General features: G+C 39.8%; 10 protein-coding genes and 1 pseudogene across 33 annotated transcripts in view; 6 read left to right on the forward strand and 5 right to left on the reverse strand.

The window, feature by feature from the left end:
* Spri (Src homology 2 domain-containing protein sprint) overlaps positions 1 to 21,389 on the forward strand; it is a 541,914-nt gene extending 520,525 nt beyond the window's left edge. For all 14 annotated transcript variants that reach the window (XM_071776342.1, XM_071776332.1, XM_071776401.1 and 11 more), the window contains 12 exons: positions 1,089 to 1,264; positions 1,560 to 1,661; positions 1,978 to 2,558; positions 2,937 to 3,585; positions 3,982 to 4,461; positions 7,268 to 7,418; positions 7,737 to 7,972; positions 15,781 to 16,250; positions 16,390 to 16,521; positions 16,827 to 17,069; positions 17,584 to 17,776; positions 18,182 to 21,389. In XM_071776342.1, coding sequence (XP_071632443.1) covers positions 1,089 to 1,264; positions 1,560 to 1,661; positions 1,978 to 2,558; positions 2,937 to 3,585; positions 3,982 to 4,461; positions 7,268 to 7,418; positions 7,737 to 7,972; positions 15,781 to 16,250; positions 16,390 to 16,521; positions 16,827 to 17,069; positions 17,584 to 17,776; positions 18,182 to 18,285 — 3,517 coding nt within the window. In that variant the 3' untranslated portion in view covers positions 18,286 to 21,389. The remainder of the gene's footprint in view (positions 1 to 1,088; positions 1,265 to 1,559; positions 1,662 to 1,977; positions 2,559 to 2,936; positions 3,586 to 3,981; positions 4,462 to 7,267; positions 7,419 to 7,736; positions 7,973 to 15,780; positions 16,251 to 16,389; positions 16,522 to 16,826; positions 17,070 to 17,583; positions 17,777 to 18,181) is intronic.
* A 31,719-nt stretch (positions 21,390 to 53,108) lies between these two features.
* Positions 53,109 to 53,774, forward strand: LOC139810054 (uncharacterized). Its single transcript, XM_071773407.1, has one exon. It carries the CDS (start codon positions 53,109 to 53,111, stop codon positions 53,772 to 53,774), a length of 666 nt encoding a protein of 221 aa, XP_071629508.1.
* Positions 53,775 to 65,753: 11,979 nt separating this feature from the next.
* LOC139813923 (uncharacterized) lies at positions 65,754 to 67,435 on the reverse strand. Its single transcript, XM_071779800.1, has 2 exons — positions 67,096 to 67,435; positions 65,754 to 67,000 (listed from the first exon to the last, which is right to left on the reverse strand). The coding sequence occupies exons 1-2, from the start codon at positions 67,203 to 67,205 to the stop codon at positions 66,436 to 66,438; spliced, it is 675 nt and encodes a 224-aa protein (XP_071635901.1). The 5' UTR covers positions 67,206 to 67,435; the 3' UTR covers positions 65,754 to 66,435.
* Positions 67,436 to 68,350: 915 nt separating this feature from the next.
* Positions 68,351 to 69,553, reverse strand: LOC139810128 (uncharacterized). Its single transcript, XM_071773474.1, has 2 exons — positions 69,114 to 69,553; positions 68,351 to 69,011 (listed from the first exon to the last, which is right to left on the reverse strand). The coding sequence occupies exons 1-2, from the start codon at positions 69,551 to 69,553 to the stop codon at positions 68,351 to 68,353; spliced, it is 1,101 nt and encodes a 366-aa protein (XP_071629575.1).
* Positions 69,554 to 75,819: 6,266 nt separating this feature from the next.
* Positions 75,820 to 77,232, reverse strand: LOC139811535 (uncharacterized). Its single transcript, XM_071775797.1, has one exon. It carries the CDS (start codon positions 77,216 to 77,218, stop codon positions 75,827 to 75,829), a length of 1,392 nt encoding a protein of 463 aa, XP_071631898.1. The 5' UTR covers positions 77,219 to 77,232; the 3' UTR covers positions 75,820 to 75,826.
* A 6-nt stretch (positions 77,233 to 77,238) lies between these two features.
* LOC139810263 (uncharacterized) lies at positions 77,239 to 81,096 on the reverse strand (the record flags this gene model as incomplete). The annotated part of the gene is made up of 2 exons (XM_071773711.1): positions 78,484 to 81,096; positions 77,239 to 78,397 (listed from the first exon to the last, which is right to left on the reverse strand). Coding segments are annotated over exons 1-2 (2,319 nt in total), but the record flags the coding sequence as incomplete, so codon positions are not given.
* Positions 81,097 to 90,477: 9,381 nt separating this feature from the next.
* LOC139825138 (uncharacterized) lies at positions 90,478 to 91,426 on the forward strand. Its single transcript, XM_071797653.1, has one exon. The coding sequence runs from the start codon at positions 90,478 to 90,480 to the stop codon at positions 91,114 to 91,116; it is 639 nt and encodes a 212-aa protein (XP_071653754.1). The 3' UTR covers positions 91,117 to 91,426.
* A 6,604-nt stretch (positions 91,427 to 98,030) lies between these two features.
* Positions 98,031 to 100,628, forward strand: LOC139816598 (uncharacterized). Its single transcript, XM_071784206.1, has 4 exons — positions 98,031 to 98,251; positions 98,378 to 99,268; positions 99,540 to 100,125; positions 100,203 to 100,628. The coding sequence occupies exons 1-4, from the start codon at positions 98,084 to 98,086 to the stop codon at positions 100,442 to 100,444; spliced, it is 1,887 nt and encodes a 628-aa protein (XP_071640307.1). The 5' UTR covers positions 98,031 to 98,083; the 3' UTR covers positions 100,445 to 100,628.
* Positions 100,629 to 100,645: 17 nt separating this feature from the next.
* LOC139816604 (uncharacterized) lies at positions 100,646 to 102,688 on the forward strand (annotated as a pseudogene).
* Positions 102,689 to 109,465: 6,777 nt separating this feature from the next.
* LOC139811543 (uncharacterized) lies at positions 109,466 to 113,630 on the reverse strand. Of its 2 annotated transcripts, none has more exons than XR_011731663.1 (5): positions 113,472 to 113,630; positions 113,189 to 113,406; positions 112,618 to 112,764; positions 111,952 to 112,053; positions 109,466 to 111,686 (listed from the first exon to the last, which is right to left on the reverse strand). XR_011731663.1 is itself a non-coding variant. In XM_071775809.1 (5 exons), the coding sequence occupies exons 2-5, from the start codon at positions 113,306 to 113,308 to the stop codon at positions 110,123 to 110,125; spliced, it is 1,716 nt and encodes a 571-aa protein (XP_071631910.1). In that variant the 5' UTR covers positions 113,309 to 113,406; positions 113,472 to 113,626; the 3' UTR covers positions 109,466 to 110,122. The 2 variants fall into 2 exon arrangements, 1 of the variants encoding a protein (XP_071631910.1); XM_071775809.1 differs by lacking the exon at positions 111,952 to 112,053 and having other exon boundaries at positions 109,466 to 110,149; positions 110,265 to 111,686; positions 113,472 to 113,626.
* A 140-nt stretch (positions 113,631 to 113,770) lies between these two features.
* LOC139811551 (uncharacterized) lies at positions 113,771 to 120,814 on the forward strand. Of its 10 annotated transcripts, none has more exons than XM_071775867.1 (13): positions 113,771 to 113,907; positions 114,006 to 114,210; positions 117,952 to 118,070; positions 118,207 to 118,423; positions 118,513 to 118,674; positions 118,783 to 118,905; positions 119,012 to 119,107; positions 119,211 to 119,309; positions 119,414 to 119,491; positions 119,661 to 119,770; positions 119,846 to 120,059; positions 120,129 to 120,310; positions 120,421 to 120,814. In XM_071775867.1, the coding sequence occupies exons 2-12, from the start codon at positions 114,009 to 114,011 to the stop codon at positions 120,263 to 120,265; spliced, it is 1,557 nt and encodes a 518-aa protein (XP_071631968.1). In that variant the 5' UTR covers positions 113,771 to 113,907; positions 114,006 to 114,008; the 3' UTR covers positions 120,266 to 120,310; positions 120,421 to 120,814. The 10 variants fall into 10 exon arrangements, with proteins under 10 accessions (XP_071631968.1, XP_071631977.1, XP_071631918.1 ...); XM_071775817.1 differs by having other exon boundaries at positions 113,772 to 113,907; positions 118,780 to 118,905; positions 119,009 to 119,107; XM_071775835.1 differs by having other exon boundaries at positions 113,772 to 113,907; positions 118,780 to 118,905; positions 119,009 to 119,107; positions 119,417 to 119,491.
* Positions 120,815 to 122,283: the final 1,469 nt, after the last annotated feature.

Here is a 122,283-nt window from a genome sequence, read left to right on the forward strand (position 1 = left end):
CGCTTCAAAAATGTTAAAAAAAAAAGTGTGCTATATCATGTGTTCATGTCTGCCTTGGACTGATGTTTAGATTTCTTATAAAAAAGAAGAAAATCGATGAGGCAGACATCCAGGCCTCTGATATTCCAAAGGCAGACCATTTGAATATTTTTGATTTTTTTTTTGCGAAATTTATTTGCTTTTTTTACTTTTTCATTACCTGTTGGGTTAAGTTAATAAAAATTACTAAAGAAAATAATAATAGTAAAACTATTAATAATAACAATAATCAGCTGTAATACCCGCTTTCCCTTGATTCCATGCATGAATTTCAAAAAATTGTACAGCTCAAAATCAGTGAGCAAAATGTCTGCCAAATTTTTTTCGTATTCAGGGAGTCATAATGAATCGAATGGACGCAACTAGAACCATGAACAAATGACTTACAATTAGTAGAGATTTTTTTTTACATTTTTTACAACTACGTCCCGTGATAATGCAGAGCCCTGAATGTCTGCCTCATGGATTTTCTTCGTTTTCAGGATGATTTTGACCATCACCCTCAGAGGCAGACATGAACAAATGATTTAGTACCTTTTTTTTTTACAAATTTAAAGCGTTGTGACGCAAAAACGCAACGACATAGGATCTGAATTGACTGGACCAAATCGATTTGTATTGATCTGAACTTTAATCCCTATCGATATGAAACATGAACAAATCATATACCGATTTGGCACCCAGCTCCCTAACTATTACATTTGAAGGGAAAATATAATTTTATATTGTATATACACATATATAAATATGGAAATATGTGCGTGTATATTACACACACACACACACACACACACACACACGCACACGCACACGCGCACGCGCACGCGCACGCGCACGCGCACGCGCACGCGCACGCGCACACGCACACACGCACACACGCACACACGCACGCGCACGCACACGCGCACACACACACACACACACACACACACACACACAAAGTTGTTATAAATTAATTATTTAATTAATTTATCAATTATCCTAATGTTACATGTAATGCTAGTATAGAATTATTAACTCAAGCCATAATATTTTTATTTGGCAAACAGTGACGAACTGCCAGTGCAATTGATTTTACCGAAAGCAATGCGAGAAGCGAAAAATAGGCAGCAATTGTCGTCGCTGGCGTTGCTGGGCCAAGAGTTTTGGCGATATCCAATGGCGAATCCGAAGCCACCGGAAAGCAGCAGCAGCAATACCTCTAGTCTGAGCAGTTTCCATGGGGGTGAGTGTTTCTTAATATTTTCTTCGCGTAAATAATTTTAAAATAAATTATAGATATAAGTAAATAAATTTAACGAGACAAAAAAATTACAAATTAATTTAAAATTACAAATTACAAATTACAAAATAATTTTCTGATAATTATGATTTTTAAAAGGCTTATTATAAATTAAATGCTTGTTACTTTTATTTATTTATTACATTTGTGTTAGAGACTTATATTCAAGGTTTAATAACTTACATAGCTAAACAAAAATAATTAACAGATATATTTATAGAAAAATCTTTTTTTGCAGGTAACAATAACCACCACATTAACAATAATAATAACATGGATAATACGCCAATCACGGAGAGTATAGTGCTTAATCTGGCCCCAATATCATCCTACAATACACGTAAGACATTAATATTCTATTTTTTATTTTCACAACACATTTTCTTGTTCATTATGTTAGTGATTTTTACTAAAATATTTATTTTTTAATCGGAATTATATGACTCACTGTCAGTCCTTTCCTAATAGGTTTTTTATCTGAAATTTTTTTAAAGTAAATTATTACTTTTTTTTAATTCTAAATTTAGCATTGTCTCCCACTTATATTTGAAGTTATCATAGTTTCTGAAAATCAGAGTCAAGACAACATCCTTCAAAAAATAATCCCAAAATTGTCTAAAAAATAATCTATTGTTTAAATTTATATTTGTGTGCAGACACTCCCTCTCCGACAAATACCGTTAACGCGAACACCTCAACTTTTGCGTCGTCGTTGCCGCGTCAGCCACGTCCAACTCCGCCGAACACTCTCAATCTGACAACTTTCAACGAACCTCTGAATGATACCAAAAGGGACCGGATCTCGTCACCGACTGACAAACTCTCTCACAAACTGATCTCGCCGAATCTCGTGCAAAGCGTGCGATGTCCCTCGCCGGTGGTCCACAACGTGGAAAACAACGTTTTGAGTCCTGTTCAGGATATGAGAAATTTCGACGCTCTAAAGAATAGTCTGGATACGCCAAAATTAACGACGATCGAGTTTACCAAGAGCTCGGGGAAGTTCGCGTCCGTCTCGAGTTTCCATCAGAACAACCTGTCGTACACCACGTCTCCAGAATTGCCGGATAATAGGAATATCATCGCTGAAAATCAAGGAACTAGGCAAAGTGTGAAGACGCCGCCACCGCCGCCGCCAAGATGGGCCAAGCCCGGCATCAATCAGAATCAGAATAATTTTACTGTGACTACGACGGTGACGTTCAACGTGAACCAAGGCAACGTGAATACTTCACAGGTAAAATTGAAAAAAGTGTTGTTTTTCAAACTTTTATAATTACAAAAATAATTTTTAATAAATTTTAAATTTACATAATTATAATATAATATTTATAAAAATATAATAAATTTTCTTATAATACACGTAATATTTTTTATGTTTATTTATATTATTATTTTATTTTATATTTTATAATAAATTTTGAGTTTTTAATGTAATTAATTTTCTTATTATTCTAATTTTATAGACACATCTATTTTATAACGCATCATGTCTTATGTTGATTATTGTTATTGTTATGTGAAGTAATTTAATTAATAACTAAAAAATTACAAATCATTCCTCTTTGCTGCGATTGAAATAATTACAACCTCCTTTCTCTCTGTTTGCCAACAGCAAAACACACCGTCGGATCCTAGTACATCGCTGCTGAGTCCTCAATCTACTAAATCTCTCAATTCCAACTTTTCCATCAAATCGCCTCTTTCGCCCACCACTCCGATTGTATCCCCCACGTCAAAGCTGATCCCAAAGACACCCAACGTGCTCTCCCCAAATACTCCTTCTAGCACCAGTAAATCAAAAAAGCGGCGCGATCGCGAGAAAAACTCACGGAAAAACTCCCAACACTATCAGGAATCGGACATCTTGGAATCGTATTATCGCAGCTCGCCGGCCGATAAAATTTCCGATTACGAAGACATCTGGAACACGACTGACCAATCGACACAGTCGACCTGGAACGAAGGGTTGAAAGATAACAGGGTCGCCTGCACTCTGCAAGATTGCGCGAGAAATTCTAATGACCGTCTGATGAGTCCCAGAGAATCCGAAAAGAGTCTTGTCAATGAAAGATCGCCAGCGGGAGAACAGATTGCTCTGAAGAACGACAGGTTTATTCCAAAAAACGACAAAATGCGATACAAAGAAATGATGAGTCCGGAATTTAGTAGTTTTAAGCCTGTTCCGGAGATGAAGAGTCCTGACCAGAGCTCGCCGGAGGAGACTGGTATGGGGAAGAGGCCCGATCTGCTATCTAGAGTTTGTAAGGGTCTATTAGATTGTTATATAAAAAACTATTCTATAAAACAGTAACTTAATATTAAAGTTAAGAAAAAGAGCTTATAATCACACAGAAATAGAAATGTTATTAATTGGAGATTATTTTATAATTAAAGATTATTAAAACAATTAGAAATTTATTTTAATTTTTTAATTATAATATTCTTGTAACTTTATTAATAAAAAAAATAACAGATATTGTGAAAATAACGAATATTATATTGAATATAAAGTTAATGTTTCTTTTGATCATTAGTTTCTAATTTATAGTGATTTCTACTTTCTTTTTTTTATTATTAAACTTTTTAAGATTAAAATTAAAAGAGAGTCTTTAGAGATTTTTCAAAGAGATTTTGAGATTTAGAAATTTTTTTCGTAGGCAGTGCCAACTCGTTGAACAGCCCCAACACGGTGACGCCCCCGAGAAACAAATTGGGCCTTGTTTTGGCGAAGTCGGAGAGCAACAGTCCCCGGACCCCCAAATCTAAACAGAGCAGTCCCTTCTATGCAGAACCGGCCGATGCCATTGTTCAAAATGCCATTATAATCCCGAGAAGACGAGCAACCAAAAATAATCCGGCGTTGAACAAGTACCGACACAGCGAACCAGGTTGGTTACAAACTCCGACGGGGAATGCCAATCAATTGCATCCTATTGATTGCTGGGAAGAGCCCTCCGAAGAGACGGAGGAAAAAACGCCATTAATCTCGTCGTCAGTCGACAACCTAGCGAAAAGATTGGTTCAAGCTAAGGAGACGAAGAAGATTCCTCGGGCGAAGCCCGTTCAACCACCAAAGATCAAGACCAAAGTGTTTAATGACACTTCTTGGGCGGTAGATTCTAGTTGGGAGTTTATCGGTACATTCTACACATATTGTAGAAAATATAGATTACTCGAAAAATTATTTTTTAAAACATGTTATAAATTACATTAAATACCGGCGATCAAAGGAATAAAATACTATAATTAAATATTTATAAACAATTATATATTTTATTTATTCTATAAAAATAACTTTAATAGTACTTATTTTAGGAAAAATATATAAGGCATTCTTTGCCAAATCGGTCGGTCGCCGACCTTGATTTTGCTCTTAATTTTTTATTTTAATCATGTAACTGAAATAAGTATCTCTGATTTTTTCAAATTTTTATCTCAAGGCGTACTTGAGATATAGATATTCAAAGTTTTGAAATCTATCTTCTCCAGAAAATATTCAAATAGCTGTAACTTTACTTCTATTTATCGGATCGTTAAAAAATCGGTCATGAAATTAATCGGAAAAAAATGTACTTTTTGAAGAAAAATGCTTCAGAATGGTATGTTTTAGTTTTCACAGTTAATTTTACGTTCAAAAACTAAAAGTTCTGTTTTCAAAATGTATGTTATTTTTTACTTTTATACAAAAATTGTTGCGTCAGTTATCAACATTTTAAGTTTGGTTCAATGATGGGAATCTTTTTTTTCAATTTTGTTAGAATTTTGAAAAATTATAAAAATATTTTTTTCCCGACTTTAGTCTATAATATTGTATATTGCAAACTGTTTGGAAGATATCGTTATTTTGTTTTTTAAATTTATAGATTAGATAAATTAGGTTTGCTGGATGTAGTGTAACAACATAATTTACTGTAATGATAAAATAGGATTAATCAATTTTTAGATAAGTGAATAAAAACACTCGTGTAATATGGTTTTATGTGAACGCTTATCGGGATTTACGTTTCTCTTTTTAGTTAGATTTAAGACAATTATTACAAAAAATTTCAAAAATTTTTATAAATCTCTGATACTCTTTTTAGAGTTCGAAAATCGTTTTATTAGTGAAGCACTTGAGGAATAATGCAATGAATTTTTTGAATACTAGGTACACATAATTTACTTTTGCAAATTGAGTTTCAAGTTTACTTTTCACAGTCTCATATCGCTCCTTTAGAGAAAATTTTAAAAAGAAACGTAAATCCCGATAAGCGTTTACATAAAACCATTACATGAGTGTTTTTTATTTACTTATCTAAAAATTGATTAGTATTTTATCATTACAGTAATAAATAATGTTGTTGTATACTTGCCAGCAAACTTTTATTTATTTAATCTATAAATTAAAAAAACAGAATAACGATACTTTCCAAACAATTTACAGTTTATTATAGATTAAAATCGAGAAAGAAAAATTAAAAATTAAAAAAAAATTTAAAAAAAAAATATTTTTATTATCGGACCGGACTTAAGGTATTCCTTTCATGACACCAAAGTCTTAAGAATTAACTGATTTTTTGGTACGAGAAAGTTAAAATGCATATCTTTACGCCAGAAAAAAAATAAACCACATTACCGAACATATAAAGAAGAATTATGACTTTGAAAATTCGATATTTTATATGTGACGTTATCGAAAAAGTCTATTTTCCACATTTCAATGTAATAATTTGTTTATCAAATATCTTAAGATATTAAATATTAACTGCGCTACATATTCGCTAAACTCTATACTTTCGATAGTGCCGATAAAAATACAGATTCACCGAATATTTAAACAAAATATTTATGTTAAAAGTTGACTTGAAATGTGGTTTATAGATGAATATTTTTAATGGCGACTTTCAAGGAATTATTTGGCAACGCTGCAAGCTGTGCGCTCATGTCACACTTCAGTTCATCACGTACGGTTTATTATCAACTTTTATTTTCACAAATTGTCCCTTATTTTTGCCCACATTACTCCTCACTTTATGTTTCTTATCACTCATTATTATTATAAAATCTCTCTTTGATAAAAAGAAAATGTCACAATATTCTTTGATTAATGAAATTGACACTTACATTGACACTTTTATTATCAACTTCACATTTTACAATCGGCGCCCTAAAAAGCGCAGCGTTGCCATATTGTTCTGATAGTAAAATTTACCGAAAAATAAAAAATTTCTAAATACACATAATATTTTCACTTTTTTATAATTAAACATAATAATCAATTATAACTAGATTTTTTATAAGTTTAATGCAATATACAAGAGTTTGCTGAGGCCCTGCTTAAGCGCCTACAAAATACGTTTCTCCGTGAAAGGAATACCTTAAAATGTTGGTAATTGACGCAAGAATTTTTGTAAATTTTTGTATAAAAATAAAAAATAACATACCTACATTTTAAAAATCGGACTTTTAATTTTTAAATGTAAAATTAACTGTGAAAACTCAAACATAGCATTCTGAAATATTTTTCTTCAAAAAGTACATTTCTTTCCGATTAAATTCTGATTATATGACTAATAATTTTTTAACGATCCGATAAATAGAAGTCAAGTTACAGCTATTTGAACATTTTTCGGAGAAGATGGATTTTAAAACTTTAAATATCTTTATCTCAAATATGACTATTAAGATAAAAATTTGAAAAAAAATCAGGGGGACTTATTTCAGTTGATTGTAATAAAAAATTAAGAGCAAAATCGAAAGGGGTCAGAGCCGGCGATTTGGCAGAGTGCCCCATATGTATATCATATTTATATAAAGAGATCTATTTATTAATGGCTAAGCTTGGAGATTAAGAAAAATTTTTAGAACATCAAATATCTGTTAAAAATTTTATTAAAATATTATTCTTAGTATAAAAACTGAAATACTGGATACGCTATAACAATTTTTAATTATATCGGATAGGCAATGAAGCTGAAGAGCCAGATTGCGAACCGGACTATGACTGTGATGCTGATTATGATGGCGACAATGTCGCTAGAAAATTTCCCAGTGACGAGGAATGCAATAGAAACATTCGGAATACCTTGACTGTTCAAAATATCATCTTACAACGGTAAGTTTTCTAACGTGAACGAAATCGCAAATAATTTTATGACAACTTTGTATAAAGACATTAGATACATTTTTGAAAAGATTTTTTTGCATTAAAACTTTACTCTTTCCCATTATATACCCAATAACAGGTAATTTCTTGTTCAAATCTTAGAAAGCACTTATCGTGTGATTTTAACTCTTTATATCTAAATTATAATATAACGATGAAAGACAAAAATTATCCGATTAAAACTTTTCTAAATAGTTTGCTAAACTAACAAGAAATGTTCATGTGTAATCGAGAATGTTGAACTCAATGTTTCAAATCTTCTTACAGGCACCCGGAACTGCTGAAGCCGCCAGATATGTGTGAGTCGTTATACAGCGACCGGAACTCGTCGTATGACAACGTAGAAAAGCGGAATGTGGAGCGCGAGGATACCCCGGACTCGCGGAAAGATCGCACGTACGATCCTTCAGAGTGGGAAACCATGCTGGATACAGACGCGGAGAGTGATGTGGAAAGAATCAAACGAAACAAGAGTTTTAAGGAACGACTGGATCCTCTCTTGTGTAAGTTTTATCTTTTTTATTCTTAAATTGACTGGGTATAAAAATTTTAAAGAATATATTTAATGTGTGCACTCAGAGAAAAAATCATAGTGATATAGCAACTATATAAGTGACAACTATACAAGATGCATTCATAGAATTATTATTAAATGAACTATATTTTGTAGTTATTGCAATTAAATAGGTTAAAATAATTATTTATTAATTCTCTTAACCATCAATTTAGTTGTAATAACTATACAAAATATTTCATTTAAGTATGTACAATAATTCTATGAATACAACTTGTATAGTTGTCACCTATATAGTTGCCATCACTACACTGTTGGAAAATTTGTGTTAAATACAACATAAATCAGATGTCCCAAACGGTCCACTCAAATTCCTGTGTTAATTTAACATAATATGGATGTGTTAAATGGTAACACCGATACTATGTTAAAATATTTCAACAGAAAGGAAATGTAATTCTGATCGTAATTTGAGGTTAATTATGTGTACAATTAACATAACTTTTATATTGAAGTTAAGATTGTAAGATAAAATCAAACACTCTTTTTCTGTAAATTTTTATTCCTACTTCTGTTATAGAGTAAAATCAACATTCTTTTTCTGTATTAACACATTTAATAAATACGTTCAAATTGTGTTACTTTAACATATTTTTTAAATTATTTTAATAATTTTACATTTTTAATTTGTTAAGTTCAACAGGCACATGTTAAATCTACACATGTATATATGTTGATTATTTTACACAAAAATTTTAATAAGGACTTTTTTTAACAAAACTACGAAAATTTTCCAACAGTGTATGACTTTTTCTCTGAGTGTGTGTATATCCGTGCGTACGCATTAATTTATAAATTATATTTATTTGTGAATAATAGAATAACATTTGTTTACATTAAGTTTAAATGTAATAATTTATATTAAATTACTATGTTTAATAGTAATATTAGTAATTTACATTATTTAAATTATTAATATACATTAACGTAAAGTTTAATAATCTTCAAAGAAAATTTGCCCTTCTTAAGAGGTACTCTTATTCATTATTCCTCGAGACTATCTAAATTATACTCGGTATAATATTGCATCTTTGAATCGTGGAAATGCATTTAGATATAAGAATTGTTATTGTTATTCTGGTATAAAAAAGAAGGGAAAAGAGCGAAGAGATCGAAGAAAAGCGAAATGAATAGAAAACTGAAGAGACAGAAAGTATAACTTAACTATTGCGGTTATACTTAAATAACAATGAGATACCGATGAGATCTCGTTATTTACCGATTGTGGCTGATTGATTGGTTGTAAATAAAAGAAGAGCTCGGCACTTCTTGTCGCTAAAATGCAGCAGCGACACCAGCTTCTAGCGTTTCTTCCTGCTACCTTTGACAGTGACGCTCGGTCAGTCGTTAACCGGTCGACCATCTGATCGCAGTGTTTGAAGTGATGGGTATCCTTTGTAGCTGCGCTACGTCGCACTTTCCGCATTTAAAATAAGATGGATACTTAGACGTTGGAGAGAAAAAGAGGAAAGGTGATAAGTACAGCTACAAAGGACAAACTTAATGTGAAGTATATTCGTGAGTGATGATTGATTGTAAATCTATTAGTGCTTCTTTGACCTTGTTGAACTCGGAGTTGGTTTATGTTTAGCTTTTATTATACAAAGCGTAGAACATTGCAAAAAATCTGCATTGAAATATTAATACTATTGAAGTCGAGAAGGAAAAGGAAACTTTAATTAAATTTAAAGAATCTTTGGTTTAATCTTGAGCTTTTTCGCGACGTAAGAGTTCTTAAAATTCTTTGAAATATTTGAGATAATTAAATTTTAAACTCAAAATTTTTTAAAGATGGAAGAAAACACTTTATATTGATTGATTAACTCATACTTTCTTTGATAGTTTATGCCTATTTTCTATTATGTTGCTATCTTTAAAGAATCTTAATTATTTATCCAAGTTTTAGGAATGCTTGGATTTCTTTGGATTATCTGAAAAATACTTTATCTGAACCGATCAAATTCCAGTTCCAGAACCAGAAAAAACTGAAGAAATTGCAGACATTAATTTGTAAAAAAAAAGTTGATTTATGAGACAAGTTGAGAGCTTTCAACCCGCGAAAAACGATCTAATATGAATCTAACTAAAATCATATTAAATTATATTTAATTTGGGTAAAATTCAAATTAAATCCAGATTTTATATTAAAATTATATTTGTTTAAATACAGTTTTAATTTGCACTTATTAAAATCAGTTATGTAGATTAAATATGATCCACAATAAAATAGGGCTTTAATTAAAATTTAATTAGATCACTTATATGGATCATATAACACTTCGAATCAAATATGGTTTTAATTTGTATTTAATAAGATAACTTATGTGGATTATATATGATCCAGAACCATACATGATGCAGAATATTTATATATAAGACTTTAATAAAAAGTTAATGTGTTCTGTATGCGACTTTTACTCGATTCAATTGCGGCTTTAACCCAAAGGGCCTAGCGGAGTAAGCATGTGAAATCGGCCCTTGATCATACAGAGCTGACATTAATGTCACAAGTTAGTACCAATATGATAAAACTTTCCACCAAATATTATTTTAAAAAATTCATTTTTTTAGAAGTTATGCAGGGAGAAAGTAAAATAAAGAAATATATTTTTCTCGAAAACCACTTGACCGATCTTGATGAAAAAAATATATGTTATGTAGACTAATAAAACTAATTAACAAAAAAAATGTCCAAAATGTTTGCCAAAAAAAAGACCAAAAAAAAATATTTGAATTTTTAAATATTTTTTTTTAGGGTGATATTTTCGAGGTACCTTTTTGAAATTTTTACGAAAATTTCTCTTAAAGTGTCCACTATAACATATATTTTTTTCAATTTTTTTTAAATGGTGGAACATAGTTAAAAATACGAAAATCGTAAGCGTCGCGTCACTCCGGCGCACAGTGCAGTGCCATTCCGCGTTGCGGGTGTTCGATGTAACTTTACTAGCACATATGTACGTCTGCAATTAGCTTATAATATGTATACTTTTTAATTTTTATAGTTTCCAGAGTTTACCACGTGGGGGTTGCAGTACGGTTTTAAACTCCTTATTGGGGTGCTTTTTTAACGTGAATCCCCTCGCCTTTCACTACGTTTCCGTAAAATCAGGGTGCTTTTTTAACGTGAGTCCCTTCGCCTCTCACTACGTTTCCGTAAAATCGGGGTGCTTTTTTAACGTGAGTCTCCTCGCCTTTCACTACGTTTCCGTAAAATCAGGGTGCTTTTTTAACGTGAGTCCCTTTGCCTCTCACTACGTTTCCGTAAAATCGGGGTGCTTTTTGAATGTAAGATCCCTCGTCTCTCATTACAGCCTACACCTACGATTTATTTAATCTTCTTCACTATCACTGTCTATTACTGGAATGTTATTTGTTTTCTTAAACAGATCGCTAATGGGCTACGAACAATTGGATGCTGCTGTCATATTGCTGCAATTATATATTATCTATCTCATGCAAGATATTTAGCAAAAGTTTTGAAACCAGCAGAAATACTGAGCGATCTGTTTAAGAAAACAAATAACATTCCAGTAATAGACAGTGATAGTGAAAAAGATTAAATAAATCGTAGGTGTAGGGTGTAATGAGAAGCGAGGGATCTTACATTCAAAAAGCACCCTGATTTTACGGAAACGTAGTGAGAGGCGAAGGGACTCACGTTAAAAAAGCACCCCGATTTTACGGAAACGTAGTGAGAGGCAAAGGGACTCACGTTAAAAAAGCACCCTGATTTTACAGAAACGTAGTGAAAGGCGAGGGGACTCACGTTAAAAAAGCACCCCGATTTTACGGAAACGTAGTGAGAGGCAAAGGGACTCACGTTAAAAAAGCACCCTGATTTTACGGAAACGTAGTGAAAGGCGAGGGGACTCATGTTAAAAAAGCACCCCGATTTTACGGAAATATAGTGAGAGGCGAGGGGACTCACGTTAAAAAAGCACCCCAATAAGGAGTTTAAAACCGTACTGCAACCTCCACGTGGTAAACTCTGGAAACTATAAAAATTAAAAAGTATACATGTTATAGGCTAATTGCAGACGTACATATGTGCTAGTAAAGTTACATCGAACACCCGCAACGCGGAATGGCACTGCACTGTGCGCCGGAGTGACGCGACGCTTACGATTTTCGTATTTTTAACTATGTTCCACCATTTAAAAAAAATTGAAAAAAATATATGTTATAGTGGACACTTTAAGAGAAATTTTCGTAAAAATTTCAAAGGGGTACCTCAAAAATATCACCCTAAAAAAAATATTAAAAAATTCAAATATTTTTTTTTTGGTTTTTTTTTTTGGCAAACATTTTGGACATTTTTTTTGTTAATTAGTTTTATTAGTCTACATAACATATATTTTTTTCATCAAGATCGGTCAAGTGGTTTTCGAGAAAAATACATTTTTTTATTTTACTTTCTCCCTGCATAACTTCTAAAAAAGTGGATTTTTTAAAATAATATTTGGTGGAAAGTTTTATCATATTGGTACTAACTTGTGACATTAATGTCAGCTCTGTATGATCAAGGGCCGATTTCACATGCTTAGGCTCCGCTAGGCCCTTTGGTTTTAATTTGATTCTTATTAAAACGTATTTTTGTTTAAATAATGTTTAAATAATATTTGCGGTAAAATTTGTTTCTTTATTTGTCGAACTTAACATGTAAAATATTTGATTCAAATTAAAAAAAAATAATATAGTCATATAAGATTATATATGATCAGATCAGAATCAGATCAGTGTTACGCCCGCTCGCCCGTGCCGAGACGTCGTTCTCGTGGGCTGAAATTGGCTTCGCTCCGCAGAAGTTTCAAGCCGAAGCGCGTCCCTTGACAACGGGGACGCATAGAATTATTGATTTAATTACCGCCTGTCAGATTGATCTGGTGACTCGAATCGTTCGGTCCGGTTTCCCAGAACTTTCTTGTATTCCGTTCTGAGTTTAAATAAACCCGAGTTCCTTTTTGTATAACGAGAGTGGTTATTTCTGCGATCCCGGAAGTACGCGGACGCGTTTGTGAGTGCGCGCGACACGAATAACGAACGGAGCGTAACAATTGCATCTCAAAGTATCCGATAGATGGCATTCGATGTGATCTGTTTCTCGTAATTAAAATTTGACAAAGAGTGTTATAAGATAACGGTATCAAGAAGACACGACACTGTCTCGGAACGACACAATTTTTGTATCAGTTATATCGTGAAGTCCACTCTTATAATAAAGTAGCACGCTTAAAAAATAAAATTTTATATAATCTTGTTTAAATTTATAAATTGGTATAAATTTAAATTTAAAACAAAATTATATAAAATTCTAATAAGATCAAATAACATTTATATATGACAAATTTGACTTATATGACAAATTTGACTTATATGATTATATTTAACAAATTAATTTTGAATTTATTACCTTATTTAATCCACATTTGGCAAATTAAAACCATATTAACTCTGCATTTCCTTAGGTCTGTGCGGCTGATTTTGCATACTTTAACAAAGCAAGGTCCAGTTTAATCCATATATAGATTAAATAAGATGGGGTACTTTAACTTGATTTAAATATGACATATTTAAATTATAATTGATTTGCATATTCGATTCTAATAAGATTCTTAATAAATTCATATAAGCTTTTAATACGGTTTTAATACAATCGTTTTTCGCGGGAAGTGGATCATATCAGAAGGAGATAATCTCATGATGGAGAAAAACAGAGTCCAAAAATCTGTCCTATGCCACGATATTCATCTAATTCTAAGACAGTCTACGATAAAGCTCATAAAAGTGTGTCCACGCCGCGTGCTAGCAAACGCGACAACAATTGTGATATGATAATTTGTGACGTCCAAAGAAATTTAGAACATACATAACTACATTAGACAAATAACTGTAAACAACAACATTGATGGAGTAAGTTTAAAAGTAAAGCGTAAAATGAAATGGATCGGCACCTTGAAGAAATCATTCGACAAGAGCCTTCTCGCACGCTGACAACTTACATCTAAAAGGAAAGCGCGATATATATGTTCGTTCCACGCTCGCGAGTGCGATAAGAAGTCGTTAAACCCGATAACGATTATTTGTACACGTAATTGCCGTCTTAATCTTTAGCACTGCAGACATTTGTTGTCACAAAAAAGGAAAATTACTTAAATCTCGTGATAGTTGAATGTATTCAAATTATTCCTATTTAGTGTCTTTATTTAATTTATTTTTAATTTACAATTTATTTACTTCGAGTATATCTTATTCGAATTTGCTAAAATGAGATAAATAAATATCACAATACGTATAATTAATGCTGATATTGGTGAATTAAAATTGCTGGAGAAATTCCAAAGGGACTTTTCTGATTTTCGCTTTCTATAGCAAATATATTTCTTTAGTTACACAAAGTAGGAATACTTTGAAAAAGGAGAAATAGTATACTAGTTTTGTACAATATACTATTATCTGGAATATACTGACCTTTTATCTGTCATACAAATCGATAGCACAATTTTAATTGCATTTCACATGGACGAGATGGATGGAGAATGGATGATGATTAATTGTTCGCTGGAGGAGGCTAGTCGCTTGGAAATGGAAATGAAACGCGAACTGAAGTTCTCTGTTAAGAAACTCTTGCAGAGAATTATAAACTGTATCCAACGTTTTCTGAAGATGAGCGTAAACATTTTTGAATGTAATTAATAATTAGCAATAATTAATACAGTTAAATGCGGACTTTGTTGTTTTTAAATATATTTTAAATGTTTGTTTATAAATGTTAAATTTAATTTATAATTTTTGATTGGAAAATGTCTAAATTGATTTTTAGAAATATTTATAATCTTTAATTACCAATTGTTGAAAAAGTAGGTATTTCACATTTATTTGAGCGCAATAACATTCATCACGTATCTACAAAATAAAAGTTTATGCTAATCTCTTATCTCTGATAATCTTGAAAAATTATTAGATAATAAAGTTGTGAAGCACTAACTTTTTGTTGAAACTGTAAAACTGAAAGGAAAAGTATCAAAAACTCTTAATTTTGATTTGAGCAGTTAATATAATATTTTAAATAAAAATTTTATATGGAAATATTGTAAAATTTATAATTTTCTTTAAAATTTAATTAATTTTTTTATTATAATAATATTTATGTGATACCTCATTAGAGACTTCCATATCTTGACTAATATTAAACGCTTAAAGGACAATGTATCTTTTATATATGTTTAATATATCTATCGATTGCAGATATGTGTGAGATTCGAAGGGTAATAAAAATAAGAGTATTTATGAAATTATAATAAGAAGATTATTGAAGATTAATTTTCTTTGAGGCTAGTTTGAGACCACTTGTTTAAAAAATTTTTTATTAATAAGTATTGGTTTTATTAAACTATTTTTACTTGTCTAAAAATCTTTTAAAATTTAATATTTATGAAACTACGAGAAAAGTACAAAAGTTATGCAAAAGTGTTTCATATGTGAATTTAAAAAAAACATAAAATAATTACGAAAAAATGTATTACACGAAAAATATTATTACTAAAAATCATTGAAAATAAAATATTGCATAAAAAAATATTACATGTACCTATGTACATATTGTACATCAATACCATAAACTATGTTATATAAATATAGTACTATTAAGTACTGCTAAAAAGTATTATGAATATATAAAATATTATGTGACCATTTCTCCTTCCAATCTAATTTTTATAAAAAATTCTTTTACAGCTCCGCCACGAGTACAAGCGCTTTCGAAAAATCGCGACCATCAGCTGAACGGAACCGGGGCAGCTATTAGAACTTACGCTCTTCAACTTGCGGCGGACAAGACTACAACCTTCTCGCAGAATATCGACAACTTTATTCAATGTACGCGAGAGAGCAAGGAAGCGATGCCGCATGTGGTGATGCGCAACATGCGGCAATTCATGTCGGGTATGAAGAATTACTTGGTGAAGCATGGCGAGCGTGGATTCGAGAGCGAGGTGGAAAATGAGCGATCGAAATTACGGCCGAACGAGTTCCTCAATCTCGATGCCATTCTCGAGGATGTGATGATGGGCCTGGTGGTGAGGCCCCTGCGGGAACACGTATGCCGGTTGTTTATCGAACATTATTTTGCTACCGGTGCGCTACAGACCCTGGCGGAGAACATCCAGCACGCCCAGGGCAAGACCATTCACGACCTCGGTGTTCAGGTAACTAGATTTCCCTAATATTAAGAAGAAAAGAAAATTTCGGAGAGCATCGGAATATAGCTTCATGAAATTTATAAAATTTATTAATGAAAGAGATGAAATTTATCGCACCTAAATCTCGATTGTTTTGCACGTGCAGTCGAAAATCGTACCCCCTTCGGAAGAGAGTCTGGACCACATTCTCAAATACATCGAGCGATTGCAGAGAACCGATTCTCCACTCGAAAAGCTAGAACACCTATTGGCAGCCATCTCGGCCATCTTCAACTCTGTAAGTTCTATAAAACGTAATACTGTTCGTAGAAATATATAAATATATAACAATATATTTTCTATTAATATATCCTTTTAGTATTTATTATTATTACTTTTTGTCATTTTTTAATACAATATTGCTAAATATAGATTTACAGAATAAATATATTTATTAAAAATTATACACGTTTCTTTTGTTTTGATATTCTTTTAATGTTTTCATTATATTTTACAAATAAAATAATATAATAAAATTAGTAATTAATAGATAACCAATAATTTAATACGATGATATGAAATTTTTTAATTGTGATTTCGCAGGTGAAGCAAGCTAACTTGGGCAGGCATGTTACACTGGGCGCTGACGATCTTCTGCCGCTGGTGATCTGGGTTTTAGTACGCGGTAAAGTGGTGGACGCGGAGATCGAAGCCGAATACATGTGGGGCCTGCTACATACTTCCCTTTTGAGCGGCGAGGGCGGCTATTACCTGACAACGCTGTCGAGTGCGGTGCACGTTCTAAAGACCTTTAAGTCCAGTCAGAGCACCATGTCCACGTTAAACGTAAGGAATAAATATCGATGATTACATCTTGTAAGCCGGATTAAGTTGATGTAAATTACAATTAAATAATCATAAATGTCCAATCTGTCACGCAAGACCTTTTAATCTCGTGTCATTGTCTTAAAATAAAATGTTTTATTTGGTTTTGTAGATTATTAGAAATAACATGAAGTCATAATATGTAATATTCATTTATAAATCATTATTTTGGACACAATTCAATTTTTCTAACACACACACACATCCCTAGATATTATTGAAAAATTTTTGATAATTAGCCAAATAAATTCCATTTTATTGACTATCCACTATTCGAACAAAAATTAACAACTTTCTCTTCTGTGTAAATAATCAAATATAATAACATATTATTCAAATATATCTTAACACTTAAAGACTTTCTGAGTTACTATATAAATAGGTTACTATATAAATAGATTAAATTTTATCTAAGGAAAATTTGAAAATATCAAATTCAATCATTTTTTCACGCGGGAATATCATTTTTGTTTAGGGATGTGGAACACCGGACTGTTCGTCTGTGTTGCGGATCTTGGTACCGGATGAGTTGCATGGTTCTTTAAATACTAGAACACTTCCGGTGCGACCAAACATGAATACCAGAGAAATCTGCCGCATCCTTGCGCATAAGATTAGATGCACAAATCCTCAGGACTATGGGCTCTTCAAGTTGGTGCATGGGGAAGGTGAGCGCATTTAATGTAAAAATAAATATATTTGAAGTACTAGGAAATAAATTATATTCTATATTTTCTCTTTAATATAAAATATATTATAGAAAAATGTTGTGCAATAGTAGAATTTGTAAATAATTAAATAAATATTCTTATTGATTGTTTTTATTTTAACTATTATTTTATTTGTTACATCTCTATTTTTATTATGCTCGTTATTTTTATAATGTTAACATCATAAAAATAATTATTACAGTAATTTTAAATATTAATACTACTAATTATTATTTACTAATTACCACTAATAACAGTGAAATATTAATTATGTAATATTGCATATTGATTTTTTTAAATTATGATATATTCAAATTATATAATGACTATAACATTTGTATTTTTTGCCGGAAATTGTTTTAGAAACGTTGCTCGGAGATCATGAATGCCCACAGGAGCTCTCTCACTGCCTTTTCGCCTACAAACGGATCGACGCCAAGATAGCATGGCCCAAGACCAGTTCTTAAGAGAGAATAGCAAAGTATTCTATCAACTTAAAATTAACTTTTAGACACCTCTGTTGTGAGTCGATATCCCGCTTTTCAAGATATAAGTATTATATCTTGAAGATACATGGAAATTTATTGAAGAATATCATATTTTTTCTACAAAAACATCTCTTTCAAGATTTTGAATATTGAATCACTCAATATCGTCTACATATTCAAGGATTTTTGTTAAAAGTGTATCTTGATAGAAATCCTTTCGACACTGCCATTTTTATAAAGCGTTTGTCATAAAAAATTAAATGTGGATAAACTAGAATTTTTATCATTCGCGTGAGTAATGTGGGTACTTAACTGCAAAGAAAAATTAAGTAATCTGAATTACATGGTCATTGGAAAAAAAGAAAAGATATAAATGAGTTTTGTAAAATTTTTCTAATTGGGATAACGTGATTTTAAACAGTATCATGCAATGTACAATTATTGATTTTTTATATTTTAACCCTCAGCAGATAAATGGAGTTTAATTATTTGGATTCAAGAATATTAAAATTAATAGTGGAATGTTAAAGATAAATTTTGCATACAAAATAATTATAATAAGTAATATAAAGGTTTTTTATACTCTAATATTTATATATAACAAATAAATAATAACATGTTTCTTATCTTCTTCAACTCAATCTTTTAATTGTCTAATTTTCTAATATCGATAATTCTTCTTAACAAGGTCGTGTAAGAATATTAGGAAGCTAATACCAAAAACTTAATAAAATTTATATTTGTGCGGTTTTTATAATAACCTAATTTTAATATCTCTTTATTTAATGAAATTTTATACTGTTTACGATTCCTGAGGGTTAATATATTAAAATACGTACAATTAAAAATCGCGTTATGCGTGCAAAACTATTCGCGACCAAATATCTACTCACCGATTGACTCGACGGAATTGACCACTGATTAAATTGCATCGGGTGTAAAGCCAAAAGAAAAAAAACCTACAGCTGTGTACATACATGTGTGTGCAATTAACGATAATCTCGAGACGCGTATACATTTGCAATTGCACGCAGGATACACGCGCGCGCGAGTAGGATACACGCACGCGCGCGCGCGCACACACACACACACACACACACACACACACACACGCGCGCGCGCGCGCGCGCGCACACACACGCACACGATGTATCGTGAAAAGTCGTATTGTATGTATTTACTCAGTATTCAATGTCTCGTGGACGTCTGCAATAAAAAAAGGGAGGACGCTGCTATTTGGAAGCGAACCTGTCCTTGAAAGAATAAGATAGAATATTCTAAGTCCAGAGAACGTCTTAACAAAAATAGTAATAAATTAATTTTATTAGTTTATAATTTTAAAAAACTTTCTAATTTTACTAATTAGATAAAATCGTTATTATTGTTTATTTATTCATGATAATGTAAATGAAGCGATTATCATATTTATTGATTATTCAGACAAGCCTCTTCGTATGAAACTAAAAGATTATGTTTATTATAAGAAATTCATATTAATGAAAAGTTTGTTTAATTTTTTATTTAAAAAATACAATTTTTCTACTTACTTTAGCATTTTCTCAGAAATCTGATTTTAATCGATAAAGTTGCTTATTTTGTTGTTATACAATATACATATAATGGCATAAATAAGAGAAAGCTTTTTATTAATTGTTTATATTTTCCAAAAATTTTCTTACATTAATGATAATTCACTCATTTTTATATTAATATTTTATTTGAAATCTTTATTGATATACCATGTCTTAGAACTTTTTCCTAATAATTATATAGGAATAAAATCGAATATTTAAATTAAGATAACATTACTACAAAATTTTGTTTTCAAATTAATGAAAGTACTTACAATATAATAATATATTGACATAATGATCACTATAATAATACGCCGATGATCTCTGGACTTTGACCGGCTTTGCGAGTATTATATTTTATATATATATATATATATATATATATATATATATATATATATATGTGTGTGTGTGTATATATAATATTTATATGCATATATATATAAAAAGAATAATGCACAGATTTTTCCCTAATACACATATGAAGGAACGCGCAAATTGCTATACGTTTTCTATATAATATCGAGTGACAAAAATGATTCACGAGAAAACTTCTTAACTCGTGACCGCGAATTTTAGAATAGAAAACAAAGAAGATTAGCTTAGACGTTCTATTTTAAGTACTTTCTATGATACGAAAAAAAATCGCAAATTCTGGTAAGATAAGCAATCCGTAATCTTAAGCAAACGTCGTGTATTTATTACTACAAGTTGTAGACAGATTTTTATTCATATTTTGCACATGTGATGCCTCCCTTATTGCTTCTTTTTTTTCCTGCAAAAGAATTTGCTAGGCTGATTTTTTAATCTAGATGGCTGTGTATAACTCATATATGTGTCAATAAAATTACGAGATAATACATATAAAAACGATAATACATATGCAATAATGATCAGCTGTGTGAAATTAGAAAATATAAATAAATATCAATTATATTTTAAATTCACAAGAGATCGCGATGGCATCTTTTAAATTCACAAAAATAATACGGAAAATATAAATAAATATCAATTATATTTTAAATTCACAAGAGGTCGCGATGGCATCTTTTAAATTCACAAAAATAATACAAAAAATATTTTGCTAATGAGAATCGTACAAATCAGCCTCGCATTCTTTTACTGTCTTTTACAATTTATGCACTCGTTACATGTAATAATAATTAGCAGTTTATAAATGTACATTTTTCCACATAATTTATTAAACACGTTTTTTTTATTATATCTATAATGTATTCGTGATCTTTGCGTAGACGTGCTTTCGTCCTTTTTCCACGATGATTAACACGATAATTTTAATGTCGATAATATGCTTCTAATATGCTAGTCAAACCGATACGAGTCGGAAAGGTTTATTAAAAATTACACTTAAGTAAATAACTTTTTATTTGTTAAAGAAACTTGTACCATTAATTAATTACCATATTATTATACACTTGTCATCAATGATTATTATTATCATTGTAATATGTAAGTCTATGCTCAATAAACACTTTTCTATTATTCGAATGGATCCATATATCTTGGAAAACTACCAATTGTTATTTTTATTTTTAATAAATATGTGATATTTTGAAATAAGAATTCTTTTTAAGGTTCCATCTTGCCGTTATCATAATTTTGTACCGTTATTATATTAATATATAGAAAAAGAAAATACATTATAAGTATATTTATATTATATTGCAATACCAACTTTTTATAACTTTTCTATTTTATTCTATCACCATTTATTCAGTGACAGCTGAATGTATCATCAGTTCTATTTAATCTACAGTTCAACGGAATTACCATTATGTATTGTTGATATTCCATAACTGATTCACAGTTATTTATAGCTGCACTTTTAACGATGGGTAAATCTGAAGAATAGTGGCCTCCTCACCGATTTCGTTCAACTTGAGCTTAATCGACGCGTTTTTGCCGTTTTTGCACGAAACGACCGAATCTGGCAGAAAAAAGTGTCGCTCTGCCCCGCGAAGCGAGATATTAACGGTTAAAGTTGACAGGAATCAGGTTATGATTCCTGTCATACCGACGAGATGCAGCGACTACGACCATGCCCTGCGGCCACACGCGCATGCTCAGTGGTCGCACGCGCATGTAAAACTGCGCCAATTTTGAATGAATCAATCGTGCAGAATAACCAAGCATCTCGATTCAAGCAGTTAGGTCTCACGCTGGGAGTTTCATTAGTTTAATTATGCGTGGGAAGCACACACACACACACACACACATACACACGGGGGGGGGGTGCGAGGGGGGCCTTCGGCCCCCCCTTCCCCGCACCCACCCCGTCGGTAGGCAGCGTGGACCTCGCTTTACAACATAAAGTACATGCTAAGTTGTAAAGCGAAATTATAAAGTACATGCATGGAGGGGGGTGCAGGGGAGAAAAGCCTTCCTGTTCACGTGCGCTCACGCATGTAAGCCCCCTTGCACTCCTCCATGCATGTGCTTTATAATTTCGCTTTACAACTTAGCATGTACTTTATGTTGTAAAGCAAGTTCCACGCTTTCAACCACGGGGGGGTGCGAGGGAGGGGGGGCCGAAGGCCCCCCTCGCACCACCTTGTCTGTGTGTGTGTGTGCGTATCCACGCGAAACGAGGTGCCACATGGATTCATGACGCGCTTTACAACTTAGCATGTACTTTAAGTTGTAAAGCGAGGTCCACGCTGCCTACCGACGGGGTGGGTGCGGGGGAGGGGGGCCGAAGGCGGGGGGCCTCGCACCCTCCGTGTGTGTGTGTGTGTGTGTGTGTGTGTGTGTGTGTGTGTGTGTGTGTGTGTGTGTGTGTGTGTGTGTGTGTGCTTCCCACGCATAATTAAACTAATGAAACTCCCAGCGTGAGACCTAACTGCTTGAATCAAGATGCTTGGTTATTCTGCACGATTGATTCATTTAAAATTGGCGCAGTTTTACATGCGCGTGCGACCACTGAGCATGCGCATATGGCCGCAGGGCACGTTCCGTGTTGCTGCATCTCGTCGGTATGACAGGAATCATAACCTGATTCCTGTCAACTTTAACAGTTAATATTTTGCTTCGCGGGGCAGAGCGACACTTTTTTCTGCCAGATTCGGTCGTTTCGTGCAAAAACGCGTCGATTAAGGACGTTCTCCGGTGGCAGTTGTGCTCAACTCAGACGCACGGAGTAATGATATGGTTGACAACTACTTTCGTGCGCAAAAGTCTGAAACTCGTCTAGCCGCGCAGCTTTACTCGATCTGGCAAATTTTTGTTCCGTTTCCATTTCTCCAATACCAATCATAAATGAGTACGTCCTACTTGTTTATTGAGCATTCTAAAAGTAAATAATAATGAATCATAAAGAAAAAAGATTAAATAACTTGATTTAAATAACGTTGCCCATAAGATCTTGACGTTCTCTACTTAACCTATATGTCGCAGCGGTAGCAACGTTGCCAAGTCTCGCAGTGATCTCTCCCTCTCCCTGCCTCCGAGCAGACGAAAATTATGTCCGATAGTGTTCTTTAGACGACTATTTCTCAAAAATAAATACCGCTTGCTATATCGAACTTTATTGTCACACGTTACTAATAATATGAGGCATCTTATACTATTTTTTTCAAAAAAATTCTAAGAAAACTGTATTTATTATTCATTAAAATGTCCGTGTCGAGAGAGCTCAACATAGGGATCCCGTGTTAAAAATCGGAACTTTGAAGCTAAATATCTCAAATTTTGGTACCGCAAGGGGCATTGAATAAAACGCCTACGTATAAAACGCGTTTAATTAAACATATACTGAAAGTTTAAGAAAATTTCTAAGAAAACGATTTTGCCGGTGAACGTCCTTAAGCCCAAGTTGAACGAAATCGGTGAGGAGGCCACTATTCTTCAGATTTACCAAAACCTCTCCCCAACATGCAGCACGCCGGACATAGGTTACATCACATGGGAGACTCGAGGTATTACTTCACGAGGTGTAACAGTCCTCACGCAGAGGCGACAGTAAAACGTAAACCGAAGACACAGGACACACGGTAGGTCATCTCAGGAGGGGTGATCCCGCCCCCGGAAGAGGACGCACCCTAGTCGGGCGGCGGGATCGCGCGGCACCATTGACATGAGGGCCCCATGTCCTGCAATATTGAGGACCAACGCGTCCATCACCCGAGCACCTCGGGAGGCCCCCGCATGATAATGACCGCGCGCAGTCATATCACTGAGGGTCCCCTTCATCGGCTGCGAGAACGTTCGTTCAGGGACATTCCCACCCCCCCCACCCCCCACACACATACAGCAGCACACGCGCACGTGTGCGAATTAGACGAGACAGGGACCGCCTCTATCCGGAGAGGGGTTCCACACATAGCTAACTAACCCACGAGTAAATTCGTTAGACAGCATGCACCCACCCCGGGGTTTTTCCCGCTCCCGGAAAAGAACGCATCCTAGTCGGGCAGCGGAATTGCGCGGCACCAATGACATGAGGGTCCCTGTCCTGCAGTGTCGAGGACCAGCGCGTCCATTGCCCGACCACCTCAGAGGACCCTCATGATGATGACCGCGGGCAGTCATATCATTGAGGGTCCTCTTCATCGGTTGCGAGAACGTTTGTCCAGGAACATTTCCACCCCCCACACATGCAGCAGCACACGCACAGACGTGCACTAATTAATTAACCAATTAACCCACGAGTAAAGACTCGTTAAAACCAGGGCGTACGACCCACCTGCACCATATGCGGGATCCTAAGACCCCCACCCCCAGCCACGCACACGCGGCGAGAGGCGACAATCCCCCCCCCCGCCGCCCACCCCAACCCCTAAGGGCAAGGGGAGAAAGGGGGGAGAGAGAACGCAGGCTAAAGACGCCCCGAGAGAGCCCCGCCGCAGCCGAAGAGTTCCCAGGGGGAACGACCAACCGCGGACCGCAGCCACAACGGGGCATCCGGAACCCGCTGCCTAGCAGCGGGTCCGGAGCCCCGCGAGCACAGCGGTGAGCGGCGGACCACGGCTGGCCGACCCCCCAAGAAACCAACGACCCCCACGACCAAGCCCCCGAGAGAGAACCATGATACGCAAAAACGCAACCTATAAAACTATAAAACTATAAAAGACTATAACTATAATGCGGAGCAATACAACTACCCCAAGACGGACCAACGCCGGCCGCCCCAGACCCCACCCACCCCCAGGAATCCGGAAGCGTCGCACGAGTTGACGCGTCGGACCCCAGGAGGGGAGAGAATCCACACCGACCAGCGCCCGACCGCCCCAAAGGACCAAAAGAAAAAGCCCTGCCCGCACACAACAAACAATCCGCAGGAATATAAAACAATATCAATAAAAAGCGAAGTCGCTACTCGCGTCCTCCATCGCATCCCCGGCGCCAGGTCCCACGGAGTCCAACAGTATCTGCTGCTGTCTTCTGCGCTCGTCCTCTTCTTTTCTTTGCAGTACTCTTTCGGCAAAGACCGAAAATGCTTTCCACGACTCCTTACTGGAACACATAGCTTCGACGACTTTGTCAAGTGCCAGGTTCTGGCCGATGACAGCAGTCAGCTCTCCCCTCTCGAGGCCCCAAGAGCCACAAATGGCTAAAGTATGTTCTGAGGTATCATCCTCTGCGTTACAGTACCGACAGACGGGTGTTTCCTCCTTCCCTATTTTGAAGAGGAAGGCCCTAAAACAACCGTGCCCCATCAAGAATTGCGTTATCCTGAACGTTAAGAACCCGGTACGTCGGTCCAACCATCCCTCGAAGTTCGGGAGTATCGCCTCTCTGGTTCTTCGTCCCGCGAGACGCGGATTCCGGATGTAATTCTTCCATTCCTCCCGCAGAGCCTCCCATTCGTGCTCCCGAACGGCAGCTGAGGACACTCTGTTAAAAGTGCCCTCCTCCTTCATCCTCCTTAGACGCATATACGTGCGCTTCACATATTCCACGTATAGATCTATCGGTGGAATACGGGCAAGTAATGTAGCCGCCTCATACGAGACGGTACGATATGCCATCGTCGTACGGGCGGCAGTCAACCGCAGTGCGCGTCTGAGGATCCGTTGTTTGTTTTCAGATGCGCAGAATTCTTCGCCCCAAATAGGAGCCGCGTAAAGCGCGATCGAAGTGTTTATCGTATAATATAACCTACGCTTGCACTCCAAAGGACCTCTCAAGTTTGGAAGCAGCCCATACAATGCCCTGTTGACCCTAGTGATCTTTTCCGCACCATATTTAATGTGCGTATTAAACGCCCAGTTCTTATCAATATATACGCCAAGGTACTTCATACTATATGAGATCTTAATCTCTCTTCCGCCGTAGACAAAGATGGAGTTTCGCGGACAGGAACCAAAAATGACAGCTTCAGTTTTAGGCCACGAGATCTTTAGGCTCAGGTCGTTAATCTTAACCAGGAGTCTTTCAAGACATTCCGTAGCGAGAGAACACGCTGCGTCGAAATCACTCTCCACCACGACCAGGAGAGTGTCGTCTGCATAGCAGACGACACGACAGTCCTTGAATAGTCTCGTTCTTAAAACCCGGTCAAAACCAACATTCCACAAAGTGGGGCCTAACACCGAGCCCTGTGGAACCCCTCTGTTGACCGTTCTCGTATGCCTAGTACCATCCGGAGCAATGTATCTCACCCTTCTACCTCTGAGGTAATCTTCCAAAATCCGCCGCAAGTACGGAGAAACCCGCTTATTTCGAAGTGCCCCTCTAATGCTTGCATGCTTAATAGAGTTAAAGGCGTTCTCTATATCGAGGGATATTGCTAAGGCGACCTCGCCTTCCGCCCGGGCGGTTGTTATTATATTTTTCACCAGGAAGAGGGCATCAACCGTTGATCGCGACCTTCTAAAACCAAATTGGTTTCCGGACAGGTCGTAAGTCGGGTTTTCACTAAAATATGTATCGAGACGATGTACAATGACCCTCTCAAAGGTCTTGCCAACTTCATTTAAAAGACATATAGGCCTGGCTTTTAGAACCTCGCCAGGAAGTGAGACGTCCCCCTTCGGTATTAAAACAAGATCCGCCAGTTTCCAGTTCGTGGGAAAAATTCCTACCCGCATATAGTGATCGTAGGCCAGAGCGAGTCGGTGGACCATACTCGAAGGGAGCTTATTCTATACGGTCGCTTTAAATCCATCAGGACCAGGCGCCGTCTTCGCATTTTTCTTCGCTCTAATTGCCTCTATGACTTCGTCCGCCATAATAGGGGTTCTTCCCTCCTCGCAATCGCCAAGATCTACCAGGATCAGCTCTCTACCCGGGGGAGAGCTTATTCAGCAATCGACTAAGAATGTCCGGTTCCAACCTGACGCTAAGCGGTGTGGTGGGCTTACGCAGTTTGCCCATCACCAGCTTATACGGCAGACCCCAAGGGTCATCGTCCAACACATGCACCAACTCCTGCTACGCCAGCGACTTGGCTCTTCTTATTTCAAATTTAAGATTTTGACTTGCGGCAATATAGGCGGCCATCCTTTTGGTTTCCAGAATTTCTGGTCGATCTCTACCCTTTCCGCGAGTCCATGCTCTCCTAGCGGATATCGCGGATATTCTCAGTTGCGCGATAGCATCGCTCTACCAATAGGATTTGCCAGCGCGGCGATTCCACAGACAGGGGACAGCCGCGTCGCAAACATCCGTGATACATTTGTGTATCCAGCGATCATATTCAACCGCAGCAAAGTATTCCGGATTTTTCGGGGTGACCGCACATCTCCACTCTATTGCTTCCTGGTAAAGCTCCGTGTCCATCTTTTTATAATTCCACCGAACAGTCAATGGCGGTGTGAATTGCTGCACGGGAGAACTCGAGATGCAAAAAGAGATGTACAAATGGTCCGATAAGGATTCGACGTCTTCCCGCACGGACCAACGAGTGATCCTACTCGATAGGTTCGAGGAAGCCCAGGTCAAATCAATGATAGAGCTTCCCCGATGACCGACGAATGTTGAACGATTTCCCACATTTTTGAGACGTAAATCCAATTGTGCGGCAAAATCCTCGAGCAGGTCGCCTCTCGCATCGGTAACTTGTGAACCCCACAGTTGAGCGTGGGCGTTGAAATCGCCACATATCAAAACCTTGCCATTATGAGCCACATTCGAACATTAGGTTCGTCAATTCTTCAAGGAATCCAATATAGTCATACAAACCAACGTTTGGTGAGATATAACCCGATATAACATAAATATCCCCAAATCGGATCATAACGGCGATCCGACTTTGAGCCGCCAAGACCACGGGGTGTGCAGTGATCCTCGTATTTACAAAGATAGCCGCTAATTTGTCATGGCTATAGAACCAATTTTGGAGGGAGCTGGATGCGCGGGCCGGCTCGGAGACTACGCAAACAGCAGCCTCTATCTCCTCCGAATGATGGACAAGGAGGTCCTGAGCCTCCCTACTTCTGTTTAGATTGATCTGTAAGAACAGGGTCATTTCTGTTGTAATTTGCGTCCTCTTCCAAGTATTTCCCTCTGTACCGCGTAGTAGTCGACCGAGCCAAGTCGATGGTTGCTATTTTTACCTGCGTCTTTACATAAAACGCATAAAACGCAGCAAGGGCTGGCTTGACACGCACCAATCTGGTGATCTCTGTCACCGCAACGAAAGCATGCTCCCGACCTGTTTTCCGGGAAATTACACGTGGTGCGGACGTGGCCGAAACGCCAGTATTTGAAGCACTGTATCGGTTTTGCCGCCAACAGTTGTACTCGCGCTACCGTCCAGCCGATTTTCAGTTTGTTAGCATCTGCTATCTTAGCTGCTGCAGACAATGGACATTTTGCCCAAATAGAATTAAGTCCATTATTCATTTTTCTAATCGTACCCAGCTTGACGAGATGTTCATCACAATCCCCCATGATCGATATCTCGTTTTTGATATCGATCAGGGAGATGGAATCATCAAAGTTCCAAATCCAAAGTTCGCCCATTGTGGTAGGGCGAGTTACACGAGTTACGTTCGCATCGAGAACCTCTCTGAGTTTTCCCGCGAGAGTATCCGCCTTGGTCGTTCCGTCCGTGCCCGGGATTTCTATTATTACCCCTCCGTTAATTCCTCTTCTAATCTTAGAGGTTTCGATGCCAAGTGTGTCCAGATTTATTTTTTCCCTTGCTTGCTTTAATATGTCCGCATAGGTGGTGTCAGACTTTAAGCTGGTGATAGATACCGCCGCTGTCCTAGGAGGTCTGCGAGGACGAGGGATATCACGAGGTCTCCTTTTCGCAGTATCAGCTTCTTTTGTATCATTCATAAGTGGTCGTCTACTTGACCCGTTATCTCCAGATAGAGGTGCAGTAGGTGTAAGCAGACCCACGACCTCTCCATCTGGTGTCCCAGAAATCTCTGAGATCTCGTTTCTGAGAGGGGTTCTCCTTGGTTTCTTATTCTTTCTCATTGTCAGTGTTGTTCTGTCCAGCGGTTCATCGGAGTGAGCTGCGAGCATTGCGCAGAGCTTCTCCTGACGAGCTACTATTTGCGCTATCTGCTCGTTCATAGCTCTTATTTCTTTAGCAGAACCAGAATCATCAGCGATTTCCTCGACGCGAAGGGACGGGAATTTAAACTGAGTCGTCGATTTGCGATTCTTATGTAGCTGCCTATTTCCAAGAAGGGTTTCCGGAACCGGAGTGTTGTTATCTTCCGCACTCTCCGTTTCCAAATCAGACTTGGAGTCTGTCCTGACAACTCTGTCTATTAGTCTCTTTTGTAGAATTATTCTAGGCTTCGGCTCTCTTTTAGGAAGTGAAGGTTGTCCGAGTTGGAGTTCCGAAGGTTTGCCCTGTTTTCCCTCAATTTTGTGTGAATATTTTGGACTTACTTCCGGATCAGGGGGATGTTGTCTTCTTCTCTTGAGTTCTTTGCTAAAATTTTCTAGATCTTTCTTTAACTTTCTGTTTTTTTTTTTTTAGCGAAAGTTCGCGTTTGTGAATTTCTTCATCCTTCTTGAGGCTTCTTACCTGTGCCGCCAGATTGGTGTTTTGGACCTTGAAAGATGCGGTATCTCCAGATTCAGCCAGCCGATCCACCAGAATCCTAGTAATCCTAGAAACATTTGAAAGACCAGCCTCTAAGTGGTTTCTAAGCATATTTTGGATATTAGAACATTTACTAAGCGCGAGTACGGATCTGGAGAGACAGTCACCCACGTATACTCAGCTAGTTCATCGGTTTCCCACTCATTTAGCTCGCTGGTAGCCTTTTGCGTGATCCTAGTGTCTCTGCTCCTAGGTGAGTCCGAAACCAAATACGCTGGCTTCTTACGTGCACGACCCTTATGGGGTGGGCTAACAAATTTACTCGTTGCAACAAATTTATATGGTTCCTTAGGGGGGGACGTTTGAGGCGGAGAGGAATCCTGTGACGGGGATTTCTCCGCTTTTCTTTTAATCGTCCCCCTCGTGATCGGAGGCGACTTCCTAGCGGAGTCTTCGGGTTCCTCCTCCAAAATCTCGACGATGATATCATCAGGTGTGTCTCGATCCTCTTCGTGAGTACCGATTTTATCCCTCGAGAAAACGGGTTTGTGGATATCTATCCCCAGGATCTTTCATGTATGTTTCCATCTCTTCACTAGAAGGGATGGACGCAGGACGATCAATACAGTCGCCTTCCAGGTATTTGGCGGCCAAAGCTACTTCTCTATCAAAAGTTGCGCCAAGTTCCTCCATCGAATGGCGTGTGTCTTCTATGTTCTTAAGCATCGACTAACTCGACTTGTGACGCCGTATTTGTCCTCTCGGTGGCATTCACGTCACCGGTGCCCGAGGGTAACACCGGATCTGTCTTCTCGGTAGCCAGGCTTCCTCCGGTGCCCGAGGTCAACACCGGTCATAATTTTAATTTTTGTCCGTCAGTTGATTCTGGTCGTCCCAGAGGGAGTTCCAACGACCCGGGGAGAGTTGGACAGTGCATTTCTGCACCCTCCCCGTGCCTACCCCTGGAGATCCGAGCATCCTGGGGTGGTAAACTCTTCTTTATATCCTGGTGTGCTGCCATTTTGTTTGTTTTGGACTAGTAGTTCAAATGCACCCCGTCCTGAGTGCATTCTAGGACAACTCGCTAATAGCTACGCCTTGTCCAGGGGCGCACTATAAAAGATGTTGGTAAACCTAAACATGCGTCAGCGGCGAGAAGAAACGCAAAGGATTAGCTAATTTACTTGCTAAAAAGCAAGTCCGAACTCAAAAGTACCATCAAAGATGGAAGTGTCGTGTACAATTATACCTTATCAAAAAGAAGAGTTGCGCTTTAAGTGATCTATTACAATTACAAAAAAGAAATGATATCTCTTTAAATTACAGCGCCAATTACAGAGAGAACATATATATTGCCTCAAAAAATAATTGTTGCACTACTTTGAAAAATCTTTAAATTGTGTTTAAATTTAACAAGGGAATACAAGATATTTAAATACAAAGTTTACATGTGTATTTTTTAGGGGTCACAAAGAATTACAGAGGTAACAGTACAAAATAAAAATATTTTATTAGTAGTAGTAGTAGTAGTAGATAAGATACTTTATTACCCCAAGGGGTCTAAAAGGGCGTTTTGTAGGGACGTACCCAACCCTGTACATCCAGTTTACAACAATTTACATACAATTATACATATAATTTATTATAAACATATTCCTCTTCAATCCTTTTCGTTGTCTCGTCCTCCTTGATCCTCCCTCGTTGCGTTGTCGGCCCATCCTTCTTCCTTTCTCATTTTCCTCCCTCCTCCATCTCGTCTCATTTCCTCTATTGCTTTCATCCATTCTTCCCCCTCTCCCTTTTCTCCTAGTAATCTCTCTGCCACATCCTGCCACCCCTCTCCTTCCCATTCCACCCATCTCGTACATTCCTCCCATACATGTTCCCATGTTTCCTCTTCCCTCCCACACATCCTGCATTTTTTATCCTCCTCATTTTCCCAGTATAGCCCCTCCTTCACTTCGTTACCCAGTCTAAATCTTGCAATCCTGCTCCATCTTGCTTCCTCCCATCCCTTCTTTAGATAGTCCGGGATCCCGTCCTTCCTTATGCTCTTATACCATCTGTTGTACTTCGATCCTACGATCTTTTCCATCCTTTCTTGTCTCTCCTTATTTTTCTCCTTCTTTTCCAATTCCTTCTCCTCCAGCTCCTCTCCTCCTTCCATTTCTACTCCGATCTCTTCCAAGTAATCTTTTCTCTCCTGCTCCCATCTCCCTATTACCTTTCCTCTCTTCCATCTCTCTTTCATTTCTTCCAGACACTTTCTCGCTATCTCTCCTCCTCTACCTTCTTCCAATTTTCTTTCAAATTTCCATGCTCTCTTGCTTGCTCTACTTCTCATCTTCTCTCTTTCTAGCTCGTCTCTGACCATATATCCCGGCGTCCTCCAGTTTACTCCAAGTACCCATCTAAGATATCTCTCGTGAATACCTTCTACCTCCCTCCTCTCCTTCCATCCCTACTTCTGCCCCGTATCCCATCACTGTCCATATCAGTGTGTCGTATAGCCAGATCCTTCTTTTGCAGTCCTTTTTCCACATCCTCTTCCCTATCCCCCACACTTCCCTCATTACTCTTGCTGCCTTCCTTCTTTTCTCTCTGATATGCGCCTCCTGTCCTCCATTCTCCTTCATCGTATACCCTAAATACTTGAATTCTTTAACCTCTTCTAATTTTTTTCCCTTCCACCTCCAGTCGTACTTCTTCTTCCTTCCTCCTCCCTTTCTGAATCTCATTACCTTTGACTTCTCTATACTCAGAGTCAACCCTTTTCTGTCTAGATATCCTTCTAACCTGCTTATCATTGATCTCATGTCTTGCTCCTCCTCTGCCAGCAGTGCAATATCATCTGCATACATTAGCGTGTATATTTTCTCACCTCTTAATTTCACTCCTCCCCATCCGCCTTTTTTTATATACTCCTCTATGTCTGCGATTAATAGGTTGAATAATATTGGGCTTAGTGGGCATCCCTGTCTCAGGCCTTTCGCCGTCCAAAATTGACCACCACTCTCTCCTCCTTTCCCTACTCTGCTCTTTGTTTCCCTCAGTACTTCCTCTACTCTGTCTATCAATCCTTGTCTCACTCCTCTTTCTCTCATTGCCTTGATTAATACTCTTTTGTCCACTGAGTCAAAGGCAGCCTTCAGATCCACAAAAAACACCGTCATCTTTCCTTTCTCTTTTCCTATTTGTCTGTTCACCAGGTAGTTCAAAGCGAATATTTGATCCATCGTTCCCATTCCTTTCCTGAATCCCGTTTGATTATCGGGAATCAATTTCTTCGCTTCTACTTCATCTCTTATTCTTTCCGCCAGTATCGCCGTGTAGATTTTGTACATCGAAGACATGATGGTTATTTCTCTATAGTCCTTCACCTTTCTCCCTTCTCCTTTTTTAACTAATGGGATTATCTCCCCTTCCTTCCATTGTTCCGGCCAGCCTTCACCTCTCCAGACACGTTTGCATACCTCCCATATCCATTTCACCATTTCTTCTCCTCCGTACTTCCATGCCTCGTTAGGTATTCCGTCATTGCCTATTGCTTTACCCGTCTTTAGTTTCTTTATTACGTTTCTTATCTCTTCTAATCCTATCTCTTCTTCCTCCTGTCTACTTCTGTCTCCCTCTCCCTTTACCACTCTGTTCTCCACTCCACCCATCAGATCCATGAAATACTCCTTCCACTCTTCCGGTTTTATCTCTTCATTCACCCTTCTTCTTCTCTTCCTTACTCTGCCTATCAACTCCCATACCTTTCCCTCCGTTTTCGCTTCTCCAATCTCTCTAATCATTCTTTCTTTCTCCTCCTTCTTCTTTCTATCACACATTTCCCTATATTCTTTCCTTCTTTCTCTGTATCTTTCTGCCTCTTCTTTCCCTTTTCTCCATTTCCTTAGTTCTCTCCTCACTTCCCTCTTGCTCTCCGTACATTCCTCGTCCCACCACCCTCTTTTGTTTTTGATAGTCTCTCTTTCATTCTTATCCTCGTTCTCCTCAATCACTCTTCTTATCTTCCTTGTTCCTTCCTCTATTTCCTCTTGCAGGTCTCTTTTTCCTCCAATCGTGCCTATCTTCTCCCTAAATTGCGTCTTTCCTTCATCATTCCATACTCCCCTTCTTCTCATTTTTTCAGCTCCTTTCCTCCTTTGCCTTCTCTTCGAGCTTCCTCTCACCCATAGTATTAATGGGTGATGGTCCGAATCTATCCTTTCTCCTACTTCCAGTCTTTCTACCTTTTCTCTAACCTCCTCGTCCCCTATTATGTAATCTATGACTGTCTCACCTCTTCCCCCTGTGTATGTATATTCTCCCTCCTCGTCCCCCTTCGTGCCTCCATTTAATATCATACATCCTCTCTCCTCGATAAACTCCAGTAACTTTCTGCCTTCTTTATTTATCTTCTTATCTTTAGACTTCCTCCCTCTTTCCTCTCTTCTCTCGATTTCCTCTTCCCATCCTCCTTCCTCTCCCGTTCTCGCGTTAAAGTCACCTCCTATTATGGTCCTTACTCCTCTTTCCCCCTCCTCCGTCCTTTCCTTCAGACCTTCTAGTTTCTCGTCTATATTGTTGTTTACATAGATTCCTATTATTCTCCATGCTTCCTCTCCTATTCTTATCTTATCTTCGATTTTTCCTTCTTCCTCCGTCTCCCTTCTTTCTTTTATTTCTTCTATGCTTTTCCTTATTCCTAGCAACATGCCTCCGCACGCTCTGCCTTTCTTGTTCCTCCTGACTGCTATCTGTACTCTCCATCTATATTCTCTCGGTAGCTTCTCCTTCACCTTCTCCCATCCTTTCTCATCAGTCCACGTCTCCATCATCACAATCACATCCCATTCCTTTATCCCTTCCCAGAAGTCCTTATCCTTGTTTGATAAACCAGCTACGTTCCAAAAGGCCACTTTCCACGTCTCTTCACTCTCCCCGTCGTTTCTTTCCTCTTCTCCTATATATCTTTTCTCTTGCCCCTCGACTTGCCTTATACCGTTTCCTCTAATATTTTCCTCATTTACCTCCTTTATACTTTCTTCGTCCATTCTGGTTTCTTCTGGTGTGTTCTGACTTTCTTCTACCTCCTTAGACCTTTCCTGTCTTCCTTCTTGTATCTCTTCCCTCCTTCTCTCGTTCATCATTCTTAACCCTTCTTTATCCTTCTTCTTTTCTTTCTTATCTGCGAAAGTAATCCCTTTCTTCTAGCGCTTCTTTGCTTTCGTTCCATCTCCATTCCTTATTATCCTCCCATATTTTTTGGTAACCTACCGTTACCCATTTTCCTGCCTCCCTTTTTTCCCTTGCTATCTTTCTTAACTCTTTCTGTATCTGCCTTTCTTCTTTAGTAAGGTCGTCATTCAGAAAACAGCCATACTTCTTTCCTAGCTCTTTCTTTTTCATCATTATCTCTCGTTTGTTTTCCCAATTTCTGCATCTCAGCACCTTCATCTTAAATTCTCCATGTCCAATTTCTTGTACTTCCTCGATGGCCATTTTCGAACTATTTATTTCTTCTATCAACTTCTCGGTTTTTTCTTTTCTTTCCTTTTCATTTTGTTTGAAGTTGGAAGAGTAGAGAGAGAGAGAGATTGTGTTATTCTTTTTTGCGTCGATTGTAATACAATAGGTTGCCGCGCATTCTACGTAGTTCTCGGAAAAAGCGCGCGAGCGGCGCCGACAACGTTGCGTCCCAGGCGGCGAAGAGCGTGTTTACCGCGCATGCTCAAGCATGTTAGGAGGGGCGCGCAGCCCGGGCGAGCGAGCATTCATTTCGCAGATTTCGTGCACGATACATCGTGCATCGTAGCTCAATTCTAAATATATTGCGTCAGCCTTTGAGCATCGAGTCGTTACGTAGTGATCTGTATATTCGTGTGTCGAGTCGTAGTAAATTCATTGCTTCGAATATCAATCAACAAAAGGAACCTGGAGACGACGATCACTTTCGAGAGAAATCCAGGGATATACGTCCCGGCGACCCATGCCGGCACGTGGAACGAAGGAAGGAAGCCATCTTTCAGGAACGTTCGAGAGAGCCCTTTCCACAGGAATCACGACCCCTTTTCGAAGTCTTCGAGGAAAAGTATTCTGTGGCGTGCTCTGTAAGACTAGCTCTAATTATTCACCGGAATTTCTCACAAGGTAACCAATCATTTCACAATCTGAGGAGAGACGTTAGAATTTCGTCTAGCGTCACGATAGGAATCCTGATCAAAGGATCCTAAGCTCATCTGAGGGTTATCCTTGCTAGTTCGAGGGAATAATAAGTTTCGCGTGTTGAGAGGAAAACATCCTCTCTTAGTTCAGGTTTGTGCACAAATAATTTCGAGTCAAATTATAATACTTAGCTCAGTATAAAGTAAAATCATTAATCGTACGGTTGCAACCATTTTCGTGAAAAGTAAAAGAAAGACTTTATTACTTATTTGTTCGATTATTTCTTTCTCATTGATTAGACAATTTTCTTATGGTTTATTATATTACTTGGCGAACATTCTTTATATTCATTTAGAATAAGTATTCAATGAAACTGCGTTCTTTGCGAGACATATATTTTATCTTGCGTTATTATCAATTATTCATTTCCGTGCGTTTCTATAAGCAGTGTTTTTCCTTGATTTAATTATTCTTCTACTAAGTATTGTGTTAACTCTGACTGATCAAATATTTCGTTTCTGCTATTATGAATTAATGTGTCGATCCAAACAATAAGCTTTATGAACGATATATATATTAAGAAATTCTTATGCTTTATCTTTTGTACTGAATACCTGATTTTGCTAAAAGAGAATTATTGGTTCTAGAGAAGATTTTGATATATGGTAAATTCTAACAAGTTAAAGAAAATAGTTTATATTTAAGACTCAAAGATTGATACATTGATTCCATAACTATTTCAATTGTGTTTGAACTGAATTTATATGCTAATTGATTTGATTTATTTGTTGAACAGTCCTCTTCTGAAATTACATGCTTCTTTTTATTTTTGAATACATCAATAGAAACTCTGAGATTACGTACCAGAAATATTTCCTTTATAATTAACCTGAGTATATATCGAAGCAAGGCTTCAGTGAATTCAACTTTCTTTCATCATCAATAACAGGAAAGGACTGTACTATAATAATTATTGATTTGTTTCTTTTGTGTGTTTTAAACATTTATGTATATTCATTATATGTTATATAATCTATGTAATAACCCGTTCAAGAATACTGGGAAGGTTTTCGGGCAGTTTCCCTTCTCCTATGCAACAAATGTTGGTATTCTTTGTCTAGTTCTGCCCATTCGAGTCATTTCAAATTACTTAAATTTATTAAATGCAATCTCTCTCTCAATAAACGGTTTCTTATGATTTGTCCCTTCCTCATCTAATTCTAGAGTTCAGGCTTGTGCGCGAGCTTGTGCAAACACATTTCCTGTTTTCTCTTCTCTTACAATTATGTTTACTCTCCTCCTCCTTCTTTCTGCCATCTCCATATTTCTTTCTATTTCTTTCATTTTTCTTATTATCTCCCCTCCCTCACTCATTGACATGTTTACTTCTATCTTCTCCGCCTTCTCCTCTAAATTCTTAATTCTTCCTTCCAGAGTCTTTCTTTGATTTTCCCATATCTCCTCGCTTCTCCTCAGTACCTCCCTCAGTCCTTTAATTTCGTTTTTTATTTCCTCTTTATCTCTTTTTCTTTCTTTCTCTTGCTCCTTCTTATCTTTCTTTCTTTCTCCCTCTTGTTCCTCCATTTTCTTCAAAATTTCTTTAACCTTCTCCAGTAATTCTTCCGTCGCCATATTTTCTTTTCCCTGCTTTTCTTTTTTGATTTTGGGCGGCGGTGATCTGTTGACCCTTCTTTGTGCGTTAAATTCTTTTAGAATTTCTTCCTCCGCATTCGCTGCTTCCTCCACTTCTTCTTCCCTCTTCCTTTTCTCATTCTTCTGAAAGAATTCCTTAACCGATCCTGTACTGTCCACTCTTCTTAATTTGGCTAGCTCCTCCGCCTTCGTTGGTCTGCCTCTCGCTTTCTTCTCGCCTTCGCCTTCCCCCTTCTTTCCTTTATCTCCCTGTTGTACACTTTCTGATTCTATTTCCTTCTCTTTATCCATCCGCTGTTCTTGATTTGCCTATCCCTCTTTCTTGTTTTGTATCCTATGGCTGCGTGCACGTCCTACTATTCCTTCTATATCCGAGCTTCCCTTCTATGACTGAGCTAGTCTATGCCCACTTTCGCGCCTCTTTCCTACGTACTGTCGCCCCTCTATATTACTTACCGTCTATGCCTCAACTATCACTTCGTTCCAGCCACTTTCTTCACTTTTCACCTTTTAACCGATTTCGCCCCCACTTAACTCTTTCACCTCCGCCGTCTCACACCTCCATCCCCTGCTGTCCCGCTACTCCCGCTCTCTCCTACCCTTTCTGTATCGCACTTTTCTACCACTTTATCTCCGCTATGTTCACACCTGTCACCTTCTATGTTCCGGAACCGGAAGTCTCAAAAAAAAATATTTTATTAAAATACATAAATTTTTCTTGTAAAAAAACTTGGCGTTGCTAGACCTCGAAATTTTAAATAAATAAGGACAACAATAAATAAAAATAATTCAGAGAAGAATGCGATAAGAGTAATATTAAATGATTATCAGCGTGGATGTGCGAGTGAGTGATATGGGTATGCGTGACGACGCGGACGGCGGATAATGCGGCTTATAATTAAGTAGAAAATAAGTTAATTAATTTATTTAAAATTTCGAGGTCTAGCAGGGCCAAGTTTTTTTACAAGAAAAATTTATGTATTTTAATAAAATATTTTTATTTTGTACTGTTACCTCTGTAATTCTATGTGACCACTAAAAAATACACATGTAAACTTTGTATTTAAATATCTTGTATTCCCTTGTTAAATTTAAACACAATTTAAAGATTTTTCAAAGTAGTGCAACAATTATTTTTTGAGGCAATATATATGTTCTCTCTGTAATTGGCGCTGTAATTTAAAGAGATATCATTTCTTTTTTGTAATTGTAATAGATCACTTGAAGCGCGACTCTTCTTTTTGATAAGGTAACATAATTTTGTGATGTGTCTTGATAGATCACTTCGGTTATAATTTTTCGGAAATAAAGATACTACTGCTTAGATTTTTTCGAGATTTTTCGAAATATAAAGATTACGTCTACCACTTGTTACTTAAATTTTTTCGAGGTATAATACTACCACTTTCTTTTTTTTTCGACGTATAGGTACACTACTATGCGTGAACTTGGCGCCTTTTTTTACCTTTTTTTTAAAAAAGGTAATTTTGTACGGATATCACGCCTTTTTGTAGTATTACGCATTTTATAAACAGTATGTACAGGGTAAAGCTATTTGGAGGTATTATACCACTTTGTTTTTTTCGAGGTAACAACATAACAGGGTAACAACATACATATACACTACTATGCGTGTACTTGGCGCCTTTTTTTACCTTTTTTTTTTAAAGGTAATTTTATACGGATATCACGCCTTTTTGTAGTGTTACGCATCTTAATCTTATAAACAATATATCTTATAATCTTATAAACAGTATATACAAGGTATGAAGCTAAAAGTGTTACGGACTATTATTTCTAAAGAAAACAACAATTTAATATTTTGCTTAGTTTTTTAAAAATAATAATCTGTAACCCTTTCAGCTGTACACCTTGTATATATTTTTTAATTTCAACATAAAACATAATCGCAATATAGCATGATTAATGTTAATAAGTCGTTAACTGTAAAATTCTTTATTTATTTTTATTCGCGTGTCTTACTGAATGTTGTTCGCAACTGTATATGTACCGATATCTTCAGGTATCGATATTTTGGATAATTACAGATGGACACCTGTAACACGTGTCTGAAATTTACCCGATTTGTTTATTCCTTTATTCTCTTCAACTAATCGCAAATTAATTCTATTTGATAAAAGCAATTCTGTTAAATTTCTCATACATAACGCATCGTTTATAATTTTCTATTATAAATATTAAATAGTCGATATATATATATATATTCGTACTCACATCCTTGAAAATTATTTCGAGAATTCGAGCGAATGTCACAACTAGATAAAATTATCTTTCATATTTTGACAGTTGAGTAGGAACATATTTGAGTTGGCGAAAAATGATTCTCTGAAACCGCACGTGTGTGTGTAAATAATTCAGTAGAAAATATATAATCTTCATTTCAAAATACATTTGCACACTACGTACCAAAAATATATAATATGATAACGTAGTTTTTGCTATTCAATTGATTGAATTTCAGAAAAGAAAAATATTTAAAAGTATATAACTATGTCAGTCAATAAAGAGACATAGACGCAATCATATATATTTAATTGCCTGCTCATTAAATATAAAGTGCAAACACATAGAAATTGTATATTTTTCTATACTTAAATGCAATAGAAGAAATAATTAAACAAGTATCCTTGCATAGGAATATTGTGCATAATTTTTACAAAACAGAGATTCGCGCAATTAAGATATATAATAAAATTAATAACGATTCTATAAATCTTACTTATATGTTAATAATACGACATGATCTTTTTAATCACGAAACTTACAAACTAACGGAAAAAGATTCGTATCCTAAATTGAAAACAAATTATGTGTACACATAATAAAAATTGTATGAATTAAAATTATGTGTATACACATAATAAAAATGCGGAATTATTTTTGTCAGACATAATTTTAATTCATCCAATTTTTATTAGACATAATTTTAATTCGTCCAATTTTTATTATGTCTAGACATAATTTTAATTCTGCCACTAGGGAATTTGTAAGTCGATTTTTATGAATCAAGCTTGAATTCGATGTCTAGGTGTCCCAGGTTGCCAATGACGAAGTCCACATAGTGCGCTCCATAGTTTTCGGTATCCAGGTGTATTAATACCTCGAATTCGATATCTACGTGTCCTACATTCAGATTTAAAGTTATTATATTCACCTAGACACCAAAAACTACGAAGCGCACTATGTGAATCTTGTCATCGGCAACCTGGGACACGTAGACATCGAATTCGAGGTATTATTACACCTAGACACCAAAAACTACGGAGCGCGCTATCTGGACCTTGTCATCAGCAACCTGGGACACCTAGACATCAATTTCAAGATATTAATACACGTAGACACTGAAAACTACGGAGCGCCCTATGTGGACTTGTCATCGGCAACCTGGGACACGTGGACATTGATTTCAAGGTATTAATACACGTAGACACCGAAAACTACGGAGCGCACTATGTGGACCTTGTCATCGGCAACCTGGGACACGTGGACATTGATTTCAAGGTATTAATACACGTAGACACCGAAAACTACGGAGCGCACTATGTGGACCTTGTCATCGGCAACCTGGGACACCTAGACATCGAATTCAACGTACGATTACACCTGGACACCGAAAACTATAAAACGCACTATCTGGATCCCGTCATCGGCAACCTGGGACACGTGGACATCAAATTCAAGGTATTAATACACGTAGACACCGAAAACTACGGAGCGCACTATGTGGACCTTGTTATCGGCAACCTGGGACACCTAGACATCGAATTCAACGTACGATTACACCTGGACACCGAAAACTATGAAGCGCACTATCTGGATCCTGTCATCGGCAACCTGGGACACGTGGACATCGAATTCAAGGTATTCATACACGTAGACACCGAAAACTACGGAGCGCACTATGTGGACCTCGTCATCGGCAACCTGGGACACCTAGACATCGAATTCAACGTACGATTACACCTGGACACCGAAAACTATGAAACGCACTATCTGGATCCCGTCATCGGCAACCTGGGACACGTGGACTTCAAATTCAAGGTATTAATACACGTAGACACCGAAAACTACGGAGCGCACTATGTGGACCTTGTTATCGGCAACCTGGGACACCTAGACATCGAATTCAACGTACGATTACACCTGGACACCGAAAACTATGAAACGCACTATCCGGACCTCGTCATCGGCAATCTGGGTTACCTAGACATCGAATTCAAGCTTGATTCATAAGAATCGACTTAAAAATTCCCTAGCGGCACTTTCTGCCAAGCGTAGAGAACCTTCTTTTCCGTTGAGGGTGCCTCCCCATGCAGGACGGAATCTCGGAATCATTCTGATTGGTTAGTCCCATGAGGCTATTGGTTAGCCTCATGGGACTAACCAATCAGGAATGATTCCGAGATTCCGTTTTCCGAGATTCTGTCTTGCATGGGGAGGCACCCTCACTCAATATATATTATATAGTATATACCTAATTTACCTAAATAGAAATCTTCCTCCTGACCGATGTCTATCGACCTAATTTCGAAATACGCGCGCGATATCGAAACTGGCGATACCTGCGCCGCCAGCGGCGAAAAAGTGAAAGTGACGTTTCTCTGATAGATATGTCGCGGCGTTAGGAGGAGGAGGAGTATCTTAAAAATAAATTTTCCTATTTGGATTTTGCGTCGCAATATCTCCGCTCGTAGGGCACGTAGCGGAATATTATAAGAGAAACCCCCCCCCCCCCTAATTGGACCTCAAGCTATCGATCAAGCCTACTTAGAACTTGATCCGTTCACTCGTTATCGAGATCTCAACATCTCGGGTACTCGCAACCCGTCGCGTCGCGTAAAAGAGTCACGGTCGGTCTCGCTCCGCGTGTACTTGGCGCGAGACACTACCGTGTCTCTTGATTTCCGAAATTACGGAGCACGCATTGATCGAATATACCAAAGAGTTATTCAACTCTACAATAAAAGTATAGATATCGTATAATTGTATTTTCCAAAATTACACACACGCAAATAACAAGTCTTTGAAAATTAATCAAAAGTAACAAGAAATTTTTACAAAAAACCGAGGCTTGAAATTAATTACCTGATGTAATATTTTTTTGTGTGGGTTTTTTTTCTTTTTTAAATATATATCAGGTAATTTACAAATACGTGCATCCACTGCGTATATATGCCAAATTCAAATATATCTATTATAACAAAAATCCTGAATATCACAGCATATGTGAACTTGCCCTAATCATGCATATAATCATGATATTTCTTCCTTGTAGTGTAACGGCCTGACTTTATATCGAACGCGGCCTAGTTTACTGGATCGGGAGTTCGATGAAAGGCCCAGAGACAGTAGTCAGTTTGCGATACACACGTATTCCTTTACTTTATTCAACTCGAGATGCGGTATACAAAGTATATTACAAGAAAATAACGAAGCGCGGTATATTACATACGAACGGAGTTCATCGCAGTATATTACGAGAAAATAACGAAGCGCGGTATATTACATACGAACGGAACGCGGTTACAGATATCCCTTACGAATAACGATCGACAGTGCCGGTGCACTGGGCGGCATGCAGGAAATACTGAAACGCGGTATATTATATACGAACGGAACGCGGTTACAGATATCATATACGAATAATCGACAGTGCCGGTGCACTGGGCGGCCTACAGGAAATAATGAAACGCGGTATATTATATACGAACGGAACGCGGTTACAGATATCATATACAAACGGTACGCGGTTACGGAGAGTACGATGAACGCGGAGGTATAGTACTCTACGGTCGCGGCGCGGCACCGTGGTGCGGGTGCACCCGGTGCGGTATATCGAAAAGACTGATAACGTGGGCGGGAGCGCGATATGTACAACGGAGGATTGCGGAATCCCGGGGTTACGGTCGCGAGAACCCTCGCTACGAGGCCGAGCACGCTCGACCGCGCGGTGCCGTAGCCGTCGGGGTAAGTGTGAGGGAGCTCGGAGACACTCTGAGAACCCTCAGTAGAGGCCCAAACGCTGGACCTCGTTTTGAGTGTCGCCCTAGGATCTGGAAGGTAGGCTTCGTCAGGAGTAGCGGAGAGCCGTGGTAGAGACGAAGTGCCGTTTCGTCGAGCGCGCCGGTTTTTTATACCGCTCGGCGCGGCGAGCTTGGCAGGAGGGAGGCCGATCGTCAGGCGATGGCGTGGTGGTGGGAGCGGCGCGATTCCGTGTGCTCGCTTCGGCGAGGATCGGCTCGCTTCGGCGCTCGTCGGTCGTGCGGGAAGGCACCGGTGCGGCGGATTTCCCGCGCACACGCACCGTTTCGGAAAATTAAAAATTGTGGGCGCACCGCGCCCTGTCCTCGCTCGACGGAGGATCGGTCGGGCGGCATCCGGTGGGTGGTGGCCGGGGACGATGCCTTGGCGTAAGGGGCGCATCGTTACACCACCCCTCCCCTTAGATGTGCCTGAATCGAGAGGCACAGTGGCCGGCTGGTTGGAGGTGCCGGTCGGTCGGGTGGTCTCTTATGCTGGCGGTTTCCGGGATTTGTCTTTTATCCAACGGACGGAGCCGTCTCCGTTGAACCGTATGTGCCAGCGTCGGTTCCCGATCGTGTGCTTGTATTGCCTGGAGACATGGCACGAAAAATGGGGGACCTCCACGATCACCCTGGGCTCGACCTGGACCGGGATCGGAGGTGCTAGTATCGGCCCCATCACGCCCTCGCGGGTTGGAGCGTTGGCCGCGGTCGTCGGGGGGTCTCGGCCAGTGGTCGTGGGCGTCGTGGCGGTGGCGGCGGCGGTGCCAGAAGCCAGGCCTGCTTCGCCCGATTCGTCGCATCGGATCGCTGGACGATCGTGCCAATCCTCGGCACGGTTTTCGGCGGAATTGGTTTGGCCGGTGGCGGCGGTGGCGGTGCCGTCTCGGGCTAACCCCGGTAAAGGGTGGCCCACCCTTGCCCGATCCCGGGGTTGGCCGGATCGTACTCCTCGTCGGGAGAGGTTCACTGGCGCACAGTACAATTGCGCACGTTGCAATTGCACACAGTACTATTGGACACATAAAGTCGCGCACCGTACAATCGCGCACCGTACAATCGCGCGCAGTTCGTTTGGACACATTTCATTGGCGCACAGTACAATTGGACACCGTTGCTTTTGGACACAACACATATTATTAACTTATTTAAATAAATAAACGTATGTTGCATTGGACACGGTTTTTGCGCACCGTACAATCGCGCACCGTACAATCGCGCACCGTACAATTGCGCACCGTACAATTGCGCACCGTACAATCGCGCACTTTATGTTGTAAAGCGAGTTCCACGTTTTCAACCTTCGGCCCCCCCCTCGCACTGCCTTGTCTGTGTGTGTGTATGTGTGTGTGTCCACGCGAAACGAGGTGCCACATGGGTTCATGACGCGCTTTACAACTTAGGCTTTACAACATAAAGTGCGCGATTGTACGGTGCGCAATTGTACGGTGCGCAATTGTACGGTGCGCGATTGTACGGTGCGCGATTGTACGGTGCGCAATTGTACATACGGTGCGCGATTGTACGGTGCGCGACTTTATGTGTCCAATAGTACTGTGTGCAATTGCAACGTACGCAATTGTACTGTGCGCCAGTGAAGGCTTCTCGTCTGGGCCTGAAGAAGCCTGCGGAGTGCGGAGACTCCGATTTCGATACAAGCACAAATTTATGTTTGTCATGTGCTAATTCTTGGACAGAATAAATCACTCTTAATGTTCTTGAACAATTTTATATGATTTTTTAATAAAATAATGTAAAAATTACGCTGTCTTATTTTTCTTTAACCCGAAAAACGCCATTTTCAATCCTCAGAATAATTATACTTTTTGAAAATGACCCATATACAGAATTTTTTCTTGAAAGTACACATATTTAACTATAAAACCTCGTTGAAATTTTTCATTTTGATTTAAAATTCAATGAGATATGATTTTTTTTTAATAAAAATGGATTTTTATTAATTTTTTGCATAAAGAATTATTTATAAACAATTTATTTTATAACAAATCGCTAAAGAAACTTTGGGATTATAAAATAGGATAGTATACAAGTATTACAGAATTTTTTCAGATTTTTTGAACACTATTTACCAGGTCAAAATAATGACAGGACATTTACGACCCAGATTACGAACGATGCCAGTCAAATTATAGTTTACAGGCGAAGGGTTAACAGGTCGGCGATGTCTCGACTCCACGTAATAATGGAGTCTCAAAACCGTTAATTATTAGAAATCGCAGTCTAATGACCGATTGTAAACATATAAGCATAGCTATATTGGCTCGTATTAATTTTTTCAACAATGGCCGGCCCTCATGTAGCTTTTCCGTGCGTACGTGTAATGGCGATCAAACGAGCGACGTCACGATGATCTAGTGTGTCAAATCATATATAGTCTCGATAGATATATTCGTGCGCCGTTTCTCGCTGTGCGAATCTCCCGGTGCGCTCGTGGATCTCACGGATTGTGTGCGTGCGTGCATACCCTGGGATGCCGCGTTGAAATATGTTTTCGCAGTGTGACTTGTTATCACGATTTCGCGAAACAAGTTATAATTAATTATATCATGACTATCCGGCATAAATGCTTTTAAATAGGATATCTTAATGCGATACTATTACCTATATACGGCCGCTGTAACTTGATGTGTTTCTGCTTCATGTGTTTTTTCGCTTTTTTTGTGCGTCATATTTGTCTTCTGACAATATCTACTGCAATGAAGGACACTGATTATAAATTTGTATATTTCATGCATTATGTGCATAATTTTTGGAGACGTGACCCCCCCCCCCCCGTCATCAATATATTTGATCAAGTTAATCTTGCAGTGAATATTGTCTAGATTCAATGTTTGTATTGTTGCTCGTGTTTTTTGTGTACGAACGGTGAGATTCGATTTACACACTTAGGGTATCTACTTACCGTGCTCATGACTTTAACAACTGTATATACAATTTGTTGAGTTGATATTACAGTTTATATATACAACAATTGATACATATACATATTTATTCAGTTTATTGTTGAATACTTGTACAAGAATCTCTCCGGTTTAATGTTATATGTATGTACATACTATATTATTACACTGCTTGCATTTGTTTAAGGTAATCCGCCGTGATCCTAGCCGGTTTTTTTCGGTTTTTTTCTTAGCACTAATCTTTTAATTGGCTTTATAGAAATGCAAAATTCTTATCTAGAATTAAAGTACGCATCAAAATCTAGGTCATGGTGGTCAAATTTATATCAAAAACAAAAAAAAATTAATATTTTTTGTTATACGTGACGACCACCACATATAAATTCGACCACCATGACCTAGATTTTGATGCGTACTTTAATTCTAGACAAGAATTTTGCATTTCTATAAAGCCAATTAAAAGATTAGTGCTAAGAAAAAAACCGAAAAAAACCGGCTAGAATCACGGCTTTAGGATCACCTTAAGTGGCCGAATAATTAATAAACATTCACTTATTATTCACCTGTCAATAAGAACAGGCTATATTAAGGCCTTCACACACAAATCGACGGAAGACGTAAGACGTAAATCGTAAGGAAATCCACCAATCAGAGTCGACTATTCCCCTCTTTAAAAGGGAAGAAGAGGGGAATAGTCGACTCTGATTAGTGGATTTCCTTACGATTTACGTCTTACGTCTTCCGTCGATTTGTGTGTCCGGGGCTTTATGATGCGCGCGAGCGATATCTGCGACTACGAGAGCTGAGATGGGCAACCCTCCCAGATATAGGAATTTTCAGCCTTAAGGCTAATTTGTACGTACAGATGAACTAAATGACTTAATCAGCAATCATGTACTATTATGGAGATATATTGGTGGAATTGTTTTTGCGCTCCTTGGGAGTCTTTGTGGATGATCAAACTGTCTAATTATATAATTATGTAATTATTTGCTGTCACGAATTACCATATATATTGTACATTGCCTGACATTTACAAAAAAAAAAAAAACAATAAGTAATAAAACAGATAAATGAACAAACAAATATATACACAATAAGCAGAACAAACAATAAAACAAAACAAAACATAACTAAAACAGATTTGAAAAAAAAACCACATTATTACAAATGCCAGGCAATTTGATTATGATTGTTTGATTATTTGATTACTTGATTATTTGATTATTTGAACTAGTTAAGGAAATCCTTATTCCTGTATTGCATACGGGCTCATTCTATATGAGCAATCTCATTGATCTGTTCTTGCGTTTTTCTCGCTCACATTGCGCAGGATATTTGAGGTAACCTAACTCAACACCCGGTCAGGAAATGCGCCCTTGGACAAGGTGTATATCGTGAGCTGTCCTAGGGCACCCGAACTCTCTGTCGTCCTAGGAGGATGGCTACCCCTGAAATAAATAAACCACACCTATGGATAGCACACCGGATAAGGATACAAACCTACTGTCTCAGGGGACTTTGGACCCCCAGGGGCTGGCGCGGAGGGAGTATAGTCCCAGCAACCCCAACGTCGATGGTCTCAACCCTAAAAAGTTGAGACCAGAATCATGCGATGGGCTTCAAAGCACTACTAATCTGCGCCCGGAGTGGGCGTCAGATAAAAACACATTTTCTCCACCGGCGTTGCCCACGGGCGCCGATGGCGTAAGAGCTACCGTGGTAGATGGTGGAAGGACTAAACCGGCGTCGTCCTCGGACGCCGGAGCGGTGGATACTACCGGGGAATTGGGAGGGGGTTCTCCGTCACCGACGTTGTCCACGGGTGCCGTGGATAGTCAGGCTACTGTGGAGGGAATCGGAATTTGTGGCTCAGTTGGATCGTTGGATCTCCTTCAGGGGCACTGGCTAAGTCTATTTTGGGCGGGGAATACTTCGACGAGATGTGGAACGAGGATGACCCCCCCCTTTGAACGAGCCCCTCAGCGATGATTTTCCGGCGTTTGACGCTGTTGAAAGAACATCTAACTTCGAGGAGAAAAGAACGTCTCCGTCAGGGTCTGGGGAACCAAGGTCTGACCCTGGTAGGAGCTTACATGAAGATCAGAACAAGACTGTCAACGATGTCATAATGATAGTGGACGATGACGACACATCGACCCCTACGCCACAACTCCGTGGAAAGAGGAAGGCACAACGTCGCCACACTATCAAGATTTAACTTTTCCCCTCACTTCTCCTGTCGCAAAGGCTCCGGTGAAGAGGAGGCTCAGCACCCCAAGGAACTTAATGGTTTCTTCTCCTGTTAAAAAAACCCCTCATGTAGATAGCATAAAATTAATTTCCGTCGATAAGTTAAGAGAACTTAACACGGAAAATTTGACGGAATTTCTCACCGACTGTGTCGGGAAAATTGAATCCATTCGAAAAAAGAGTAGGAATCTTAAGAGTAACTTTACCGGATACCTCAGAAATGGCTTGAGTAACATTTTGGAAGCGGTGAAGGTATACGGAGAACGGCTGGATTCTGCCGGGGATATATCAAGCCTCAAACTCCAGAACAAAAATCTGACCGCCAAGCTTTGTAATATTACAAAAGAACAAGAGTCTCAAAGACTGGAATGTTCTCAGCTTCGGAAGGAAAATGAAGAATTCCGCGCGAAACTCGGGATCCTCCGAGGGGAGGTTATGAGGTGGAAAAATCAAAATCAGAGGACTCTTGACCCTTCTCCGAGGGTTCTTTTAAACGTTTCAAGCGTGAGAAACAACGACAAATCAGATATGCGCCGAGGATATACAACGGAAATGGACTGTTCTGATTTTCAGGTGGATACCGAGGAGACGGAAAGGGAGGAAGCGTTTGAGGAAACGCTCGACAAGAAAACTAAGATCTCTAAGCAAGTGAGACACACGGAGTCATCTAAGCGACCCGACGGTGACCAAAGTGCGGAGCGCCCTCTTCCTCAGAGGAAGCCAAAGATTACCGATAATCTACCTTTCTGGAACAAGATGAACATGTTACCCCCACGTCCCTCTAGCGAGTCTGATACGGAGTCACATCAAGCTGAGACTCGTACTAAAAGGCGAAGTGTCTCTAAAGCAAAGATTTCTTCTCTGGGCAATGACAAGTCGGAAAGGGTTTTTTCTCACCGCAACAGATTAGATAACGAGGACTCAGGAGACGTCTCTGGCCGGGATATTGGACTTGTTAATGAGGATATCTCTCGACTCATTGAACGCAGGAGGGAGATGAAAGCTGCACGAGCTACTCGTAGAACTACTCACAATAACGAAAACAGTAAAGACCTTAAGAGGTCTAAAAGAACAGATACTCTTGGGAATCCGAACATGGATTTAAATTCTCAACAGATGAATCAACCTCGTCGGTCCAAGCCCCTATCCGCTAATTTAATCACCCCGATTGGTCCATCGGATGGTAAAAACAGGAAAGTGGTACGCCGTAGAGCTTCTAAAACTGCTGCAATCTCAATCACGAGTCTAAACTCTGATATTTCCTATGCGGACATCCTCAAGACCGCCAGGGATAGAATATCTCTGGACAATATGGGTATCGAAGACTCTCGGATCAGACGTGGCCTCAATGGGGGTGTTATAATCGAGATCCCCGGCTCAGATGGAGCCTCGAAAGCGGACCTACTTGCCCGGAAACTTAGAGAAGTCTTGAATACGAAAGCCAGAATAGCAAGACCCACGGTAATGAGGGAATTCCGTTTGTGGAATTTTGACGATTCCATCTCCCTTACTGAGATTACCAACATAATATCTGTCCGCGGAGATTGCGACGAACAAGACATAAAATTAGGCACCATTCGTCGTATGAATAACGGCCTTTGTTCCATCTGGGCCAAATGCCCATTGACCGCGGCGATCAAGCTGACCGCAACGGACAGAATCAAGATTGGGTGGACCGTGGCACGGGTCGAGCTTCTCGAGGCTCGTTCCATCCAGTGCTTTAAGTGCTGGCGCTTCGGCCATGTTAAAAATACCTGTGAATTTCCTGAAGACAGGGCTGGTAACTGCTTCAAATGTGGTTCGCGTCAACATAGAATTAGCACTTGTGATGAGCCTGCATGTTGTGTCGTCTGTAAAAACGCAGGTAGACTACACGATCATCGTCTGGGCTCTACCAAAAATTGCTTTATTAAGGACGTACCACCAAGGAGGATTGGTGCAGATAGAATGAACAAGTGAAATGGCTCTCTTCATACAAATAAATCTTAATAGGAGCAGAGAGGCTCAGGACCTGCTCCTGCACCATTCCGAGGAGCTGGGAGCCGTGGTGTGCGTAGTATCTGAACCTGCCCGCATGCCCGACTCCCAGCAGTGGTTCCGCAGTCAAAGCGGTCTCGCTGCAATTTACGTGAATGTTCGGATTGCGAAACATCCGGCAATTTTTCTTGCTAAGAGCCAAAATGCGGTTATTGTTCAGTGGAAAGACAAAAATTGTCTCTTGTTATATCTCTCCTAATATCGATTATAGCGAATACTCGGCATTTATGGACGAGTTATCCGTTCTAATTTCCAGCACCACGGATGTTAACAACTTAATAGTATGCGGCGATTTTAATGCCCACGCGCGTCGCTGGGGCTCAAGAAGACAAGATTTCAAGGGTGATCTCCTGGAGGACTGGGTTCACCAGGCTGACTTGAGATTAATTAATAGAGGAAGTAAACCCACTTTTTCAGCCGCCCAGGGCACATCAATAATCGACTTAACTTGGGCTTCTCCGAACTTGATGAATATGATCAGTGGTTGGTCTGTTCGTGATGAGATTGAATCTTTGTCTGATCATAATTATATCACCTTCCGCGTAAATGATTCTTCTGCTGGAGGCTCCTTTCCACCAAACTCTCTCAAGTGGAATTTCAAAAGGATGGACAAAGAGATGTATCAAATTGCTCTCGACTGGATCTGTGCCGTGACCCCCGACGATGAAGCGTACATGATCAATGCTGTACCAAACAAGTGGATCCACCGCTGTATCGTCGATGCGTGCAAAGCTGCCGTTCCCAGACTCAACTCTCGTAGGTCTGGTCCTCGAACCTATTGGTGGAGTGACAAAACAGCGAGATATAGAGCGGCAGTTATCTCTGCCATAAGGTCTTGGAACCGTGCTCGGTACAGGGACCCTCCCGACATTTTATCAGAGAAGAAGACGGCACTAGCCTTAGCTAGGAGAGAGCTTAAATTGGAGATTCGTAAGGCGAAGAACAACGCTTGGCGGGAACTCATCGCTACATTGGATGATGACCCTTGGGGTCTCCCATATAAAGTGGTTTTAAACAGACTCCGGAAGTCCACTCCAGGCCTTTCCATCACACTGAAGCCAAATATCTTCAACCAACTTCTAGACAATCTTTTTTCGCCCGGTAATGCACTGAGACGGGTCGATTTGGGAGACTGTGAGAAGGAGAGAATCCCTGTAACCACAGGGGAAGTCGCTGAGGCAATCGATGCTAAAAAGAACTTGGGCACGGCTCCCGGCCCTGACGGGCTCAAGGCCGTCACATTAAAGAGGCTTCCTGACGCGATGAAGGCCAGGATCGCTCAATGCTTCAACATCTTGCTAAAATATGGCATCTATCCGGCCTTTTGGAAAATATCCGATTTAGTACTTATCCCTAAAGGTGATCTTCCACCAGTTGGCGAAGTGTCTAAGGCTCGTCCCATCTGTTTGCTAAATGAGATTGGCAAACTTTTTGAGCGGATAATAGCGCGCAGATTGACTGAATTTATGGACGAGAATCCCGCTTCAAACTTACCGGACAACCAATTTGGTTTCCGAAGGCTAAGATCTACGAGCGATGCCTTATTTCTGGTTAAAAACATCGTAACCGAGGCCCGCCTAATGGGAAGATCGCGCTGGCCTTCTCATTGGACATTGAAAACGCCTTTAATTTGGTCAAGCTTTCGGGTATCAGAACACCTCTGCGCACGAAGAATTTTCCGCGTTACCTTCGCAGAATCGTTGAGGCATTTCTTTCCGGACGGAAGACTAGATACCTTACACGTAATGGTAAACGTCGCTTTAGATGGGTCAACAGGGGTGTCCCACAAGGCTCTGTCTTGGGCCCCCTGTTGTGGAACCTCGCTTTCGACCTCGTACTCAATCCGAGGCTATGCTCTTCGGCCGTGCTCCTGCTAATTCATTCTTTGAGTACGAGGGTCATAGGATCCGAATTGCTAGAAGTATGAAATACCTCGGCGTATATATAGATGGAACATGGTCTTTTAACACACATTTTAATTATATTGTGGAAAAAGCCACCAGAGTAAGTAGAGCATTGTGCGGAAAGACTCCCAAATCTGAGGGGTCCGATTGAGTGCAAGAGAAGATTGTATTATTCTGTCGTAATGTCAATCGTGCTATACGCGGCTCCCATTTGGAGTAACAAAATTTCTAAATCGGAGAACAAGCAACGAATCCTGCGGCGTGCCCTTCGTCTGGCGGCTCTTCGGACTGTGATGGCATACAGGACGGCCTTTTATGAGGCCGCCTCTTTGTTGGCCAAGATTTCTCCTGTTCATCTCTATGCGGCGTATCTGAAGAGAGTATACCTTAAATTACACGAGCGGAAGGAATCGGGCACATACACCGAGGACTCACCTGCTGAAGAACGAGCAGAAGAGTGGCTGGAACTGCGCAGGCAATGGGCGATCCATATCGACGATGATCGTCTACCTGGCAGAAGGACACGGGGGGCTATCTCCCCGAACTTCGAATCATGGCTGGATCGACGTACAGGCTTCCTTACCTTTAGGATAACTCAGTTCCTGACTGGCCACGGCTGTTTCGGGACCTTCCTTTTCAGAATCGGAAAGAAGGTAACCCCGATCTGCCGTTATTGTAACCTTGCCGAGGATAGTTCCGAACACACGATTGTCACATGTAATTATTGGGGTCTCGAGCGCGGCGAGCTGGCCGCGGTTGTCGGACAAGACTTGTCCTTGGCCGCGGTCGTCGGTCGCATGTGCAATTCCCGTGAGGCGTGGTCGGCCTTTTCAACTTTTGCCGAGAGGATCCTCCGTCGCAAGGAGGAGGACGAGAGAAGGAGACAGCAGGGAATCGAGGATCCCAAAATCATCGTGGGAGACGCGGCTGTGGCTCGGGGTGACGATCTCCCCCCTTAATTCGTCTCTTAGATTGTACGCGCTTTTTTGGATTGTTATTATGTATTTGCGCTTGACACTCGGTGTCTTTGATGACGTGCGTTTTGCGTTGACCTGTTCCAGTGCTTTGGTGGGGCGTCTCGGGCGCCGGCCGGTGACGGGCCGCCTGCCTCCTGAGGTCCGATGCCCCGCCTCTGGCGGTGCTCCCGGATCCCTGGGGGACTGGCGGCTCGGGGTCAGTCGGCGGCCGGTGCCCCTCTCTCTGAGTTGCCGGGTGGCGCTACGTGTTTTGCGCTGATATGCGTTTGTCCGCCTGACATACTTTGGTTTCCCTGGTGTGCCTGTGTTTTTCTGGCTGCGGGGTCCTGCCGGGGTTGGCCGGCTGCGGCTCGCCTCTCGCTGCTTTTTGGGCTCCGACCTCATTGCCGTGCAATGAGTCCCGGTAGCCCCTCTTGTGGGGGTGGAGAGCGGTTGGTCGTCCTCGGAGGGTCCCCGTGGGCTGGTGGCGGCATGTATCGGGGATTGGTGTTTTTTTCTGTGCCTTCCCCCTGAGCCCTTGGGCTTGGGGAGGGAGCGCAGTCTTAATCGCGAACTCGAGGACTCGAGATTTGGTCTTACATGTTTTGATGATGGGTTTTTGTATTCCCCTTCTAAGCTTACGAGTCAGTGGACTCTGGCTCGTACCTTTCTATGTGGAACCCCTCTCCGGATAGAAGGGGTTCCTGTTCGTCTCGTTTGTGTGCGTCTGTGGTAGTGTACGTCTTGGTCCTGGGGTGTGCTCCTTGGGTGAATTGTCCCGCAGCCAATGAGGGGAATCCCAGTGGTATGACTACCCGCGGTCATATCATGGGATCTCTCCGAGGCGGTCGAAAGACTCAGTGCACATGTGCGCGGGCCTCTCGACTAGAGAATGTATTCTCCCGGGATCGGCCTCCCTCGGGATCGGACCTGTTCGGTGGTCGTCTAATTGGATTACGTGTGTCCTGACGCCTCGGCGTGGGACTGTCCCGTCACACGTTGTAATGCCACGTTGCGTATCCGTGTGTCGTGACCATAGTCCATTGTGTCTGAGTGTTAGGGGGGGGGGGTTTAGTGGGTGCAAGCTCCACATATCCTGACGGCCGGGGTCAGAAACGCGCGAGGCATTTCCCCTCCTCCACGTAAAAAAAAAAAAAGTGCTTACATTCATTTTGGAACGCATTGTTAGCGGATTGCATATCAACAAACATGTCGTCGAATCGAATTATAAACGCAAAAATTGTAACAAAATTCCAATTTCTAGCATTTATAACGCAGTGGCTTTTCCTACATTGAATTTCTCATAAATGGATTTGTACATAATTTAAATATTAAGCAAGGAAAAATTATATGCATACACAAAAATAAATTAAAAATTGAATAAACGAAATATAGGCTCTCCTGAATAAATCAATAAATAAAGGGAAGTGAGAGAGGCAATCAGAGCCGCACGCGGTAATTAATGCGCAATCAAAATAAGTCAATAATAAAATATATTAGTTAATACAAATTCGGACGTTTCGACACTTTTTTTGTGTCATCTTCAGCGTAAAAATAAAAATAATACATGAAAATTTCAGACGATAAATTACAGTCAATTGCGATAAAATGAGTCAATCAGTAGAAAAGCGCAGTCAAATCAATAAAATAAAATTCATACGAATGTTCGGTAGTCTGTCAGGATATGCAAATGCTCCAAATCGATCGCATCTTCGACGTTTACTCCTAGGTTGGAAAACCAGGTAGAAAGGAGAGATTCGATTATTGTCCTTTCTAAACTGTGAATCGGAGTCGCAATATGTTAAAAAACGCAATGTATCAGTATTAAAATTACAATCACAAATTCTTATTTACGGAGCATTACAGACCAGTAAGTCGCAGTGTTAAAAATGTACCTGTCGCTCTGACATGTCGTGAGTGAAGCATTGGTAGAAATTGGAAGGTTAACATAATAAAAGCGATGTATACATAAGTCAATGGTGGGGATAAAAATTCACAACGAATAACTCTAAATTTTTGATAACCTATCAATAACGTTCAAATAAAAGTATCCGGTAAACCTTTCGTGTCCGTCTACAAATTCAATCCATTTTCCTGTCTCTTTATGCACATCATCTCGGAAATTAAGCGTTTATAAAAATACGATTCATTATCTAGAATTTCCACATTATCCCAATCGAAATTATGATTTAATGCTAATCTATGATCTGTTATAACAGAATGATTAGATGTATTCCAACATATATATGGTTCTGGTGTTCCTTAATTCTTGTTTGTAATTGTCTGCTCGTATGGTCTACATAAGATGCGTTGCAATCATTACAGTTAATTTTATATATTACGTTACATTGTTTAGAACGTGGGAGACTATTCTTATGAGCTTTTATGAAGGTTATTCGCATTTTGTTTAAGCTATTATATTATAATCTTACTTTCATATGTTCTTAAATTGTTCTGTTTAAAAAATTTAGAGTTATTTGTTGTGAATTTTTATCCCCACCATTAACTCATGTACACACCGCTTTTATTATGTTAACCTTCCAATTTCTACCAACGCTTCACTCACGACATGTCAGAGCGACAGGTACATTTTTAACACTGCGACTTACTGGTCTGTAATGCTCCGTAAGTAAGAATTTGTGATTGTAATTTTAATACTGATACATTGTGTTTTTAACATATTGCGACTCCGATTGATGGTTTAGAAAGGACAATCGAATCTCTCCTTTCTACCTGGTTTTCTAACCTGAGAATAAACGTTGAAGATGCGATCGATTCGGAGCATTTGTATATCGGCATATCCTGACAGACTACCAAACATTCGTATGAATTTTATTTTATTGAATTGACTGCGCTTTTCTACTGATTGACTCATTTTATCGCGATTGACTGTAATTTATCGTCTGAAATTTTCATGTATATTTTTATTTTTACGCTGAAGATGACACAAAAAAAGTGTCGAAACGTTCGAATTTGTATTAACTAATATATATATTTTATTATTGACTTATTTTGATTGCGCATTAATTACCGCGCGTGGCTCTGATTGCCTCTCTTACTTTCCTTTATTTGATTTAAAAATTAAAACAACAATGTGTAATAATAATATTAATAACATACCGATATGAATTTGGGGTGGCCATTTTCCATATAGCGATAAATAATTGTTTTTTAGGTGATATTGTTTTACGTCCTGATTTTGATCTTAGTAATTTAGGTTTTAAAATTTGTAGAATAAAATTAAATGTTGCTCGCTTTATTATAAAAAAGGTTTTATTTAAAAAATTAAATATTCTTCCTCATCCAATAATAATTTTAATAATGTTATTATTTGCGCAAATATAACACACAATAACCTATCGTCTGCCATTTTGACGTGCTCATAGTCGCTTACATTGCCAAAACGAACGACATTCTTTCTTACTATTGTGTAAGCGCTCAGATACCAAATCGAACGATTGAAAACAGCGCTTATAAGCGTGAGCGTTTACAGCGCGTGAGCGTCCAAACCGAACGCACCCAAAGAATGTAATAGTATTAAAATTGCAATACTTGCTTTTTTCGAACGTTTTAATGCTTCTGACTATTTTTTTCTTTGCTGGTTTTGAATGAATTAAGTCGCAAAAAGACAAAATTATTGTCATCGATATGATAATGTATATTTTAAGTATAAAAGCACTCTAGTATCTTACTGGCTCAAAGGATGTGGCGATAACTTTCGAATGCAGGGGTCATACGTTCGAATCAATTGTTTTTTTTTTTTAATTATTTGTTGCCCGTAAAAGTAACATAACAATTATTAATTCGGTATAGTTAAGCGGCCTGACTGGCAAGTTTTATTAAGTATATCACAACGACGTTTCGACCACTAATTCGGGTCCTTTTCAAGTTATTTTAACAATGATGGATCATTGTGCGTCAGTTATATAAAATTCGTGGCGGGTCGGAAAAATACGACGGTCTCATGTGAAGGCCGAAAAACTAATAGTTTAACTAATACTAATAGCCATGAGACCGTCGTATTTTTCCGACCCGCCACGAATTTTATATAACTGACGCACAATGATCCATCATTGTTAAAATAACTTGAAAAGGACCCGAATTAGTGGTCGAAACGTCGTTGTGATATACTTAATAAAACTTGCCAGTCAGGCCGCTTAACTATACCGAATTATTATTTCATCACTGGCGAATAATTCTTATTGAATATAACAATTATTAATTTATATGAAATTGGCGTTTAAAAATATGTATTGGCGAAGTATAATATAACTAATTATAGGTATACATAATCAACGAAAAATTAAATTATTAAAATTTAATATAATTTATTAATTATTCCAATTTCATGTATTCTTTTTATTCATTATTCTTGATTACATTAACAGAATTACATTAACAGAAGACGTGATCGACTTAATTAACGATTTAAATAAAACATAGAATCAGCAGTAAAAGATTAACTATCACGACGACGATAACAAAAAAGAACATGCACGCAAAGAGCGCCTCCAGCCACAATTATCTTGCCTCGATCTCTTCTAATTTATCACCTATTTTTAAATAGCGGATTATTAAATATTAAAAATCGTGATACGGAAAAAATCGTCACGATTGAAAGGCAGCGAGTGACGTTAATCCTCGTCGCAAATTGAATTTCAAAAATATTTCGAGGAACAGATTTTCATTACGTTAGGCGGTTAGGACTCAAAACTACAAGAGCCACAGTTTGGCGCAGGAATATGATAAATAGTTCTATATAAAAAATACTTCCGCGATAAACACTATCTTGGATAATACTGATCCAATTTTTGTTGCAAGGCTGTGCGCGTAAAATATGAAAATATACATTGCTCTTCTTTTACGTTGCAATACTGTGAATGCAACGCTTAAATTAATACTGCTCGATCTTGTCGCGCAATCGCCGCCTTTCAATTTGTCACGACGAGACACGGCGAAATCGCAAAACGGCAAAACGCAAAAAGATCGCAAAACCAGACGAAAACTATCTTACAAAACAGGCGCGTATTGTCTCCAGGGATTTATTGTTGCTCCTCCATATCTTCCGCGTGCTAATTAAAAACATTCCTTCGACGACAAAAATAGAGTATAAAAAATTGTTTGAAAATCCTTAAAAATGCGTCTTTATATGGTGCGAATATAATAGCGGCACCGCATCGACGCTTCATCAATGACACATTTTTGTATTTAACTCTGTGAAATATTATAGGCAATCACAAAACGTCGGGGCAAAATGAAGTTCATGATCCACGGGCGCTATTGTAAAAAAAATAATTTAAACGTAAATATAAAAAACAAATGTTCGTCGATACGCGCTTTTCCCGTTCCAATTCTCGACCCTTTCCGTTCTTCTAGGCGCGTACAAGCTCTCACTTAGGCCCTTTCGTATCTTACATTTTACGATTTTGTCTCTCCGTGGGGTCAAGGTATCTACGTTAGGATTGTTTTATTAGTAAACGGACGTAAATACCTCTTGCAAAAATACAATCTCTCTCATACGCTAAGAAAGATCCGTTACATGCTACGTTACACTTCGTGCTTATTTGCTTAGTCGCATTAATTATCGTTTCCACGGACTTTAGACTGATTCCAACCGAAATGTTCGATAATAGTGTGTGACCTGTGGCAAGAAAGGCGCAAAACATCGTTCAGCGAGACTTTATTTTGTGCTGCGCGAACGAATCGACGCTCGTTCGAAACATTTCCCAGCTAATTTCTATCTGCGAATCTGAAATCGGTATACTGATGCATCGGGATTTGACGAATCCATTTCTTATTCTTGTTTCGTTATTGCTTTGTTTTTTAGAATTAAAGGTCTTGTTAATTGACGCGCGTAGAGATACGAATACTCCCAATAGAAAAAGCGCGTTTAATTTTAATACTTTCCTCACGCGGATTATTCCACTTAATTTAATTTGTTCTTTAAAGACTCCGATATGTGCTTTTATTGTTTTAAAAATATCATGTTAATAACATGAATATATTCCTAGACTTTCTAACAACAATTCGAACTTAACCGATTTCGACTTAAAATGATCAGAGAGAAAAAATTCTAAAAATATTTTTAAAGAACCTACGTATTCCTTTTGGCGTACTGATATTTACAATGTTGTCTTCTACAACTACATGAAAAGTTGTTGGTGAAGTTGTATTTGAAGATCCTATTCTTCTTTCAGAATTGACAACTAATGGGAATTCTCGTTGGAGGACATTGAACTTGAGGTTCGGTTCAGCCACCGCATTCCTTGTAAAGAAGTACGTTTATATAATTACATAACACCACATTACAAATACAAATGTGTATGTGTTTTTATATACTTACTTGTTTACATTTCGAGCTTCTGAACAATTCAAAAACAACGTTGGCACAGCCGATGGTAGTAGGTGACGTTTCTTAACAGGGTCTTTCTGTGCTCGACCTTGATGAAAGGACTCTTGACTAAAATAAACCGAGCATATCCTTGCTGAAAATAATATAATGTATAAATAATAAAACTTAATACATTGTATTAAATATGGCTTCATAATTTTTATTTCAAATTAAAGATTTTCATATTTTGAATTGTAAAATGTTTTTACTTATATACATGAACAAAGTGCTAATTTGTCTTTATTATTTTCTTTTCATATTAATAACATTTTATGACAATTTTACTCCATTCGTAAATATAAAATTTGAGGTTATGTTATTAACTAAAAAATATTATTTTTTATTCATTTTTGTTTTTTAATTAATATATTTTTGCACGTTTATGTACAATATCAAACTTACCAAATTCAACTTTTGGTGGTAAAACGCATAGTTTCCTATTTTTTTCAGCCATCCTTCCCGCATCACTTCATTTTTCGGTAGCTGAAAAAAATTCACAGCTTTCTCACGAACCCCCGTTGTTTTATTCGTACAACTTTTCACAATACATCGCACCATTATTATTTTAAATTTATATATTGTCACTGTTTACCACACAAAACACTTGAACCGTACTTCGAATTATCTTATATATATATATATATATATATATATATATATATATATATATATATATATGTTACAGTTAAAACCCGAAATCCGTCAAACCTCGAATTTACTGGTAAATTCTAGTTTTAACTAAGCCAGCTTGGCAATTCGCGTTCTAACTGAAATAATTTAGTCAAAACTAGAATTAACCGACTGCTTTAGTAAATTCGCGGTCTAACGTGTTTCTCTTACAGTCAAAACGCGAAATCCCTTAATCGGCAATGCTATACATACATGTGTTACGCCCAAACACCGAAATCGCTCAGTGAGCGAAAAAAACATCCACAACGCAATGTGTGCATTTGAGAAACGTCCATGACGCGTTCTGCATAACTTGCATGTACTTTAAGCTTTAAGTTATAAAGCGAGGTCTACGCTGCCTACCGGCGGAGGTGGGCGCGGGAAGGGGGGCCGAAGGCCCCCCTTGCACCCCGCGCGCGCGCGCGCGCGCGTGTGTATGTGTGTGTGTGAGTGACGCCCTTTAAAAGTATTTAAGTGTTTAAAGCGCGTCAACTAACCTATGTAGGTTAGTGAGGCGCTTTAAAAGTATTTAACTGTTTAAAGCGCGTCACTAACCTATGTGATTTAAACACTTAAATACTTTTAAAGGGCGTCACTCACACACACACACACACACGCGCGCGGGGGGGGGGGTGCAAGGGGGGGCCTTCGACCCCCCTCCCGCACCTACTTCCGCCGGTAGGCAGCGTGGACCTCGCTTTATAACTTAAAGTACATGCAAGTTATGCAGAACGCGTCGTGGACGTTTCTCAAATGCACACATCGCGTTGTGGATGATCGGCACCGTCCACAACGCGTCGTGGACGTTTCTCAAAAGCACACATCGCGTTGTGGACGATCAGCACCGTCCACAACTGTACTGACTTGCACGACAGCACGTATTAGACAATTGACAAGCGCGCCGGCGACACGTTAGAACGCGAATTCACTAAGAGCAATCAGTCAATTCTAGTTTTAACTAAATTATTTTAGTTAAAACGCGAATTTACTAAAGCGGTCAGTTAATTCTAGTTTTAACTGAATTATTTCAGTTAGAACGCGAATTACCGAAAGAACTTAGTTAAAACTAGAATTTACCAGTAAATTCGGGTTTTGACGAATTTCGGGTTTTAACTGTAACATATACACCTTGACATATGATTATACATAAACAAATACGAGTGGCATAAGCGGCATGAGTGTGACAAGGATGCATGAACATGTGCCAATATTACAACACCAAAAATGTTTTATTTCTAGACGTTGGCTACTCTGTTTACACAATTCGACACGAGTGACGTCATTACCCGAATTCCCCCAGGCAATTGAGTACACCATGTAATCCTTACACCATGGCACGGAGTGCTCCCGACTCTACTCGCGTCGGCTCAGGGGCTTGACTTTGGTCGGTTTCGGACGGTCGCCTGTTAGCCGCGGGCCTGAGCCGCTCTATTTCTGCGTTAATCTGCGCAGGTGATATGTCCTCACGCCGCGCAATGGCCGCGGCAGCTTGTTGCTGGCTCATCTTGTTGGCCCAGAGGGTATAATCCTCTTTGGTCGGATCGAATACTTCGCTGTCGTACGAAGTCAGGGAGAATTCTCCTCTTTTGGAGTTCTCGTTTTGTGTGTCGGACGAGGTGTCCGATCGTGCGTCACCTTCGGTCGGGGGAAGTCTGTGTGCGTCACTGTCGTGATGATCGTCACTGTGTGTTCGTCACCGCTTTTGTTTGCTATACTATTTCGCGGGTCTGCGTTCGCGTTACAGAGACTCGCATCTAAAAACTCGAATTCGCGTTCTACTATGACGTTGGGGTGTAACTCGAGCACTGGCGTGTTATCGTCGGCAAGTTGCGCGTCTAAATTTTGTCGCACGCGGTCTAAGGAATCGTTGTCCGTACGTCGTGCGGCGCGAAAACGGTTTCGGATGCTATTTTCGATCGCTTGTGCGCGCGCTCGCTCAGCACGAAGGATGCGTTGCTGACAGGGGGATGCCGGAATAAGTCGTTCGACATCTATCGGCGCTTACGCTTGTATCTCCTGTAATTGCGAAGTTTTCTTTCGGCGTTCGCGGTTATATTTCCTGTAATCGCGAAGTTTTTTTTTGGCGCTCGCGGTCCGTTCCCCTATTTCTCGCACAGTTTATTATAAGTTGGAACGGACTTACAGTAACGACGCGGTGCGCATGGTGTCTGCTTTCTGTTGACGTCGTCCGCTGCTACGCTGTCCCGCTGGAACGCTTCGCTGCCTCGCTGCTCCGTGCCGCGCTGCTTCGCGGCTTCGCTGCTCGGTTCCGCGCTGCCTCGTTGTGCGGTAGGTCGGGGCCGTCTCCGGTATCGCTGATATGTGACGCTCGGCGGCTGCTACCGTTGATTCACTCCGGGATGTGTTGACGCCGTTTATTGTTTCATTCCCGTTTTTAGGCGTACCTCTGGCAGGATGTCCTTTCGGCCGGTTAGCAGATCCCACCGCTGCCACCAATTTTGTCGTGCCACGCCTTGAAGTTCGTCTCAGGGCCGGAACCGGGTTCGCAGGATCCGCAGGAAGGAGGAAAGAACAACTCCCGAGATGTATTTGGTTGCGCAGTGGTGTTTAATAAACGACTTCTTTGTAGTTACACTCAAATCACATATTTAACTGCCCTGACTTGCAGGCTCAATAACGATACATGGAATAACGCGGTCGCGTGCTCTCGATGGTAACTGCCCGCCGCTTATCGGAAAAGCGGGCCTTTTAATGAGCGGTGTCGCTTCCTCGTTGCTGACTCGGTGTCAGCGCTTTTGCTTCCGGGCTCAGGTTGTGACCGGACGTCACTCTCTGGGTACGTGGATCACACGAAAATGTGAAATCTCAGCCAGATTTGCCTATCAAACGGTCGCCACTCGGTTTGACCTTGATATACCGAGAAGGTAAGTATCGAAATTATAGCACGATATCGTAACAATACTCCATTAATTCTCTTTTATTTTCAGGTTCTCGACGCAGGATGTCTCGATGCCCCGACGCTGCCTCCCCAGTCTCCCCACTGCTGGATCATCGATGGACAACGTGGGACCACCCCCGACGGAACAGGTAAGTAGAAAATGTGTATGTTTAATTAATCGGCCAATTTGCTTTTTAGCTTTTCGCCCCGGATGGATCTCAACTGCCGCTGACTGTCCCAGATCTTCGCCTTATCGCATACTGGAACGCCGCTGGACAACGATGGATCGATGCCGTAGGACAAGGTAAGTCACAGGTAAGTAATTCAAATTAACTTCACACTGCGTATATTAACAAACAATTGATTTATTTCAAATCGTCGTAGTTGTTTACAAAATTGTCGCGCCGTATGCGCTTCACGCTGACACTTTTCGTCGAACGTTGTTATAATTGGCAATTAATTACCGCTCGCAATAGTTATATGAGTTATGTTTAACGCGCAAGTACGCGGGAGTGCTTGGTTGTATTATATCGCTGCGCTAAACTACGCGCTAAGTCCGTATTGTATGAGCGAATCTTACATACGTGTTACCGTGACCACGATATCCGAGCGACTGCCTCGAGTTGCCGGGCTCTCCCGGCGTTCCCACCTCGGGATTTTTGCTCCCACCATCGGTTGTTATTCACATCTCGGTACTTTTCCACGCCAGATGTTGAACGCTTTCTCTTTTCTTATGGCAGTTTTTGCATGTTTTCGCGTTCGGTGTCGCCCGCGGTTCTCAATTCGAGCTTCGTAATTACTCGCACGCATACGCATGGGTCCCCTTGGACCCCGCTCCCCTGGTTCCCGAGTCCGAGGATTGTGCGACCGAGTGGTCCCGCTGACCCCTCGGATCTTTCCCGTCGCCTCCTCTAGTGACCCTCCGTCCGCTACTTCCCTCCGGATTATCGCGGTTACCGACTTCCGGGGGTCATTGTTTGACCCCGCTATCTCCGTGTCCGGTAGTATTATCGCGTCGCGGGTCGGTCGGTTGACGTTCGTGTCCCTCCTGAGGCGGACTCCGCGGCTCGGCCACCGGCTGTGACCGCCGTACCCCTATGCGCGGGGGTCATTGTTGTGACCACGCGATCTTCGCGCTCAGTGGTATTATCACGTCGCGGGTCGGTCGGTTGACATTCGGGTCCCCCCTGAGGCGGACTCCGCGGCTCGGCCACCGGCTGTGACTGCCGTACCCCTATGCGCGGGGGTCCGGGGGTCATTGTTGTGATCCCGCGATCTCCGCGCCCGGTGGTATTAGCGCGTCGCTGGTCGGGTGGTTGGCATCAGGGTCACCCCTGAGACGGACTCCGCGGCTCGGCCCCCGGCTGTGACCGCCGTATCCCTATGCGCGGGGGTCATTGTTTTGACCCCGCGATCTTCGCGCCCGGTGGTATTAGCGCGTCGCGGGTCGGGTGGTCGACGTCAGGGTCTCCCCTGAGACGGATTCCGGGGTTCGGCCCCCGGCTATGACCGCTGTGCCCTCATTCGCGGGGGTCATTATTTTGACCCCGCTATCTCGCGGGCCCTTTGCTTGATTCTCGCCGCGATCGTCCCTATCTCCTCCGCTCGGGTCTCCTGCCGAGGCCCGCTCGTTGTCTCGTTCGGTCCTTCATTTGCGGCTCGCCTGCCGGGGTCAATCAGGCCCCGGTTCCCCTATTCGTCGCGTCGCTATATTTTCAGATGAACGCTAGCCATATGGGCTCTTCGGACTCGCTTATCCGGTATTTAGAGTAGGATATATATGAGACTTCTAGGCCGGGGATCTCAGGGGGGGTGAGGGGCGGGGGGAAGGACTCGCGGCCGCGGGGTCTGCCGGGCGGGGGGGGGGGACTCTAGTGCCGCCGTCTTCCGAGGAGGTGTGGGGGGGGGGGGGTGTCTGCGTTCCCACCATATGGTGCGAGGGGGGGGGGGGGGGGGTGATCTGCGTTTCTAGCATAGGGTTGGGGCGGGAGGGGGGGGAGGATTAGGCGAGCGCGTCGGGACATGTTCGATAAACAAATGCAGCCTCGCGTCGATGTTCGGCCGATAGTATTTATAAACAGATATCATTTCACACTTATCAAATGCGAGCGAGCGCCTATGGCAGGCGGCTATAATTTACGACCTGCGACTAGCGTGACACCGCGGTCCTTTTCACTTTTCTTCGTAGGAATTGTCGCTTATCGGTGTTTCGCGGCGCCATTCGGCTATGGCGTCGCGCGTTACAAAGGCGAGCGCCGATGACAGGCTGCTAGATTTTATAAACACTAGACGGGATAAGCGTGGCAACGCGATTCAATTTCTATGGGTATCGACGAACGTCGATGACAGAATTTATAAACGAATATCATCTCGCACTGCGGATGGCCGAGCATCGATGGTCGCGCGACGTAAGTACTCGACCAAAATTTTATGCGACATAACCGTCGCGGTCTCTCCTCTTTATTTTTCTGTATAGGAGAACTATCTAAGAGAAAGGGAATAGATAATTATTTAATATTTATTTATTTATTTTAAGAAAATTTCTAAAAAACTCCGAGATATACGGGGTAAAAAAAGGGAAACAATAAAACGCCGGAAAAAAAGTTAGGTATAGGGAAGGACATGCACGCAAAAGAAAAATACATCGTTCGTTTTAGGGTGTAAGAAAAGCCTGTTTATTTAACTCTTCTTTTACATAATATATCTTACGTGCTAAAAACTAAAGCTGCGAGCTCACAATCGATGATCTGATTCGTATTGAACGCATCGCTAGCGTATATTACATTCGACGCTTCCTTGGGATCTTTCGCAGTGGACGCGATATCGGAGAACTGCGCAAACTTTGCATCGACCGTCGCAAGTATTCTGATCAAATGATCGAATCTCGCATCGATGCACCGATCGAGATCGAACATACGATGCAACGTCGATTCGGTCATTCTCAAGCATACGTTTGCAGATTCGAGACGTATGAGTTTGATGTTATTAACCGTACAAACTCTCACCGTTAGCGGTCCAACGTTTATAAAACTATGGATATCTTTGAAGTCATTGCGAAAGAAATTCTGAATATTTTGCCGTTGCTCGTATAGCGCCTTCCACGTTTCGAGAGACAACAGCAGTTCCTTTCCTCGGCGAGGATCTCCAATGGCGATCTCCACGTAGCTCGGTGGACCCACGTTGATACCAATTTCGAGGAATTTGTATTCCGTAGCTGTCAGCGCGTATCGTCTGCTGAGTATACGAACCGCGCGACGATCCAACGAAATGCTGTAGAAAAAAATAATGAGATTACTTTCAAAATAATACAATTCGCAAAAAAGATATAAAAAAATATAAAGCTCTATAAATTATACAAAACTTACTTGTTTTCACACGTTGGAGTTTCAACATCGGGAATCGGCACGTAATAATTTATACGTCTACTGCCGCTGTTGCCGCTGTTGCCGCCGTTGCTTCCTCCAACGGAATACATTTTTTCTCTCGGTTATGAGAAGCGGACCGTTCGCACAAGCAGCCGATACGAGACTAGTCGTATAAAAGTAATCGAGTATACGCGACAGCACCCACTATAACCCTTCCAAAACTATGATGAAAGAGGGGGAAATTAATGTTTCTGTAACACGCAATCAGCGCTCTGAATTTTAGGAGAGGGGACTAAGGTAGGATGTTTTTTCTTCATTAAGACGTATATCCCCCCCCCCTCCCCCTCTCCCCTCCGCATGACATCAACCGCGAAACATGTTCAAACATGTTCGTCTAAAACTGATACCCCATTCCCCCTCCTCGAAGCTCTCGAGTTAGAATTCGTCACGTATACCTACTTATTCTTTAATTTTGTACACTATCGACTAAAGGGAAAAGAAATAAAACATTGAAAAATTTACACATACATATAAAATTTATTTTTTAAAAAGATGACAATTCTCTCTGGCGTCGCGACCACCAGTTAAATATTTTTAATACATTTTGCAATGCGCAATTTTTAATGTGTTTTCCACATCGCACAGTATTGGTAACATCTAGATTATTTAAAGATTCGATATCTTCGTAATCCGCATCCAGAGTCTCGATGTTTAGGTTTTTTCTCGCTTTACTCTCAAGCAGATCCACCAGCCATTCTCGTTTCTGGCATCCCTTGACGTACACGAGAGTCGGCATCTCGTCGTCGTCGTCGTCGTCGTCGTTGTCCTCTTCCTCACCGAGCACCGCTGATGTAATTAAACGCTTCACCTTGCTGTACGACACGTTTCCGTCTTCCCATCGTAATCCATGGTGATTGCGAATCAACCAGGAAGCGCACGATTTGTCGGATTTTGTGAGGAGATTCCACGGCATGGGGCATGTAAAGATGTAATGCGCCAGAACGGCCCCGTTTCTCAGCACCGCCACCTCCTTGACGACAAATTTCATCCCGACGACGAAACCTTGCAGGTCGACGAACGTTGGTGCAAACATGAAGAAATATCTCTCTCTTTCTTCGATGCGTGAATCGAGAGGAATGACGCGCGTTTCGCGACACTCTGATTTTTATATCCTGCTCCCCTCTTTTTCCCCTCTCATAAATTTGTATCGGGAGTTAAAGAGAGAAAAAATTTTCGTCGACGTTGCCGCGAACACTCAGACTATTTTGCGCACTACGTTGGTCAACGGATTGTACTCGATCACGCGATCGTGTATGATGAGACAGTACGCGGAGGTATTCGGCGGTACGTTCTCCATGCAATCGAATTCTAGTCTGACATCCACGGTGGCGTTTTTGACGGATTCGTTTTGTCGAGAGCAATCGATGATCACGAACGGGCCGTTACGTAGAAAAGTTGAAACGGTGAGACTCGGCTCGAGATATTCGTATCCGTAATAGCCCTTGCAGAAACGCGCGTACATATCGTACAGAATCGCCCATCTGTGTTTACCAAAGTCCAAATTCAAATCGTCGTACGGATAGACTTCCGAGTTTAGGTAGAGTTTCACGTTGGTCAGTTTGCAGTCGTCGAATCGGCTCGTGTCCGCGGACATGACGTTCTTCCGACCCGTTTGCAGAGCGAAGACGACGTATCGCGGTTTCTCGAGCTGAGTCGCGGTCTTAATGGCCCACGAGTGCTTGGTCGTGTTCTGCAACAGGGGATACTCGTACAGATCCCACGAACGGAAACCCATACTTAGATATCGTCCGTTTTCCAAGGCGCGCAGCATCGACAGCTTGTTGACCTCGCTCAATACCACGTGAGGCATTCGCCACTGTATCTTGAGTAGTTTGACAGTAGGCTCCAACGCGAGACTTCCCAACAGACAATTGTTGTCGGTGCGCGATCGTATCAAGATTAATTCGTGACGAGCGTTGATCACCACGCGTTTGTAATCCTCGCAAAATCCCAGTAACAGGTTGAGCGGTACGCAGAAATTGAAGTATCCGTTCGCGTTATTATGCGGTTCCCAGCCCGCGTTTCGCAGGATCACGCTTCTGTCGGACGATACCGTAACGTAGTTCTTGAGCGTGCTGGTTATTCCTACGTTTCTGCAGTGATCAATCTCCACACCGTCGAGCTCGTATCGAATTTCATCAAACATGAACGCGACGCAATTATTCCCCAATACCACGTTATCGGCTTGGCCGGCTGCTCTGGTCACCGTCAATGTTCCTTCGACGTAGAGAAAACTTTCGCACGGCAACGTATACAGATCCTGCTGTTGTATAGGTATTCGTATCTCGTCGCTATACTCGAACGTTGTGTTGGCGTATGGGTTGTATGTGTGAGTCTCGATCTTGACGATGCGATCGTCAAAGACCGGCTCGCCTCCGATGTTAAGAATTTCAGTCATCGTTCAGATGTTTCGTACCGCGAATCCCAGAGATTGTAAAAATTTAACGTTCGATGCGTTGAGCTTCTTTCTCGTCTCTGTTTTCGTCTCTGTTTTAACGCTACCGAATGTCGATTTGATGATATCGTCGATCGTCGCAGTCGTAAAGATATTTTTATCCGTCGCACGCTCCGAGTCGTTCAACACGAGCATGTCACACGTCGCGCGTTATCGCTGTAGTCGTCGTACGTGCAATCTGACGGTGATCTCTTCTCCTCGAAAATCGAGCAATCGTCCGTCTTGATCCGTGACGCGTATCGTTAGATCCGTAACGCTTCGCGCGATGATCGGCAGGTAAATGATCTGCGCCGGCGTTTCCGATATCTTATATCCCGGTGGTACGCTCGGTGAAAATTCGTGTATCGTGTGAACACGTTTGCCGTTGCTGTACGCACCCGCGGTCACGTTGCACTCCACGCGGATAATGTTTACGTTGATAATATTAATCGACGCGTCCGATTCGTGCCACTGTCTCGGCTGCAATATACGCTTCGACGAGAATCCCAGCAGCGATCCAACGTTGTTCGGTTTGTTAAAGTTCACTCTGAAAGCGCACTTGATCTCGCTCTTCATCGTATTGTAATTTGCGCGGAGCACTATCGGGTATTCCGCGGCCTCGTCTTCGTAGCCGTTCGCGCGAGCGGTCGCCTCTCGCGCGATATTCGCGACCGACGTACGATCATCGTTGGAACGATTTACGCGTCGCGGGCGTTTTCGTGAAATTTCGCGTTTCAAAAACTCATGTATGGCTCGTATCTCGTACGATCCCTCGGGAATCGTAATTTCCGTGTCATCCTCGTCGAAATAAAATTTATTGTTCGAAGAATTCACGTTCGGAATCGTGTGATAAGTCTCAAAACACGTTAGACCGAGCTCGTAGTCACCGTCGCTCAGATCCACGGCGGGAAAATAGTGCTCCGCGAGGATGCTGCTCTTCCCCGTCAGCGTGAACGTTATAGACATGTCGGCGAAAACCGTTAACGAATACTGAGTCACCACGGCGCACCGTCGGGCTTTAAATTAGCGTCGATCGTCCGGAGAAATCGCAGGCACAATTGTCCACAGATGTTCTGATCGTATCGCTGATAAGACGTGCAATTGTACTCGATCTTCGTCACGCTCGGCCCGAAATATCGCACCAATTCTTTCGGCGGTCGAAGATTGCCGAAACTGTCGAAATATACGACTCGATCTTCCTCTTCGCGTACGCTACCCAATGAGTACCGGGACCCGCTGCATCGTCCAAATTCACGATACCGTTCTCGTTTCGACGTACACCGCCGATCGGTAACGAATCACGCATGAAGACACCTCTGAAGAACGGTACGCGCATACGCCTTGCCAGTCGATTCAATTGTACGTTAGTCGTAATACCCGCGGGCATATTTAACGTCTTTTCGACGTTTTTTTTTTTTTATTTTCAACGCTACTCCTCGCCCGCGTTTGTGCCGAGATACAGCCCTCGTCCATATTTTTACGGAGCGAGATAAAGTCCGCGACCTTCCACGGCGCGTTTGTGACGTTGCATCTCTTCCAGCTGACGCCGCGCGGCTTTGTTATCGTTCACGGCCTTTACGACTCCCGCCGCTCCGCCGGCCAGAGAACCGAGAACTCCCAACAACGGTAGAATCGGCAATACACCGCCTCGTTTCGCTGTCGGAAGTATCCGTTTATTCGTTAGCTTTTTTTTCTTCACCGTTTTCGATTTTTTCGTTTTCAAGCCCATTCCGAGCTTCGTCTTAGCCTTCATGGTCGCCCAGACGGCTGTAGCGGCAGCTCTCTCCCCGAGAGTCGAATCTCTCGCGGTAATGCGTTTTCGCGCTTCCGCAGCGAGTATCTCGTCCGCCGCGTGTCTCTCGGTGAGATCGCGGTTACGCGAATAGGCTATGTCGTGCTCGCGACACGCCGCGTCCAATGGATTAATACCTCGATCGCCTCTCGCCAATCGTTCTTGTAAACGAGTTCCCGGACCGCAAAATTGATAGCTGGGAATGTGTAATTCGAACGGAAGTGCGTTTATCGCGCGATTTAACAGGCCTTCGCCAATTTTTTTCGTTGACATTCGCCGCAATCCTTTATCATTGGCGCGGGACCGTCGATGTGCGTTCGCTGCCACGGTTGATTGTAATGTTCGTAACAGCGACGATATTCTTGAACCTCCAAATCCGCCTTTATATGTTCCGGAAGCTTGTCCCACACGTAGTGGACGTGATTGCCGCACGTTTGCAACAGAACGGCTTTCGGCACAAATTGCAGCTGTTCGGCGCTCAAACCGCGAATATCGGAAGGTCTCGACAGTACGACGAACATCTTTGCTACTGAGCGATTCGTGGTTCCGCTTGCCTATAAATATGCGTTCGAGTCAGCCAGAGAGTCGGCAGTGTGGAAAGAAATGAGATTCGTGCGACAACCGTTGGCGATTCGCGTGACCAATTGCGACGACAGATTACGGTCGATGGGGGGCAACGTGGAGAAACGCAAGCACGGTACGATGTTACCGACTACTATACGCGCGATCATTTGCGGACCCTCGAATTGCGGTAAAACCAACGTCTTGATAAGCTTGCTGGAAAGTCCGCACGGCGTACGTTTCGAAAACGTGTACGTATACTCGAAATCGTTGCAACAGCCAAAATATCGATATTTGGAGAATTTGTTGACATCGATCGACGAAATTGGCTACTTTACGTTCTCCAATAACAGTGACGTCATTCCACCGAGCGACGCGCGTCCAAACTCGATCTTCGTCTTCGATGACGTGGCGTGCGATAAGCAAGACGCGGTGAGAGAGTATTTCTCAATGGGCAGGCACTCGAGCGTCGACTCCTTCTATCTCTGTCAGACGTACGCAAGAATACCTAAACATCTGATACGCAACAACGCGAATCTGCTGATCCTGTTCAAACAGGATGGTACCAATTTGAAACACGTCTACAACGATCACGTAAATACCGACATGCCGTACGACGAATTTTGTTCGTTGTGCCACGATTGTTGGCAACAAAAGTACGGATTCGTAGTGATAGACAAGGACAGCGCGCTTTCGAACGGTCGATACAGAAAAGGATTTAACGTGTTCGCGATACCGCAGAAGCGATCAGTCGTTGCCGATACCTCGTCGGAAGTGAAACGTTAGCGTTACAGAGAGAGAGAGATCGACACCCTGCTTTTTTCCGCGATGGCCGCGATCGATGGGAGCGAGAATATTAGCGAACGCGAGAAGGTTGTAAAAGAGATTGCGAAGACGAGTGATTCGATTCGCAAAAAACTTCGCGCTTTGAAGACCGGTAAGATCGAGAAGGACATTGAGTTGGACACGCACTTTAAACCTCTCATCGGGCCGTTGAAAAAGATCGTTGACAACTCGAGCTTGATCGCGGTGAAAAAAGAGGAGCCGACGGAGAGCGACGCTGACGCGAAAATCGAACCGCTATCCGTTCAACAGCGCGGGCAGGAGGAGGAGGAGGATGCTACACCGAAGAGAAAGAAGAAACGATTAGACTCCTGGTCGGATCTTTCATTGACACCGCGTAAATCTAATCAATCGACACCGATACTACCGATAACCTCTACACCGATAACCTCTACACCGACGCAAACCGTGCAACGTACAAGTCCCGAATTTCTTGAAATCGCGAATGTTTTTGAAACCACGGACGACTCGATCAGGAAAACCATTCATAAACGGTTGAAAACGTCGGAGGGTCGACAATGGTTTATAGAATCGTTGGAAGATCACTTGGGTCCAATGAGCCGAATTTACATCGCAGAGGTTTTGGGCGCCTATCCAACGATGGACATAGCATACGGCGTTTATCTCGGCAAAAATGACTTGATGCTCGGTAATAAACGTTTTGACGTGGACAAAGAGGATAACATTTATATCGACGGCGTACGATACGCCGGCACACCGGGTATTTACGAGTTGATCTTCAAGAGAGTACCCGATTACGATATCTACACGGAAGACGATATGCAAAAGTACAAGAGCATACTGTTGGCAACGAGTGCTCATAAATTCCAACACGATCCTAACATGCGACTAAAGGGCAACGGGGGATACAAGTATACACAGGTAATCGCACCGTTGATGTCGACCGGATCCAAGAAGAAAAAATCCGGAAAGGGGTTATCCATGCCTCGCGCGATGACGCTAACCGACAATAAGATTGACTACGTGCATTGGGACGACCCCAACGAGCTGGTGGATCGTCTGCGATTGCTCGACGCTTCGCGCCACGCCGGCAACAATGCCCACGACAACGAGATCATGTCGATCATCGAGGAACTTCGCGAAGCCGGGCTTATTATAAATTAAACCATGCGACGACGATCCGTTCAATCAGCGTCGAAATGCCGATCAACAAATTTGGATTGTTCGAACACAGCGGAGACGCGACGAATGCCATTTCGTACCATCGGTGGAGCGGATTAATGAGAAATTTCGTGCGCAATAACGCTCTGTGCCGCGCTGCCGCGGACTTTGACGCAAAGTCGCGCAAGATTTGTCGCGTAGCGCAACCTGAGACTGACGGTGACGCGGTTAACAAACTGTACGTTGATCAATTCTTTAAAATATTGAGCAATCAACGAAAAGAATCAGACGAGAAGCTGACTGCGTTCGAGAAGGATCTGCAAGCGTTACGGACTGCGATAAACAAGCTTCGACGTGCGAATATCGTTGAATCAGACGCGACAACCAACAACAACAATGGACAAACGGTACAGCAGAAACGATTATCGAAAGGCGACGAGTGAAGAGAAGCAACGGTTGATTAACGACGGTGAAGAACAGCAACGAACGATTCGAGAACGGTTGTCGGACGGCTGTTCAACGGTTCGAGAACGGTTGTCGGACGGTTGTCGAACGGTTCAAAAACAGCTTAAAAACGATTACGAGCGATTTAGAAACAGCTGCGAACTACGCGGAGACAGGAAAGGCTACAAACGGCTAGAGAACGCCGACGACGACGACGAATGGAATTAAACGGCTGACAAACGGCTAACGAGAAGTTATAAACGACAACAAAAAAACATGACATCGCTAAAATCCGACGGACGTAAAAATATCGAGAAGCAACGACTCGTCGAAGAACTGCACGCTCCGGCGAGAAGAAATTTTCCCCGAAGACACGTCATAGTGCGGGGGTACGATGACCTGTGGCAGGCTGACATCGTCGAAATGCGTCCGTACTCACGTTTCAACGGAGGCTACCACTACATACTTACCGTCATCGATGTGTTGAGCAAGTACGCGTGGGCTGCGCCACTCAAGGGTAAAGGCGGAAGCGAAACAGCTAACGCTGTCGCAGAGATCATTCGACACAGCGGGAGGTGCCCTAGTAACCTACAAACCGATATGGGGAAGGAATTTTACAACGCCGACGTGCAACGTCTCGTGAAGAAACATGGCATCAATCATTATTCCACATATTCGGTATTGAAGGCATCGGTCGTCGAACGATTCAATCGCACGCTCAAGAACGACATGTGGAAGATGTTTACGCTCAATGGAAATTACAAGTGGGTCGACGCCTTGCCGCGACTCGTATCGGATTACAACGCGCGCAAGCATCGAACCATCGGCATGCGACCCGTCGACGTTACCCCCGCGATCGCCGAAAAACTCTTGGCTACCGTATACAGCGCGATAAAAATCGCGGGTCCGGCAAAATTCAAAGCGGGCGACTCGGTACGCGTCAGCAAATACAAGACGATTTTCGAGAAGGGTTACACGCCGAATTGGACCACCGAGGTGTTTAAGATCGTTAAAGTGCAGCGTACCAATCCCGTAACCTATCTACTCGAGGACTATCGTGGAAAATCCGTCTCTGGAGGGTTCTACGAACACGAGTTGCATCGCGCGACTTATCCGGACGTGTATCTCGTGGAGAAAGTACTGCGCAGGAGGGGCGACGAGGTTTACGTTAAATGGCTGGGATTTGATGGATCGCACAACTCATGGATATCCAAGGATAATGTTATTTAATTTTGTGCAAACTTTTTTTTATTCATAACATAAAAATATGCAATATGTAATACATGTAAATGTTTGAAATACACATATGTGTGCAATATATTTATTTATTAATTAATATTCTTTCCAATACTGTAATATAATACTCTCACAATACGTTACTACATATAATATAATTCATACGTTATACTATACTATACATACGTTATACTATACATACGTTATACAATACATACGTTATACATTTTATACACACGTTACAAAGGTATTTGATAATGTCCCCACGGTAACGTATCGGTCGAATTAGGTATAATGTATCGCTTGTCGTCGTACGGACTCAGAGCGATTTTTGTTTCGGACACGGTGTACACCTCGTGTTTTTCGGACCTTATGCAAGCCTGCCGTCGCATCATTTCAATTTCGTCTCGCAGACATCTCGTGTAATCGTCGAACGTTATCGACCTGGCTACGACGTTGCTCTTAACACCTTTCGCTTTTTTACAGTCTTTCTTACCGTCCACTCGCAAGGCATACATCTTCGCCCTGAGTCCGACGAATTCGGTCATAATCGCACCGTTGTTTTCATCTTTCATCAAGCCCGGAATTTTTTTATTGGCGAGTGGGATACCGTACGCGTTGTTGATCGCGTAATCGCTCGTGTCGAATTTAGCGATATCGCGTTTCATGTTCATGTACACATCCTCGCATTCTACGTGATATATCAGACTGTCCGTATCGGTGTACATAATTCTACACTTGTCGCGATACAGGGGAGACATGTACTCGTGATGAAATTCGTACAAACAGACTTTCGATATGTCGAGAATGCACATGCCGACGTAAATAGGTTTGTCAAATTTAACCTCGAGTTTTCGCAGTTCAACGGCTATCAGATTTTCCGAAAAAACGCTCCTGCTGTGAAAATTTGGTTTCGAGATCAGTGCCTCCGCGCCGTATCTACCTTTCCACTTTGATAATAATTTTACATCAACGTGATTTCGAACGTTCTCCATCGTTTTCCCGAAAACCGCGTTGTTCATCAATTTATACAGATTTTTCTCAAAATCGTTTTTGGCCTGTGTTCTAAATTTTGTATTAAGTTCGATGTAATTGCGGAGCCATGGAGATTGAGCGAATTGTAATACGCGATGAATTTTTGTGATGCGAAGACCGTGGCGCGTGCATTGCTGTAGGTTGCCGTAGTGTATGACATAACGCTTCTTATCGTACAGCGTGGCGAGAAGTTTGTCCTGCCGTTTGCCGGGTGGTTTATCGCGCGTCGGACAGAACGGTAAGTCGGCGTGCGCGTCGTGTTTATTCTGCGGATACTCTAGATCGACTTCGAGAATGTAACCCGTGGGCGAATCCAAAGCGATCGCGCTAAACTCGAAATTCGAGACGTCTTCGACCCATCGAAAATCTGCATATGGCAATGGTTGGCACATTGCCCAACCGTACAAGTTGTTTACGTCGAAATACATCAGGTACGACGATGGTTTCGATGTATCATAAGATTGCATGTACCTGTTATTGGCCACCGCGTATCTGTTTGAACATTGACTCAAACCGCCGCGAATACCGCGTTCGATGAACATGACCATGTCAATGTCCGTGAGCAGTTCGAAATTGATACCCGTATGCTTCAACATAGCGTCCCACGTAAACCCCGGTAAGTGTAATAATACGCCGGATCGAGTCCATAACTCGCGACGCAGCTATCGCGAAAATTTTCAAAGATATCGGCCAACAGCAAGACATCGATCTTTAGATACAGATCGCTGTAGTCACCGAGCGTTCGAATGGAGAACCGCTGCCAGACGTTGACGGCGTGCGCGTAATCGCTCTCGGATACGGTGTCGCCTGTCAATGAACTGTAAAACGAGTCGCGCGATGGTAAACACGTATCCTCCAACTTTTCGACGCAGTCAATGTACTCGTACGGAAAGACACCTTTTCGCGTCAATAATTCGAAATCTTGGTCGGATAACGCGGAAAATTTTGAACGTATAATTTTTAACTTATCCTTATCGAGGAAGGATGCTAATTTTTCGAGACTCGTGCTAAGAAATTTGTACGAGTCGATGAATCTTAATTTGATGCAATTTTGGCTGTATTTATCTTCAGTGCTTTTAACGTTCTTCGTAAACGAAATGTATTTTTCCTTCGTGATTGGGAGTAACTCTACATGTCCTTCGTACGCGGTGGCAATTTCTTTTATAATAAAATGAGAATCATAACCCGATAAATTATGAAATACTATGGGAATGAAGTGAGAATTTTTATAATTTAAGTTACAATTAGAATGCGCGGGACCTCGATAATTGCCGGTCAAGTGACAGTGATCGCGTACTCGCACGTCGTCTGGCTCGAACGGTTTTTCGCACACGTGACAGTGCGTTGCGCTGTTAAACTTTTTCCACTCGTCTCGCGTGAAATCCACCATGGGTATATTATCGGACAAGATGTTCTTTACGTCGTGTGCTAAACGTCTTAGTTCCTCGGCGAACCACGCGACGCAATCCTTATCGCGACGAAATCGATACGCGGATAACGAGTCGTCGTACGAGCACCGCACGTAATATCCTATACTAAATACTCGATGATGTTGAGACTTGAACGTGGACGTTGTCGGATCCGCATCCGTCTTCTCGAGGGTACATTCCAGGTCAGCGTACACGACATATGGAAGTCGTTCCTTCCTGCTGTGATTCTTGAAACTCAGCCACTTGTCGTCCTCGCTCGGTAGTCGGATGGCACAGTTGTTTATCTCTCGGCAGTCTACACCGTGGGCTTCCAATTTCTCGCTCGAATGAAAATAATGTAAACATCTGCAAAAAGAAAAACACAATTTTGTAAATTTTTATATAACAATACAATATTTTATAATTTTATTAAAAGGAGTATAGGTACTCACCGATCGCAAAAGTATTTCCGACCACGATGCATGCTCAATTGTGAGCTCACAAGGCGGGATAGGTTCTTGATCCATGCAAAATGTCCCACGTCGTCTCGCGGGTCCTGCACGTACAGCAGATTTACGTGCTTTTCTCTCCTCAGGTCGGTGAGCCGTATCGGGAGAACGGTCGGCGTTTCCTCTCCCTCGATGGTATACACATTGATGGATATATTGTTGTGTTTTTCAAAATTTTTAATTTGTTTCAAAGTCATTGGAAACTTAATGTCTTGTAAATTTAATATATTTTTGTAATCAGGGTACGAGGATTCCCGATATGTATGATCCTTGACAGGATACAGCGCGGCGACCACTGACCACGCGAAGCACGCATTGTCCATAGAATGCACGTTGATCACAGCTTTTTTCAATTTAATTTTTTCCGGTAAATTGATGTAACATCCCGCGCGCAAAGGATTGTACTTGTTCACGTTCACTGTCAAATTGAGTATACGCGACAACGCCCATCCGCTATCGCGTTCCTGGAAATCCTCGAGTTTCGCTAATGTGGGCTCGATAACGTGTAGCTTGTACCACTCGCGCAGATCGGACCGTTCGGACGAACGAAAGAGTTCAAAGTTACTCGTGCTGAAACTTTTATTGCCACGTTTGTCACCCGTCACAAACTCGCCGTTGAACACGGTGTTTATCTTTACACTTGCGTGTGTTTGCATAACGTTTTGCACACGATCGAGCACGATGACTTCGGCATCTTCAAGAAATTTTCGCGGTTCGATGTAATTGATATTTATCACTGCACCGGTCAATACACGCCATTCGAACGCGGCATCAATCTCTCGCCACACGAGTCTTTCCGCGTTTTCGTTACCGCTACTACTACTACTGCCCGCCGCGTGCTCACCACCACCACCGATATGTACGAACCGTCTCTGTAATAGAGTCTTCGCACCATCGAGTCGCGCGATTCTTGCCACTAAAGATGATCTGTTTCCGACAGTCTGAGAGCCGTCTGAGAGCCGCGGACGTTTGGAACGACAGTCTTCTTCGAGCTGCTCAATAAACTTCTCGCATCGCTGTTCCCATGCAAGATATTCGCCCAAGGTAGCGATTTGGTTGGATCCTTCCACCAAGTCGCGTTCCGTTTTATCGAGATGTTCCATGTTTTTGTTTTTTAATATTGTCTTTTTTAAACAACGTCACATTCTTCGATGGAGCACTTGCACGTGATTCGATCGCACGCTGAACAATATCGTTTGCCACTTTGAATGCGATAGTGGTCAGACATAAAATAATGAGGCAAGAAGTAAGGGACATTATGCTCCCAATTATTATCATCATCACAGTCACGTTCAAAGGTTTTTTGAAGCATCAATAGATGGGGATGATTAGGATTATCGAGATAAGGGCTTACCCTTGGGTACATATACAAACGTATCGAATTGTTCATCACCACCAATTCGACGTATTTCCCAATACCTGTGTGAATCTTAATATATGTTGCTTCACAATCATCGAGCTGTTCACAAAATTTAGACGCCCAATAGCGATAGTCAACAATAGGCACAACGTCAGTACAGCGAGCTACACGTGATTCTTCCTCGCTAACGCACTCGTCCCGCAGCCGTCGATATACTTTTTTTCTCACGATAGAACCCCAGTCATATGGAGAAGAGGTATCGATAACGACTCTTTGTCTAGCGAAGCGTTGACCGGTTCCGCGTATATTGAGTTCGCGATCGCGAAGAAACTGTACCGGCGATATTCGTCGCACATCCCTCAATTTCACTCCTTGATCTTCTTCACGCAAACCATTGATGATATCTGTTGTAATACATTCCATTTGTATATCATCGTCAGATTTTGGAGGCTCCACAGATTCCTCTTCTAACTCGCGATCCATATCTGAATTATTGTCATCTCGCTATACTTTTTTCCAATCGATGTACCGACGCGTAGACTTTCAAATCACAGACTGCGATTTTGACTTGCTTCATTCTTTCTTATATACTTTTTCTATTGCCTTTTCCTCTCGTTCCAACTAGAGCATCGCGTATCGTTTTTTCTGTTTTAGTGCATGGCGTGCATACGCTGCAGAGAAACAATATCACCCATAGAAATTGAGTCGCGTTGCTGTCTAGTGTTTATAAAATCTAGCAGCCTGTCATCGGCGCTCGTCTTTGTAACCCGCGACGGTTAAGTCATAAAATTTTTGGTCGAGTACGTACGTCGCGCGACCATCGATGCTCGCATCCGCAGTGCGAGATGATATTCGTTTATAAATTCTGTCATCGACGTTCGTCGATACCCATAGAAATTGAGCCGCGTTGCCGCGCTTATGCCGTCTAGTGTTTATAAAATCTAGCAGCCTGTCATCGGCGCTCGCCTTTGTAACGCGCGACGCCATAGCCGAATGGCGCCGCGAAACACCGATAAGCGGCAATTCCTACGAAGAAAAGTGAAAAGGACCGCGGTGTCACGCTAGTCGCAGGTCGTAAATTATAGCAGCCTGCCATAGGCGCTCGCTCGCATTTGATAAGTGTGAAATGATATCTGTTTATAAATACTATCGGCCGAACATCGACGCGAGGCTGCATTTGTTTATCGAACATGTCCCGACGCGCTCGCCTAATCCACCCCCCCCCCCCCCCCCCCCCCTATGCTAGAAACGCAGATCACCCACCCCCCCCCCCCCTCGCACCATATGGTGGGAACGCAGACACCCCCCCCCCCGCCACACCTCCTCGGAAGACGGCGGCACTAGAGTCCCCCCCCCCCGCCCGGCAGACCCCGCGGCCGCGAGTCCTTCCCCCCGCCCCTCACCCCCCCTGAGATCCCCGGCCTAGAAGTCTCATATATATCCTACTATTTAGCCTAAAGAAATATTGATGTCCGCTGCTCCCTTGGTCGCTGCTGCCCCTCGGATGTCCTCGGCTCCACGGCTCGGCGAACGGTTGCAAGGTCAATCGCCCGGCGACTTGGTGAAGCCCGGAATGCCACCTAAGGTGTATTCTTTCCGGCTTTGGCAATAGCCGGAACTCTTGCGCTGACAGCTCAGTGTCGCAATGAGGCCAACTCGGCTTCCGCATTACAACAAAACGTATGTTGCATTGTACACAGTTTTTTTGCGCACAGTTCAATTGCTCACAGTTCAATTACGCACAGTTCTTTTGCGCACAGTACATTTGTGCACAGTACATTTGCGCACAGTTTATTTGCGCACAGTTCATTTGCACACAGTTTGATCAAGCGCATTTAAAAATTACCATACACACACACACACACACACACGGGGGGGAGTGCAAGGATGGCCTTCGGCCCCCCCCTCCGCACCCACATGCCACATTCGCCGGTAGGCAGGGTGGACCTCCTTTACAACTTAGCATGTACGCTTGATCGAACTGTGTGCAAACAAACTGTGCGCAAAAAACTGTGCGCAAATATACTGTGCGCAAAAAAAACTGTGCACAATTAAACTGTGTGCAATTGAACTGTGCGCAAAAGAACTGTGCGCAATTAAACTGCCCTTATAAACATTTTTCACCGTTTTTGGACCATTTTCGAACCCCGAGAACGGTCAGTTTAAGTAGTAAAAACGTGCATTTGGTTCAATGAGTACGACTCGTTTTTGGGGCGCAAAGAGGCAATTTTGCTTAAAAACAAGTGGTTAAAGCGGATTGCGTACGAGTATATCCGAGTAGTAATAACGTATTCTTATGAGTATTTTTGAGTGGTAAATACGTGCTGTGTGCGACATCGGTCCAACGCTACGTGCCAGTATCGAGCCAGTATCGAGCCGACACTGAATTCCGATATTCACCCGACATAAAAAGAAATTATTTATTTTGAAATTTTATTACTATTTTTTAACTAAATTTGTTTCTTAAGATGCAGTCAATGATAATAAATATTTTCTCGTATTTAAAAACACATAAAAACACACTTACCTTAGTGGGATTCGAACTCGGGACCTCGGGACCTCTGGATTGTAAGCTTTTTTTTTTAAATCTGTTTATTTGCACACCATATAAACTGTCGGGATTACATATATTTCCAATAAACAAGAAAATTCTTATGAACTAGGGTACAATCAGTCTGGCCCAGCTTGGGCTCTCGCAATCGAATACATATTAGTTTTTGGTAATAGAAAATGAACGATATCATATTGTGTTACACTTAAGTCTAGTGTCAATTTAAAAGTTTGCTAGAAAAAGGTGATTAAAAAACTAGCTATTTTATTTTAGATTTTGTGGGTTATGTACAAAAATAAACTAATAAAACAAAACAAAAATTAGAGACTCTATACTCTGAAACAAATCAATGAAATGCTTACTCGCTACTTATCGGTTACTACTTCTAGGATCGCCACCAATACTTTTTTCTATTCTTAACCAGGTACATGTCGGAGGTATCTTTATCAGGTAAGTCTATATTGTATCTTAGGAGAGACTTATTATCTATACTGCTTAAATTACTCGGATAATTAAATAATTTTTTGTTTTTTTTTGTTTAGGTATATGATAAATGATAGGCACCATCATTTTATCTTGAACGTAACCGTGCTTGTCAAGATACGGGAAGGCCTCAGGAGGGACAAATCCTGAATTTAATGATCTTTTGATATAACTATCATCCGGGAAGGGCATTGGAAAGATTAAGCTGTTTTCTTTGATTAAAGCCGCATTCGCAAAGTAATTTCTCGTAAGCTTAATTACGAAATTATCAAATCTTGATATATTTGCTAGATTATAAATAATTTTATTTTTTATGTATTTTTTGTAATTGGACTCCTGAGACCTGTATTTTCCAAAGCATGCTTTTAACACTTTCGTTCGAAGACTCTTATTTGCTCCATTTGGGAGGCACTAATGTTGTACCAAATCTGGAAGCCGTACGCGATAATTGGCCTTATGAGCGCTTGGTAGCAAATCACTTTAACCCTGCTGTTAAGGATATTCGAGTAAAAGAGCTGACCCAAACTTATAAAAGTTTGTTTTGCCTTTTTAAGTTGCGACTCGACATGTTTATCAAAGAAAAATCTATCATCTATGTGTATGCCAAGATATTTTACTATTTTCTTATTTTCTTTCTTGTGCAATCGTTATATTCTCAGCTTTAGGATCTTTTAAACAGAATTTATTGTTGCGAAATAGAGTACTTTGCCCTTGTGATCGCTGGTCTAAACAGGATAGTTTCGCATTTGTCTGTGTTAACTTTGAGTTTCCATGTATGGTAGAAATCGAAGATTTTATCAATTGCTTTTTGTAGGATCTCTTTGATAAAATCAGGTTTCCTATTCGCAAAGTATATGATCAGATTGTCTGCGTATGCTAATAAGCTACAAAGAGTGTTTTGCTCTTCAAACAATTTGAGGAGATCTGCGGTGTATATATTAAAAAGAGCAGGTGAGTTGATTGTACCCTGTTGAAGGCCATTCAGTAAAATGTGTTTTATGGAGGCCACTGCATTAAAATTAAATGAAGTCGTTCGGATCTGTCTTTAATCATATTTCATATTAGCTTAATTAATCTTAGTGGGAAGTTATTCTTTTTCAACTTAAAAATTAGGTCTTCCTGCCACACTGTATCGAATGCCTTCTCGAGATCCACCAAGCAAGCGCCTATACAGTCGTCATTATTTGAGGCCTAGTTAATGTTGGATGCTAATTTATTGATCGCGTGTATTGTGGAATGTTTTGCGCGAAAGCCAAACTGATTCTCTGAAAACACCTCATGTTTTTTACAAAACATTGTAATAGTGTCGTAATCACCATTTCGTACACCTTGCCTATATTTGGTAACAAACTAATGGGTCTATAGCTCGAAGGTAGTGATTTGTCTTTACCTTTTTTAAGTAAAGGAATCACTTTGGCTTCTTTCCATTTCAACGGAAAGTAAGAGTAATTAAGCATATTGTTAAAAAGTATAGCATAGAAGTATATAATTTTCGCAGGTAAGTGTTTGCTCGGAAGTGGGGGGGGGTATTTATCGCTCCCCGGATTCGCGATTGGCCTGTACGCGGGTGGTTCAAAGGACCAGAGGGGCAATCCCCTCACGATTTCGATAAATGCGAGTTAGGCGAATAATGCGATTTAATCATGCGAAGCGACTCACCGTATTGCAGCCCGGTGCCCTCTTGGGATGCTCGATCGGTTGATCTGGTCCGTCCTCTCGGCTGACGACAGCCTCCGTGCTAGCGGGAGGAGTGCAGGCAGGCAAGGTAGCGCAAGCAAGCAGTCAAACAGGCAAGAGTATCACAAACAACAGTCAAGACGGGCAAGCAGGCACACGACGTTCTCGCGCCGAGTACTCGTTGGTGAAAAATGGCTCGGTGTTGTCGTGTCGGCGATTCTTACCGGAGTAATCGCTCCGGCGCTCTCTCTCCGGCTCGCGCTCCTGGAAGTACAGCGCGAGCAAGTATTATTGTCCCAATAATTGGGCCTGCCACCCGCAAGCGGGCAGCACGAGTTGGGTGAGTCGCGCAAAAATTGGCAATCCGGTCGCGGCCCGCCAACGTTTCGCGCGAGTCTACTGATGCGAAGTAGCCGTTACCGACGCGACGGTAACGGTTCAAAGACGATACGCGAATAATATAATACAAACCGCCAGGCAATATGCAACGCAACTTATAAACTAACGCATGCGACTTATCTACAATCAAGGTGTATGTACTATTTACATGTGAGCTCCAACCAGTGTTTAAGAGCTATATTTGGAATGTTATCCACACCCGAAGACTTCTTGTTGTTCAGATTTCTAAACTTTTTAGTTAACAATATTTTATCAGTAAAATAGAATGGGGTAATGTGTTCTTCTTTAGGTAAATCAGCCGGATTTTTTTTGCTAAAGGTACATATCGAGTTATTGTCAATTATATCCAATTCCATTTCTTTTTAATATCATCCGTTACTTTTTTAATGATTTCGTTAAGACGCGGTTTGCCCATATCATTATTTTGGTTGTTAATCGTGGCGAAATGGGAACCGAGTACGTCTAACTTCTGTACTGGTTCGTGGATTATAAAGTTATTTTTTCAGTCCTTCATCAGTGTGTTCGTATCTATATTAATTTGTTCTAATTTTTTTTTATTTTCAGGCACTTTTAAAGGCGGGATATCTAGCTGGTTCTTGTTGCGGAATATTTTGTTAATTTCCGGGAAGAACTTTTTAGAATTTTTATACGTTATATTACTAACCCTTTCCTCCCAATAGTTCATGGAGCTGGTAACCTCCTTTCCCATTTCATCTTTTAACTTCTTCATGAGTCTTTTGAGGCTTCTAATTTCATCGTCTGGAGATATAAATTTCCTTTCCCATCTATGTATTTGTGTTAAAATGTAACTTTTAGCCTTCTTTAAGTTACTGATTCTAGAGTTCATACATTTATCTACTGAGTTTGTATTTTTTATCTTCGGAATTGATTTCTCAATTGCAGATAAAATATTAACTTCGATAATATCTGTGAATGAATCTATTTCTCCTAAGCTTAAGTTTCTGTCATTAGGTATATCAATATCCGAACGAGTGAGAATGTCTTGAAACTTTTCCAGTCTGCTTTGTTATAATTCAAGTTGATCGCGGGATTCGAATTGTGTAATAAGATTTTATTATTATCTATAGCGAATTTAAATGAAATTGCCTTATGATCGCTGTCAAAAGGAAGGGTGTATAAATTACCGGCTGGGTCTGTAAACAGTTGCAGTCTAGAATCAGCCAACACTAGATCTATAAATGATTCTCCTCTAGGGTAAGAAGGGAAATCTGGCCTATATAGTTTCAATTTGTAGCAAATATCAAAATCATCTAACCAGTTCTTAATAAACGTTACCCCTCTTTCGTTGTTATCTGAGTTACCCCAGTCAGTATATGCTTTGCGTTGTAATCGCCTGCAATTATAAAGTAATTTGAAAGGTTACTTAATTCTAGTTGAGTACAAAGGTGATTAAGACCTTCTATGAATTCGCTTTGGTTACCTTTTTTTGCGTAAACTGAAACTATAATTAATTTTTTATTATTTTTTAATTTAATCGAAATTGCTGTGTATTCAAGCGTCTCGTTGACAAAACTGTAAATATGAGAGTACTCTATGTTTTTCTTAATTATTATTGCTGTACCGCCTCCTCTATTACCCCTTTCTCTGTCTGTTCTAATAATGTTATAATTTTTAAAATAAAGCGTATGTTTTTTGTTTAGTTTAGTTTCGTTAATGAGTATAGTATGTCTGGGTTTTTATTCTTAATCAGTTCTAATAATAGAATTCTTTTATATAATTACTAATTATAGAATTTACGTTTAACACTATAATTTTATATTTATTAATAGTATGAACGAGCTGATCCATAAAGTTAGTTTCTAATATTAAGTAATTTCTCAATTAGATTAGCTAATGAATCTAATCTACTATTGTTGGGAATATGTACGCTCCTGACCTTAGTTTTATGATTGGTCGACGCGGTCGCCTATCGGCAACACTGTAGAACTAGAGAAGAGACGCGCGCGCTTCTTGTTAAGAACAGTCGCCATTTGCCGTTACTGCGTAACCGATCACCTTAGTTATAACGTAACAACCGTTCTGATATCACTGCATAACCACATTCTGCTACAGGTTATGGGCCCAGTCCTGCGTCCGAAAAAGTAGTATTCGGTTCGCGCGTGTTTCTCAAGGTTCGAGGATAGCGAGTTGCGTGTGTCTGCATCGCGAAATAATATTTTCGCCCTGTGTCGCGTATTACCCGAAAAATGGAGACTGGTGTTGCCCAAATTCAACGGTGAAGATTTCGCGGTATGGCGTTTCCAAATCGAATCGTACCTAGCGGTACACGATCTTCTGGAAGTCGTCGATGGAACAGCGAAACGTCCGTTGGAAGCGGCGAGACAATCAGAATGGGATAAGCTCGATCGGAAGGCCCGATTGATTATCGGAAATGCCCTTGAGACGAATGTCGTGCGTCAGATTATGAATCTGAAAACGTCGAATGAAATGTGGACTCGGCTTTCATCACTATATGAATTGCGAGACAAGACGACTGTTCATTTGCTACTACAACGATTCTTCGATTACCGAATGGAAGAAGGAATGACCATTGGTCAGCACGTTTCAAAAATCGAAGAAATGGCTAGAAAACTGGAAGATCTTGGCCAAAAACAAGATGAGGTTGCCATCGTTACAAAAACGTTACACAGTCTCCCGCCAAATTATCGACATGTTATCTCGGCCTGGGATTCTATGCCAACCGATCAGCAAACAATGGCAAATCTGTTACCGCGTCTACTCAAAGAAGAGGCTCTGGAAGCATCGATGTCTGGAATGTCACTCGAAGATAAAACGCCTGCGGCTCTACTTCACAGGAAGAATTGTGATAAAAAGGTCAAGCCAAAGAAAGATGACGCAAGACAAAAGGTAACGCAAAAACCGAAAAAGTTTAATGGCGCGTGTTTTCGCTGCGGTAAAACAGGTCACCGCAAGTCCGAATGCCAGAAATCGGAAACGGCAGCTGAAGAGGCCTCTGCAATAACTGACAAAAATGAGTTACTGATGGCAAAGTCAGATGGCGTCGTTGACAGCGTTACGGATGCATGGTTTGCCGACACGGGGGCATTGCATCACATGTCACCGCGACGCGAATTATTTCGGAACTTCGTCGAAATCAGTGATAATTCAGTAGCGATCACGGTAGGCAATAAAGAAGTCGTTTACGCGAAAGGTCGTGGTATGATCGATGCAGATTTCGATCTCGAAGGTTACACGAAACGACAAACTCTCGCGGATGTTTTGTACGTACCGGACTTAGGTAAAAATCTTTTCGGTATCGGTTCATCGACAGATCGTGGTGCAATTGCAACGTTTGGTAAATACAACATGAAGCTATAACGAAGAACGGCCGTGTCATCGTAAAAGGTTATCGACCGGGTAGCGGTTTGTATCGTATCAGCATGAAGGCGATTCCGCATCTTGAAGCAAACATCGCAAGTCGTGTAGCACCTATCAACGTATGGCACGAGAGGTTTGGACATACAAATTTCCGAACAGTGCGTGAATTAATACGTGGTGACGCAGTTACAGGAATTGAGGTTATTGCCGATCATGAGACGCAACACGAAGGAGACCAGCAGATATGTGAGGGTTGCATACTCGGAAAAATGGCTCGTAAGTCTTTTAGAGTTACAACAAATCGAGCAAAAACACCAGGCGAGTTACTTCATTACGATATCTGTGGTCCAATGTCAGTAGATGCACTAGACAATTCAAAGTTAATGGCTCTCTTTGTAGATGATTGCAGCGGAATAGTAATAGTATTTCCAATACGTAACAAATCAGAAATCGTCCAAAAAGTAGAAGAGGTGATCGCGCTAACGGTATCCAGCGGATACAAAGTACGTCGACTGCGGTGATAATGTAAAGGAATTTATATCGGAGGCAATGCAGAACGTATGTCGTCGAAACAACATTGTTCACGAACATTCTACTCCATACTGTCCGGAGCAGAACGGTCGCGTGGAGCGACAGAATCGTACGATTATGGAAATGGCACGAAGCATGTTGGCAGCAGCGAATCTACCAAGAAGCTTTGTGGGGTGAAGCAGTGCGTACGGCAGCGCATATTCGCAATCGCGTTCCACTTGCTCGATTAAACGGAAAGACCCCGTTCGAAGTTTGGACCGGTAATAAACCTGACGTTTCGCATCTACGCATCTTTGGAAGTCGTGCATACATGCACATAGATGAAACTCAACGGAAGAAGCTCGACAACAAGAGTAAAGAAATGGTGCTTGTCGGATACATGCTTGGACAAAAAGCATATCGTCTGTGGGAGCGCGGTACAAAACGTGTGATCATTTCAAGAGACGTAATCGTTGCCGAGTCACCACCAAAACAAATTGTTGGTTTACCGGAACCAATTGGAATCGAAGACATTAAATTGGAGGTTGAATCCGAGACGAGCAGCAATGAAGAAAGTAAAACTTCGCTTATCAAATCAGTGGGAGCTCGTGAAGATGTTCAAACGCGTCAGTCAATAAATGATTCGATTGCTAATCGAACAAGGAGCAAAACATCGATTTCCGCGATGATTGCTGAAGCGTTATTCATCGAGGGCACGCCTCAGACTGTAGAAGAAGCAAAGCAGTCACCTGATTCCAAACAGTGGGAGGCAGCTATGATAGAAGAATACGCATCGCTTATGAAAAACAATACATGGGAGCTGGTTGAACTTCCTGAAGATGGAAAGGCCATTCACAACAAGTGGATCTTCCGCGTGAAGATGAAGCCCGACGGTAAGAACGACCGGTACAAGGCACGGTTAGTCATCAAAGGATGCTCACAGAGGGCAGGAATCGATTATACGGACACTTTTGCTCCGGTTGCACGATTCGAGTCCGTTCGAATACTGTTATCTATCGCATCTGTGAAGAACTTTGTGATATGTCAATTCGACATCAAAACAGCATTCCTACATGGAGATCTTGAAGAAACGATTTTCATGGTTCAACCTGAAGGTTTTGATGATGGAAGCGGTCGCGTGTGTCGATTACTCAGGAGTCTCTACGGCCTGAAACAGGCACCACGACAATGGTATGAAAAATTAAATGACACACTGGAGATGTTTGGAATGAAACCAACGAATTATGACCCTTGTATTTACTCAAATTCGGATGGTTCATTATTACTTGCTTTATATGTTGATGACGGACTAGTAGTTGGACAGTCCGAGAGCAAAATAAATAAACTGCTCGCAATGCTAAAGCAGAAGTTCGAGACTACTGACTCGACAGCTGATTGCTATCTCGGAATCGAAATTCAACTTGATCCTAAAGCAAAGAAAATTCGAATTCATCAATCAACTTACACACGCAACGTGTTACGAAGATTCGAAATGGATGAATCAAACTCGGTGGCTACACCATCAGATACGAAGATTGTATTACGTCGGAACGAAGATGATGACGGAAACCCAATGGAAGCAGCAGATGTTCCTTATCGGCAGCTCATTGGATCGTTGATGTACCTTGCTGTTGGTACACGTCCGGACATCGCACTGGCTGTCAGCAATTTGTCGCAATTTCTTGATAATCCTTCAATGGACCACTGGAAAGCGGCCAAACGCGTGTTACGTTATTTACAAGGAACAATTAAACTTGGCATTGTATATGATGGAAAATGCGAACAACCGAACAAATTGATCGCATACTCAGATGCAGACTTAGCAACTTGTGTTGACACACGTAAGTCAATGAGTGGTGTCACATTGTTACTCAACAGTGGGCCTATAATCTGGTCGGCCCGCAAGCAAGGAGTTGTGGCCACCTCCACAACTGACGCAGAGTACATAGCAGCTCATGACGCAGCGAAGGAGATCGTGTGGACTCGAGGACTACTTGAAGAGATTGGAGCAGCTCAGGAGTCACCGACAACGCTAAATTGTGACAATGCAGCAGCTGAGAAGTTGATTAAAAATGCGGTGTTTCATCGACGCACGAAACACGTCGATATAAAATACCACTACATACGTCAAGTTTACGAAGAAGAGAAGCTTGAGATTCAGCACGTGGCAAGTCAAGACCAGCTCGCAGACATCTTTACAAAGCCGCTAACTCGAGAAAAGTTTGTGATCAACCGAAATAGACTTGGAATGGCATAGGGTCAATCGCGAGTGGGAGTGTTGGGAATATGTACGCTCCTGACCTTAGTTTTATGATTGGTCGACGCGGTCGCCTATCGGCAACACTGTAGAACTAGAGAAGAGACGCGCGCGCTTCTTGTTAAGAACAGTCGCCATTTGCCGTTACTGCGTAACCGATCACCTTAGTTATAACGTAACAACCGTTCTGATATCACTGCATAACCACATTCTGCTACAACTATTAATAAATTTAATTGCATTCTCGAGCTTGTCTAATCTTGGGTGAATCTGTGAAGTGATGAAATTGGAGTTAGTGCTATTATGTGCATTACTATCCATGTCGTTTATTTGCGCGTCCAAATGAATGCGATTGTTAATATCTCCGTCTGATTTACCTTTAACTGATTGTGAGTCGGCGAATGTTATGTTGGGCGAAACTAATATATTAATAGAATCAATTTTTCTTTCTTTAGTTTGCTTCAAGTTAGCTTGTTTAATAGTTATTCTATTTTTGAATTCTGTTAGTTTGGGACAACCTCTGTATGAAGCTGGATGACCAGTACTATTACAGTTTATACAATAAAGATCTTTAACGCTATTAAGAGAGGCTTTACATTCACCTGGATTGTGTTCCTCTTTACATTTAACGCACCCATATTGCAGATTGCAGTTGGTTGCTGCATGACCTATCCTTTGCATTTCTTGCATTGTATGGTATCTTTCCTCTTCAGCTTTTCCCAGGCGATTATCAGATGAAACAGAGTCCTTATCTTCTTCAATTGGCTGGTGTTACTCCCCGCCGCAATCTGAACTAAGAAGATTGGCAGTGTCCTACTTTCGTTGCTAGACCTCTTTGTCGTAAACCTAGCGACTTTCTGGAAGATGATTTCTTGGATCTCTTGTTGTAGCAGTCTGGATCGTGAGCCAACTGCCTTACGTGGTAGACTACTTCTTAATTTGATGTAAGTGTTATATATAATCTACATATGTCATAACCAGCGCAAATATATAATTTTTAAAAAATTATCTTAAGAAACGAATTCAGTTTAAAAAGAGTAATAAAATTTTGAATTGGACATATGATATAATATTTCTTAATGTTGGGTGAATGTCAGAAACCAGTGCCGGGTTATTACGAAATTTTGTGTTCGTAAATAAAAAAAAAAAAGATAAAGAATTTTACTTTATATACCCCAAGGGGCCTTAAAGGGCGTTTTGAAGGGACGTACCCAACCCTAACCTCCAATTCATCCACTACCTTACTGTTTCTTCTTTTGGACCAACGGTTTAACGTCTCTTCCGAAAGACGGAGCCCAGTTTTCTCCGCATCTTGCACGGAGGGGTTTTTTCGGAAAAAAACTTTTCCATGATTCATGGCTTTAGTGGACTCGAACCTGGTTCCTCAGATTACGAGTCTGGCACTCTACCACTAGACCACACCGCCGCCCTTGTGTTCGTAAATATATTTATAAAACATATATAAGGATATTAAAACATCCTTATCAATTCCTTACAAGGGCCTTATTAGATAAAAATAAGGAAACCTTTCTTATGGAATCCCTAATAAATAATGATCGGGACCTCATTAAGTTAAAATAAGGAAACCTTTTTTATGGCATCCCTAATAACTAATGATCGGGGCCTTATGTTATGTAAGGCCATCCCTAACAAATTTCTACACGGGATATTGCACTTATAGAAACGTTCAATGCAAATTTTTCGCGAATATTTGAATATTACATCGTACCACTTATCTATTAGTGAAAGATAAATAGTGTAAGTACTAAAACATTTAACCCTTACGGTACACTTTGAAAAGGTTTTTAAAAAAGAAACGTACTAACGCATTGTCACTCATCAACTGAAAAATGAGTATTGAAAACGGACAACCTACTTTGTCCTCATCCTTGAGTAAAAAAGGAACGTATTAACGTGTTGTCACTCATCGATTGAAAAACGAGTATTCAAAACGGACAATCTACTCAAAAATACTCATACGCATACTCGCGTATACTTATCATGTTTTTTCGCAGTAGACTGCGCGTGCTTGAGAGTGCAAGAAACGGACACAAAAATGATAAAACGGGCTAAAAACAATCTATATGAGGTGTAAAAGCGGTGAAATATTTTTGTAAGGGTGTGCGCAAAAGAACTGTGCGCAAAAGAACTGTGTACAATGTAACATACGTTTATTTATTTAAATAAGTTAATAATATGTGTTGTGTCCAAAAGCAACGGTGTCCAATTAAACTGTGCGCAAATGAAATGTGTCCAATTGAACGGTGCGCAACTTTATGTGTCTAATAGCACTGTGTGCAATTGCAACGTGCGCAATTGTACTATGCGTGAACTGAACCTTTCCGAAACACGGATTGGCGGGCTCGCGGGCTTGCAAAATACGGCGCGGGGATACGTCGACGGTTGGCGCGAGAGCGCGGATTTGGGCGCGGCGGTTTGTCGAGCGACGGAGACGGAATCGTGCGGCTATAAGACCCTTAGCCAGTATAGAGAGCGACTCTTTATACTGGGGCGCAACGGTTCGTCAGGTAGGAGGCTGTACCGGGTGGCCAAGACCCTTGGCGAGAGTAGAGAGTAACTCTCTACCCCGGTTCGCGGCGGTACAGCGTGCTGGAGAAGTCGGGCGGCTGAGATCCTCTTGAGTCTAGAGAGCGACTCCCTAGAGTGCAGCGCGGCGATAACAGAGGATAGCGGTCTGGATTGAGTCGACCATCAAGATACGTCACTTGACGGAGCCAGAGAGTGACTCTCTACCCTCTGATTGATTTGATTTAGCAGAATTTCGGGATCCGAGAGCAGCGGAGAATCGGTCAGATCGATTGCTGGCTCACGGCGAAATCTAATCTTCGTCAAAAAGACGCAAGTATATATACCGCTCGGCGCCGTTAGGTGGCGGCGGAGGTATCGGCGACGGTAATTGCGCGCATCGGGGTGGATCGGCGGCGCGCGGCACTGTGGCGCGGTCGGATATTCGGGTACCCCGACACCGCAATCGCGTTCGGCGGCTCTCGGCCGTTTTCGGCACCGCTCGGCGTTCCGAGTCGGTTGCTGCGGTAAGTCCTTTCGAGGACTTATCGGACGCGAAATGGAACGATTAAAAATGGGCACACCGTGCTTTTCCTCGCCCGACGGATGTTTGGCCGGGCGGCATCCGGCTGGTGTTCGCCGGGAACGATGCGTTTCGGGACGCATCGTTACAATAGAATGTATGAAATCAACAAGGGAAATGTTTAGGAGATATTGAGTACTGTTTACAAATACAAACTAGATATAATCATTTCGAGCACTTTCTATGAAGATCAGCTGTAAATTACTGGCGTACAAAAGTGATTATAACTCGGAAACAAGATCACATTTTTATTTTGTTTAACTTGACACTGAACTTTCCACTTACTAGAAAACACCTTGTATATAACTTAACAAGGTTTATAACTCGACAAGTATTTAATAAAAAAATATTACCTATACATAGTATTTTAAATTGCTCTCAAAGTAAGCTATAAGAAAATGTAATAAAAAATGTTTTTATTTTTAGAAATTTAAATTTTATTTTTTAAGACATTTTCAAATTTTCAAACATTGTTTATGATAGTTCTAACTTCCGCAAATTATGATTTATTGGTCTAATTTTTCTTAAAGGAATAAAGTATCATTGAAGAATGGTCGGTATAGTATTTGGTGATAGGTAATTGGTAAAAGAATTTATTTCTTATAATTTTTTTTTTAATTTTTCACATTGACGTACAAGGTGTTCAATGTCGTCGGACATTTTCGGCCAGTACACGAATTCTCGAGCTAACTGCTTTGTCCTTCTAATGCCGGGATGGCCCTTGTGAAGAGCTGCTAGAATTGTTGGCCTGAGAACCTCTGGGATGACCACTCTGTCTCCGAAAAGTAAGGTGTCATCAACGATACTGAGATCTTCTGAGCGTCTTTTAAAATGTTCAAGTGACTCCGAAATTTCTTTTGTCCTCCAATCTTTACTGATGGCTTGGAAAACCGAACGTAAGAGAGGATCTTCCTTTGTTGCTTTCTTCAGATTATTCCGGAGTTCCTTACCAAAGAAGTCTATTGATCGATTTTTTAACTGGAGAAGCTCCGATTCCATTGCTTGGATGCTAGCTACTTGGAGTTCCTCCGCGTTGTCACGACGAAATTTGTCGATCAAACGAGATAGGGCGTCGGCATGACCAAAATCTTGAGTGCGGATAAACTCTATTTTGAAGTCGTAGCCCATGAGTCGCAGTGCCCAACGTTTGAGCCTAGCTGCTGTAGTAGCTTTGAGTCCCTTGGTGTTCTCAGTTTGCAGTAGGGCCACGAGGGGTTTATGATCCGTTTGGAGTATAAATCTTCCCCAGACGAATTTATGGAATCGTTCGACGGCTGTGACAAGCGCGAGGGCCTCTTTTTCGAGCTGGGAGTAGTTCCTTTGAGCGTCGGTAAGGCTCTGCGACATATGGTAGACTGCACGCTCATGGCCGTTTGAGTCTCGTTGAAGAAGAACGGCGCCAATTCCAGTGGCACATGCATCTGCTGCCACTATCAGCGTTTTCGATGGATCGTAGTGATCCAGCAGAAGAGGGCTGAGCATGACCTTCTTGATTTGATTGAAAGCGAGATCATGAGTCTGGTCCCATGACCATGTGCGATTTTCTCGTGTGAGATCTTCAAGTGGCTGTTTCATTTCATGTAGATGAGGGATGAATAATGATTCACCATTCTTAGGAAGCTTTGTACCTCCGGAACCGAGATAGGCTTTGGCATGCTCGCTATGGCATTGGTTGCTTCTGGATCAGCTGATATGCCGTGCGCATTCACGATTGAGCCTAGGTATTTGATTTCTTCCAGGCCAAAGCGACATTTTTCGGCTCTGAGTCTCCATCCTCTATCTTGCAGGCGTTGGAGAGTTTTGAACAGACGCTCGTCATGCTCTTTGCGAGTACGGCCTCTGACTATGACGTCATCAAAATATGCGGACACTCCTTCGAGACCCTCGAGTGTGTTGTCCATAGCTTGTTGAAAATCAGCCGGTGCTGTTTTGAGGCCGAACGGTTAATTCTCGAGTATACCTGTAAAGTCCAAATGGTGTTATTATAGTAGTGATCTCACGGTGATCTTTGTCAATTTCGAGCTGGAAAAATGCGTCACTAAGATCCAGTACGCTGAAATAACGATTTCCGTTAAGTTTTGCATTGATGTTATCAACAGTAGGCAGGGGGTGGCTGTTGCTGATTAAAACGCTGTTGACACCTGTCGAGTAGTCCCCACATAGGCGTATCTTGCCATTCTGCTTCTTTGCGATGACGATAGGCGATGTCCAGTTTGAAGTTGCTACCGATTCAATGATGCCAAGAGATTCGAGCCGTTTCAATTCTTCGGCGAGTAGAGCTTCTATCGCATACGGGATCTGTCTACATTTTGACTGGACTGGACGAGCGTCTCTGGCAATATTAAACTTCACTTTGAAATTGCTACAAGTTCCTAAATCGTCGGCGAATAAAGTCGGAAAGTGTTGAAGGACGTCCTCGAGGTAAACGTTGTGTTGTGATGTGACCCCCTGGTCACTCTTCAGGAGGTTAGGTGTGACCCCCTGGTCACTCTTCAAGAGGTTAGGTGTGACCCCCTGGTCACTCTTCAAGAGGTTAGGCGGCTGTGCGTACATCTGATGTACGCTTGATGCCCCTGATGTCGGCGAGGTTGCGGGCTGTGAGTCTAACGCGGGACTGCCCGAATGCAGCTCGGATAACGGCGTTGACCACAAGTTAAGGCTATCGATGGCGTTAAGACCGAATAGGTTAACTCCGTTGCGCGACGCGACATTAATATAAACTTTACCTTCGCGGCCGAGTGCTCGGATCGTACAGTAGAATCTGCCGATAATGTCAAGTTCACTCCCGCCGGCGTGTTCAACGGTATCGCTCGATACTAATTTTGGCGAACCGATACGTATCCAGTCTTCTTTACCGATTACTGTAATATCTGATCCGGTATCGTATTGTAGTGTCACTGTTTTGCCGAGTAGTGACGTCTGCACGTATTGTCGTTTACGTTTATCGGCCGCGGAGAGCGATTGAGACACGACACTTTTCGCAATCGCGGGGGACTCGGGCTGTTCCTGGACGCTAGCAACACTTGAAACGTTTGAGCGACATACCTTCGCGATATGGCCCTTACCCGAACACTTGTAACACACCGCTTCGCGGAAAGAACACTTTGCTCGCGGATGAGCGCTACCACAGCCATTGCATTTACTTGCGGATGATGGCTTGGCTTTCGACGTGTCCATTTCCGGTGTAGATTTCCGATATGATGCTTTTTTCTCTTTGCGTTTCGATTGCGCGATATTTAACACGGAAATTTGAGAATGCTTTGTCGGGTTCTCGAGCGTTTTTAATCCCGACGCGACGTTCATATAAGCTTCGAGCTCGGCGACGACATCCTTAAGAGACGCGGCTTGGTTCTTCTCGATGACGCGAAGCGCGATCTTCTTTAGTTCGTCGTTATCACTAGAGAAACAGAACGATTGCAGCAACAATAGGATACGAAGATTATCGTCAGTCAGTTTGGAACGGTCGAAATCGGCAGCATGACGATTGATACGATCTAGATGTTCCGTAATCGGGGTTGATCTGTCGTAACGATAATTAAGTATTTCTATGCGACGACGAGTAATAGGAATCTTGTCCCCAGCAGGTCAACTCCCATATGAAAATTCAGACCGCGTTAGTTCATTCTGGTATATTATTGTCCCAGGTGGCGTTTACATCAATTTAACGGCTAAACCGTGTGTATATACATACACGTGGTCTATTGTAAAAAGTGAGCTTATTAATTATAGAGAAAAGCGATTGAAAGGAAATAAACTACATCGTGTGTGGAGCGTGTGAAGAATATTATCTGATAAGGTAAGTTTTATATAAACAATATAAATATATAAATATCGCAGCGCGACCAATAATAAAAGGTTATGATTGCTTTATTTAGTTGTATGCTTTTATATATGTTGATCTTAAGGGTGTTGCCCTTCGGCCCGCTTTGCTGGAATCCGGATGCTGCGTGTCCACGTCGTGGAGGCAGGGAGACCAAGACGGTGACGCGGTCATCGGCGGATCGACGACGGTTCATCGCGACAAAGGTAAGGTATTTTAATGTTGTTTTGCATAAAAGTTTGTGAACAGAATTTTTGCTAATTATGTTCGCGTGTATGCCTAATGAGATGAGATAATAAAGACATATTTTTAAGTTTCTTATACTTTTGCAGTTTTCAACTTTAATCATGGTAAAAGTAAAGTGGTTTTGCATTGTACCAGGCTGTAAATCAAACTCAAAGGCTCCTGGCCACTTTTTTCCAAAAAATCCTACATTATCACAAAAGTGGAAAGAAATTGTAAACAATAGTATTATTTTCAATACTTCATCAGAGGATTTAAGAAAATATAGAGTGCACTTGCATTTTTTGCCTGAAGATTATATTTACTCTGTCAATCGTCGAATACTGAAACATAATGCAGTACCTAGTTTAAATATATGTAATGCACAGACAGTTAATACAGAGGTGAATGATATAAATACTACTGAGCAACATTCACAATCTGAAACAAGTATAACTGAGATACATTTAGAATTTGAAGCAAATACAACTGACAATGAGTTACATTTACAATCTCAAACCAGTCATGAGTGTAATGAAACTTCTACAAGTACAACTGAGCTGCATTTAGAATCTGAAGCAAATACAACTAACAATGAGTTACATTCACAATCTCAAAATAGTCATGAGTTTAATGAAACTTCTACAAGTAATTTTATATGTGCAGAAACAAGTGCGTTACAAAACGATCAAAATAATATCGCAGATAAAGAAGTTAATCGTCCCAGTACTCCCAGTACACCAAGTACCTCAAGAAATATACTTAGTTCTGTTACAAGACAATGCCATTTAACACCAAGAGCACAAAAACTATATAAGAAAACTGTAAAATTAGCGAAGGAAAGAAACCGAATAAAAAGACAAATAATAGATTATAAAACACGCCTGAAAGATGCAAAGAAGTTTTCAAATACACAATTTTACAAAAAGTTCAATAGTTTAACTCCAACACAAAGATTGTTCTTTGATATGCAATTACGAAACACAAAGTATGCTCCAAAGGTAGATTTCAAAATATTATTTAATGAATTAAAATCTACATTAAAATCAACCTGCCCAGAACGAAGTTCACAATATTTGAACAATATATTTTTTGAATTATAATTATGCAATTGTATAAATTTGTAAATCTTTGTTATTTGTGAAAGACAGTTCGCGCAGGTTTTTTAATTTTGTACTCTTCTTTTTAGCAGATACAATCAATCATTGCAAAAATTTTATATTAAAAAAATTGTAAAAACTAAATCTATTTTGTTATTATTTGTGTATATAGGGAAGGAGATTTACGTTGGAAGAAAAAATTTTAGCACTATCATTGTATAAGCAATCCGGGGCTTGTTACAAATTATTATCAAAATTATTTGTTTTACCGAGTCCTACAACTCTGAAATATTTGTTACGAATTATTTCTCTACAACCAGAAAGTAATAAATTTATTTTTGAGCATCTTCGGCAGCATGTTGCACGAATGAATGATGAAAGAGATAAATTATGTGTACTAATGTGGGACGAGATGTCGTTAGAAGCCAATTTACAATATGACCAATCAAATGACAAAATAATTGGCTTTGAAGATTGGGAACATAAACGCACATCATTACTAGCCGATCATGTATTAGTTTTTATGGCACGAGGAATTTGGACAGGATGGAAAATTCCATTAAGTTACAACTTCTGCAAAAGTCAAACAAAATCTCCACAATTACTAAGATGTATCAAGAAAATAGTAAATGAATTAACTCAAGCTGGTTTGACAATTGTCGCAACAGTATGCGACCAAGGAGGGCCAAATATGACAGTCATTAAAAAACTTCTCGACGATTCAAGAAGTAAATGTATACAGACAGGTCAAGAATATCGTGAGTATTTAGTTTTAATTAATATATTATATATTAAACATAATAAATAATACATAAAATAATTTTTATTTTTTAAGGAGGTACTATTGAACTTTTCGGGCAAAATATAGTACCCATCTATGATCCACCGCATTTTTTGAAAGGAATACGCAATAATTTATTATATAAAAATTTGGAAATTAATGTTACTAATTCAGAAACAAATGAACGACAGTTTGCAACGTGGGATGTCATTGAGCTGGCATATAAGATGGACATTAATACAAATACATTAAATCGTCAAATGCCAACATTAACTGATGAACATGTAATTAAATAAAAAATAAAGAAAATGAAAGTTAAAAATGCTGCACAAGTTTTTAGTGGAAGATTATCAGCATATGTTGAATACAACAGTAAAATCAAAGGTAATTTGATAAGTATAGTAATCACATTATCACTTTGTTTTAATTTATTTAAGTGTATAACATACATGTATATATTTATATGTATTTTATTTATCTTTGCAAGAGGATTTGTTGAGTCGCAAATTGGTCCCTTACAAATGCCAAACAAGGAAGGATATGATACAGCGATCGCATTAGATTTTTTTTTTTTTTTTTTTTATTCAATATAAAGAAAAGACCGTGGGGGTACCCATGTGGTCATATAGCAAAACCGAAATCTAAATTGTATCACATCAAAACAAGACACTTCGACTAATTCAGCATGGCCGCCTCAATAAAAGCGACCCAAACAGAAGTTAACTGCGTAATGAAACTCGTGAACTCGTATAATCCCGAACTCGAAAATGTGTAAGTGTATGAATGTCTGTGTATTTGTTCGTGTATGTCCGCTGTGTTTGGAACTCGGTATTGCCGTAGGTACGTTAAGCCCAAGGAACTGCGCGGATCACTTCCCCCTGCGGCCGCATTAGATTTCTTTAACAAAGTGTTTGATTCTGTCAACGCACATACTTTGCGTCCGGAAACTCCTTTACGCGTTGCAGTAAAAGAAAATAGCAAACATCACGAATTTTGGCCATATGCTATTAAAAAATTATCTCACATGCGGTATGTAGATCCCAAAACTAAAAAATCAGTTAGGTGCATACCATCCTTAAAAAATTGGATTTTTACTCTACGTGGTTTTCAAAACATATGGAAAAAGTAAATAACGCAGGCATACAGTTCTTAAAGACAAGAAATATTAATCAAGACCCATTAGAAAATTTTTTTGGTATGATTCGTAGCCACGGACGTAGAAATATTAATCCTTCTTGTAGCCAATTCTGTGGATCGTACAAAACATTATTAATTAATAATTTGACTTCGAAAGAGTCTATGGGCTCTAACTGTGAAAATAAAAATGACGGTGATTTGTTATTTACATTTAAACAATTTGTGAAAAACGTTTCTCATGTAAACACTACAGAACAAATAGTAGAAGAAGATTCTCTAGAATTATCTCAAATTACGCATACAACAATAATGGATAAAATCTCATCGAATAGAAATAGTCAAGTGTATGTTGCTGGCTGGATTGCAAAAAAGACTTTGTCTTTGAAACAATTCAAAAATTGTCCAGCGTGTAAACAGAGTCTTTTAACAACAGATACAACACGTGAAGAATATATGCAATTAGTTCATAGAGAATATGTACGAGAGAAACCTTCGTTAACTTACCCGTGTATATCCTTTTTAAAACATGCATTTATTGAAGCTGATTCAATTCTAAACAAAAATATTTCTTCAGTATGTTTTCGCAAAAATGTTTCCACCTTATTACGTGCACATTTAAACGAAAAATTAAATTTAGATTTTATAAGATGTAATGAACATAAAGAAGAATTAAAATCTACTATAATTCAAACAATTACAAAACTATTCTTATATACATTCTGTAAAACAATTAATAGAATTTTATCTGGTCGTGATACTCGGCATATACCTACAAATATTATATTTAAGCAAGCTATCGAACATTGTAAAAAAAAGCAAAAACGATATACCGGGTGTCTCAGACCACCCGTATCACCCGATTTATTCGTAAACGCAACATTTTAGAGAAAAATGTTCCAGACCAAAGTTGTATGGTTTCAAGGGGTACATAAGATGGTGTCATTAGTTTCACCTTAAATAGTTGCTTGAAGGTCACGTAAAAGTCACCTTCAATTTTTTAAATAGAACCACCTACTTTTTATTGCATATTCTTGTAGCTTATCTCGAGGGCTTTCCAAAACACTATAAGAAAGTATTTTTTCATTAAGAACTTTTGGACGTATAAGGCTTGAAAGTTCTAGTATTTTGACAAATGAATTTTGAATTTTTAAAAGACATAGTTGCTTTTAAGAAAAAGTATGCAGATGCGTGTTGCAAATTACATATTTTTTCTTAAAGGAACTATGCTTTTTTATACCAATTGATTCGTCTCATTATTCTGTGCATAAAAGTATTAAGGTAACATTACCGAAAACTTGATGTTTTACAAGATATTTTGTATTTTATGTCAAAATACTAGAACTTTTAAGCCTCATAATTCCAAAAGTTCTTAATGAAAAAATACTTTCTTATAGTGTTTTGGAAAGCCCTCGAAATAAGCTACAAGAATATGCAATAAAAAGTAGGTAGTTCTATTTAAAAAATTAAAGGTGACCTTTACGTGACCTTCGAGCAACTATTTAAGTTGAAACTAATGACACCATCTTATGTACCCCTTGAAACCATACAACTTTAGTCTAAAACATTTTTCTCTAAAATGTTGCGTTTACGAATAAATCGGGTGATACGGGTGATCTGAGACACCCGGTATAAGAAAAATGTAAAAATTTTTTTATTAAATAATACTTATATTTATATCATAATATTTATATGTCAATACTTATATAAATTTATTCTACCTACATATTCTTATAAAAGTTGCAAGTGTTAAGTTATAATTTAATAATAACTATTATGCTTTAATTAAACTAATGTAATTTTCTATTTTTAGGCTTATAACTTTATAGTTGCAACTTTTTTGTTTTCTTTTTTTGATTTAATTTTACAATTGCTTTTAAGTTGCAGTCCATTTGACGCTACAAATGCTTTGAAGTTATTTTCTTCTTTTTTCTTCATTAAAAGAATGGAGAAGAGGAATGCTTCGAAGTACTTGTAGCGTCAAGTGGACCGCAGCCTTATTAAATAGCTGTATTAGAAGTACATCGGCCATATTGAATATTAGTTCGTCTACGTATATTAGCCCAGGTAGCGTTCAAAACACTGTTCCAAAGCAAACTATGGGAGTTGCTAATCTATTTATTAGTAATCTGTGATCTTGTCGCGGAAGAGTTCCTTTAATGTCGTTATAAGAGCCTATTGAGTCATAGATGACGGATCTGTAGGTGCGACGTAATCCACAAGCCTATCGAATTCCGTCTGCCCGAGCTTGTCCAATACAAGGCGTGTTTGCATCTGAGGTGGCAGGCACGAAGCCTCCGTGACCACAGTGTACTCGTGGCGTAGCAGCCATTTTGCGAACGGCTTTGTTTCGTCTCCCGTACCGTAGTGGTATTTTTTTACACGTGTACTCAGATGATTGTACATCTCCGAATGTGATGATGTGTGAGCTGAGGATGATGCTTCGCCTTTTTCTTTTTCTAAGTTGAAGCTGTAAAAGACTGTTTACAGCCGCGCTGTGAGAGCCTCGATCTGTCTTGCAGGGTCGGCCATCTTCGTTGCGGATTGCACTCGTTAAAACACTTCGTTTCGCGAGAACACAGGTTACAGCCGCAGCGCCAATTCCCAGGTAGCAAGCACTCGTCATTTTGACGTCAATTGACGTCAAAAGACGTCAAAATGACAGACTTTTGACGTCAATTGACGTCAAAATGACGAGTGCTGTTACCTGGGTTGTTAGGTCCGTCACGAGATACTTAAGTATACGGGATGACGGGGATAGGATGAGAGATCGATGCAACAGGGTACACGAAGCCGAGACAGATATATGTGTAGTTACTATAGTTTAATGTCGGACTAAATACAATAGGTCATAGCGTGACCGTGCTCGGGCGGGGACTGACTCGGGGACAGGTAGCTTGCGCCCCTCCACAGTGCGGCGCGACCACAGCGCCGGATAGCGTCGGTATCGATACCCAACAACAAAAGATGAAAAATATGCGTAACTTACTGCGTGCTACACGAACCGCATTCAGACGTCTCTGACATATTCGCTGTGTGGAGAACGATGTGTGTTCGTCGGCATCTGAGCCCCGAATGTGAGGTCAAAGCGCACGCCGTGATCTCAAGAGCATGCGAACGTATAACAAATTATAAACAAATATACATCGCCGAGCACACGGCCGCAACAAGAGAATTCGGCGGATTTACCTAAACATTAGAGCGACGTTTTATTTTATTTATTAGCGAGAGGTATGATTCGCCTAGAAAATCGGTGTCTGTTTGTAAATTGACCCCGTTGTGCTGCAGCAGACCGATGTGCAACATTTCAGAAACCAAGCGTTTAATGTGAAACGGTTCTTTGTCAAGGATTACGGCACTCCCGAAATCAAACTTATGGTTATTATCCATACAATGCATTTGCACTACAGAATGTCCCCCGGATTTACTTGCTTGTGTTCCTTGATACGGGTTCCCAATAGTCTACCCGTCTGTCCCGTTCTTTTTAGATGTTATCTCGCTTTTTACGAATGTTCCGACCGACTTGGTCATTGACAGTATATGTAGACAGTGGAATCTCATAGGTCCAAATACTAAATTACCGCGTGAAGAATTCCGCCGCTATCAAGTTCGTGCTTGATTCTACATACTTCACATTTGACAATGTCATTTATAGACAGACACACGGCAGTCCTATGGGGTCTCCTCTGTCCCCTGACGCTGCGGAGATTGTCATGCGGGATCTTGAGAATGAGGTCTTGAAACGACTCAAATATATTCCACCTTTTTATTTCCGCTATGTCGACGACGTTGCATCTGCGGCGCCCCTTGAGTTCTTACAAGACACCTTTAACATTTTTAACTCCATTCACAACAGGCTACAGTTTACAATAGAAATTAGTAATAACAACACCCTTAATTTTCTCGACACCACGATGATTAGCTGCCAATGAAAGACTGATATTTGACTGGTATCACAAACCGACCTTTTCTGGACGATATCTCAGCTTCTTTTCCAGCCATCCAAACAGCCAAAAGGGGAGTAACTATGGGTTTAATTGACAGGGCTTTCAGGCTATCCCATCCTAGTTTCCACCAAAAAAATCTGTCTCTGGCCATCACTCTTTTACTCGAGAATGGCTATCCATTGGACTTCGTTTTCGCGATAATTGTGAAAAAGCTTAGTTCTCTTTTTAAAAAATCTATCTCGGGGCCTCTGGACGATGAAGAGCCAAGCGGTAGGTCTTATCTGTCTGTTCCGTACGTAAAAAATATATCAGAAAAATTCACTTATCTCGCCAGTACTATGGATAAAAAACTGAGTTTTTACGGCTTTAATCGACTAAACGGCCTTATTAAAGTACACAAGGACACTGTCAATAACGTTTCTCAAAGCAACGTGGTGTATCGCATCAACTGCGCTGACTGTGATGCTTCGTGCACGGGACAGACGGGTAGACTATTGGGAACCCGTATCAGGGAACACAAGCGAGTAAATCCGGGGGGACATTCTGTAGTGCAGATGCATTGTATGGATAATAACCATAAGTTTGATTTCGGGAGTGCCGTAATCCTTGACAAAGAACCGTTTTACATTAAACGCTTGGTTTCTGAAATGTTGCACATCGGTCTGCAGCACAACGGGGTCAATTTACAAACAGACACCGATTTTCTAGGCGAATCATACCTCCCGCTAATAAATAAAATAAAACGTCGCTCTAATGTTTAGGTAAATCCGCCGAATTCTCTTGTTGCGGCCGTGTGCTCGGCGATGTATATTTGTTTATAATTTGTTATACGTTCGCGTGCTCTTGAGATCACGGCGTGCGCTTTGACCTCACATTCGGGGCTCAGATGCCGACGAACACACATCGTTCTCCACACAGCGAATATGTCAGAGACGTCTGAATGCGGTTCGTGTAGCACGCAGTAAGTTACGCATATTTTTCATCTTTTGTAATGGCCCTAATGGTTACTGCATTCGGTAGTTCTGCCGGGCCACAGTTTGCTGCTTTCGTCTCTCTCTCTTTGATTCCTGCTGTCAATGCTACGTGGGTGCTTACCGGACATACGCGCCGTAACATACACTTGAAGAGAGATCTGAACGCGCACCTAACGTCTTCAAAATGCGAATCATAACATCTGCGCTTGCGTTTCGCATTAACCGATTGCGATACCATTGTACGCGTGCGTATCCGATATTGTAATCAGCCCATTGCGATACCGCGTCGTTGCGTTCACATTAACTTTTATATGAGTCACTGAAGAGGGCCCGATTTAGGGCCGAAACGTTTGATTGATCTTAATGTTTTAATGTTTTGACTGCAAATATAATTTTTCCGCATATTCGATCCTGCGTCGGCTCTCATAGCCAATTATTTCATAACTTAAATAAATAAAGGGCAACGAGCCGTAACAGGATGACAGTGTTAATATATTCAGTGTAATAATACAAAAATAGTTACAAACGTTTCTGTTCTAATATCGAACCATCCTCAGTGTTCAAATTATATACGCAAAGAGAAGTATTCACGAGAACATTATTACATAAAACGAACGCATAGAAGTAGAACGAAAGTCGTAATATTACGCGCGAACTCCTTTAATTCCATCGGACGGAGAAGACGAAATCGTCGAATGTAATACGCTGTAATCAGATATAACCGTTAGGGCGTCTTGACAATAAAAATTCAGCTGTAATACGTACAATGCTCTTCGATGGGAAATTCGTAGTTCGACATTCTTGATTACGTTGTATTTCGCTGTGAGTACTTAGTGGCTACTGTACAAGTCGCAAGAGCGGAGCCGTATATATAAAGACGAGGAGAGGAGTGGGAAGGAGAAGGGGGAAGAGCCGTACTTACAAGGAAAGGAAAGGGAAAGGAAAGGGAACGGAAGAGTCAGTAGTAGGAGAAAACTAAGGAGGAAACAAATTTAGGACCGAAAGATATCCCTCGGAGAGAGACTCTGTGTCGTTCTGCTTATTTAGTGGGGACAACTGTCTTTTAATGTGAATCATCAGATCTGCATCAGAGAAATTCAGAAGTTTTGTTAAAAATTTAGACATTGCCTTTTCGGTGGCACACCCATTAACAAGATTTATTAAAACTGGGAAAGATAATCTAGATAAATTGGCCCATAGCAATGTCGTCTACAAAATTTCTTGCAAAGACTGTGAGGCGTCCTATGTAGGATAAACCAAAAGGCAACTCAAAACGAGGGTAAAGGAACACAGAATGAATATCAACAGAATTTCTGGTTCTCCGTCGGTCATTTCGGCCCACAGACTTCGGATGGATTACGAGTTTGATTGGGAGGGTGCGGAGGTCTTGGATATTGCCCTAATGAAAATTCTCTTATGAGAACTCATACGATCTCTCTTACGAGATCTTAAATGAAAACGCATATGAGATATCCAACCAAAACATCATATGACAGCGCATACGAGATCTCAATCAATATTGCATATGAGATATCATATAGTATCACATATGAGATATCATTTAATATTATTAAAAAATTTTTATATGACATCGCATACAATAGGGCTCTGCGTTCGGAAACGTCACCCGGGTACACACGAATATACTCACTCGCTGAGATAGAAAGAGAAGGAAGTATACTCGTACGCTCTCGAATGACGTTCTGAACGCAGCCTATCACATGCGATGCCATATAAAATTGCATGTAACATCTATTTCTTATATAAAGTGTAACATAAATGTAATGAAAATACATTTAGCTGTAATATTTTTTTAACATAAATGTTTTTGCAGTTTTAAACATAAATTATCAATATATAGAAAAAGAATTATAGAGAATATATAGAGAAAGAAAGAGCCGGGATTTAGTTGCACATTTCGGGCCGATTCCCGAGGCGACGACGCCTCCTACACCCCCATTACCGCTCGAGGCTCAGCGGCCGAGCCGCCGATCGCTCACGTGACGCGTAATCTCAGGCGAAGTATTCTCGCTATTTGTAGAATAAATTTCAATATACTTTTGTGTTATATGATTCACGCTTGTTGAAGTGTAAAAAATTGAAATTTATACATGTAATATGTGTATATAATGTATGTGAGGTACAAGAGGGTGGCAGTGTGGTCTTGTGGTAAAGCGCCAGACTCGTAATCCCGAGGACCCGGGTTCGAGTCCACCTGACCACAGGAATTTTTAATTCCAAACTGCCACCCCCCGCACGACTGGGGCTCGTGCGGCGAAACTGGGCTATCTTTCGGAGGAGAAATGCATGGTGGTCATTTTATTGATTAACTGTTCTACATACCTGATCAGGTCTGTGTTGGTCTTATTTAAAAATTAAATTTAAAATTGGTCGTCAAGCTAGGGGAGCTTGGGAGTTTTTTTTTTTTTTTTTTTTAATTTTTTATACTTCAACAAGCGGCGCTTTTATTAAAAAAAAAAAACTCCCAAGCTCCCCTAGCTTGACGACCAATTTCAAATTTAATTTAATTTAATTTAATTTCTGAAGAAGACCAGAAAAATGCCAAGAGCGAGCATTGGCACTGGAGAAAGAGCCTTACATGAAGTTTCTCACACTTCTAAATACAAAGAAGTACATTTAATTTCTCCATGTCTCCTCCGAAAGATAGCCCAGTTTCGCCGCACGAGCCCCAGTCGTGCGGGGGGTGGCAGTTTGGAATTAAAAATTCCTGTGGTCAGGTGGACTCGAACCCGGGTCCTCGGGATTACGAGTCTGGCGCTTTACCACAAGACCACACTGCCACCCTCTTGTACCTCACATACATTATATACATATTACATATTACATGTATAAATTTCAATTTTTTACACTTTAACAAGCGTGAATCATATAACACAAAAGTATATTGAAATTTATTCTACAAATAGCGAGAATACTTCGCCTGAAATTACGCGTCACGTGAGCGATCGGCGGCTCGGCCGCTGAGCCTCGAGCGGTAATGGGGGTGTAGGAGGCGTCGTCGCCTCGGGAATCGGCCCGAAATGTGCAACTAAATCCCGGCTGTTGCCATCAATGTTAAAATTTTTTTATTCTGAAAACTATAAGTCTAAATTAATAAACAATGATTTTATTTCAATTTATTTGAAAGTATATTTAAAAAATACATTTTTTATTTACAAAGATTAATATTTACATGTTATTACGCAATTGATTAAAAAGTGCAGTTTAATAGGGTATTAATAATGATACAAATTTGGCAATGTACAAATATAACAATTCATATTTACTTTCATAAATACGCAAACTTGAACAATTTTACTGGTTTCTATTCCTATAATTTCATTGCCAATATTACGTACGGAATTTATAAATTTACATAAAGGAGCTGATGTGTTGACAATATTACAAAGAGTAATTTCTTTGTTTGTTGTATTGTCAACTAAGAAAGTATTTATCCGGATAAACGTATTATCTGACAACAATGCGAAACTATTGTCAGAACGTTTATTGTTCTTTTCTGATGATGAATAAAGGCAACCGTCTTTTATAGCTCTGCAATATGTTACAGTAAACACTGACATTCCAAAACGTTGTGCAATATCTTTATCAGTAATTGTTCCATTTCCTAAATAAGTTATCGATGATAATTTACAGCTGTTTTTAATATTTCTCGTAGTAATCTCTTTACAATAAGCTATCACCAATGGTGAAGCGTTAGTATATATGTGATTACGTAAAATGTGTACACTTTCCTGCATGTTTATGTAACGGACAATCTGCAAGTTAACACCTTTAGCACAATGAATGGCTTGAAGACTATCATGATTTGCTGACTCAAAAGGGAAAGTAGAGTGACACCATAGTGGTCCCCAATTCATAACACTTTCAGTGATGTGAAGCAGCTGGTGGATATTGTATGTCATTGACTTCTTTGAAAATAGCTTCTCTGTTAAATACACAAATTTGTGTAAATCTTCATCAACTTTGTTTAATTCTTCAAATGTAATCTCACATTGTAGTAATGAGTGTAAGCTATCTACAATTAAAATCCAATATTTTACCAATCGTTCTTCCAAAGCAAATTTAAACAACGGCAAGCTGTAATATAAAATGAAGTTTTCCCATTCTTTTGCCTTCCATTGATTTATATCCTCAAAAGATCTCGTTGACCGTCCTAATTGATGGGGAACTTTTATATCTAGAAGCATTGTGTTAAGTAATTGTACTGTGGACTTTGGTATAATATTCAGAAACTGTTTAGTTATTTGCTTCCCAACACCTGCCAGATAGCAGTGCATGAAATCAGGGACAAAGCCTTTTACTATATCAAAATTTGATAGATTTATAAGGGGTGAAACATCTATCACTCCGTTTACGTCATCAATGAACTCTTCGTTTGTAATCTTTTCCATAGACTCAATCATGTTTTCCACAGTTCTTTGGATTGGACGTGATTGGAGAATATGATATCTTGTAGAACCTTCATACCATTCTCCTTTGTGTAGACACCAGTTGCATCCATATCTACCGTTAAATAATTTAACTCCTTGCATAGGAGCCCTTGCAACTGAGTCGACACAGCAGATCAACGCATACACTTTGATTAAGCGTACTTCATTATTAATATTGCATTGAACGCCTGTTGTATACAGTTGCTCCACAACTTGAGTAAAAGGCTGTAGAAAAGCTGCCATATTCGGTTTATTTTTACCAAACCAGATTCCACAAGTGATAATTGACTTTAATCTAATTTCGACTGGAAGCTCATTAACTTGTAAATATATTGGCCATATAGAATATTGCGAGCATTCGAATCGAGGTGCCCCATCTGTATTGAAGATTGTGGTTGCGTAACTGTGTCTCTCATTAGTAGGTAATTTTTTCACAAATGATCTGTAACATTTTCCATCGAAAATATCTGTAATTTTTCCACTATACTTTCTTTCTTTTACAACGTAATTGTAATATGATTGATTTTCTTCTATAAGAAGTTTAATTTTTTCTGACGGATCGATTATAAGAAAAATATTAGAAGATGATGGACCGTTGAAGTCGATAACTTCGGAACACCCATTGCAAGTCACAGAACATTTACAATTATCTATACTGCCCATATATGCACAACAATTGGGACAAATTCCATGATATTTTAATGTACGTTTTGGGTTTAAAATCCTGTCTAATACCGACCGTGTATAAGGGAGTATTAACCGTGAGAAAATTATATTAATAAGTTGCAAAATACTTGATATTTCTGTTAATGATGCTTTATATTTCAAAGCATGTTCCAGAACCATTAAAAGTACTTCAGCTGGTGATTTATTCACAGGTATTTGAATGCAACTGAAAAATTCTGGATTCGACATAAGATCTTGTAAACAGTGTGATTGAAGAATATCTTTGTCTTCCTCACTGGCATCGTTTCTCAAATCGTGTAATAAATCTAAATCACACTCCATCATTTCATTTCTTGAGCAATTAATCTGAAAAACATGTTATAGAAGTGTAATACATTTTAAATACTTTAAACTTTAAATGTTCAATTTCAATTATAAATGAAACATTTATCCAAATTCCAAAAGTATACTAGGTATTTAACGACATATGTGTATATATACTCGTGCACGTGTATGGGAACGTATCAATGTGCATGCTTTTATGTGCGTGTGCGTGTGTGTGTGTGTGTGTGTTCAGAGGTTTTCATTATTATAGAGGTTTTCGAAAACAATTACAATAGCTTGTATATACCTCTTTCTTCCTAAGAATATGCTTTATCCTTTGTTATTTCATTACTTTCGAACTTTTAAGAAATTATGAAATTAAAATAATGAAAAAAATTGTGAAAAGATCCTGAAATTTGTTATCTTTCAATTAAAAACAAAAATAAGTGAGGCAACAAAAACATGTAGACAGAAAAACAAGTTTTAGAAATTGTTACAATGAATTATTTTCAAGAAAATGTGCAATCCAAAAGTCAATTTATAGATTGTAAGATTTTCAATAGTTTTAAAATATAATAATTAATAAAATTTGTTTATATCAACTAATAATTTCATTATTACTAAATAGTAGGTACATACATTTTTTTAAGATAAAACTTTTTTTTAGTAAAATATGTGCAAATTTAAAAATACTTTCATGTTTTTTGAAAACTTTTTTAGATAAAGTTTCATCGTTAAAAACAAATTGTCAGCTTTTCATAAATCATGTATGTAGAACAGCAGATAATTGACATATAATATTGACTTTACGTTAACTTATTTAGTTATTTTATATATAAAAATTTCTTGACACACATAATGTATAATATATTATATTATACATATAATATATTATACGTTATCTCTAGATATTGATATATATATATTGATATATATAATAATAGGAGAATATACTAAAAAGAATAATACAAACCTCAAATATTTCTGTGTTGATGTTTGCATCACTGCCATTGAATTTTTGTACGTCAGTATTGACTTCATTTACAACAGAAGATTCACTGTTTACGTTACTTGGTGTTTCTGTATCCATATTTTGGGGAACATCTTTACAACTGACACTCTGAATAAGTAAGACATTATTAGGTGATAATTAAATTATTGTGTATATACAATATTAATATTTAAACATTAATAATACTGTACATTTTGGAGATTACGAATGAATAACATGTTACACAATTTTAATATATATGGAGCAATTATATTACATATGTAAATGGCATTTTATTAAATACAGAAATCTGTAATAAATTTATAAGAAACTAAAGTAATTACAAATCTTAATAATTATTTAGCATCTTTATACAAGTACTACTTTACATTACACAGCCACTTAATTATGAGCGATTGTAATAACTAGCACATGTATAAATTGATATAAGTGATGAATATGTTCAGTAACTGCTAAGAAATAATTTGTATTAAATGAACTTCTATATTAAATTAACTAATAAAAATCTACAAATAGACACAGAACAACTTACACGTTTAACAACTCTTCTTTTACGCTTGTAATTTTGCCTTCTCAAAATCCTTGGACTAATATCTTGAATACGGCAAGAGCGCAAATAATGTTTATAGCCCAGTCGAAGTTTCTGTTCCATATTTTATGAAAGGGTGAATTTTTGTACAATAACGGAAGGAGAAACAAATGCTTCCAAGCATTTGTAGCGTCCAGTTGATCGCAGGCTTGTTCTGCCACCTGCAGATCGTTCGGTTATGTTGTTTTTATACCCGGTTTCCGAAAATACACATAAAAATACTTACGCGATTACAGAGAAACCTTGAAGAAATTTCTTGGAAAACAAGTTTCTTTTCTTAATATTCGTATGTCTTAATATTCGCTGTGTCGCGCGAATTAAGAACCGCTGCTTGCGAGTGAGTCGGGTGTGGACGGGTGCGTCGGGTGCTCGTGCTCGTCGCTGTGAGGTTAAGGTTACACAGAGCACTGTCACTCCGTCTGTTCTTTTTCGAAGAACTTCCTGAACTAGTGCAATATATTATTGCACTAGTGTGCACCAGTTCAGGAAGTTCTTCGAAAAAGAACAAACGAACTGACTCGTCTGCGCACGACACGAGACCACGTGGCATCGTGCACGAACGTCCGGACCAAAAGCCACCCGATGAATGCGCGAAGTTATACGTGTGTTTGTAACGATTGTTTTATGGAAATTTTGATTAAGCATTTTCATTAAAGTAATCCGTAAGTATAACATTTTATTAATATTGCAGTCATAATATATAGAAACTTGTACGAAATCATATGTAACTCATATGTAAACTAATATTTTTTATTCATAGGTTATGGCTGACGAAAGTAATACAATGCACGTGGCCATCAGATTTTTCAGTGATGAATCGAAGAAAGTTTTATGCGTGCCAATAACAGACGTTTCAAACTTAGATATAGAAAAAGACTATATTAATGAACCTTTTTATATAAAAAAATATGAAGGCAGTACAGATAAATTTCATTTTTCACCGGGTCAAGTTTTATCGTCTGTTGGTGAGTGTTGGATTTATTTCTAATTTGTATTGAAAAAATAATAAATATACAATTAATTTGACATGTTTCTGCATTTGGGGTCCGCATCAAATATTAAAGCATAATGTACGTTAAAGTTAAAAGAAATAAGTAATAAGCCGATCAAAATGACCCACGTTGCGAAAGCAGCCAAGAAATGGTATTACTACTACATCTGCATGTACATTGTATACGTAACAAGCAACTATTTCTTATACCTATATACAATATATATATTGCCTCTTCCTCGCCACAGACGTTGCTTGTCAAACTTAGCAACTAATTCTTTGACCTGGAAGTTTCTCTTTGTGTAAACTGTGTTTATAAATTTTGTAACCAAACCGATCTTTCTTCATAAATAAATACCTAATACTGACTTGATAATAATTAACTAGAAGGTCATATATATAGAAATAGATCTACCATATAATGAAATAAGTATTACATAACAGAGTTATTTATTTTTTCATTTGTCCTGCATTCCATGCAAATGATTTTTATTTTAGAGTAAAATTTTTTTGTTTTAATATTTAATGCACATGGTTAAAGGCTGATGGCAGAAAACAAAACGTAATAGGCTCTTACGTCTATCGTAATCATAAACGTAAAGCAAGGTAGAGAAAATCGTATATCTAACTACGTTCGTATCGTCACGTACTTATGACACGATAGTGACACTTTTTTTATGACTTTAATACGTTTACGTAGTTACGTGTACGGTATCAGCCTTGCTTGCATAGACGCGGCGTCTATGACTATACGATAGACGTCATCAGAGCCTACGTTTTGTTTTCTGCCATCAGCTTAGATTTGTACTTCTTTTTTCAGAATGTAAAGATTTGCTAATATTAAACGGAACAGATTTAAAACTTCTTGTAAAAAAGTACATAATATTTTTAGATATAGGTATTTTAGATATAGGTATATGTATGTATATTTGTTATAAGTATAATTAATTATAATTATACTCATAATTTTCATAAAAAGATTTATGAAAGGTATTTGCAAAGTTTGGAAAATAATTCTATTGTGTCCTATTTATTTCATTGCAGATGATATTTCTTTATGCATATTTACAGGACTGTTTTAGGATATTTAGTTTAATTCTAATAAGTGTTTCACTTTTTTTTAATAAATGTAGAATCTAAAACGAAAAGAAAAACAGAAAGCTTTTTGTAAAAACGCTTATAAAGAGATAAGGCGAAACGATTGTATTAATATCAAGATTTAAGGGATGTGGTAGATCTCGTTGCGGCGCTGGCAACAATAATAAGCATAGCGCACGTGCACAAAAGCTCTACAAATATTTGCCGGAGCTTGGTAAGACTCTCGAGACATCTTCCCGTCTCGAAGGAAATGCTCGAGTGCAATGGTGCAATCGCCAGAGACGACACCTTCGTGTTTCTTTTCTGTGAGAAATTCTTATTCCTTTTTTTTTCTTTGTCATTTACGCTACTTTCTAGAATTTATTAAAGATATTCGCAACTTTTTATAATGCTTCGAAGCAGTTGATGTATATATATCAAGACTGTATTTTTTAAATATTATTTTCTTAACTCCTTCAAAGTACGCACAACATTAATTAAAAGTTTTAAAATCTTATTTTTTGGGATATTGCTAGACTTATAATAATCTACAATTCATTATTCAGGTATTTACAAAATTGATTGAAATAAAACACACTTTACTTTTACGAATATTATTCTTGCATTGCGAAGAAAATTATTTTTCCGTTTTATGTTAAGCAAATATATACAGTCTTTATACGCTGCAATGTTAAAACGTTATGTTTAGCATTTATTTATACTCAGTATATTCAGTTTATATGTGTCTTCATAAAGATGTTTCTTGATAAACAAAGATGTACAGATTTGAGACCGGTGACTGAAATTACTGAATGTAAGCTTGCGTGATGTAACACAACATGTGGCAAAGAGGTCTCTAAACAGAGAGCTAGGTAATGCACTTGAAAATATAAGAACGTGCGAATATATGAGAATATATAAAGAAATTGTTAGCAAAATGCATTTTTTTAACCACTGTCGCGAAGTGGATTTCGTAAAATTTTCCACACAGATTTAATCTTTAAATTTATATAATTCTTATAATACTTTAATAAGAGAATTTATTATTAACTTGAAAGAATGCAATAATCTTTTTATAATCAAACATTATTTAAAAACTGTAGGATTCATAAATAATTATTGCTTCATCAAATATAGAAATAATCGCAAACAAGATATATATAAATGTAAGAATTTATCGAAATGGGGTTTGTAATTTGAAAATTATTGACGAATTAATAATATATATTAAGCTGTCAGTTTATCTTGGCGCACGTAAATATGAAGTACAGAGCAATTGCTCTGTATAAAAAATATAGAAATTAGATATGTGGCGGTTATTTGTTATTAAATGTTTTTCATGAATTCGGCTTTCAGCATATCGAACAAGTATAAAATATAATATATGAGTATTTAAGCCACCAGTGCAATTAATTTGAAATTACATTTACGGAGGACATTTTGTATATTTTTAATTCCACTTGTTACTGTGTACGTATGTATATCCGCTATCAATGTTAGTCAATGCGCTCTTTCAGAGTGAAATGTGCTACCGCCGCGCAGTCGTTGCAAACTCGTGCGCACCGATTACTTTGCAATCGCTAATGACACGCCGACCAATGATGATGGTGTTTTACATTAAAATGTACACGCAACTGCTCCCGTAAGCGGCTTACAACGCGCGCGCACACATCACGCGCTATGTCTATATTTAATCGGTATCTGCTACCACATGATCAGAGTGCCTAATGAAGTCGAAACTGTAAGAGGATCATCGGGAGACCGCGAGGTGTAATCTAATGTTATAGCAAATTCGATAAGACATCGGAATAAATCAAAAGCTCCGCCCGTTAGCTGTTCCACCGCCGAAGTTAAATAACTTTTAATAATCTTCTGTCGTGTCGTTTCCGAGATTTTATTTGTATGCAGCTTATTCTGAATTTCTTCTTGTGGCCTTAGCAAAATGAACCTTTCATTTTTACATAGCAAATTAAAGAAAAGATGTTTTCATTTTTACATAGCAAATTAAAATGGTAACATTGAAAATTTGCTTTTAATTCTAAATAATTTTTTGTTTTAATATTGATTATTACGAGCATTTACGAGATGTCTATTCTATGAAAATATATGCAGAATATTTAGAACATTTGCCATACATATATTAAATATTTCTAAATTAAATATTAATTAAATTTTAGAACGATCCCTGTAACATTTGTATTGTTAAATTGATATGGATTGTTGCTTTACAATAATAGTATAGATATAGAAACAGTAGTAATGGTAGTGTTTATTATTTATTTCTTATAACTGTAACGTATAGGGAGACTTAAAACGTAATATTGAGAGAGAGAAGTGATGAATAATTTATTAAATTAAAAGTAAACATTTTTATGTAACACGTGCATGGAAAGTGGCCCATTACGCACGCTACGCGTGCGTGATAGACCACTTTCCACGCACTTGCAACATAAAATAGGGTGTGCAAGCCGTGCTGTAAGAGGAAAATTCCCGGGTGCGGTGACCGCACTCGCCTTCGGCTCGTGCGTCAACTCCGCACCCCTGAATTTTCATCTTACAGCACTTGTTACACAAATAACTATTATAGTTTTAAAATTTCCTTTAACTAAAATATATTAAAGAAGACATTTTTTTATAGGTACCTTAGAACAATTATTGAACCGTAAAACACGCTTCAAATTTAGTAAAATGCGCAGAAGCGATGCAATTCAAAGGTTACGACTACAACATAGAGAAATTCCAGAGCAAATTAATAAAGTACATAAAACTATCTACATAATTGACACACACACACACACACACACACACACACACACACACACACACACACACACATATATATATATAAGTATATAATGGAGAACATATTTCAACAACATATGTTAATTTACAGAATATTAAAAAGAAATTGAAAAAATTAGCAAAAAAAACAAGTGGAAAACAGCAACTTCAGAAATTTTTAACAAAGAGGATGGAATTAAAGGATTCAGATGAGGAAATAAATTTAAAAAAAAATAGAAGAAGTTTCCCAATTAAGAAACGGCAGCTATTTGCTAGTGACGATGAAAATATTAATGTAGATAATTCAGATAATCAGTCGAAAGAAAAAAGTAAAAATGTTTAAAAATATTATTAAATAATATATTTATATTGTTAAATAATTATTAAATTAATTATAATTTTCCCCTTTATTGTACAGATAACATCGCAAATGAAGAAGATCTTCCAAGTGCAAATACTCCTGCTGAGACATTAGATGAATTAAATACAATTTCGCCAGGTTCAAGCGTCAGCCACCAATCTTCATTGTATCTTAATCGTACTGGACGTTCATATTCAGGATCACCACCACGAAATGAACGTAATGAAAATAGCTATAATAATTATAAGAAATTGTTTGATATACATTATCAATTCAAAATTTACAGGTAATTAAATTTAAAAAAAAATGTATATATTTTTTCAGCAGAAATACAAAATGTGGAGACTCCACGGTCGCGGCCGAATCGTAGAAATGAACATGATGAACGTAATGAACATATCGTTCATTATAATAAACGTCCATTTTCAAGATCGCCACCACGAAATGAACGTAAGAAAATAGTTATAATAATTATAAGAAATTGCTTGATATACATTATCAATTCAAAATTTACAGGTAATTTAATTTAAAAAAAATGTATATATTTTTTCAGCAGTAATACAAAATGTGGGGACTCCACGGTCGCGGCCGAATCGTAGAAATGAACATAATGATGAACGTTCATTTTCAAGATCGCCACCACGAAATGAACGTAAGAAAATAGTTATAATAATTATAAGAAATTGCTTGATATACATTATTAATTCAAAATTTACAGGTAATTTAATTTTAAAAAAATGTATATATTTTTTCAGCAGTAATAGAAAATGTGGGGACTCCACGGTCGCGGCCGAATCGTAGAAATGAACCTAATGATGAACGTTCATTTTCAAGATCGCCACCACGAAATGAACGTAAGAAAATAGCTATAATAATTATAAGAAATTGCTTGATATACATTATCAATTCAAAATTTACAGGTAATTTAATTAAAAAAAAAATGTATATATTTTTTCAGCAGAAATACAAAATGTGGGGACTCCACGGTTGCGGCCGAATCGTAGAAGAGGCTTCGTCTATCGATTGAAAACTGCAGGTAATAAATTGTATTGCAAGACGCACATGTATAGGAATACACACACGCACGCGCACACACACACACACACACACACACACGCGCGCGCGCGCGCGCGTGACCCCACACGTTTTTTTTTAGACAATTTTTAAAAAGCTATAAAACAAAATTTTATTAAATTATTTGGTAGGGGAGCAAATAGAATCGGAGGATGAAAACCAATATGACAATCACTTAAGCTCGGAAGTGCGAGAAGTCAATGAAGAAGGAAGACAATTATATGAAATTGAAGGAGATGAGGTATCCCAGTTTTATATTAAGCAATTATTTATAAATATTTAATTGAAATATTTATGTTCACAATTGTTTATCTAGATTTACATTGGATGTGGCAAGATGATACAACTGGCATTCTGGGAATACATTAAACACCGTAGCCACTGGGTGTTTTTACGAGAACTACTCGTAATATTTTGGGGCAAATATCATTTGGTAAACAGATGTTTTAAAAAATCAAAAGTAACAACTGAGTTGTACCAAAGATCCCCTCGAAAATGCTTTACGCCAAAAAAATATAAAAATTTGCGTCGTAAGTATTGATTTTCAGTTGCAAATCGAATAATGATACATTACTTCAAATAATTCAATTTCATTTTAGGATTATTTAAAGATTACCTTGACGAAATATTTCATCATTCTACAAAGAAAAAAAGAATTCTTCGTTATATGAACAAACACATCGGATATAAAATTAGAGATATCCGAAAATTAGATTATGAAAAAGTTTCTATTTAAGTTCTTATATTTTGTTACCAAAGTTTTATATTGTATTACTTTATAGTGAGTATATAAAATATAAAAAAGACATACGATGTTACACATCGTATGTCTTTTTTGTGTACATACATCGACATCGTCTTTAGTGAAAAAAACTTATTCGCTTGTTTCAGACCACACAGAGTCCTCGGGCCAGAGCGCGTGTATTATCATAATCAGTATGTAGTTATCTACCAAAGTCTGTTCGTACCAGATATACGTAAAAAAAGTACGACTGAAGAGGATACAAACTGAAGGCTGTTTTATGCTGAAGTAAACGTTGCGTGTGCGAAATGAAAGAAAACCAGTTAAATGGAATTTTACGTTTAATAAATGCAACGGAAGGGACGCAGAGATAACTGTACGAACTACAACTGCGAATCGCGACGTGTCTTCACGAAACAAACTCCAAAAGACTGATAGCCGACACTCCGGAATTGTCTCATGCTTACATTTATAATAATTTAAAAATCCTAAGTGACCATTTTCTAATTGTAGAGTCGATAATTATTGTCTTACATCAGTTGAGCATAATGGATTATACGATTATAGATATAACGGGACTTGTGCATGGATGCGGTAACGTAAACTGTAAAATATTAATATGACTGGTATGACTGCACTGCAAATTCAAGTGTGTTATTTTAACTGTCATTTAACACGGTTGAACGTATTAAATTAACTTTTAATTTCATTTCATTACAATTTAAGTTTTAATTCAACGTGTTTATTTAACACGTAACAAAACAAAACAAGCTCCAGTAAAACCTGTCATTTTTAGACGTTTATGCGTGTAGAAATAACATATTTGGATTTACAATGTGCTGCTTTCAATTTTGTTTGTATGAAGATAAGACTTTTTATTAATTGTTTTGTAATGAAATTTATATCTTTGTAATAAAATATGTGTCAAGCATTCAAGCATTTACGAAATAACAATTATTTATTTCTTTATCGATATTCCTAACATTTCTCACATCGCACAGTTGCCCGCGACTGCAACAGTCGACGACCAAAACAATAACAGAGATCAAGTGGCCGTGGCAATCGTGGCATTCTAGCTCTAGCAGTACAGTTTACCGCCGATCTTTCTTTACGTGAGTATCGTTTTGAGTATTGTTTTGAGTAGACTAGTCATTCTCATAATAATTGTACGTACATGATTTTCAAATGTGATGTTATACATCATAAGTATTAGTACCAATTAAAAACAATAGGGTAGTGGGTTATATGTTAATGTTTTCAATCAATCTCATTTGCAATGTTTACAGATAATAGTAATTTACTAAGAAAGATATACTTTATGTTGAATACTAATGAGAGATAATTTGTTTGTCTTGAAATTATGCATTTCTTGAAAATTAATAAATTTATACTTACATTATATTGGGTATTTAATTTTTTTCCTTTTTCATAAATTCTTTCAATTATAAAAAATAATTAAATATAAATATATCTACAAAAATATTTTTTTGAAACAAATTTATTAATAAAATCGTCATAAATTGCATTATATTATACATTAGATCTTATTTTCCTATATCAAATGAAATATATCTTTTATGATATAAAATGATATTGTTAAAAAAATATTACAGCTAAATCTATTTTCATTAGATTTATGTTACACTTTTATATAAGAAATAGATGTTACATGCAATTTTATATGGCATCGCATGTTATAGGCTGCGTTCAGAACGTCACCCGAGAGCGTACGAGTATACTGCCTTCTCTTTCTATCTCAGCGAGTGAGTATACCCGTGTGTACCCGGGTGACGTTTCCGAACGCAATGCCCTATTGTATGCGATGTCATATAAAAATTTTTTAATAATATTAAATGATATCTCATATGTGATACTATATGATATCTCATATGCAATATTGATTGAGATCTCGTATGCGCTGTCATATGATGTTTTGGTTGGATATCTCATATGCGTTTTCATTTAAGATCTCGTAAGAGAGATCGTATGAGTTCTCATAAGAGAATTTTCAT

Source organism: Temnothorax longispinosus, chromosome 1, assembly GCF_030848805.1.
Source record: "Temnothorax longispinosus isolate EJ_2023e chromosome 1, Tlon_JGU_v1, whole genome shotgun sequence".
Lineage (NCBI taxonomy): Eukaryota > Metazoa > Arthropoda > Insecta > Hymenoptera > Formicidae > Temnothorax > Temnothorax longispinosus.

Bases quoted from the DNA above. Each gene is read 5' to 3' on its own strand.
- LOC139810054 (XM_071773407.1), top strand. From the start codon at position 53,109: ATGGCATACAGGACGGCCTTTTATGAGGCCGCCTCTTTGTTGGCCAAG.
- LOC139813923 (XM_071779800.1), bottom strand. From the start codon at position 67,205: ATGTATTCCGTTGGAGGAAGCAACGGCGGCAACAGCGGCAACAGCGGC. The intron at 67,001-67,095 runs GTAAGTTTTGTA...TTTTTTCTACAG, and splicing joins ACTCCAACGTGTGAAAACAA to CATTTCGTTGGATCGTCGCG.
- LOC139810128 (XM_071773474.1), bottom strand. From the start codon at position 69,553: ATGACTGAAATTCTTAACATCGGAGGCGAGCCGGTCTTTGACGATCGC. The intron at 69,012-69,113 runs GTTACTGGGATT...TCTGTTGGGAAG, and splicing joins TTCTGCGTACCGCTCAACCT to TCTCGCGTTGGAGCCTACTG.
- LOC139811535 (XM_071775797.1), bottom strand. From the start codon at position 77,218: ATGTTGAAGCATACGGGTATCAATTTCGAACTGCTCACGGACATTGAC.
- LOC139825138 (XM_071797653.1), top strand. From the start codon at position 90,478: ATGTACCTTGCTGTTGGTACACGTCCGGACATCGCACTGGCTGTCAGC.
- LOC139816598 (XM_071784206.1), top strand. From the start codon at position 98,084: ATGATTGCTTTATTTAGTTGTATGCTTTTATATATGTTGATCTTAAGG. The intron at 99,269-99,539 runs GTAGATTTCAAA...TTGTGTATATAG, and splicing joins ACACAAAGTATGCTCCAAAG to GGAAGGAGATTTACGTTGGA. The intron at 100,126-100,202 runs GTGAGTATTTAG...TTATTTTTTAAG, and splicing joins ACAGACAGGTCAAGAATATC to GAGGTACTATTGAACTTTTC.
- LOC139811543 (XM_071775809.1), bottom strand. From the start codon at position 113,308: ATGGAACAGAAACTTCGACTGGGCTATAAACATTATTTGCGCTCTTGC. The intron at 111,687-112,617 runs GTTTGTATTATT...CATGTTTTTCAG, and splicing joins TCAACACAGAAATATTTGAG to ATTAATTGCTCAAGAAATGA. The intron at 110,150-110,264 runs GTAAAATATTGG...TGTATTTAACAG, and splicing joins TTGCTTTGGAAGAACGATTG to AGAAGCTATTTTCAAAGAAG.
- LOC139811551 (XM_071775817.1), top strand. From the start codon at position 114,009: ATGGCTGACGAAAGTAATACAATGCACGTGGCCATCAGATTTTTCAGT. The intron at 118,675-118,779 runs GTAATGAAAATA...ATATTTTTTCAG, and splicing joins ATCACCACCACGAAATGAAC to CAGAAATACAAAATGTGGAG. The intron at 119,771-119,845 runs GTATCCCAGTTT...TTGTTTATCTAG, and splicing joins ATGAAATTGAAGGAGATGAG to ATTTACATTGGATGTGGCAA.